The 144,179-nt window shown below is 39.2% G+C and overlaps 2 protein-coding genes across 2 annotated transcripts; both read right to left on the bottom strand.

The window, feature by feature from the left end:
* Positions 1–24,792: 24,792 nt before the first annotated feature.
* Positions 24,793–33,618, bottom strand: LOC111157793 (L-threonine 3-dehydrogenase, mitochondrial). Its single transcript, XM_022519437.1, has 8 exons — positions 33,435–33,618; positions 31,341–31,383; positions 31,045–31,115; positions 29,416–29,565; positions 29,142–29,314; positions 27,990–28,080; positions 26,141–26,410; positions 24,793–25,555 (listed from the first exon to the last, which is right to left on the bottom strand). Exons 1-8 carry the CDS (start codon positions 33,616–33,618, stop codon positions 25,416–25,418), a joined length of 1,122 nt encoding a protein of 373 aa, XP_022375145.1. The 3' UTR covers positions 24,793–25,415.
* Positions 33,619–54,281: 20,663 nt separating this feature from the next.
* Positions 54,282–115,582, bottom strand: LOC111154246 (myotubularin related protein 9). The gene is made up of 10 exons (XM_022513749.1): positions 115,300–115,582; positions 102,491–102,599; positions 98,390–98,515; positions 88,226–88,399; positions 79,832–80,049; positions 78,820–78,981; positions 75,042–75,183; positions 73,064–73,284; positions 64,329–64,480; positions 54,282–57,709 (listed from the first exon to the last, which is right to left on the bottom strand). Exons 1-10 carry the CDS (start codon positions 115,479–115,481, stop codon positions 57,546–57,548), a joined length of 1,650 nt encoding a protein of 549 aa, XP_022369457.1. The 5' UTR covers positions 115,482–115,582; the 3' UTR covers positions 54,282–57,545.
* Positions 115,583–144,179: the final 28,597 nt, after the last annotated feature.

The raw sequence follows: 144,179 nt of genomic DNA, 5'->3' as shown, positions 1-144,179 counted from the left end.
GTTAGGATTTTTACCTGGACTCTTGATCCACAAAAACTATGCAATAATAACTATGCATTGTTTTAAGCCACTAGGTTTGTTATGCAGCAATAGATAACTAGCATTGCCATGGGCCAAGAAAGTAGCTTAATGGCTTCTTGTCCCTGGATGATGGTCACTAGAAATGTCCATGCTGATGGACAAAAGCAGAGAGGTTCCAGGACATGGATAAGTGGTCTCTCATTGTGTCTCATGTGTCCCTATGTTGGCTTGGAATTTAACATTTATCAAGTCTTGGACATTATGCTTTTATTCTATGAATCCATTCTATATCTAAGCCTTATCCCTGAACACTGTCACTGTGAATGACCCTCAAGACTTCAAGGGCCTGGATTTGCTTCATCTGCAAAAGAACCCAAGATAGAGATAAGAGATGTGAGGTTAAAACTGATGGTTGCAAAAGCACAGCTGGCAAAACCTGTCCAGACTTCAGTGAAGTCTGAGTTGTCTCGATTGAGTAACCCTACTCATTTGGAGAGTTTCGGATTACTTGTGTCAACCTGAATTCTGGTTATCAAAACTTTCTCTGATTTGGCTGGTTTCCACTTAACTTTTGATTCATGTCATTAATTGTTACATAATGCTAACGTTTGTGTAATACTCAATGATATATTTTTTTCTTTTCTACTCAACTAGCATGTATCAGGTGCCAACTGTGATGTCAAGGACCATGAGCATTGACAGATGATGAAAGGTGGCCCATGTTGCTTATGTGACTTGCTCACTTACAAGGTCACAAGTGATCTGGCAGAGGCTGGAATCCAGCCTTCTGGCTGCAAAATGTTTGGGTCCTAAGGTGATTTGCAGGAATATCCCCAACCCCTCTCTTACAAGGCTGCCCCTAATCTCTCAAAGAACATCCCTTCTTGCTCCTATTCAATTCAGTCCTTCAACACCTACCATCACAGACTCAGAGACAAATACTGGGCTGAAAGGACCACCTAAGAAACCTCTGAAGTCTGAAGATCAAGGCTTTCAAGAGGCTCTGAAGATGGCAAATGTGTTCCTACACATACCCTGTCTGGCTTTCAGGGCTACATGTAGGGATGGAAGACCCCATCTTTGGATGTCCTCAAGCTCTGTTGATCAAGATCAAATCTTCCATGACAAGTTCCTGAAAGCAAAGACCCTGTGACTGACTTGGTTTATATAAGAGCCAGCCGAGGAGAACTAGGTCTCTGTGCTTGGCATCAGGGAGGGCAAGGTGATGATATTTCGGCCTTTGTATCCAGCCCCTGGCCAGAGCGCCTTAAACCCTTATAATTTCCTAAGTGATAAGAGGTATAGGAGCATCTTTTTGGTTATAATATTTGATTTTTGTCCTTTGCTCCTGAGACAGCTCTAGACTGATAAAGATGAAAGGCACAACTTTTGTTTTTCATAACACACCCCTTTCAGCACCATCTGTGTTTATGTGCATGAGGTGACTTTTGGAAAACCGCTCAAGATGGGACTGGTGGCCAAGGGAACCAGTCTGTGTTCCGAGAGTTGGAATCTTCAGCCCCACCCCAACTTCTAAGAAGGAGACAGGGGCTGGAGCTTGAATTAATCACCGATAGTCAATGATTTAATCAATCATGCCTGCATAATGAAGCTTCCATTAAAAGAACCCTACCTGGAGGAGGTCAGAGAGCTTCCTGGTTAGTGAGCACATGGAGGTCCCAGAGGGTGGTGTGGCTGGAGGGGGCATGGAAGCTCTATGATCCTTCCCCATACTTCGCTCTGTGCATCTCTTCCATTTGGCTGTTCCTTGAGTTGTATCCTTTATAATAAAGCAGTAATAGTAAGTAAAACACTTTCCTGAGTTTTGTGAGCTATTCTAGCAAATTATTAAATCCAAAGATGAGGTTGGGGGAAACCTTTGAGGTCTGGACTTGCACTTGACTTTGGAAGTGAGGGCAGGACTGTGGGAGTCTGCCCTAAGTCTGGGTAGTATTAGAATTGAATTAAATCATAGGATGCCCAGCTGGTGTCCACAGAAAACTGCAGAAGCGTTTGGTGTCAGAAGTGTTGAGAGTAGTGGAAACAAGATTTCCCCTTGTTGGAGATTGTTTCTTTGAGGCAGACATTCCTCCACCATCATGACCCCAGCCAGGCCCAGCTTGCTCTCCTAGAGCTCAGTCCCAGGGGATGTCCATACACAATGGTGGCATGGGAACCTGGAAGTTTGTTTGGGGTTGAGCCCCCAGGACTAATTCTCCCTTCCCTGCTCCTGAGGCTCTTTTTCTCCATCTGCTCAGGCTGCTCACCCTGCCTGGTCCCTAGCTCCTCTGTGTCCATCCCCAGCTCCTCCGTGACCTCCTGATACTGATCCACACTCGGGAGCGCTCTCTCTTCTCTTTCCTGCCTGAGTACAGTGCTGGCAAGGACAACGTCCTTTTTGGAACTGCTCTCCTTAAGCTGTTCGTCAGGCTATTGCCTGAGCCTCGATCCCTTCTGGATGGCTCCTAGAGTGCCTTTGCACAGGTCCCAAATTCTGCGGACTTCCTCAGTTGGTCTGCAGCCCAGGCTCAGAGCCATGCCTGCTGCAATGGGACGTGGGAGCAGGTTTCTCCACCTCTCTTAAAGGATCCTGGTATCTTGACTCTGGCATCATTAAGTACAAGCCAGCCATTCCCAAGCAGTGGAGAGAGAGAGAGAATCAGCACATGGTCAACGATGAAAGCGCTCAGGGAGGCAGTAACTGGATGGACTTGTTCCCAGCGGGTGGAGGGCTGTACAGATGAGAGGTTGGCAACTTATCTCTGAGGTGGGGTGGGAAGATGTATATCCAGACTGCCACATCTGGCTTGGAGGGACTGGCCTCCTGGGCTCGGAATGCATCCTTTTCATCCCGGCTGTAGCAGCTTCCTTGAGAGGCAAGCATTTTGAAATGCCATTTTTGGATCTTGCCTGAGAATTTTATTGGTTTCACTTGCCGGCTGGTGAATGTCCAGGCTTCAGAAGAATGAACCCTTACTTACAGGCATCTGCTCTGTTGTAGGTACCGTGTTTTTGCAACACTATTTCCTTTCTTTCGCACAGCAACCCTCTCAAACAAGTACGATTTTGCGCCGTTGTCGCCTAGCATGCTTGTTTTCCTGGCATCTAGTTCAGTAATGTGTAAATGTGTTTCGGGTGCAGTGAGAACACTCAGCTATCGGAGAGCTTACAGCTAAGAGGAGGCAGACGTGTGAACAATTACAACACGATGTTCTTGGGAAGATGGGCGCATGGTAGTCTGGGTCCTCTGAGCATCTGACCTTGAGATGCGATTAGAGGTATAAGAGATGTCTTTGGCGGAGTGTCTATGAGGAAAACAGGGTCTCTTGCTTGGTGGTCTCAAGGAATGCCCAAGAACTTTGCGAATCACTGGTTCAGGGGGGAAAATACTCTTTCCTTGAAAAAACAAGAACCAAGCACAGTTGTATTTCTCCGTCATTACTTCTCCAGTATAGCCTCAACCGTTATATTAATTTTTATAACTTTAACTGATGTGCCTTCAATTTCACAGAGAAAACTGGCTGGCGGCAGGGGGCAAAATGGGTGAGGGAGAATTGTTCATCTTACACAAGCATCTGAGCAGAATGGCAAAGCTCACAACCCCACATAATGTACTTCTAGAGACGCATGTGTCCCTTTTACAACTTAAAGTAGCAAAAATGAACTCAGTCATTAACAAGACCCCAAGATACCACCTCCCTAATACCATAAAAATAAGAAACAACAGCATGTAAAGTTAAGATTATGTCAGTATCAATGCTTTGGTATTTTACAGTATTTAGACATTATCTAGATACCCAATGATTATCACTAAACTAACTCAACAGTATCAGTCCACCTTGGATGTGATCTATCAGCTACACAAAGTTAATTACAGTTGGAAGAAAAAGTTTTTCAGAATAATGACTAAATTTAGTTGAACACCAATTTATATAGTTAATAATCCTATGAGTTAAGTTACATTAAGTGTTAGCTTATGTAATAAGTAAGCCTGTCGGGACACCTGGGTAACTCAGTTGGTTAAAGTTTGCCTCAGCTCAGATCGAACCCTGCCTGGAGCCCCATGTGGGGCTCCCTGCTCAATGGGGAGTCTGCTTCTCCTTCTGCCTCTGCCCCTCCCCAACTTGTGCTCTCTCTTTGACAAATAAATAAAATAAAATAAAATCTAATAAATAAATAAATAAATAAGCCTGTCTACGTTTGGGAAGAAAAAGGTTGTCAGAATAATGACTGAATTTAGTCGAACTCCGATTTACATAGTTACTAATCCTAATGTTAAGTAACATTAAGTGTGAGCTTATTTAATAAGTAAGCCTGGGACACCTGGGTTGCTCAGATGGTTAAGCATCTGCCTTCAGCCCAGGTGATGATACCCAAGTCCTGGGAGTGAGTCCCATATTGGGCTCCTTGCTCGACAGGGAGTCTGCTTCTCCCGCTGCCTGCTGCTCCCTCTGCTTCTGCTCACTTGCTCGATTGTGCTCTCTCTGACAAATAAATAAATAAATCTTAAAAAAAATAAGTAAGCCTGTCCACAATTGGGAAAGATAAGGCAAATAAAGTAAAATAAAATATATGCTTGTATGACATACTGATAAATAAGACAAGTAATAGACTATTTTTTAAAGATTTTTTAAAAAATTTATTTATTTGACGCAGAGAGAAAGATCACAAGTAGGCAGAGAGGCAGGCAGAGACAGAGAAGGGGAAGCAGGCTCCCCGCTGAGCAGACAGCCCGATGCGGGCCTCGATCCCAGGACCCCAAGATCATGACCCGAGCCTAAGGCAGAGGCTTAACCCACTGAGACACTCAGGCACCCCTATTTTTTAAATAAAAATGATTGAACTAGTCTCATTTGCCAAACATGAATTTCAACAGGGATTATTAACATAGACAAGCATGGATTCTAAAATGCTTCCGAATTGGTATCAGATATTCAATTCCTTTATTTGCAACAACAACAGGCAGAGAGGGCTTGTCGTTTTTTTTGTTTGCTCCCACAATTTCAGCTACAGGTCAAGAACAAATCGCAGAATCACACAGAAGTCCGAGTTACCCGGTACAATGTGTTAAAGAGCTGTTCATCCCAACGGCCACAGAAGTCTTCATTGATTTGAGCTAAAAAGAGACAAACAGAAAAACTAAAAGAGACAAACGAACCAGATTATCTGTTGTCTCTTACTCACTAGAGAACTGACTCAAAAAACTCACAAAAAGAAAATTCCTCACCGCTGCTGCCTAGGGGCATTGCTTACAGGCTATGTGGGAACCAGAAATCAAAACAAAACACAAAATCAATACAGAGGGAAGAAGAAAACTAAAGAAACTAAGAATCAGCAAAGTTAAAGTGCTATTGTTGCTCGGATTTCTTCTTGAAATTTGGAGAAGAGTTGCCCAGGCTTCCTTCAGAAGAGAGGTACCCTCCCCTGGCAACACAGTTTACCTTGCTCTGTCACAGGGATCCATTGGACATCTGGGTGGATGACCTCCAATACTACTAAAAGTTTTTTTGGGAAAAAGATTAAATTATGACTCTCACACAAATATAAAATAAACAAAGCTTGTGTTTAACTGATTAGTAAATGAGGGAACCAGTAAGGTGTTACAGTTGACTCAAAGAAGAATTACACACACACACACACACACACACACACACACAAACACACCCCCCTGTGCACACACAATGAAGAAGGCCAAAATGAATTTAATAGATGCACAACTCACTCCTTGATGACGGGAATCAATTGTAACTTCACCAAATAAAATCCATTTGCCTTTCTACAGACAAGAATCATCTGCATGGCTTCCAGTTAACATGCAGGGTGCTCAATAACACCACAATCATGAAAGGCACAGATAACCCAAAAGAGTGTGCTGACAATCTTTTTGTTCATTTCAAATTCTTTTGCAAATTGTCCTGACAGTAACAAGAGATCTATTGTGGACAAGCCAAGTTTGAGATGCCCTTTACATGTTCAGTTGGAGATGTTAAAATTCCCCTAGATGGAACAAGTCTTTCCGCAGCACAAAGGCTAAGTATTTCCTTTTGAGGTTAATGCTTTCAACCAACATCCCCCTGGCCCCCACCTCCCCACAAGACTATATATGTTCCTTCCTATAAATCATATGTTAACTTTTTTAAAAAAGCTATTATTTAGCATCTACCACAATTGACTGTAACTGCCTTTTGACTTGTTCTTGGTTCTCCCCAGTAGACTCTCAGCCACTTAAAAGACAACCTATTTCTTTTTTAAGTGTAGGACCCCCACCACCCAAGAGAAACCTTTGCCAGGGAAACAAGATAGATAGGGTTGCAACCACACTGTTCTATGGTTCTGAGATCTACCTAAGTGTTTGATAAAGAACTTGGTAATCCCATATTGACATCATTGTCCCGTGCATGATATGGTGAAAGTCAGAGAAACAGGTTGGAGTTGACAAGGGAGCAGAAGGCTAGTGGAGGACAAAGCACAAGCTGACAACCTTCAAACCCTGCCCCCACTTCTGGGTGGTGATGAGGGAGCAGGAGGCTGGCTGAGGACAAAGCAAAAGCTGGCATCTTGCACCCCCTCTCCATCCGCTCCCCTCGGTAGTATGTGTGACATTCCTCAGGCACCCTTGACTGCCATAAACAAGAAACAAATAGTTAACTTGCAGAAATCACAATCCTACAACACAGGAGTCTCCCTTGGTTTACAAATGTCCTAGAGATCTACAGACAAAGAAGTTACCTTATCAATAGCACAATTTCCAGAGGCAAATAACTCAGTTCCTCAAGCCCTAATGTCACCCTCCCCTCCATAAACAAAACTGAAGGAGGCTGAGGTAGAAGGGAATGTAAATATAGTTAAATCTCTTCTGAACCTAAATCTCACTAACAAAGACGCTTAATAGCAGGATTGTGACATCCCACCAGGAATCTCCCAACTATCTTGATGTGAATGGCTGGCCAAAAGACAACATTGATCAAGCTGCAGGGCCTCCAGTATCCCCCCACCTTGTAGGCCTTCTTTAGCATATGAAAGTTCCGTTGAAACCTCCCTTCCCCTCACCTTCCCCCAACCGCAAGGTACATAACCTGCCATCTCTCACAACCCGGGGCAGCAGCTCTTCCTGCCCACAGGTCCTGTCCCTGTGCTAAATTTAATAAACCACCATTTTGCACCAAAGATGTCTCAAGAATTATTTCTTGGTCATTGGCTCCGGACCTCGGCCCACCGAACCTCACCTAGGTTCTAGAACTTCATCAGTGGGACCTGTGTGACATTCATCCGGGAAGCTCCCAACTGTCTTAAGGCCCCCAGTATCCTGTGAATCTTTAACATATGAGAATCCTTCTGAAACCTCCCTCTCCCTCACCTCCCCAACTCCCAAGTATATAATCAGTCATCCCCGGTACAGCAGCTCTTTCTGCCCACAGACCCCGTCCCCTGTGCTTTAAAAAAGAACAGCTTCTTGGTGTGCCTGGCTGGCTCATTCGATTAAGCATCTGCCTTTGGCACAGGTCGGGATCACAAGGCCCTGGGATTGAGCCTCACATGGGGCTCCCTGCTCAGTGGGGAGCCTGCTTCTCCCTCTCCCTCTGCTTGTGCTCTCTCTCTCTCTGTGCATATGTGTCAAACAAATAACATCTTTAAAAATAAATAAATAAATAAATACATAAGGCACCTTCTTGCACCAAAAATGTCTCAATCTCTTCTTGGCTGTCAGTTCCAGACCAAACCCCACCAAACCTTGATGTAGGAAAGACGCTAGGGTTCGAAGCCAAGGATTAAGAAAGAATTCTTGAGATGTCTTTGGTGCAAAAAAGTGATTTTATTAAGACAAGGGGACAGGACCCATGGGCAGAAAGAGTTACTGTGGAGTCATGAGAGGTGGTGATTATATACCTACAAGTTGGGAGGGATTTAGGGATCCCATAAGTCTCTAAGGAATTTTGGAAAACAAGGTCTTCAGGACCTTAAGGGGACTAAGCTGTTGTTGGGAAAAGGTTATTTATAACTATCTAGTAAAACCGTAGTCATAGGACCCCTCAGATGTATATTGGTGGGCCATAGGCTTGGAGATGATTGCCAATGTGTATCTTGGGGGCAGTTAGGGATAAAGGAAATTTCCAGAGAAATTTTTATATGCTAAAGTAGACTTATAGAGTCCTGGGGGAAGTGGGGGCTCAGGCTAGGATTGCCTTTTGCCCTTAGCAAAGTGTTAACATCGAGGCAGCTGAGTCCCTGGAGAAATGTTACTCTGCCTGTTTCAAGGACTTGTCAGTGGGCTCTAGTTAGTAAGGAAATTTAATAATTTTCTCTTTTGACTTTGTTTCTCACATCAACCTCACCTATGTTCCAAAACCACATAATCCAAATGATCCAAGAATATAATGAACTGGAACCACTCCAGTCATGAATGGATTAATTAACTAACTAAATTAACTAATTAGTTATTTGGGAACTCAGTAAAGCATTGACTGAGAGGACTAAGGTCACAGAAGAAGTAGGAATGGGCAGTGCAAGAAAAGATGCCTCAGGAAAAGGAGAACCCCATAGAGGTTGTGAAGCAAAAGAACAGGAAATGTTTGGGGAACCACAAACTGGTCAGCGTTACTTGAGCTGAAGGCCAGGGAGCAGGTGGGAAGAAATCAGACTGGCTAGTAGACAGGAGAGGAAGCCTGCAGGGGCCCACAGTCCTGCATGAGAAGTTAGATTTTACACTGCAGGCAGTAAGCAGTTACCTGAAGAATTCTAGTCAAGAATTCTTACACTTACTATAAGGGCCTATTCAGCCAGAGCAGCCCCACCTCAGTTGAACTGCCATTTTGCTGTAAAGCTTAAATTGACCCCCCACCCAGGAACTTATTTAAAAGCAAGTCCAGGAAACCAGTCCCAGGTAACAAAGTCCAAATACAAGGGTGGAGGTATTCAATCAGTGGAGGCGCATACTGTCTCCTAGCTACCAAGGAATATGGGCCCCCGCCCTTTGGGAGCCTTTTGGCGCCAATCCTAACCAAGGTGTGATAGACTAAATCGAATGTCTACTAGGGTAAATTGTAATTCAGTTGGTCACGTAGCATCACTGTGGAGTTTCCTGTGTGTGTTACAATCTCATTGGCCACCTATGTGTGGCCAGGCCCAACCACATGGCCTCTGCCCTATAAAAGTTAGTCTGGAAAGCAGGGAGGGGTCGCCATCTCTTGTAAGAGGTGCGGCCTCGAACATTTGGTTAGATTCTTGATGTTTCGCGCGAAATAAAGCTTTGCTTGACCTTTGCTTTATATCAGTCTCACTCCTTTAATCACGGACCCATTGTTGGGGCATAACACTTTCCAGTACAGAGCTTTGATTAGTAGGAGTGGAGTGACGGAGGTGATGAGGGAAAAGGAGGCAAGCTGAAGACAAAGCGGGAGCTAACACCCCACAACCCACCCACCACCACACCACCCCCACCCCACCCCCTGCACTCCTCCACCCCTTCATGGGATATATGTGACATCCCTCATGCACTTGTGGCTGCCTTTAAGTGAAGGGAAGGAAAAACAAATACTTAACTTGTAGAGATCACAATCCTGCAAGACCTGTCTCCCTCCCTTTACAAATGTCTTAGCAATTTACAAGAACAAAGCATTTCTAACAATGGCTTAGCTTTCAGAAGGAAATGTAGATATGTAGATACAGTTCAATGTCCTTATAACCTGCAGCCCATTGACAGATACTTGAAAGGGGCAGAGCGTAAATTGAGGGAGAGAAACAGACTCCCCACTGAGTGTGGAGCCTGATGCAGGGCTCGATCCTAGGACCTGAGCAGAAGGTAGACACTTAACCAAGTGAGCCACCCAGGCACCCCAGCTTGTAGGATATACTCAGTTGCTCCTCACTATCCTCAGGTAACAGATCTTTCTACCCACAGGGCTTTAATAGAATCAGCTTTTTGCATCAAAGACTTTTTTCTTGGCTGTCAAGAAAAAAGTCTCTCTCCACTCCTTTTTTCTCTTTTGGGGAGATGTTATCATGAGTGGATGTTGAATTCTGTTAAAAGTTTTTTTGTTGTTGTTGTTTGTTTTTTGTTTTTTCATTTTGCATGGATTGATATGATTATGTAATTTTTATTTTTAGGCTGTTAATAGTATGGATTACACTGACTTGAATATTGAAAAAACCTTGTCCTTTTGGGGCAAACACTTGTAATGGTGTATGATTCTTTTTATATATTGCTCAATTCTATCTGCTAATATTTTGTTAGGGATCTTGGTGTCTACATTCATGAGAAATACTGGTCTGCAGTTTTCTTCTTTTGCACTTTCTTTCATGCCACCCTTTGATCCATGGATTATTTTTAAGTATGTTGTTTGGTTTCAAAGTGTTCAGATATTTTCCTGCTCTCTTCCCATTACAGATTTCTGCTTTGCCTCCATTGTGGTTGGAGAACACATTCTACATGATTTCAGTCCATTTGAATATGTTGAGGTTTGCTTTATGGCCTAGAGTCATGAGCCCGCTATGAAGGTGCACACATGCAGAGGGTCTTTCTGATGTGGGAAACAAAGGCAGGAGAAAAATTATTAAATTTTCTTACTACCTAGAGCCCACTGACAAGTCCTCAAAACAGGCAGAGTGACATTCCTTTAGGGACTAAGCTGCCTCCATGTTAATACTTTGCTAAGGGCAAAAGGCATTCCTAGCCTGACTGCCCTCCCCTACTCCCCAACCAGGATCCTGTAAGTCTACTTTAACATACAAAAATTCCTTTGGAAGCTTCCTTTATCTCTAAGCCCTGCAAGATACATGTTGGCAATCATCCCTGAGCATATGGCCCACCAAAATACATCTGAAGGGTCTCATGACTAAGGTTTTATTACATGGTAATAAATGACCTTTTCCAACAATAGCTAGCCCTTCAAGGTCCTAGAAACCTTGCTTCCAAAATTCCTTAGGGGCTTATGTTATCCCTAACCCCCTCCCAACCTGAAAGTATATAATGGGCCACTCCTCATGACCCCAGCACAGCTCCTTCTGCCCACAGGTCCTGTCCCCATGCTTTAATAAAATCACTTTTTGCACCAAAGATGTCTCGAGAATTCTTTCTGGGCCATCAGCTTTATTCACTCATAAAGCAAAGTTAAATCACAATTATAAAGCAGGTTCAGGATTCCAAGCTCAATGACAGTTCCCCATGTGATTACACTTGGCTTCTTACACAGCACACAGAGCAGGACAGAAGACAAGCCACACAACACACAAGGTAGCAGAAGAGGGTAGGAAGTTAATGAACTAAAAGCAATGTCACTTTATGAGTGAATAAAGGGGACATTGTGGAAAAGATGTAGGAAGGACAATGTTAGGGTTTGAAGCTGATGGCCAAGAAAGAATTCTTGAGACATCTTCAGTGCCAAAAGGTGACTTTATTAAAGTGCAGGGACAGGACCTATGGGCAGAAAGAGCTGCACTGAGGTCATGAGGAGTGGCCCATTATATACTTTTTTTAAAAAATTTTATTTATTTATTTGACAGACAGGGATCACAAGTAGGCAGAGAGGCAGGCAGAGAGGAGGGGGAAGCAGGCTTCCTGCTGAGCAGAGAGCCCGATGTGGGGCTCGATCCTAGGACCCTGAGATCATGACCTAAGACGAAGGCAGAGGCTTTAACCCACTGAACCACCCAGGCACCCTCCCATTATATATATTTTTTTAAATATTTTATTTATTTATTTGAGAGAGAGAGAACATGAGTGGAGGAAGGGGCAGAGGGAGAGAGAGAAGCAGACTACTCATTGGGCGTGGAGCCCTATGCAGGGCCCAATCCCAGGACTCAGATCATGACCTGAGCTGAAGTCAGAAGTTAACTGACTAAGTCACCCAGGTGACCCTATACTTTCAAGTAGGGAGGATGCTAGGGATAGCAGAAGTCTCTAAGGAATTTTAGGAGCACAGTTTTCAGGACCTTGAAGGGGCTAACTGTTGTTGGGAAAAGGTTATTTATTACTGTCTAGTAATACCTGAGTCATGAGACCCTACAGATGTATATCAGTGGGTCTTATGCTTGGGAGATGATTGCCAACAGGTATCTGGGGGGTAGAGATAAAGGAAATTTCCAAAAGAATTTCTATATTTAAAGTAGACTTACAGGATTCTGGGGGTTGGGCTAAGATTGCCTTTTGCCCTTAGCATAGTATCAACATCAAGGCAGTTGTGTCCCTAGAGGAATGTCACTCTGCCTGGTTCAAGGACTTGTCGGTGGGTTGTAAGTAGTAAGGAAATTTAATACTTTTTCTTCTGCCTTTGCTTTCCACATCATTTGTTAAATCAAATTCACTCTTTTCCTACAACCATAAAATCTATGAGGTTCAGAATTTTCCTTTTATTCCATTATCTGAACTTCTCTAATAAGTTTACCTTTAGAGCTTTAATAGGAGAAAAACAAACTTTTTCACAGAAAACAATGTGACACATATTTAAAGGAAAAAGAAAATAGAACATTCTTTGTTTCAATGATTGGAAGAATACTGACTTGCTTTTTAAAATTTCCTTTTTTGACATCACATTAATTTTAACAAATTTCAAACGCAAGCATATGACTTCACCTTCCTCAAATCTAGGCCCATTTGTGATTTCCTTCTTTCATTATGATCTATAATATTGTATAATACTACCCCAGTTCTAAACAATGGAAATCAATTTTGGCTTATTTTAGCTGAAAAGAACTTAACAGAAGAATTCCCCCCCACCCCCTCCCACACAAACAGTCCCAGGTGGCTTCATTGGTGAATTATTCTAATATTTAAGAAAAAAAAGAGCAAAAACATTATACAAACTGTTTCAGAGATAGGAGAATATCAAAAAGCCCTCAATTCCTCTTATGAGGCCAACATAATTTTGACAACAAAACCTAATGAGGACATACAAAGAAGGAAAATTACAGACTAATGTCTCTCATCAACATAGATGCAAATATCCTAAACAAAATATTAACAAATCAAGTCCAGCAATGTAGAAAAAACTAATGTCTCTAGGAATGCAGATTGATTTAACTTCCAAAAATTAATCTACAGAATCTGCCACATCAACAGAATAAAGGAGAAAAATCATGTGATTATTTTAATAGGTGCAGAAAAAGCATTCGATAAAATTCGTAGCAAGAACACTTACAGCAAACCAGAAATGAAAGGGATTTTCTCTAATCTAAGAAAGGGTATCTATAAAAAACCTACAGTAAATATACTGAATGGTGATATCTTGAAAGCCTTCCCGCTGAGATGGGAACATGCAAACATGCTTATGGGTATCACTTCCATTCAACCTCATGCTCAAAGTACTAAAATGCAAGATTAAAAAAATGAATAGTGATTAGAAAGGAAGAAACAAAATTGTCAAGATTCCCAGGTGATGTGATTTTTTTAAAATGCAAAATCCAAAAGAATCTATAAAGTCTAAAAATTAATAAGAAATTTAGACAGGAGGCACCTGGGTGGCTCAGTGGGTTAAAGCCTCTGTCTTCGGCTCAGGTCGTGATCCCAGGTTCCTGGGATGGAGCCCGCATCTGGACACTCTGCTCAGCAGGGAGCCTGCTTCCTCCTCTCTCTCTGCCTGCTTCTCTGCCTACTTGTGATCTCTGTCAAATAAATAAATAAATAAAATCTTAAAAAAAAATTTAGACAGGCCAAAAGGTACAAAAGAAGACAAAAATATATTTTAGAGGCACTATGTAAAGAGCATTGAAAAAAATGAAGTACCTAGGAATAAATCTAACAAGATATGTGTAAGACTTCTCTGTGTGCAAGAAAAGCAGAAATTGAGAAAAACTGTAGAAAATGCAAAGAAGTTGAGAGATGGGCCCTGTTCATGGACTTAAAGACTCAATTGTAAAGATGTCAGCTCTCCCTGAAATGAATCTATAGATGCAATGTAGTTAGTCCTAATAAAAATCCCGGCAGATATTTTGAGGAAATTAACCAGATGTTTTTTAAAAATCTATATAAATTCAAAGGACCAAGAATAGTCAAGACACTCTCAATTTATTTATTTATCATCATTATTATTATTTTCTTTAGTAATCTCTACATCCAAAGTGGGACTCAAACTCACAACCTTGAGATCAAGAGTCACATGCTCTTTGGACTGAGCCAGTCAGGCACCCCTGGCCAAAGCACTTTTGAAGAAGAAACACAAGGTGAGAGAGGCTTTGTCTATCAGATATTCTTTCTCAAGAATTTTTATAAAATTAAGTAATTCAGATAGTGTGGCATTAGTGTAAGAATAGACAAACAGGCTAATGATAAAAAATGCAGAGTCCAGGAACAGATCCATACATGGACAGCCACGTGATCGATGGGCATAATGACACTATTGCATAGTGGGGAAAGAGAGGTCTTTCTGGAATGTGGTGTTGGATCAAGTGGATATCCGCACAGAACCTCTCATTGTACACACATTAATTCCAGGTAGACTTTAAGTCTAAATATGAAGGGTGAAACCCTAAAGCTTTTAATAGATAACAGAGATTATCTTCATGACCCTAAGGTAGGTAAAGAATTTCTCAAAGAGGACATGAGAGCCCTATCCACATAAGGCATGTTTGAGGGACAAGAATTCATCGAATTAAGAACCTCTGCTAATCAAGAGGTTTCATCAAGAGTAAAAAGTCAACTCACAGAGTAGGAAAAGACATTTTTAAAACACATGTCCAACAAAAGTCTTACATTCAGAATATCTAAATAGCTCCTAACAATTACAAGAAAGACAAAGACAAGTCAATAAGAAAAAAAGTGGGCAAATCCCTTGAACAGACATTTCACAAAAGAGGATCTCCCAAAAGGCCAAGACGCATATGAAAAGGTATGTGACTGCATCAGGGATATGAAAGTTGAAATCACAGTGCAACAGCAGTACATAACAACTGGAATGGTTAAAATGTAAAGAGAAGAAAACACCAAATACTGACAAAAATATGGAGCGCTTGCAATTCTCCAACTCTGCTGACAGGAATGTGAGTTCACACAAACACTGTTGGTGTAGAGAACACTGACACCCCCCACCCCTAACATCTGAATTGGTTTTTCATATGCACTCCTGATGTCCCAGCAATTTCACACACAGACATAGAACCATATAAATGCATGCATGTGTATTAAAAAAACACATATAAAAATGTTCATCGCATTATTCATAAGGGTCCCAAATTGGAAAGACCCCAAATGTCCATTTAAAGGCAAACAGATTGTGGTCTATTCTTATAATGCAACAATAATAATTTTAAGAAGAACAGTATGTTGAGTGAAAGCAGCTGGACGCAAGTTTGAACATATTGGATGATTTCGTTTATGTGAGGCTGAAAAACAGATGAAACTAACCTATGATAAATCTTAGAACAGGGATTTACCTTTGTGGGTGGGGACAGAAAGGAATCTTCTGGGGCGCTGGAAATATTCTATATCTTGATTTGGGTGGTGGTTCCATTGGATGTGTGTGTGTAAAAATGTATTAAGCTCTAAGAAACTTAGCAAGAGTTCTTTAAAATTAAAAGCTGTAAAAGCTCTATAAAGACAACGTCAAGGAGAGATAACAAGCCACAGGCTAGGAGAAAATATTTGCGAGGCATCTGGTGGCTCTGACTCTTGATTTCAGCTCAGGTCATGATCTCAGAGCCGTGATCCTGAGCCCCATGTGGGACTCTTCAATGAACATGGAGTCTGCTTGACATTCTCTCTCTCCCTCTGCCCTCCCCACTCCACTCACACATGTGCTATCTAAAAAGAAAAGAAAAGATTTGTAAAAGACGTATCTGGAAGAAGATTGTTATCTAAAATACACAAAGGACACTTAAAACTCATTAAGAACATGAAAACTCCATTTAAAAATGGGCAAAAACCTGAACAGTCACCTTACTAAAGATCTACAGATGGCAAATAAGCATATGCAAAAGATGTTTAACATCATATGTCATTGGGGAATTGAAAAGCAATATGACAGTGCCACTGCCCACCTATTAGAATGGCCAAATTTCTAGACACTAGCAACACCAAATGATGCCAAGGGTGTGCAGCAACAGTACCCTCATTCATTGCTGGTGGGGACTCAGAGTAGTACAGCCATTTGGGAAGACAGTCTGGCAGTGTCTTACAAAACTAAACATATTCTTACCATGTGATCCGGCAATCTCATGCCTTGGTATTTACCCAAAGGCATTGAAAACTTAACATCCACACAAAACCTCTCCAAGGTTGTTTCTAGCACCTGTACTCATAATTTCCAAAGCTTAGAAGCAACTAAGATGTCCTTCAGTAGGTGATTGGATAAACTGTGGTATATCTAGACAACGGAATATTATTTACCACGAAAAACAAAGGCGCTATCAAGCTGTGAAAAGACATGGAAGAAATGTGTGTATTCCTGAGTGAAAGAAGCCATCTGCAAAGGCTACACACTGTATGATTCTAACTCTATGATGTTTCAGGAAAGCCCAAACTATGGAGACAACAGAAAACCAGTGGTATCTGGGCCCACCCACGGATTAAAAAAAAAAAAAATCAGTGTTTGTTAGGAGGGTGGGACAATTCAGTGGAAAACAGGGTTTTTAGGACAGTGAAACTATCCTGTATGGTACCATGATGCTGTATGCTTGTCATTATATATCTGTACAAACCCATAGAATGTACAATGCCAGGAGTGAACCTGAACGTAAACTATGGATTTTGGGTCTTTATGATGCATCAGTGTAGTAGGTTCATTGATTGTCCCAAATGTCCCACTCTAGGAGTGGACAGAGTTGATAGTAGGAGGTCCTGCATGTTGGGGGCTGGGGTGTCTTGGGGAACTCTACTTTCCACTCCACTTTGTTGTGAATCTGTTAGTGCTCTAAGTAATAAATTCTATTAAAGTGATTAAAACAATGTTATTAAGCTCTGTGAAAAAAATTAGCCAAGCTCCTTGGCCTGTAGAATTTGTGCATTCTTGTGCATATATATCTCAGTAGAAATTAGACAAAGAAATAAGCACCATAATGAGAACTTACCAGTCATTGGCCAGAAAAATTGAAATTGAAGACCCTTGGGGCACCTGGGTGGCTCAGTCATTAATCATCTGCCTTCAGCTTAGATCATGGTCCCAGGGTCCTGAGATCAAGCCCCATATCAGGCTCCCTGCTAAGCAGGAAGCCTGCTTCTCCCTCTCCCACTCCCCCTGCTTGTGTTCTCTTTCTCACTATTTCTTTCTCTGTCAAATAAATAAATAAATATCTTAAAATAAAAAAAGAAAGAAAGAAAGAACTTGAAGACCCTGCGAACACTTAATGTTAGCAAGGATGTGCAGAACCCGGGAACTGTTCTGGGCACTGTTAGGTAGGGTACACCAAAGGTGAGCTTACATTATGACCTAGCATATGCTACAGACCCTAGGCCTACTACACTCAATAGAAATTCAAACTTAACATTCACCAACAGACACATAAAAGAAAGTTCATGGCACTCCTATTCATAATAGCTCCAAACTGGAAATAACCCAAATGTCCGTGAGAATTAAAATAGTTTGGGGGGGGATGAATTAAACCACTAGTAGTTTTAATGGTCTGGTTTTCTCTCTCCTGTTTCCTCACTGTTGTTATTATTATTGCTATAACAATAAAGGATTCCTGAGAGCTTGTCCTCTCCTTTCCCTTGGGTGCCCCCTTGTCAGGACTCATCCAATCAACCCCTGTCCCTGGATTTTTGAAGGAAAAAAAAAACAAGTGCAAAGGCAGCCTGAGGGGTGGTCCCTGGACAGGGCAGGCCTGCCAGGAAATGTCTTCTAGGAGAGTCCTTCCTCCCACCCCCAGACCCACTCTTGCGTCTGCAGCATAAGGATAATTCCTGTTGGGCTCAGAAAGGAGGAATGGAGGACCCACTCCACTAGGACTCAAGGACAACACCTGAACGGGGTTGGGGTTGTGGGTGGTGCTACAAATCACTATATTCCTCAAAAGTTTGTTATCTTTGGGGAAAATTGATTTTTTTTTAAATGCTGATTTTGTCATACGCTGCAATACTATACAGCAGTGAAACAAACTTTGTCTTACACAATGGCATGGAGAGATCTCATGTGTATCATGTTGAACAAAAGAAGCCAGGCACCAAAAAAAGGACTCTATGGTTTTATTTATGTTATTCTAAAGGAACAAAACCTATCTATAAGTGTTAGAATCAAGGGTGCTGTTACCTTTGTGACAAGATTGGTAGTGACAACAAAGGGGCTTGAGAGGGGTTCTGAGGACTCACATATTTTATATCCTGATTCTAGGTAGTAGGTGCATAGATTTACGTATCTCTAAAAGTGCATTCATCGGTACACATAAGATTTGTATACCACATTATGTTATACTCTGGTAAGAAATGTTTAAGAATTTTGGGATCTAGTAAGATTACACATGCACTTACCGTCACTAGAGTCGATGGCAACATGTGGCACACAAAAGTGAATAAAATAAAGGGAAACAAGATTGTAAATATGCACACATCTTTTAAGTAGAAAGGGGAAAAATAACCAAATGATATTTTTAAATTTCTGTGGGAATAGGAGAGGTAGAAGTGATAGATTTTTTTAAATATATTTTATTTATGTATTTGACATGAGAGTGAGCACAAGTAAGGGGAAAAGCAGGCAGAGGGAGAAACAGGCTTCCCACTGAGCAGGGATCCCAATGCAGGACTCGATCCCAGGACCCGGGGATCATGACCTGAGCTGAAGGCAGATGCTGGACTAACTGAGCCACCCAGGCATTCCGGGATAGACTTTTTAATTTTTATGTTGTTATGTTATGTTATGTTATGTTATGTGTTGTTATGTTATGTTATGTTATGTTATTTCTTGGGGGATAGATTTTTTTTTAAATTATGAAGTCATTCTGGGTTTCCTGATACTTGCTGTAAAAAATGATAGCAAAACTGAAGCATTTACTAAAGTGACTATTAAAACATAAAATAAAGAGCATTATTTTTTTTTGCAAAGGAGTCTTTCCAGGGAAATGCAAATTGTCTTTACTGACGGGAAGTGTTGAAAAAAGTTTCTGTACAATTATATAAACTACCTCGTGACCAGAATTCAACATTAACAGGGGCAGTTTTTAAGTCTTTTATTAAAACAGATTCTTTAAAATCATTCCTTTCTCCCCTTCAAACAGAATCCCATCTGTTTCGAGACTGACAAAACATATCAGCACAGCAGCTCATTTCCAGAATTTAGTAAACATCGCAAAATTAGTTTTAAGGCATATAGCAGACATTTAGAGTATCTTCTTTCCCTAAATGACTACAGAACTTCAGGAGAAAACTAGAAATTTTCAAACGTTGCCATATAGATGCTCTACCTATTTCACTAAGTAGAAATGGTTACTTAGCAATTATATATACCCCAGCCAAATAATTTCGCTTTAATATGAATGTCCTAAATAATTTTAAGAAAACTACTTTTAAAAAATTAGCTGTTTTGACACTAGTTTATTTAAAAGAAAAACAGGAATGGAAATACTGACTCATCGTCACTAGAACCTACTGTCTCCCCAGTGAAGTCATGCTCAGCAACAAGTCTAGTGCCCACCTTACTCGTCAGCCCCCTCAGCAATGTAAAAGGAGGAAGCTGGCCACCCTTGGGCTTCCCTCTTCATGTCTTCAGCCCTTGTGGCGGCCAGAGCAGGGCGGGGGCTGCCCTTGGATTCCACGGGTACAAAGGCAACCATCTATCCATCGTAGCTATCTGTGCTAAGACTCACATTTTTAAAAAAAAATTAATTTTATTTAAATTCAATTAATTAATACATAGTGTATTATTAGTTTCAGAGGCAGAGTTCAGTGATTCATCAGTTGTATACAACACCCAGTGCCCTCCTTAATGCCCATCACCCAGTTACCCCATCCTCCCACTCTCCTCCCCTCCAGCAACCCTTAGTGTGTTTCCTATGATTAAGAGTCTCTCATGGTTTGTCTCCTTCTCTGATTTCTTCTTGTTTTATTTTTCCCTCCCTCCCCCTATGCTCCTTTGTTTAGTGTCTTAAATTCCACATATGAATGAAATCATATGGTACTTCTCTCTCTCTGATGAACTTAAGTTGCTTGGCGTTAATATCCTCTAGTTCCATCCACATCGTCGCAAATGGCAAGATTTTTCTTTTCTTTTCTCTTTTCTTTTTGATAGCTGAGACTCACATTTTCTTCCATGCTTTAATGTCTTTGAAATCAGGCTATATCTTTTTTTTTTTTTCTTGAAGATTTTATTTGTGTATTTGACAGAGAGAGAGAGAGCATGAGCAGGGGGAGTGGCAGGGCAGGAAGGAGAAGCAGGCTCCCCACTGAGCAGGGAGCCCGATATGGGACTTGATCCTGGGACCCTGAGATCATGATCTGAGCCAAAGGCAGACCCTTAATCGACTGAGCAACCCAGGTGCCCCAGGCTGTATCTTATAACTGCTGTTGAGTAAGTGGCAATTTCATAGTGTTGGCATTGCTTCCACAGGAACCTTGGTGTCAGCTTCCAAGCTCTTGGGCGCCAGTTGTAGGTGGATATACTGAGCTACATCCCTGAACCAGGTTCACAAGGACGCTGACGTGATATGATTGTAAAGCTGATTTACAGCACCAATGATTTTTGGTGTTTCTGAATTCTTTTAAGAAATGCCCTCTTTTTGGCACAGAGCGCAACACTGTATAGAAAAAAATTAAAAGCCATCCAAGTCAATAGTGATTCAGAAAAGTCAGACACTGAGTCTTAAGTATACCAAATATGCATTTGACTATTTCTCATTTTAGGTACACATGAGTGATAAAAATCTATGTCTGGTAAAGTTGAAAGAAGTTTTCCAGTAAGATATAAAATATTAATTCCAAGTAATGGAAAAGCCTGATTAACTGGAAAAGCTTTTTCTTAATGGAACATAAAAATGGTGTTACAAAAAATGGCATAGTCTATGACATTTTAAAATTATGTTTTTAATGATGTGTTTTCTCAGTGCCTTGAGTGTGAAAAAATTGGGGAAGCACAATCTTTGAGGGAGGAGGGCTTACTCTGGCCAATTCTTACACACTAGAAATTATCTTTAAACTTTTCTTAATAATCTATGTATTTTAGATTCCTGAAGTCAAATGAGAATTACATCTAAATAAAGAATGGGTCAAAATAAAAATTTTTAATTGTCTCTTGTTAGTAAATTCCTTAAATCTTTTTTCCTTAAGGATTTCAAACAAATATATCAATAGAGACTATATTACATGTGCCTCAACATAGGCAAGTTTTTCTTCTACCAAGATCTAGTATCTTTATCACATTAGTTCAAATATTTCAATAAGGATAAGATTCTCCAGCAAAAAATGTTTATATTCCCAAAACCTTTTAAAAGATTAGATTTTTAAAGAAATGTAAACCATATCTTGGTAAATAGTATGTACCAAGAGAAGGGATGTTGATGGTAGAGCAGAATTTCTAATTAATTTCATAGATTAATTCAACTCTTTCTCAATAGCAATTTGACTACGTGAAATTAAGAGGCAAATAAAGTGGTTTATAGACTTTGGCCTAGTAATTGTATTTCCAGGTTTCTTTTTTTTAAATTTTTTTCATATTTCCATGTTTCTAAGAAAAGCAATTAAAATGTGGAATTGTTACATAATTATGATATTCTATTCAATGGATTATGCAGCTGTTTTTAAATGGTAAATATTAAAACTATATTTAAGTTACCTGTAACACATACGAAAAAAAAACAGTGAATGGAAATGTTAAAAAAAAAAAAAAACAGCTAGTATGTTAGGTGATAAAAACTGAAAGTGATCCTTTTCCAAAACTTTTGGAAATGTTGTCTTAGCACTACTTTTACAATTGAAAAGAGAAAAAAATGCTTGACCATCTGATACTATACCATATAAGCATGAGGGAAACTGTAGATATGCATTATACTGTTAATATCACTTACTGATTGGGTTTAGAGGAGAAAACAACTTGTTTCATTACATATCTTATTTGAATTCTTAATTTTACCTACTTTTTTTTTTTTAAAGATTTTGTTTATTTATTTGACAGACAGAAATCACAAGTAGGCAGAGAGGCAGGCAGAGAGATAGGAGGAGGAAGCAGGCTCCCTGCCGAGTAGAGAGCCCGACGCGGGGCTCGATCCCAGGACTCTGGGATCATGACCTGAGCCAAAGGCAGAGGCTTTAACCCACTGAGCCACCCAGGCGCCCCTTATTTATTTGTTGGAGAGAAGGCATGAGTGGAGAATGGGGAGCAGCAGAGGGAGAAGGAGAGACAGTTTCCCCGAGCCAGGAGCTTGATGTGGGGCTTAATCCCAGGACACTGGGATCATGACGTAAGCCAAAGGCAGATGCTTTACCAATTGAGCCACCCAGGTACCATTGAATTGTTAGTTCTATTTTAAAAAAATTTTATTCATTCATCTGAGAGAAGAGAAAGAGAGCATGAGCAGCAGGGATGGGCAGGGGGAGAGGGAGAAGCAGAATCCCTACTGAGTAGAGAGCCAGACACAGGACTCGATCCTAGGGCCCCAAGATCATGACCTGAGCTGAAGGCAGACCCTTAACCGACTGAGCCACCCAGGCACCCCTGAATCCTTAGTATTTTTAAGTGAAAAGATTTAAAAGATTTTTTGATGATTCATGCCCTTGCCATAAAATACAGTAGCAAGTCGGCAAACCTGGCTAACAGGAGTTAGAAGATACTATGAGCATCCACTCCCTTCTATAGGAAATGTCCAAAATAATGCAATAATATTCGTTGACCAGAGCCTATTTCATGATTTTCAGTGGTATTCCCGACGGCAATCACAACAGTAGTCTATGGAAATCTTTAAGATGTAAGACATTTGAGCAAAGTCTTCCTTTATATTCTTCCTTTTCTCATTTAAAATCAAAACCTATTTTTATAGTGAAACCCCCACTTTTGTCTTCGAAGCAACTATTTAGATCATTTCCAAATTAACCATAAAAAAAGAAAAACAAAAACAAAAAACCTCTTCTCCCAACAGAAAAGCTTTTTATAGCTGACACTGAGTCATCTCCTGGGACCCCAAAATGTGCCCCACATAGTGAATGTGTAAATAGAAAGGGCAACTATAATTCTAGTGTTAATTGGGGTGCAAAAATGCCAGTGAATAGGAATTCATATATTTTGAAGTATTCATTGTTCTTTTACACTTCTTTCAGTTTTCTCCTGGAAATGCGTGTGTAGATTTAGAAAGATTTATTAAGGAAGCCATTCTGGAATGCCTGCACAGGGCCCCAGGTATGAGGTCATCCAAGAAATCTGGTTGAAACACTGGAACACTACGGTCTAAGGGACAGTGGGCCACTCAGCTCTGTTGCTTCTTCCCTTCCTATGGAAAGAATTAATTTCTGTTCCTTTAAGGTAATGAAGAATAAATTAAGAGAGCTGAAGAATTGTTTTTCAAACCATGAAAAATAAGTGAGCTCCAACAACACAATTATCTACACAAATTTTCGTTAACATTTGTGATTCATAACTAAAAAGTGCCAATGAGCTAAATGTCTCCCAACTGACGGAAACAAAATGTGGTATATTAGTGATGAAGCAGTGATGTATGCGATGACAGGAACTTTAAATTAAGAAAGCCACTCAAAGAGACAAGATATTGTGATTCCACTTATGTGGGCTGCCCTGGACAGGCACATCCATAGACCCAGAGAGTAAATTAGTGTTTGCCCAAGGTGGAGAGGGCTAACAGACCATTTCTTTGCAGGATGTTGAAACAGCCTACAATTCAGTGAGGGTTGCGCAACTCTATGAATATACTGAAAAAATCACTGAGCTAGAAACTTCAATGAATGATGTCACCAAGATGCCAACACAGGTTTTTCCTGACTTTGTGCCCCTCTCATTAGAAAAACTAACAATTCTATGGGGCGCCTGGGTGGCTCAGTGGGTTAAGCCTCTGCCTTCGGCTCAGGTCATGATCTCAGGGTCCTGGGATCAAGCCCCGCACTGGGCTCTCTGCTTGGCGGGGAGCCTGCTTCCCCTTCTCTCTCTGCCTGCCTCTCTGCCTACTTGTGATCTCTCTCTCTCTGTCAAATGAATAAATAAAATCTTAAAAAAAAAAAAAAAGAAGAAGTTCTCCAGTTAGAAGTTAAATAGATTTTTTTTTTTTTTTTTTAATGTAGGTGCAACACCCAGCATGGAGCCCAGTGTGGGGTTTGAATTCAATGATGATCCTGAATCAAGACTTGGACTCTTAACCAACTGAGCCACCCAGGTGCCCCACAAGTTAAATAGACTTTAAATCCAGTTAAACCTTCAAAAAAGGTCATGTTCCCACCCTGCAGTTAAAAATCCCAAACATAGAAGCCTGTCATTAATCACATAATAGAAATGCCTTTTGGTCCATGATTAACTTTGTCCAATATGCCCGTGAGCAGTTCTACTCTAATGATTTCACAGGTCTTCGGAGGTGGCTAGAAGAAAGTAAATCTCTATATACTTATATAGGAATTGCTTCAGAAGTGTTTAGAGCAGCTTTCCTGAAAGTTCAGTCTAAGAGTATATATTTTAAAAAAAAGGCTGTCGCAAGAAAAGTTCTCTTTAGAAAACTATGGACCTGTTCCACAGTATGGAACTTGTTCCAGTGGGCCGTGGCTGGAACAGAATAACCAGGTGGCATTTGGAGATTCTCATCCCCATTTGTTGAGTCAACTTGAAAGGGAGGAGCCCAGACACCTGCATATTTACATAAGCTCTTCCAGGAGTCAGACATGGTCAGGGAAGAGAATTAACATCCTGATAATCAAGACTCAGCTCACCAACAGGAAGGTAATCCAAATAAGAGGTGCTCCCTATTACTGGCCAGATTGTTTTTGATATTCTTCATTTTCTATCTTTTTACAGAAAAGTAAATTAGAAGTAATAATTTTTGAAAAAATGTTAAGATCTCTTGATCATTATGAACATGGGATTATACAGCAAACATTTATGTTCTGATGGGACAGTATTTAAATTAGGAGATCATCTTTGATAGTCTTTAAAATGTAATCTTTGGTATCTAGTCACGAGAATAATGGAGTCTTAGGAGTGATATTTAAATTAAATTTAATTCAAGACAAACATCACATATATCCACCTTCCCCAAAAGGCTTAATTCATCTGAATTAAGGAAATGGCAATTATTCTGACTGAAGTCTTCGTTCTGTGATATGTGTGTTTGGGCAAGTTTAGGCAAACAGCAAAGGTTTAGAAGTCCTACCACCAAGCCTACAGCATTTTGAAAATGCAAAAGCCAACCTGATTTTCCAATCCGGCAGTTCAATATGAGCTGCCAAAATCTCATCCAATTAGTCCTTCCATTCCAGATAATCTAGTTTCCTCGGGGTCATTATGGTTTTCCTTGGACAGCAGTCCGGGACACGTGAGCTCTCCTTTCCAATTCCCTCAGTTAGCATGGGCAACTCTAGTATCAGAACCATGGAAGTTCAACATCGTTGTCACCAACTCTGGAAGATCAAATTCGTGTTTCCACCCCCAGTCCTTCCGAGCATTGCTGTCATCAAAATTCATCGGCCAACTATCCGCTAGGAAAAGACATGGAAGAGAAGCTTAAATTACTCAGGCTGTGGACTTGCAAAAATGTCTAGCACATTTTATATAAAGGTCTACCATACAAAATGCCACAAAAGAAATTCACCCTCCGAAATTCCTCCTCCAAGGAAACCAGAGTGGCCATTATGCACATACATAGCCACCCTCTTAGATCAGAAGATTCTATTACATGCCCACAATCAGGCACTGAGGATTGTGACTATTAAAATCTCCCATGGACTTGTAGGGCAGCAATCTTCTACTCCAGCAGTGCTCAAAGCCATAGTGGCAGTCACAGCATCAGAAAACCCACGGACATTTTCTTATGCTGTTGTCTGGTTTTATGTTTCAACAATAAAATGGTGAAATGCTGACAAGCTATTTATTTGGAATAGGATGATTCCACCCCCTTTAGATATCAGTGCCCCAAACTGCAGCATCTGTTGTCTCAACAACAGCTTCTTCTTCAGAATGTGTCCAGAACCTCCTTATTCTCCATGCTTTATGTCCTCAAGGGACTCACAGTGCCAACCGAAGCTTCACTTGGATTTTGAGGGGAGTTGCAATGATGTACCCACCGATGGCCTGTCGAACAGAATCCACGTTGTATGTGATCTGGAATTCTGGTATGTGCTTGAGAACCTCCTGGGCCAGGTCCTCAGGGGTGAAGCTCATGGCATTGACATTGTAGGTCCTTATGGAGAGGGACTCTGCCGGGGCCTCCATGACTTCCAGAGTGGCCCTGAGGCAGTCATCAATATACATCATTGGGAGCCTCGTGCTGGGTTTCAGGTTGCACTCAAATTTGCCATTCTTTAGGGCATCGTGGAAGATCTGGACTGCATAATCTGAAAGAGAATCCTGTCTGTGAGTCATCTTGTAACAAAATGATGAATGCGTTAGGTCAGTGGTTTTCAAACACCTTAGGCTCTTTATGCTCCTCAGCATCACTGAGGACCCCCAAAGAGGTCTTAGGAGTGTGGGTTACATCAATATCTACTATGCCAGAAAGTAACAGAGCATTTAAAAAAAAACACTGCTACATCTTAAAATGATAATAATAAACCCATCACGTAGTCATATGTATGATATTGTATATGAAGAAGAATGTATTTTCCAAACAAAAGAAGGCTTAGTGAAAAGAATGGCGTGTTTTACATTTTGACCATGTCTCGTTGCTGGCTCAGTAACAGAAAGCTGGAGTCTCCGGTTTCCTTGTGTGTTCAGCCCACTAGGCCGTCACACATCACACAGTCTCTGGAAAACTCCACAGTGCACTTGTAAAGGAGAATGAAAGGAAGGCAAATGACAGCTTCATACTGATACAGAAAGAGTTTTGACCTCTTGGACCCCTTGGAAAAAAACAAAGATCCTGAGGGATTCCCAGTGCATAATTGCAGAGTATTGTATTAAGGCAAAAAACTTTTTAAAAAGTAACCCCAACAAAAATCTCCTTTAAAATCCCTCAGATTTGGGGATGCCTGGGTGGCTCAGTTGGTTAAGCATCTATCTTCAGCTGAGGTCGGTCATAAGGGTCCTGGGATCAAGTCCCACATAGGGCTCTTTGCTCAGCAGGGAACCTGTTTCTCCCTCTGCCTGCCGCTCCTCCTGCTTGTGCTCTCTCTCTCTTTCAAATAAATAAATAAATAAGTAAATAAAATAAATTTTAAATCTCTCAGATTTTGCCAAGGTTTAGCTTTTATTTTTTTTTTAAGATTTTATTCATTTATTTGTCAGAGAAAGAAAGAGCAAGCAAGCACAAGCAGGGGGAGCAGCAGGTAGAGGGAGAAGCAGGCTTCCCACTGAGCAAGAAGCCCAGCGTGGTACTCGATCCCAGGACCTTAGGATCATAACCTGAGCATAAGGCAGACGCTTAACAGACTGAGCCACCCAGGTGTCCCAAGGTTTAGCTTTTATATTATATCTCAGAGCCCCTCATATGGGAAGGATTTCTAATATGGGAGTTACTGAACATAACGCATGCTTGAGTTCAAACTCATAATAATAAAAATAACGACAACAACAACACTTATGCTCCTTTAACAACATGCAATGCATACATATAGTCCATTTTCACGGAGTTCTCTGCATTAAGAAACGAAGGCTGGATTCAAAGAAAGAGGCTATTTCCTATTTGGTGTTCTCCTACATTATAAATTCGACATGACAAATTTGTTCTCGAATGTTACCTGTTTGATTCTAGCACTGGGGATGGCTAATCCCGGGCTGGATTTGCAGCACCAGCATGAGCTGCCCTTAACACGTTCAAGTCAATGGGATTCCATGAGCTTCTCAGATGTACTTGCCAGAGAGGGCGCAGAAACTCGGGGTCAGCACACAGCTAAAAAGATAGCTGGTCCCTTGCCGCTCTTCACTGCACGTAGAAAGCCTATCTTACTTAGGGCAAAAACGGAAAACAGCACTTACCAGTTGTTCCTCCTCCAGGCTGGGAGTCCGCTGAAATAATTCCAGGATATCTCAAGCATCGGAAATCTAACCCATACCGGTAATGGTAATACTACAAAAAAGAGAAAGGCAATTTTAAAACAAATGCTTTAAACAAGACAGAGCAATGCAAAGAGAAGAAGAGCTCTTTCCTGGGGGGCGGGGGATGGAGCAGAGTATCTTTCCATGCAGTTCTATTGAAATATTCCTAAAGGAAGCGAGACTAGAATTTCTGAGGGCCACTCACTTTTCTTTAACAAGTAACTCTTCCACTTTCACGTTCAAAAAAATCATTCTGGTGACATATCAACACGGTCAATAATAAATCAGCCTGTGCTGATTTTCAGTCTTTCTTTGGAATAGAGTCACTGCTCGACACCCCCAAACAATCCTCCAGGAGCATGTTCCTGTACTGCAGAATGGCACAGAGCTCAGGGGAGGACTGCGGGGGAGGAGGGCAATGCCTGATACCTCAGCTAAAGGAGCAGACACCACTCACACTTGTCCTAGAGTTGTTTTTTTTTTTTAAGTTTTTAAATTTTATTTTATTTGAGCGAGAGAGAGAGAATGAAACAGAGAGAGAGCACGAGCAGGGGGAGTAGGAGAGGAGAAGCAGGCTCCCCACTGAGTAGGGAGCCCAATGTGGGATTTGATCCCAGGACCCTGGGATCATGACCTGAGCCAAAGGCAGAGGCTTAACCAACTGAGTCACCCAGGCTTCCGTTAGCACAGAGTTTTAAAGACAAAGAATATTAAAAAAAACAAAAAACAAACCAAAACTCCTTTGACCTTCTCCATAACACAATGTTCAAAAATCACCTCCCATTACTGCCAATACTGGGAGCCTGACAGAACGGAGCAGTACCAGTAAGACAGACAGCAAATGAACAAGAGGGTGCCATTGAGGGGCCTCTGGGAAGTGCTGTGTGTTATACATGGCCAAGGGCTAAGGAGCTCTTCAGGAGCATTCAGTTCCTGCCACTTGGCAAACACAATCAGTTTGGGAGCACTTCTGGGGGCTGGGCTGGGGGCGGGGGTAGAGGTAAACATCCTCTCCAAGGATGAATCAGCAAGTGTATGAGGCAAAGAGAACAGAAAAGGCAACGCTGAGTCATCTTGCCAAGCAAGGCTTACTTCTCCCATGAGCTCGGCGTGGACCTTGGACACCCCGTAGATGGTCCTGGGCCTCTGCACACAGAGATCGGGAGTTGGATTCCGGGGAGAAGTAGGTCCAAAAGCTCCGATTGTGCTAGGCACAAACAATCGCAAACTGTGCTCTGCGGCGACATCCAGGACGTTATGCAATCCTGCAAGGAACAGACATGACGACCACCGTCTCAAAAATCTCCTGCAGAAGAACTGGAAGAGCTGACAAATCAGCCATCCTGGGCAAGACCCAGAAACTTACCGGTGATATTGACGGCCCTGGCCAAGGACACGTTCGCTTCCCCGACGGCACTGAGCAGAGCACTATAATTAAACAACCAGGTGATGCGGTTGTTTACCACGATCTCCCGAAGATTCTTATAATCCAGAATGTCGGAATAAATAAACGGGCCTACAAGGAACACAACAAAACCAGAGAAGCACAAGTTAGGGGTTTAAAAAGCCAAGGGGACCTTCCCCCCCCACCCCAGTTGGCTCGTGAATTCCATTAGGGTCAACTGGATGGCTGGATCATTGGACGCTGTGCAGCATTTTGCTTACAGAAGAACAAACCCCAGCCACCCCCTAGGTAACAGAAGCTCGCGCTCATGAAGGACTTAAACTTGCCACACGCTGTCCAAGGCCTTTCTGTATACTTAGCTCTCATACAGCCTTTCAGGGAGATATATCTGACCGGGAGGGAAACTGAGGCACAGAGAAGCACTAGCCAGGATCAGAGTGAGTGGGAGAACCGGGGTATCTGGCTCCCAAGTTGGTGCTGTTAATAGCCCCCCTACAGGCACAGTAATTTCACTCTGCCAAAAAGTTACCCATTTTAAAAAGGCTAGAGAAGTGGGTTTTTAAAAGAACATACAACTTGGTGTAGAAGAACCACAGGCATGAGCTAGGGAGAGCCAGGCTGGTTCGGTGGCAACTTCCCCCGCTTATAGCAAAGTACCAGGAAGGACCTGGAGACCTTACAACCATGTTTCTAAGGTAGGAGAAAACTTGAGGACTTTGCAGTGTTTGTGTGTGTGCACAGCAGTTTCAAAGCAAATTTATGTTGGGGCCCAACTCTTGATTTCACCTCAGGTCATGATCTTAGGGTTGTGAGATCAAGCCCCGTGTTCGGCTCTGTGCTTAGCACGGAGAGTCTGACTCTGTTGGGATTCTCTCTCTCTCTCTCTCCCTCTTGCTAAAATAAATAAATAAATCATCATCATCTTCTTCTTTTTTTAAAGAGCAAATCTATGTGGAAATAGGAGGATTAATTTCTCCAAAGTTTTAAAGTTCTTTTTTCTCATTACAGAACTTGATTTTTGTTTTCCCTCCGAGCAAAGAAATTAAAGACTCAAAAAGGCAGGAATCAAAGTTTTTATTCCAAAGATACTATCCCAAATAACGCACAAAGATATCATCCCCAAACTTTACTTCAAGTTTGAAAGAGTTCTCCTGTTCTTGTAACTCTTAACAAGAAGCAGCATTAACTGCAAGACATTTCACAGAACTACGAGGGATCAAATTAGGAATGAGGGTTTTTTTTTTTTTTAAAGAGACAGTGAGTTGGGGGGGTGAGGCACAGAATGAAAGGGAGAGAGAGAATCCCAAGTCAGCTCCACGCCCAACATGGAGCCAGACGTGCGGCTCAATCTTACGACGCTGATATCGTGACTGGGGCTGAAATCAGGAATTGGGCACTTAACCCACTGAGCCACCCAGGTGCCTCCAAATAGGGAATTTTTAAAAGTCACACAATTGAGCCTCAGTAACACCTTTCTTTTCATCACAAGCCTGGTTATGAGCTGTTGTACACACTGATCCCATGAGCCGCCTCTCTAACTACATTTTGAAAATCAAAATGAAACAAAAACAAGGCATCTTGATTTCTTACCGCTGTGGAAGATGTGATCGGGGGGTTTCCTTATGTCAGACAAAATCACATTGTCCTTCCCAAATCGTTTCCTGTAGGGAAGAGCAAAACATGTGACTTGGTACATCTAGGATATAACTGGCCCAATGAAAATGTGCTTTCAAATAGGGCAAAGGACCAGTGGGGGAGACGATGAGCCACAGACCTGCTACATGTCTATGATATTAAGAACAAAATAAAACGATTACATGTTGCCAAAGACAAGCTGTACATACTAAAGAACTCAGATTTTCAATTTCAGCTTTTTGGTCTCTTACCTCAAAAGGTTAGCAAGCCCTACTCCAAGCTGGCCAAGACCCCCTAGATGAAGAAGAAAAAAGTGGAACTTTAATTCATATCTTACCAGTTCATTTATTCCCAGAACATAGTAACAGAATAAGACTGTAGGGCAATCTCAGCTTATTAGGGAAGGCCCCACTCTGACCTGATAAAACTAAGTTACATCCTCCACACAAGAACAGAGATCGATGTAGGTGATATTAGTTGCAGAGACAAAACTCTTTCTAGCATTGGGTGGCTGACAGGAAGCAATGGTGCAAGAAGAGAAAAAAATCACAAGAAAGCCGGACAACCTCCTAGCCTCTTAAGCCAGGAATTCCCTCTCAGACCTGCCCTCATTATTTGATGGGCTCTGAAGCTTGAGTGCAACAGGAGCCAAAACACTCAAAAGCCAAACAGAAAATTTGAGATCAACCTCTGGTAGGATTATCAAGAAGCCCATCCCCCATTAGGACTGGGCTGGGGTACAAGAGGGGAAAAGGGGGACAAACCAGGAAGTCATCCGAGAAAAGGGAAGACAACTGAATTGACAAGGAGCCACGAAGAAAACTAAATTTTTTTTTAATTTTTAAAAATTAAAATTAGAGCTTCCTAATTTAGAGGCTCAAAAATGCTGCTGAGTGAGGCACCTGGGTGGCTCAGTAGGTTAAGCCTCTGCCTTCGGCTCAGGTCATGATCTCAGGGAACCGCTTCCCTCTCTCTCTCTCTCTGCCCGCCTCTCTGCTTACTTGTGATCTCTGTCTGTCAAATAAATTAATAAAACCTTTAAAAAAAAAATGCCACTGAGAGGGATGCCTGGTTGGCTTAGTTGGTTAAGCGTCTGCCTTTGGCTAAAGTCATGATCCCAGGGTCCTGGGATCAAGCCCCACACCCCACTGGGCTGCCTGCTCAGCAGGGAGCTTGCTTCTTTCTCTCCTTTGTCCCACCCCCTGCTTGTGCACTCTCTCTCTCTCTCTCTCTCTCTGACAAATAAATAAAATCTTTTTTTTTTTTTTTTAGTAAGTAAAATCTTTTAAAAAAAATGCCACTGATTGAAATGGGTGAGCTGGAGGTTGGGAGTACAGCTGGGGGAACGAAACTGCAAATTTCATCTGAGAGAGGTAAATGAGGCAGGGAGATACAGAAAGTGGGATTTCCTGTAAGTGCTTGTTACCATGGGACTGGAACCAGGCCCACTGACACCACCACCAGGTTCTAGAAGATGCTCTGTTGGTGGAGGAGGGAGGGAGCAAACCAGCACCAGGTAAGTGGAGCAAACCAGGGAGGACGGTATAGAGGGGAAGTGACTACAACCTGAAGTCCATTTCCAGCCAGAGACGAGGAGGCGGAAATGAAAGAAACACACACACTGTGAGGAATGTAAGAAGCCAAGGGGATGGTGGGAAGAAGGAAATAAAGTGTGTCCATCACATCAGAGGTGGGCTTGTGTTGGCTGGAAGGACCTGGAGTGCCAGGTGAAGCTTGGAGCGAGGAGGGCATAGCATCAGGGGCTGGGTGGACAGGAGGTAAGGAGCACAGGGAGCAAGTCTGGCGACGGTGAGATTAACGACATTCCAAGATGGGGGGATGGGTTCCTTGGGCAGGCCCTAACATGTTTCTTCTGTCTCCCACACACAAACATGCAACAGCTGCGGGGCATGGATGATGTGGAGTTTGGGTTGAGGAGGTCAGCCAAGAAAAGATGCACCTGAGGCACCACCCACACCGTAGCCCCTGCACATTTGCTACCAGGCAGCCCTCGCCCCCAGGCGATCTCAGCCACACAGCAGCTTCCTGGCCCCCTGTTTCCTAGAGCCAACCTTCAGACAATAAAAAATTATAACATAAAAAGAAAGCACTGGCAACAGTGACAGAATAAGGATTTTGGGCTTGCCATTCTGGAGGAAGCCAATTGTGGAAAAGGTTATTTCTGATGAATACATGTTAGCTGGTGGCATGGTAGCCCTTCCAAAGCCATCCAGAAACAGCACAGGAAAAGAAAGGAAGGAGAAGAAGGAGAAGGAGGAGGAGGAGGAGAAGAAGAAGAATCATCATCAAGTTGCAAATGTGGAAAAAAAAAAAAAAAGCCCAACCTGTAATTAAGACACGTGGCTGGTCTGTTCCAGAGAAGGAGGCAGAGTGAAAGTTGGTATCTGCTGGAATCTGCCGAGGGGAGGTGCCCAGAAACCGGAGCGGCGGGGCAGCTGTCCAGCAGCCACAGGCTGGGCTCCCCAGCATCTGGCCCACAACCTGCCGCAGCATCTTAGTGATCAGCATTTCCCTGCAAACACCCTGCAATAAAAAAGGAGCAGAGTTAATTACACAACCTTTTATGCTCCCGACCCCTCTGAACACAAGCTCACGGGCACAACGCAGATTGGACTCCCGAACTGAACTAAAGAGACTGCTGAGTGGGCCAACGGGAAGCCTGTCAAGAGCCTCCTGTGTGAGCTGGGCTCTGTGAAAAGGGGATCAAACCCGGCGGGCAGACAAAAGCCGGGCAGAGATTTAGAACTGACACTGCACAATGCTGACATCGCCTGCATCTAACGGTTACCGTGGAGGGGACCGTGCATGGACCTGGAAACACCAAGTCAGTGCATCCCAACAAAGCCTTCGCATCCTTACAGCTGGTCACAGTCTGTCCATGCACCATCGAAAGGCACAGACAGGTCCCAGATTAAATAACTTAGTGCCTTTTCCATCTTGTGCAAACACTCAGATATTATCCTTGGAGTGAACCAGACTAGAAAAGCAGATGGTTAAGAGAAAAAGGTCCTCGGTGACATTCAGTAAGCTGTGACCCCTTTGTTTTGCTGCCCTCTCCTTTCAAAAGGATCATCTGGAAGAGTTGTTTTCTCCTTTCCTTCCAGACCATGAACATCTTAGTCCCCCTCCTCTTCCTCACCAGTTTTATTGGTTACAGACCATGACATCAGTTCTGGCCTTAAGAGGTCAAGACGGTCCAATTGCACAAGGCTGCAACTGGAGGTACAAGAAGGGCCTTCACACACACACACACCACCCCCCCAACCTCCTGCCCCAGCACCCAGGCAAGTGTGTCCCAAGAGTAAATCAGAGCCACACAGCGGGCTCTGATGCTTCCCACCCTCTAAAGTCAGGCCTCCTGCACTCTGCACACGGCCCTGTGGCTTCCACAGTAAGATTTGCAACAGAGCTGGCCGAGGAAACTTCAGAGCCAACTCCAGTGACCCACCCCCTTCCAACGAGATCACCAGATCTAACCATCTTATCTTTGTAAACTACAGTTGAAGACCCTTTAAGATCTGAACTTAGCCTTCTCCCACATTCAACTCCGTACCTTGAGGAGAGAAGACTAATACACAGCATTCAAAGCCCCTACAGCCTTCCCTCCCAGCTAACTTTGCCAAACAAGCAGAAGAGAGCCTTCTGCTGGAGCGTCTCTTGGCTTGCTGTGGGGGATCAGGCCTGGAAAAGGGGCCGCCACTCTGGACCACATCATAGGAAAGGCCCAAGTGTCCCTCATAAGACCTTTGGGGAAATCATCCTTTCAGCCATCATTGTCACCCAAGACCCAGGTAAGAACTCTGATTCTTTTTTGGGCGGGGGGGAGGGGATGGAGTAAAGTGTAATTTTTTAATTGGAAAACAAGTACATAACTTGGAATGGATTTGACGCCAATTGTGCCATAAGCAAATTTTCTTTAAGTGGCTAAACAAAGTTTAAAAAGCAAGTAACAACAAAAGAAAATGTCCTAGTACAGGACCAGCAGTACCAAAAAAAATAATGTGTGAGTACATGGAGCATATACCCGTTGTGCAACAGTGCAACTCTGAACCACATATTGCTGACAGTCCATACTCCACGGAGGAGTTATGGCTCCTTGCTTCTACAACATGCCGACACTTCCTCTCTAAAACTGCTTAAAACAAAGGTACAACCCAGATCTTCCCTCATCTGACCAACTCCATCTCCGCTGAGGTGTGCAGAAGGACTGAGCTTTACCCAGAGGAAGCCATGTGCACCATGTAACTGGATTGGCCTTCTCAAGGAGGGTTTCAGGACAACGACAGTAAGATAAGGGAAGAAAATAGGGAGGAATGAGGTCCTAATCACATCCCTGCATGTTTCTGGACAGCAAGGCGGAAACCTTTTACAGATAAGTTACGAAGAAGAGGCAGATAAATAATTTGGTACAAGACACTGAACACATTCTGTACAACACCTGCACATTGCTGTCATCGTGAGTACAAACTCCTCATAGTTCACGTGCCTGTCACTGTGAAAATCTGCTTCCCTGCCCACTTCAACCTTGGCATCTGCTCACTTTTCTCTCAGGTCTGGCATCACATGGAGAAGGCCTGCACTCCCACAGCTGCGGCCATCTTTATCTAACATGCGGACGGCTCTCCAATTTCTTCCTCACTGTGTCTTTCATTTTTTTTGCCATCATTGTCAGAAATTCCAGGCTGTCAATTGCTTTACCTCAAGACAGCCATCACACCTCAACGCAGAACAAGTGTATCCCTTTAACACATGACATACTAAAAAGATAGGTCCTGAAGGGTCAAGATTTAATACTACTTAACATTTTTACTGTCATATAAAAGGCATTCTTAAGTAAATCTGGTAAACTTTTCAAAAAAGCTATCCTACACCAAATACTTTGGCACCAATCGCTTTTGCTGCCAAGCAGTCACCAAAAAGATACTAATGATTGGTTTGGTGCTGACACCAGATGAACACAAACAAAATGACAAATCCAGCCACGACTGCAAATTTTCCCATTTGTAAGGTAGAATACACTTCTGTTAAGATACTAACACAGTCTTCATGTTTGCAGCTAAAATTTTAATTTGACAAGTTTCTCTGTTATTAGAAGGTGACACGACTAGGGTTTCCTTCAATGCTTTTTCATCCAAACAAGGCTTTCCTGTGTTTCTCCAGCCACTGCAATTTGATAACCTATCCTGCTAGATGCTTCAATAGCTTTTTCACTGCTAGTTTGGAAAGCTATAACAAATCATTTTTGGCTTTTCAAGAGCTCATCATATCTACACTTAAGTCATTCAGTTCATTTTTCTTTAGAGGACTCTGAATGGTTGTTCTCAAAAGAATGCTACTGGCACCGTAATATTATACAAAAACTTTCCACAGTGTAAGACACAGAATGTAAATGTCTAACAACTGTAAAACTGATGAAATCTGTCACATTTTTAGGTCTTATTTAGCTCTCTGGAGTAAATTCCTCCCTTTCATTATTCAGGAAACTCCGATAGATCGTTTCATTTTTTTCAGCACTTACAGACATGGATGGTATAGCTCTGAGTAGAAAAATCAAGTTATCTAGTATCCCCCTGTTTAGCCAACAATACAAAAATAGATAAATATCCTTTCACTTTAGAATAATTTTATATCATTTAAAAATTAAGAAAATTTTTCAAATCAAGACTATGAAGTATGTTTTGACTTCTAGGACCCTACAAAAGGTCTCTGGGAATCCCAGGATTCCCCAGATTATATTTTGAGAAGAGCTGTTCTAAAGTAAAATTTGCTTTGCCAACCTAGCTATTAAATTTATACAGGGAAATCATCAAAGATTCTCAGTCCCTCTTTAAAGATTCGATTATAGTCCACAGACTTTCTCTCCCAAGCACCTTCTTTACTTTAACTGTACAGGGATGAAGAACAATTCGACTCTTCCCCAGAGATAATGGAGTGCCTCCCTGACCCAGGACTCTCCAGGGTAGTTATTATACCACTTCTCCCATCATTCTCCTGGCATTTACCTCTCTGCATGAACCACAGAACTCTAAGACAGCAGTGACATTATGAAGAGGGTGGGACTGATAGAGATGAAGACTCAGAGCTCAAGTACCTTTGGTCATTGTATGGATATGGTAGAGCTAAATAAGGAATCAAGGAGGTTAATACTGAGGTCTCTAATGTATGCTGCTGTAAGAATGGGCTCCCTGGGGAAGTAGGTCAGATGAGAAGACAGAGTTAGGTTTTGGAAACATTAGTCTTTTTTTTTTTTTTTAAGATTTTATTTATTTGACAGAGAGATCACAAATAGGCAGAGAGGCAGGCAGAGAGAGAGGAGGAAGCAGGCTCCGTGCTGAGCAGAGAGCCCGATGCGGGGCCCCATCCCAAGACCCAGGGATCATGACCCGAGCCGAAGTCAGAGGCTTAAACCACTGAGCCACACAGGCGCCCCTGGAAACATTAGTCTTAGGTGCCAGGAGACAATATGGCTATCTCTCTCGTGAGTTGTGAGCGCTTATGAGAAATTCCTACCAGTAACTGATGTATGTCAGTACTCACCAAACAGTGTGGAACAGACCAGAAGGAGAAAACAGGAAATAACAAGGGTTTGTCTACACCATACACACATACACTATAACAGAATGCCCCTGTTTGCAGAAAAAATTACTTTGGTTTCTTAGGGGAGAAACTTATTTCAACTGTGACTGCTCCAAAGATAAATAATTCTGTTTTGGGGAATTTTTTTTTAATGGAAAAACAAAAATGGATTTATTTTACTTTTAAATTTCACAACACAACATTTTACTGAAAATGAAGTGATTTTTAATCTATAAATAAGGACTCTCTAAATGTCACTCAGGATGTTTTAAGACAGATTTGAATTCACAACACATCTTACACACAACAATTTCAATCAACCAGTCACTCCGAACACAATGGGGAGGCATAACAAGTATGTGATGATTTCTTAATAGTCCAAGAGGATAAAGACCTTTTCGAATATGGAAAGAAATTAGTCTTTCTACAGTATTAACTCCTAAAAGCTATTCTCCTTTATAGACAACAATATTCAACAATATTATTGTCAGTTTCATACACTTTTACTTTATAAAGAACTCCCAGAGGAAGAAATTTCTGGAAGCTTTCCCAGATATACACAGCTACATTTTCTGACCTGCTTACAACATCTGCAAAGTATGGCACATCCAGATCCAGATTCTTATGATCGAGGGGCTTCATAATTGCCTCCTCCATATACTCTTTGAGGTCAGCCAAATTCATAACCATCCCTGTAACAGGATCAATCTCTCCATGCACTGCCACCACAATTTTATAATTGTGCCCATGGCCTTGTGGATTGTTCCATTTCCCAAACAGTTTCGAATTTTCTTCATTACTCAGAGATTTGCTGTGGAGTCAGTGGGTCATGCTGAAGGACACAAGGCAGGACACTCGGACCCTGGCGGCGACCGCCCTCACCTCGCCTCCTTCTGTTTCAGGAATATTAAAAGAAACTCCAATTTGAAATATTTAAGGCCAACAAAATAGGCCTTTTCCCTGATGGCACACCATCAATTTCCCTTAATGTTCTCACTGGCTTGTAATCTCCCAAAATCCAGGTCTAATAATTCTTGCCATGGAGGCAGTAAATAAGAATGTATTAATATCTCGGGCACTAAAGAACGAAAAGTAAAAGTATCCAGCACTGACAGATGAATGGATAAAAAAAATGTGGTATATACACACAACAGTATATTATTCAGCCTTGAAGAAGGATATCCTGCCACAGGCTACCACATGCCAAGTGAAATAAGCCAGTTACCAAAGGCCAAACACCGTAAGACTCCACTCTTATGAGTTAGTTATATAAGGTATCCAAGGTGATGAAAATCATAGAAAAAGGAAGTAGAAAGGCACCTGCCAAGAGGTGGGGGATAACACAGAAGGACTATCAGTGTTTCATTCATTGGCATACAGCTTCAGTTTTGTAAGATAAGAAAGTTTTACAGATCTGTTGCACAGTAACGTGAACATACTTAACACTACTGGAGTGTTCAATTGAGTACACTTGAGTGTTAAAAATGGTTAACATGGTAAATTTTACATTATGTGACTGCAACCACAATTTAAAATAAAACATGTAAACTCATGTTTTTAAAAGAAGTCTCCAGCCCCAGTGAATGGTCTGCACATACATATATTGCTGAGGAGCTAGAAAATTCACCCAACAGAGATCAGTGCTGTCTCCAGAAGCCTAACAGTCCAGCTGGTGCCTACCAAACCCTAGTCTCATTCAAACTCCCAAGCCCTTATCCCACTTAACTCCCCAACCTGTTCTTCCCCCTCTGCTCATAAACCTGCTGAAACCTGTTCTTGTTCATCTCTTCTTCCAGTCTCAGGGGTCTCCAGGAGTCGGTTGCTCTCAACCTTAATTCCCTACCCCTCAAAGTGGGGCTTCCTACCCTGCACTCTGTAAAACTGCTTTCAGGAAAGGGGTGCCATTTGCCTAGTTGATGATTTCCTGGCACCAGACCCTCCTACACTAAGCTGCTGATTCCTGCCCTCTGTTCACCGCCCCCATCCCGCCCCGCCCTGCACCCCAAGCCCACAGGTTCTCCCACCTCTTAGTCTGCTTTAAGGACCAATAACCCTTACAAAACGCATTTGCAAGGCAGTCTCTTCTTCAAATCTTCCGGTTCATTACATAATAAATGTGTACTCTTGGGGCGCCTGGGTGGCTCAGTGAGTTAAAGCCTCTGCCTTCGGCTCCGGTCATGAACTCAGGGTCCTGGGATCGAGCCCCGCATCGGGCTCCCTACTCGGGAGCGTGCTTCCTCCTCTCTCTCTGCCTGCCTGCCTCTCTGCCTACTTGTGATCTCTGTCAAATAAATAAATAAAAAATCTTTTAAAAAAATTAAAAAATAAATAAATGCGTACTCTTAATAGAACTGGCCCAAAGAAAAATCAGGCACTTCCTAACTACCGAGCACGGGTGAAACGCCTGCTTTCCTTAACCCTCGCTGTATTCCTGAAGCTGGGATCTTTTCTCCCTTTTGCAGGATGAACTGCCAAGCCCAAGGTCTGACAAGTACTAAACACCAAGAGGGGTAGGAAACCGGATTCGCTGAGTCCCAAACCCTCCTTCCACCACCGCCACACTTCTCCCTCAAGAGGTACGATCAAATACCCAAGAAGACCAACAGGAAGCAACCCCGTGGCCGCGCTGAGGGCACCTTCTCCGCACCACCATCCCCGCTCCAGCGCGGTTCCTCCCGGCCTCTCCTCACCGGGTAACTCGACAAGCCCAGGGGCCTCAGGTCACCGCCACTCTCTCGCGGCGTGAGTCTGAGTACGCTCCTCTGCCAAACCTCAAGGTTCCTCAGTCTTGGGGGATAATGATAGGACTGCCCCACTAGATTGTTGAGAACATTTAATAGAGCAGTCTATGAAGAGCACTTAGCAAACTGCTCAATGTAAAGACTCCACCAACGAGCTGGTCAAGTCTGGACTTACCGTGGTGATGATCCGAAAGACAGAAAAAGTTTAGGGAATACCCCAGAGCTCTAAGTTGGAGATACAGAGGGTCTCAGAGGTCTGGCTCTGCAGAGCGGGAGGTGGACGCCCGGGAGAGGGAACCCAAGAAGACACGGGGCCTGAGCCCGGCTCTCGGTGGGAAGGGTGTAGGGTCCCATCTTCTCCGGGAGATGACTGGGTAAACCGGTTTTAGGAGAACGGCCGCGCCTATCCTTATTCCTTGTTGGAGGGTGTCCTAGCAAAGTGGAAGGGGCCGGGTGTCGCCTCCTGTGGACCGAAGCAGCGCCCCCGACCCCGCGCCTCGCAGCTCCGTGTCGAAGGCTGGAGACCGCGCTCACGCCGGGGCCAGGGGGGCCCGCGACATCAGCCTCCTCTCCTAAACGGGGATCTGCTCCCGGGGACAGCGGCCGGGGTAACGTCCCGGAGCTCCGCACTTACCTTCCGACTGAGGCACCCGGAGGTGCTGTGTTGCGGCGCGGGAATGGGAGCTGGAGCAGCGCGCGGCCCGAGACCCCAGCGCCGCTAGCAGAAACCCGAGCCCGCGCCCAGTGCTCCGCGCCTTTATCGTCTCTGCGTCCGAACCCGCCCCTCCGCGCACCAATCCCTTTCTTCCGCCGGGGCCGCGGCTAAGGCGCCGGGTCACGAGGGGCCCGGGGTGGAGGGCCCCGGCTGTCTTGGCAACCCTTTCCCCGCAAGTCTAGGCCACCTCCTCTGACCGACAAAGTGGAGAACTAAGGAACGGCTGGGAGCGCGTGAGAGTCCCGCGCGCGCAGCGTGTCCCGCAGCCGCAGTGCCAGCCTTCCCGACTTCGCTTGGGCCCCGTCAAGGTGCGCGCCCCTCTGCAGGGAACTTCCACGACTCGGAAATCGGCACTCTGTAGCCCCCGAGAACCGGCTCTGTCTGGCGTTGAGCGGCTTCGCAGGGACCTGGGGATGAGGGCGGGACGCAGGAGAGGAATTTGGAAGGATTGGCTGAGGAAATGGCCCAGGAACCTGAGTCGGGAGATCTGGTACAGTCATTTCTTCTTGGTTTCCCACATGGGAAACATCATTGTCAAGTGAGATGACCCCCAAGGCACGGACCAGCAGAGTCAGCGTCCCGTGAGAACCTGTTAGACGTGAAAATCTGGGGCCTCATCCCAGACCTGTAGAGTCAGGATCTCTACGGGCGGGGCCCCGCGAGCTCTGTTTTAACAAGCCCTCCAGGTGATGCTCATGCGCGCGGAAGTTGGAGAAGCGCGGGTCTAAGGCCGGGATTCTCAGACTTCGAGGCCTGTTAGACTCACCTGGGAGTTTCGGGAAGGAATGAATCAGAATCTCGTTTGGGGGCTTGGAGGGTTTAAGTGTTTGTTTAAAGCCCCTCAAGTGATCCCGATGTGCTGTCAAAGCTGAGAACCATAGATTACGGAAAGTCTGGGTACAAAGCAGTCCCCACCCCATCTACTGAATTAAGGTCTACATTTTAAAAGATCCCCGGGGCGCCTGGGTGGCTCAGTGGGTTAAAGCCTCTGCCTTCAGCTCAGGTCATGATCCCCAGGGTCCTGGGATCGAGCCCCACATCGGGCTCTCTGCTCGGCGGGGAGCCTGCTCCCCCCCCCCCCCCCCCCCCCCTCTCTGTCTACTTGTGATCTCTCTCTGTCAAATAAATAAAGTCTTTAAAAAAAAAAAAGAAAAAGAAAATAAAAGAGCTTTAAAAGATCCCCAAGTGATTCTCAAGCACATCAGGATTTTGGAAAACGGCTCTAAGAAAGGTCTCCTCCAACATTTAGAATCTGTGATGTTAGACAGCATGTCGAATTTTCTGTTTAACACGCTCTTGGAAAGCTCCATGTCTTCAACATTTTCTCATACGACATGATCCTCATTATGGCTCTTTTTCTGGTGCACTTAAAGTCTAAAATCTTAAGTATAGCCTTTTTAGCCTCCCAGGAGACCTTAGAGATTATGAGGGCACTGTACCCATTTCACAGTGGAAGAGGCGAAGCCCTTTCCAGAAAAGTGAAGACATTTGTTCAAGGCCGAGGGACAGAAACCTGGCCGAGGCACTGGGTCATGGCCCTAATACATCACATCATACCATGAAGAGTTATTTTTGTTGTTGTTGTTTTCCTCAGACCTTATGATGGCATCAGAGATCCTGAGCTTACTCTGAGAGGGATTGCAGGTAGGGAAGTTGCTGAGTGGAACAACCCACTGGCATTGCTGCTGGTCTGGATGGGGGAGGAGATTTGGGGGGAGAGGCATGGCTTAAGCTTTTGTTTCTGAGGACCCTGTATGAAGGAGGATTGATTTACAAGGGATTGAAAGGTGAGTGGTTTCTGGCTACCTATCATCCATTTCCTCTCTTTCTCAGGGAAACAGTCTGGTATTAATATCATCAGCCCCTTTCCTTTCCAGCCAAAGAACAGGCACTTCCACTGGATTTGAATCCTGGTCAGAGTGAGGGAGAGGCCGAAAGCAGGAGGACTGGTCCCCATCAGCTGAGGGCCTCTCTGAGAAGGTTAACGCTGCCTGGAGGCCACTGTCTACGGGTTTCCTGTCTCTGGGACTGCCTTGGGTTCCTGCCCTTTTCCAGGCTAGTTCTCCAGCTTTGCCAAGTCTGTGTCTTCCTCCTATCCTTTGGCTTAAGTCATCAAAGTAGGTTTCTGTTACCCTAACCTAGATTCTGATAATATTCAAACTTTCCTTTCATTTTCAGGGCTGAGATTTGGGCTCTCAGATCATAAAATCAAATAATAAAAAAGCAATATAAATATCCTCTAGTCTATATTGATGTAAATAATGAATAAATAAATAAATGAGGTAGAAAGGACTTTTTCTTACAGAAGAATTCCAACTAATCAATGTGGAAGAAATGAGGGACATAGACATTCTCCATAAGAACACCACAGCAATAATTGCTGCAGGGAACAAATTCTCTCTTCATTTTATTTATTTTGTTTTATTTATTTATGTATTTATTTTTTTATTTATAGATTTTATTTGAGAGAGGGAGCGGGAGCAGGGTGGGGGTGCGGCACAGAGGGAGAGGAAGAAGTAAACTCTCCACTGAATAGTGAGCCCCAGGCAGGGGTTGATCCCAGGACTCTGAGCTCAAGACCCAAGTGGAAGGCAGATACCTTCCCAGCTGCCACCCAGGTGCCCCCTCTGCATTTAATTCAATCCCTCAATGTATTGAATGATACCAATTTAGCGTTAGCCTTAGGGTAGTCTACTAAATCCACTAATTAAAATGCTAATCTCATTCAGAAACATCCTCAAAGACACCCAAAAATCGTATTTAATCATTGCACCCTATGGCCTGCCAAGTTGACACAGACCATTAATCATCATAGTCTCCAGAGTTTTGCCTTTTCCAAAATGCCATATAGCTGAAATCATATGGTATGTAGCCTTTTCACATTGGTGACTTTTGCGCAGTAATATGCATTTAAAATTTCCTCCATGTCTTTTCCTAACTCTTAAATAGTCTTCCATTGTTTTTTAGCCCTGAAAAGTATTCCATTATCTGGATATACCACAATTTATTTAACCATTCACCTACTGAAGAACATCTTGGTTGCTTCCAAACTTTCTCAATTATGAATACAACAGCAGTAAATATCCATGTGCTCCTTTATCAAAGATTAGTTGCCTGTATTTGCGTAAGTGTATTACTGGGGTCTGTATTCTTTTCCATTGATATACTTGTCCGTTTTTTTGTTTATTTTTTTTTACCAGTACTACACTGCCCTGATTACTGTAGCCTTATACGAACTCTTGAAGTTGGGTAGCATCAGTCTTCTGATTTTGGTCTCCTCCAATATTATGTTGGGTATTTTGGATATTTTGCTTTTTTAGCCTCTCCATATAAATTTTAGAATCATTTTGTCAATAACCACAAGGTAACTTGCTGGGATTTTCCTTGGGATTTCATTCAATCTATGTATCATTTTGGGAAGAACTAACATCCTGACAATACTGAATCTTCTTATCATTAACATGGAATCGATTTGGTTCTTTTATTTCTTTAGGCAGATCTTATAGTTTACCTAGAGGACTTGTATATATTTTGTTAGATTTATACCGTTTGTATTTCATTTTTGGAGGTGCTAATGTAAATGGTATTGTGTTTTAAATTTCATATTCCACTTGTTCATTGATGGTATATAGGAAAATGATTGACTTTTATGTATAAACTTGTATCCTGCAACCTGGCTATTATCACTTATAATTTCCAATTTTTTTTTTTTTTGGCCAATTCTTCCTGATTTTCTGCATAGATTATTATCTCAGCTGCAAAGATAGTTTTATATCTTCCTTTTCAATATGTATCCCTTTGGGGATACTCTTGCTTTGTTCCTGATCTTAGTGGGAATGTTTTTGTGTTTTTGTTTTTGTTTTGTTTTACCAATAAGTATGATGGTAGCTGTAGGTTTTTTGTAGATGTTCTTTATCAAGTTGATGAAGTTCTTCTCTATTCTTAGTCTGCTTTGAGTTTTTATAATGAATTGGAGTTGATATTGGTGAAATGATTTTTTCTAAATCCATTAATTGGATGATGTGATTTTTTCTTGTTTTGCCTGTGATGTGATGGATTACATCAATTAACTTTTGAATGTTGAATGAAACTTGCACACCCAGATTATGGTGTTTTTCAAATTTATTCTTCCCTTTTCTGCCTTTTATTGTAATCTACTCTTACAATTAAAATAATTACTGATAAAGAAGAATTTACTTCTGCCATTTTGCTATTTGTTTTCTGTATGTCTTAGAGCTTTTTTGTCCCTCACTTCCTCCATTATTGCTATCTTTGTGTTTATTTCATTATTTGTAGTGACTTTAGATTTTCTCATTTTTTCCTTGTTTCCTCCTCCATAGATATTGTCTTTATGGTTACTATGAACATCACAAAAAGCAACCTAAAGTTATAATAATCTAATTTGAACTGATATCAAATAAACTGATTTGAACTGATAACTTTATTTATTTATTTCAAGGGAAAGAGTCCCTTTTATTTTTATTTTATCATCTTTTTTTTTTTTTTAGAGAGCAGGAGAGTATGAGCACAGTAGGGGGGGTAGGGTAGAGAGAATATTAAGCAGGCTCCATGCTCAACACAGATCCTGCATGGGGCTTGATCTCATGACCTTGAGATAATGACCTGTGTTGAAATCAAGAGTCAGACGCTTAACTGACTGAACTACCCAAAGGCCCCTGTCTCCCGTTTTTTGTTACTGATATCACAAATTACATCATTTTACATTGTGTGCCAAATAAGATAGATTTATAATTATTTTCTATGTCTTTGTCTTTTAAATACTGTAGAAAATTAAAGTGGAGATATAAACCAAAATGACAGTAATACTGGTTTTTATATTTGCCTACATCTTACATTTGCTGGAGATATTTATTTCTTGATTTGGGTTTCCATTATTGACTATTGTTCTTTCATTTCACATTGAATGACTACTGTTAGTTCTCGTAGACCAGGTCTAGTGGTAACAAGCTCCCTGAACTTCTGTTAATCTGGGATTATCTCAATTTCTTCATTGTTTTGGGAGGACATTTTTCTGGGTATAGAGTTCTCAGTTGACAAGATTTTTTTTCTTTTAATATTTTAAATGTGTCATCTAACTGTCTTCTGGCCTCCATGGATTCTGATGAAAGATCAATTGATAATACCACTGAAGATCTCTTACATGTTTTGATTCTCTCACTGCTTTCAAGATTTCCTCTGTGATTTAGTAGTCTGATACTGTGTTTTACTGTGGGTCTCTTTGCATTTACACTACTTGGAAGTTATTGAGTTCCTTGGATTTGTAAATTCATGTATTTTTTCAAACTTGAAAGTTTTGATCCCTTCATTCTTCAAATAATCTTTCTGCTCTTTTATCTCTTTTCTCTTTCTCCAACTCCTATATGTTGGTCCATTTGATGGTGTCCCATGGGACTCTTAGGCCTATCTCCTTTCTTCATTTTTCTTCCTGCTCCACAGACTTATCATTTCAATTTACTGATTTTCAAGTTAGCTGATTCTTTCTTCTGCCTGATCAAATAATTTGTTGAACCCTCCTAGTGGACTTTATTTGTACTTCATTTAACTTGTATTTGCAGCCCAAGAATTTGGTTCCTTTTTATAATTTTCTTTTATTCAAATTTACATTATATACATACACTTTCCTGATTTCCTTTAGTTCTTTGTCTATGCTTTCTGTTAGCTCTTTAAGCCTACTAAATGGCAGTTATTTTAAAGTCTTTTTTCTAGTTACTCCAATGTCTAAAATTTCTCGGGGAGACTATTTATTTAGTTAAATTTTATAAAATTGGTTATTTTGTTATTTCTTATTTTTTAAAAGATTTTATTTATTTATTTGACAGACAGAAATCACAGGTAGGCAGAGAGGCAGGCGGGGTGGGGGGAGCAAGCTTCCCACTGAGCAGAGAGCCCGATGCAGGGCTCGAGGTCATCACCAGCACCTCGAGATCATGACCCAAGCCAAAGGCAGAGGCTTAACCCATTGAGACACCCAGGTTCCCCTAAAATTTGTTATTTTGAATGGATCATACTTTTCTTGTTTTTCTGTTTTTTTATTTTTTTGTTTTGCATGCTTGTGATTTTTTTATTGTTGAAAATTAGACATTTGAATATTATAATGTGGTAACACTGGAAATTAAATTCTTATGCTTTCACAGGGTTTGCTGGGGACTTTTTTTTTTTTTTTTAATTATTATTTAAGGTTGTCACAGACTACTTCTTTAGTTGCTTTTCCAAACTAGTTTTGTATACATTGTATTCCTTGTCATGTGTGGTCACTCAGATCTCTGTTCCTTCAGCTCCTCTTAATGTTTTGGCAGTTTTCTTGGAATGCCAGGAGCTTAAAAAAATAACAAGGGAGCCTAAGTGGCTCCATCAGTTAAGTGTCTGCCTTCCGCTCAGATCATGATCTCGGGGTCCTGGGATGGAACCCCATGTTGGGCTCCCTGCTCAGCAGGGAGTCTGCTTCTCCCTCTCTCTCTGCCCAGCCCAGTCTCTCACATGCTCTTTCTCTCAGAAAAATAAAACCTTAAAACAAAAACAAAAACAAGCAAACAAAAAATACTTCTTCCAATCTTTGTAGATCAGTTCTGTGTTGTGGCCCTCCTTCAACTCTAGTCTTGCACGGAGCCTAGGGATCACCTTTGAGTAAAAACCTAGGATCTTCTTAACAATTTTCTCAACATGCATCTTAATTCAGGCATATATGTGGACTTCTAAAGTGCTCCATAAATACAAGTTCCTTTGAATGTCTTGATTTCTTGAATTTTCCCCAGGTTTACCTCCCAGGCCTTAAATATATTGACTATAGTTATATATCTTGACTATATTTTGCCCCAGGTATTTGCAGGTTGTTAGTTCTTCTTACAGTATTTTGGATGAAAGACCCACTGCCTTCCAGCCTGAGTTCTGAGTTAGGTAGAAGAAAGATGAACACATTCCATCAGTCCTATAGGTATCCTCTAGACAGGTTACAACAGATTTAAGCAATGTATTTGATCAAAGTCTCCTCTGCTCTCTTCACAATGAGACACTCGAGGACCACAATGATAACTCAGGCTGGCACTGTTTCAAGACTGTGCTGTAGAGGGATGGGACAATGGCAAGTAGAAAAAAATGCCACAAATTTTTCCTATAGTTTTCAAGTCGCCTTTGAATTCATTCAGGATTTGCTTTGTTACTGCAAAACTTGGACTCTTCCAGAGTTCTGACAAACTTCGATCTAAAATTTGTTTTTTGACATTTCTGTGTGGAAATACAAAGTTAGATCTGCCTACTCCATCAATTTCTTAATATCATTGTATATGCATTTTAAGGGACTTACTTTATTCTGAAATTGCACTAATTAAATATTTGTAAATTGGAAAGTAGGTATATTAAACTCACATTATTTCATTATACATTTTAAAAATAATAAAAAACATAATTTACCATCCTAACCATTTTAAGTGTACAGTTCAGTATTGTTAAGTATATTCACATTGTGAATTTCTACAGCAATGTGAATATACTTAACAATACTGAATATTTTGATCTTACAAAACTGAAACTCTACTATTTAAAGAAAATAACTGAACAGTAACTTCCCATTTCCCCTTCCATCCAACCTATGGCAACCACCATTGTCCTTTCTGTTCTTACAGATTTGACTGCTTTAGACAACTTATACAAGTGAATCATAGAGCATTTGTCTTTTTGTAACTGGCTTATTCATTTAGCATATCTTTAAGTTCCATACATGACATAGCATGTGACAGGAACTCCTTTTTAAGCACTGAATAAGGGGGATCCGGGTGGCTTTGTGAGTTAAGCATCTGTCTTTGGCTCAGTTCATAATTCTAGGGTCCTGAGATGGAACCCCACATTGGGCTCCCTACTCAGTGGGGAGCCTGCTTCTCTCTCTCCCTCTGCCTCTTCACCTTCTGTCTGCTCATGCTGTCTTTTAAATAAATAAATCTTTTTTAAAAATGCTGAATAGTATTCCACTTTTGTATATACCACATTTTGTTTGTTTAATCCATTGATGAATATTTGGGTTATCTGGCTATTGTGAATATTGCTATAATAACCTTGGGTATCCAAATACTTCCTTAGATTCTTTTGGATATATAACCAGAAGTGCTACATCAGATAATTCTATTTTTAATTTTTTGAGGAACTTCTATATTGTTTTCCATAGTGGCTGTGCCATTTGACATTCCCACCAAACAGTACACAAGGATTTCAGGTTCTCTACATACTCAACACTTGTTATGTATTGTTTTTCTGAGAGTGGTCATCCTAATGGATGTGAGATATCTCATTGTGGTTTTGATTTGCATTTCTCCAATGATTAGTGATGTTTAATGTCTTTTCATAGGCTTTTTAGCCATTTATACATCTTCTTTGGAGAATGGTTTACTTAAATCCTTTGTCCATTTTTAAGTCCGGTAATTTTGTTGAGTTGTGGGAATTCTCTATATATTCTGGATATTAACCCCTCATTAGACATGATTGGCAAGTATTTTTCCCCACTGTGTACATTGCCATCTCATTCTGTTGTTTCCTTTGATGTGCAAAAGTTTTTAAGTTTAATGTAGTCTATTTCTGCTTTTGTTGCCTTTGTTTTTAGTGTCATATCCAAGAAGTCATTGCCAAATCCAATGTCATGAAGCTTTTCCCCAGTTTTAAGTGTATTATGTTTGCATCTTTAATCCATTGCATTAATTTTTGTATATGGTATAAAGTAACTAAAAAAATTCTTTTGCATGTGGGTATTATTTTCCTGGCAACGTTTTTTGAAGAGAATGTCCTTTCCCTATCATGTAGTCTTAGCACCCTTATTGAATATCATCTGACCATATACATGAGAGTTTATTTCTTGGTTCTCCATTCTGTTCCACTGATTTTTGTGTTTATGCAAGTACAACACTGTTTTGATTATTGTAGGTCTGTAATACATTTGGCCACGATTAAAACATGATTTTAAGTTTTTGAGTCACTTTAATTCTTTCTGGTGTATACAGCATAGAGTTGCATTTTACTTTATCACCCAATTTGGAGATTTTTTTCTTTAAACAGATTGAATCAAGGCCATTCACATTCACCGGTTGTCTGATGTTTGGTTCCAATTGTCCTCTGTTTTCTTATATTTACTGTGTGTATCATGATATGTTTACTGTATGTTTTTGTTGTTCCTTTGTAGTTTTTATTTCCTTGGGTAGAAAAAAAAATGGAAGATTTTCTAGAGATACATATGTAATACTATTTATAAAGGTAGCTCCATAGACACCTTTGTCCTCACCTTACATTCTATGGTTTGATTTGCTGGGTTTAAATGATACCCTTGACTCCTACCTATTACTTAAATGATAGCCAAGGAGCTTCTTTTACTTTGTCCCCTTTTTTCCTCTTATTTTAAAAATTCCATTATTTCTGCCAAAATGTATCCCTTCTACCCAATTTCTTCTATCCCTTGTATTAATCTTGGATCTATAATTACAGTATACTTAGCATCCTAATTTACAGTTTTCCCAGTCATCTCTTAATTGGATGAAATTCATTCTTTCACAGATTTCCCAGGAAGTACTCTTGATTATAGCATTACCTGGGGTTCCTGCGTACTTAAAAACTTTGCTTTGACTCCTTAATTATAGGTTGGCTGAATATAAAATCCTTGGCTCATACTTTTGTATAATTTGAAAATGCTCTTCTCCTTATTTATCTTAGTATGTTGTGGAGAATTCTAACCTGATTTGACTTTTTTTCTAGACACCCTGAGGATTTTGTTTTCCTCTTTATATTTAGCATCTAATGCTTCTACTAGGATATGTCTTGAAATTGGCCAATCTGGATCCACTTCCACTCAGACATTCTTCATTTTTGGAAGCTCTTCCTGAATTATAGGTTTAAATATTAGTTCTGTCCCATTATTCTTCTTCTTAAGGAACTTCCAATTATTCATACATTGGCTCTTGTTTGTGTGGCCTCTATGTTGAACTCTTTCTCTGTGACTCTTTTCACTTATTTAAAAAATTTTCACACAGGCCTTTCAAACATTTCTTTCATATCTTTCGTACACTTTCAGTTGAACCTGTTCTCCCTCAAGGACCTTGTAATTTCAAAGATGACTTTGTCTTTATTCCTCAGATTCTTTCCTGAGTTCATTCAACTCTTGTTTTCTCTCTTCCTGCTTTGTTTTTCATTCACTTCTGTTCTAAGTTTTGTAGTTTATCACATGAGGTGTTTTCTCATGTCATATCTGGAGTTTTCCTTAAAAGTATTTATTCCTTTTGGAATGTGTATCAGTTTTCTTCTGTTCAGTGTTTCATTTTGGGGGGTAATTTTCATCAGCTGAGATATTTTCTTTTTAATTTTACAGCTCTGTATGAATGTCAACTACTGTTTTCTGTTCACTTTGATTTCTTAAAATTTTTGAAGTGAGTTCAAACTTACAAAAACTTTTTAAGTTTTCTTCTGTAATTGAAGAATTTTCTTCTGTAAAATTCAAACAGACCAAGCTATGTTGTAGAAGTTCCCCCAATTTAAGCTGGCCTGATGCGTCCTTATAATTAGATCCAGGTTGTGCTTTCCTGGTTTGTTTTTACAAAAATGTCACAAAAGGGGTGCCTGGGTGGCTCAGTTAAGCATCTGACTCTTGATTATGATTTAAGTTGTGGTCTCAGGGTCCTGGGATCAAGCCCACATCAGGCTCTGTGCTCAGTGCAGTCTCTCATCCCTCATCCCTCTCCCTCCTTATTCCCCCTCACTCACTCACTCTAATAAATGAATAAAACCTTTAAAAAAACAAAACAAAAAATCCTAAAATGCCACAAAAGTGATACATTGCTCTTAGTAGTTATGATTCATGATGTTGGTATGTACCATAACTAGTAATGTTAATTGTGCTTGGATAAGGTGATATCTGCCTGGTTCCTTCACTGTAAAGTTACTGTTTTCCCCCTTTCTAACTAGCATTTTAAGGAAAGATACTTTGAGACTATATGCTTTCCCTTACAGACTCACCTGCCAGTTATAGCACCCACAGATGATGACTGCCTAGATCAATTATTACTGCAGTGGCTGCCAAATAGTGACTTTCTAATTTTGTCATTCTTCTATGTTTCATAGTTGGTTATCTGGTCTAACAGAGGGCTTTCCCTTTTCCTTCATTGATTTATTCATGGTGATATGAACTGAGTAAACAGAATGCATAATACATACTCAAATCTTGAGAGATAGCTCTGAAATATTTATGTAGAAAGGTCATGAGGTCTGTAGCTTAACCTTGAATATTTCAGCAAAATAATAGCAATAATACACACATACAATCAGGAGTGTCAAGTCAAATGTGATAAATATTAATTATTCAGTCAAGTTGAACAGTTTATGGGAGATCATTGTACTATTTTGCAACGTTTTTGTGGCTCTTTTTTCAAAATATAAGGTTTATATAGAGCAGTTTTGAGCTACTGCCAAAACCTTCATAGATATTTGAAAAAAAAAATTAAAGTCAGTCTATAGATTTAATTTACCAGCATTTGAATATATTCAAATTTCATTACCACTGCCTATAGACATTAAACACTAGCATCTGTGCAACAGTCCTCTGAGACAGAGAGCACACCACACACATCTTCTATACTAGGATAACAGTACCACGTTCAACAAGACTTTCATGATTAAGTAAACCAAGCTTGACAAAGCAGCCAACTCACCATGAGTGATTCCAGTTTCAGGACATAACTGAACTGATCACATAGGGAACATTACAAATAATATTAAAATGTTACAGAGACTTTAAAAAGTTTAGAATTCTTCCCTAAGACTATATATAGACAGGTTCACATAATAGAAACCTGTCCATTACAGCACTCTGAGGTTTTAGCAAAGCATACGTTATACACATATTTGTCATATAGTGCAATTTTATTATGTAAGACATGAATAATAGTGCACTTAAATCCAAGAGTCACATTCAAATATATCAAGAATACAATCCAAATACCCGGCTATTGAAGAAAGACATATTCTTTTTTTGAATATTACTAAATTGTGCAAGTACATTTTTAGTGTAGATGGTAATAGAGCTATAAGGATGCTAAGCAACAGAACTCAGTGTATTTGTGTAGAATAATCCATGTCTCCAAAGATATGCGCATTTTAAAAGTGAAGCAAATGGAAAATGTCTTGGGCAGAGACATAGGCAGTGCTGCACAACTTTTTATTACCAATTACTAATACAGTTAATCTGTATACTCACAGATGGTTAAACAGAATGTTTCTAAACATCAGGAAGCTTTCATCAAGAATTAATTTTCAGGACAATGTAGTGTCTACAGTGACCCCCACTATTTTTCACTAAATTAAGCATAAACTACAGTTCCACAACAGAGTTCAAAAACAGGACTTTTTTAAGGGGAATTTTGATAAGAAGTTCAAACTTTCCAAAACCTCACCCTACAGTTTCACAGGGTCTCATCTGAGCTATTGGTTTAAAGGAAGAAGATGCTGTGGACACAATATAAATAAAGACTCAGCGATGGTAGAAATAGTTTACTCAAGGAAAAACAAATCAGAAAACTGATACTATAAGGAAATTAGCATTTCATATCGTCTGAGAATAAATATTAATGGAGGAATTAGTCTTTAAATGTTTTTTGTTAAGATGGCAAATTACATAAAAATACTATCTGGTAATAACTTAGGATACCAGCTCTGGAGGGGGAAAAGATCTAACCCACATTAAAGAATAATAAATAACTAATCTATGTTGTCTTGAGGTATAATAAACCTGTATCAGATGTACTGAATGACTTCCTTCTCTGGTAAATTTTGAAGCTGCCAGGACAGGGGATCAAGTACTCTAAAATTTGCCCCTTTTTTGGTCCAGGAAATAACTTTCTGATAAAGGGTGCTCGTGATAGCCTCTTGTAGTTTTCACTCATTAAATCTGGATATGGATGAATACCAAAATTTTGCCTCAGGTTGGGGTCTGATAATAAGTGAATCTGATGACCTGGTTAAGACTGACAATTAAAATAGCTGATTTCAAAACCAGATCAACTACAATTACATCTCTACTAAGCAGATTTTAATTTATTTTAATTAATTAATTAATTAGAGGGAGAGAGAGAGAGAGAGAAAGACATATAGCATGAGCAGCAGGGAGAGGGACAAGCAGGCTCCTGGCTAAGCAGGGAGCCCAACATGGGGCTCGATCCCAGGACCCTGGGATCATGACCTGAGCCACCCAGGCACCCTGCAGATTGTTTTTTTTTAAAGTACAGCAAAATGTTCCTTCTATTTTTCACTTCAAGAGACAAACTATTGATCAGACCTTTTCCATGATACTGATTTTTTAACTTATTATAAATACTGAGTGAATCAAAGACTAAAATGTCACTAAATTTCATCCTTTAAAATGAAAAGCAATGACATATCACCTCTGTAAATGAGGCCACAGAATTCAAAGAAAGCTTTTAAAATTACCTGTATGGGATCTGAAATGACTAACTGTTGTCTTCCAAAGTTTCCCCAAAAATCACTTTAAAATCTTGTTTTAAATGCCTAATTTCTTTTAAAAATAAAATATATTTATAAGTTGTTTTAATCCTACTAGATGTTATAGTTTCTGCTTGTTTTCTTCTAATTTAATGAAACCAGAATGAAAATCTTGACCAAGCAATTAATTAACTGAAAAGTCTTACCACCCCAAAAGTTTCAAAATCTTAATATAATCAACAAACTATGTTCTTGTGGTTTCTAAAAAAAATTGTTAATTTAAAATCTAAGGATCCCTGTATTGCCAATAGAAGACTATAGCAATCTTTTTTATTTTTAGAATATTCTCTGTAGGACCTACTTTTGCATCCCTAAAATGTAAACCAGCCTTTACTATAAATGAATACATAAGATGCTTAATATATATAAACTTGATTATTATTGGCTCCTACGGGGTAATTCGTTTGCTCACTAATTCTGCCACACTCTCTTCATTCAAGTTTTTAAAGCCACATTTATCAAAGGTAATTCTCCAAACTTAATGTTTAACAAGTATCTTCTCATGAGTATATCCATTTTATGTATTCTTCTCATCCAAGGAATGGGTAACTTCATAGTATTACTAAAATCCCTCTTTAAAGTATATTGATAACGCACCTTTGACACAGTTCTTGAGTTTGGGAAAACCCTAATATTTGCATTATTAATGTCCCCTTTGAAAATGCACTGATATCAAAGTTCGTTTTTATGACCTATAAACAGAACTGAGGTTTGCACAATCCTGAATTATAAATTAATATTAAAATGCAAAACTTGTCCAAATAGCTTAAGATTGCTGCCTCAATAAAAGAAAAAGAAACACTATGCTATTACTGGACTCTGTCTCACACATAAAACATTCATCAGGAAGACAGGTTTAAATTGATGGTGTACAATTTCTCCAGGACCAATCCTAATAAAAGCCCTCATCCATGGAAGCCCAATGGCCAATGTCACCAGTGGGAGTTATTTCTAAAGAATCACTAAAAACAACAACAACAAAACAAAACTCTGAATAGTTTTCCATATGGGTCCGTTAACGGAGAAGGGCTCCTTCATATCTATTTTTGAGGCAAAAACAGGAGCAAACAAAAGGATCAGCAGCATGAACAAATGCAGCAAAGCGATTTTAAGGGGTGATAAAAAAGCTAGAGTATTTCCTATTTTAAAATATTAATATAAACATTTCACACAACATGGAGATATCAATAGCAAGATCTCCTTTGCTCCTTGCTGTAGCCTTTTGTGAGGGTTTTAATGCCTCAAGACTCATAACTATAGCCAAGAAAATAAGTCGAGGGTAAATCTGAGCTTAGAGAAGAAGGCAGGCAAATATACCAAAGGAGAGTTCTGATATGTGTTGTTGTTGTCCAAGCCTTTTGCTACCAGTCCAAGAAAACAAAAAAGATGAAGTCTGGGCAACTGGAGAAGGAAAGAATTTGCTATTTTCTAAGGTGTCTGAATGTGGCCATAGATTATGCTAAACTAGATATTTTTTGTATTATATTTTTAGCTCAATATATAGCTCTAAAGCAGGGTTCAGTTTTGGTGTGCTTTACACTGAAATGGTTATAAACAGATGGGGTGGAAATGGTATTAAACATTTACTCTTCGACTATCCTTTTAATAGAAAACTAAAATTGATAGTATTTATTAAAATGAACAGTGCCACAAAACAGAAATGTATATAGAAAGCACTGAACACAAACTTTCAGCGTAGCAGGCATAAACTAGCATAGCATAAATACGGTCATAACATTGAAACATTTCAATCTGTTTCTGCAGTTTAAAACATAGCTGTGTCATGTTCATAAGCTTTCACCTCCACTTTAATTAGATTTGCCTAACATAAAAAGAACAAATCAGCAGAGTCAAGATAAATTTTCAAAAGGCTCAGGCCAACATGAAAGGTTTAAGCTTAGTATCCGTAAACTCTTAGAATACTTAAAAATAAAACATAACATAATAAAACTTAACACATATAGATACATGAAACAGTGCAATAAGAACTTCAGACAAGGGCAGTGCATTTCTGGTTTAAAGAAACCGTACTTGTAGCTTAATTATAACAAACTAACATCTATCCTAAATGATGGTTTAATGGGATATCCAGTACTTGATACACATTTAATATGTATGGTGAAAAACCAATTCAACAGTAATGATACTGTATCAGTAACAAAGACCTACTTTATTTCTATATTGCACATACTTTTACTGTCTACTGTTAAAAGTTACTTCTTAATGTAAATATCAGAGGATTATACTATAATCCTTGTAAAAATATTTACCTTGAATAAATATTCAGGTTTTCCTTTCTTGACAAACCAGAATGAGAATGAATTCAGCTTTGTTAATCCAAAGCTATTTTAAAGAGAAGGGCACAGGTGTTGGAAATAGCATGTTAATCACAAAATTCTTGGTTTATCAACCATTTCAGTTTTGAAAAATATTTCTGCATTTGGAGTGTTTAAAAGTCTGATCTTTTTTAAAACTAACAAATATTCCCTAAAGAGATTAATCATATCCTTGACTGGTCTGGAGCACTGTTTGGAAACTAGACACAGAAAAAATTTTAGGATTAAATGGCATATAACACAAATGGCATTAAATAGGTCACCTGTTTCACAAAAAATAAAATGACTAGCACCTCCTTTCTGCTCCCAAAATAGAGAGGCCTAACAGGCCACATGAAACATGAATAACTACAGTAAGTTTCATTCATAAAGTATTGAGAAATCCACTATATTAGAGGTTCTCACATCTAAAGCCTTACGTTCAAGGCTTCAGTTCACTGTGTAAAAGTGAACTGAAGGGCCAAGGGAGAGAGAGGTGGGATTCAGGTCCTGGAAGGTCCTTATTTATGCAGGTTGTGGGGAGACTTTTCAGGGACTCTCCTGCATTCCATCCTCAGTTTCCAGTTCTGCCAACTGCCTCCTAAGTACATTTACTTTTGCCTGTAATTCCTTGTTATATTCAATGATGTTAACCATTTCTTCATATGCTTCATCCAAATACTTGGAGGATCTGTTCCAACGTAGGAAAATACCTATTGAATCCAGTAAAGGAAGACAGAAGGCAAAAAAATACATACAATGGATTAACATTATTCCATATATGATATATTCTTTTTTTTTTTAACAATTCGCTTCTATATTTTATTATACTCTGAAATAGGCAAGTATCTTGAGGTACTGAAAGCGTAACTAAATACACTAAAACATCACTATTTCTTTGTACATAATTTTCATTCTTCAACCCCCCCCACAAAATTATGAAATGAATTAAAACACTATTCTCTGATATATCCAGGATTATAAGTAAGCTGGTAATTTACAATGCCATAAATTTTCCAGTTCCACAATACAAATCTTTTTTTTTTCAATTATAGAACTTTACTCAGACCTGTAGGACCTTATAAATGTATAAAATCACTTTCACTACAAAAGTGACACTTAAGGCAATAGCAGAACCATAAACATTGTTATTTAAAAACCTAAACTTCCCAACAAACAAAAGCTTAGGACCAGATGGCTTCACAGGTGAATTCTACCAAACATTTGGAGAAGAGTTAATACTTATTCTCTTCAAACTACTCCAAAAAGTTGAAGTGGAAGGAATGTTTCAAAACTCATTCCATGAGGCCAGCATTACCCTGATACCAAAACCAAATAAACACAGCACAAAAAAAAGAAAATTGTAGGCCAATAACCCAGATGAAACTAGATGCAACAATCCTGAACAAAATATTAGCAAACTGAATTCAACAATACATGAAAAGCACCGTACACCATCAAGCAGGATTATAGGGATGCCAGCATGGCTCAATACCCACAAATCAACACAATATACCACATTAACAAAAACAAAGATAAAACCAAGTGATCATCTCAACAGATGCAGACAAAGCATTTGATAAAATTCAATAGTCATTTTTGATTAAAAACTCACAACAAACTGGGTATAAAGGCCATGTATGACAAACCAATAGCTAACACACACAACAGTGAAAAGCTGAAAGCTTTTCCTCCAGATCACAAATAAGATAAGGAGGCCTACTCTTACTAACACTTTTATTCAACACAGTATTGGAGATCCTAGCCCAGAAATCAGACAAGAAAAAGATATAAAAGGCTCTCAAATTGGAAAAAAAGTAAAACTGCCACTATCTGCAGATGACATAATACTATATATAAAAAATCCTGAAGACTCCACCAAAAAACTATTGAAACTAGTAAATTCAGTAAAGTTGAAGGATATAAAATACACATAAACCCACATTTTTATACAGTAATAATGAACTACCAGAGAAATTAAGATAAAAAAATTCCATTTATAGTTGCATAAAAAAACCTATGAATAGGAGGAAGATCTTTCACCAAAGAGGTAAAAGAACTAAGACATTGATAAACTGAAGACAGCACAAATAAATGGGAAGATATACCATGCTCATGGACTGGAAAATATTGCTAAAATGCCCATACTACTCAAAGTATCTCCAGATTCAATGCAATCTCTATCAAAAGGCATTTTTCACAGAAATTGAACAAATAATCCTAAAATCTGTATGAAAACACAAAAGACCCCAAATAGCCAAAGCAATCTTGAGAAAAGAACAAAGCTGGAGGTATCACCTTCCCTGATATATATTACAAAGCTACAGTGACCAAAACAATATGTTAACAGCACAAAAACAGACACATAGATCAACAAAACAGAATAGAGTCCAGCAATAAGCACCTACTTACACAGTCAACTCTTCAATAAAGGAGGCAAGAATATACAGTGGAGAAAAGATGGTCTCTTCAATAAATGATGCTGGGAAAACTGGACAGCTACATGCAAAACAATGTACTGGACCACTTTCTTATATCATATCAAAAATAAACTCACAATGCATTCAAGATTTAAAGGTAAGAACAGAAGTGATAAAACTCCTAGAGGAAAGCATAGGCAGTATTTTTTTGACATAAGTTTTAGCAGGAATTTTTTGGATATGTCTCCTTAGGCAAAGGCTAACAAAACCAAAAATGAACAAATGGGACATCTGACTAGAAAGCTTTTATTTATTTATTTATAAAAGATTTTATTTATTTATTTGACAGACAGAGACATTGAGAGAGGGAATACAAGCAGGGGGAGTGGGAGAGGGAGAAGCAGGCTTCCTGCTGAGCAGGGAGTCGGATGTAGGCCTTAAGCCAGGACCCCGGGCTCATGACCTGAGCCAAAGGCAGACTTAATGACTGAGCCACCCAGGTGCCCCAGACTAGAAAGGGAAAGCTTTTTTTTTTTTTTAATTTTTTTATTTAAGATTTTATTTATTTATTTGACAGAGAGAGAGAGAAAGAGAGAGACATAGCACAAGCAGGGGGAGCAACAGGCAGAGGGAGAGGGAGAAGCAGGCTCCCCACTGAGCAGGAAGCCCGAAGTGGGGCTGTCCCAGGACCCTGGGATCATGACCTAAGCCCGAAGGCAGCCGCTTAACAAATGAGCCACCCAGGTGCCCCATGACTAAAAAGCTTTTAAACAATGAAGGAAACCATCAACAAAACAAAAGGCAACCTACTGAATGGTTATTTTCAAATGATATAACTGATAAAGGGTTACTATAAAATATATAAAGGAATCACTTAATTCAACATAAAAAAAATCCAATTTAAAAAAAAGGTGTATGACTTGAATAGACATTTCTCCAAAAAAGATATATAGATGGCTAAGAGACACACAAAAAGATGCTCAACATCACAAATTATTAGGGTAAAATGCAAATAAAAACCACAATGAGATATTAGCTCATACCTGTCAGAATGGCAAAAAGACAAGAAATAACAACCACTGGCAAGGATGCAGAGAAAAGGGAAACCTCATGCTCTGTTGGTGGGAATGCAAAATTGTGTAGCCAATATGAAAACCAGTATGGAGATTCCTCAGAATATTAAACATAAACTACTATATGATCTAGCATTTCGACTTCTGGGTATTTATCCAAAGAAAATGAAGACACAAATTCCAAAAGAATGCACCCTTATGTTAACTGCAGCATTATTTATGATAGCCAAGGTATGGAAGCAACCTAAGTATCCACCAACAGATGAATGGGTAAAGAAGATGTGGTATATATACACCACAATGGAATACTACCCAGTCATAAAAAAGAATGACATCTTTCTATTTGCAACAACAATATGAGTCCAGATGGTATTACGCCAAGTGAAATAAGTCAGGTAGAGAATAATAAATACCACATGATTTCACTTAGATGTGGAATCTAAAAATAAAAACCAAAACAAACAAACAAAAGAAAATAGAACCACACTCACAGATACAGAGAACAATTTGATAGTTGCCACAGGGGAGGGAGATGGGGTGATGGACAAAATAGAAGAGGATTAAAAGGCACAAACTTCTAGTTATAAATAAAACATGGGGATGCAATGTATTAGAGTTAATAACAGTGTAACAACTTTGTATGGTGACAGGCTGTAGCTAGACTTACTGTGATGATCACTGTGTAATGTATGTAAATGTTGAATCACTATGTTGTACACCCGAAACTAATTATATGTCAACTACACTTCAATCAGGGAAAATAATAAAAACCTAAATTCAGTTCTCTGTCTCGTAAGAGGTGCTCTTTTAATTCTACAGGTACGTCCTTCTTTTCCCAATAATTATCCTTTTATTATAGACTAAAAGGAAACATTTCCTCATCTGCACAGATCTACATTAACTGTACCATCCCAACATCATGGGTTAAAGACATTCAATAAGGAGGTACAAAAACTTTCCAGGCAGTAATATGTCAGTAGCTGGTAAGTTCATAAAGGTTTTACGATTCTTTAAAAACACTTTCTATAAATCAATCTGCCGAACCATAAAGTTACTCTCCATCAGAAAGGGAAAACAGAAACATAGCTTGAAGACTGGACTTTGTGGATTTTTCCATTATATGAGCCTGTGTTTGAAATCCTGTTCTACAATTCAGGAATGACTTAACACTAATGGTTACCTGTGATGTAAACATAAACAGAAGAGAGACATTTTTTTTTTTTTTTAAGATTTTGTTTATTTATTTGTCAGAGAGAGAGAGAGAGAGAGAGAGCAAGCACAGGCAGAGTGGCAGGCAGAGGCAGAGGCAGAGGGAGAAGCAGGCTCCCTGCCAAGCAAGGAGCCCGATGCAGGACTCGATCCCAGGACGCTGGGATCATGACCTGAGCCGAAGGCAGCTGCTTAACCAACTGAGCCACCCAGGCATCCCAGAAGAGAGACATTTTAAGGTCAAAGAGTAATCTCGTTATACAACCCATAGACCCACTATGAGAAGATTTTACCTTGCACAGAATTTCTTCCATTTCTAAGCTGGGGCACTAAACACATACGGAAACTCTGTTCTTAATGGAATGGTAGGAATTCATTCATGTAACAAGATTTCCTCTAATCACTTCATCTCTAAGCTCTCAATAAGGTTTGGTAAAAACTAGTTTAATTATCCCTTAGGCCATCCAACTCCAATTATGGCTTTTCTCCAAAGTAGCTAATCTCTTACTTTATGTATTAAACATGACAGTGGCTTCTAGGTAAACTGTCCCAGAAATCTTTAACAAAAAGTTTGGATGTAATGTCTCACTGAAGAGCTCACTGATCCTGCACAGGTGACTGTCTACAACGATTGAGAAAGTAGGCAAAGAGAAGTTCGAGCAGCCAGAAATTTGCAAGCACTAAAGCTCAGACTCCAAGAATCTGGAGACTATCTGAGGCTGCTTTCTCACAAATCTAACTTGGGAACACCTCAACAGATAAGACTAGAAGCATAAACCGAGGAGGAAGGAAGGCAGCTAATGACAGATATGCCAAGAGGAATGAGAGGTGAGAGCTGACATCCAGATAAGTGACAGAGACCCAGTCTCAAACTGAGAGAGCAAAGCAATCTGAGGCCCTTTTACAGTTAAAGGGCAGTTTCCCACATATGAATTGCCCTTGTGGGCATAACATATTAAAACGTGGTATAATAACTGACATTTGTGGCAATTCAGTTCAATTACCAAACAGCTAGCATTCCTTGTGTGTAGACTTTGTGCCGTTTAATACAAAGATGAGGGGTGCCTGGGTGGCTCAGTCAGTTAAGCCTCCGACTCTTGGTTGAGATCATGATCTTGGGGTCCTGGGATCAAGCGCTGTGCTGGGCTCAGTACAAGAGTGTGCTTGAGATTCTCTCTCTCTCCTCCCCCTGCTCATGCTCTCTCTTTCCTCAAATAGATAAATGAATCTTTCAAAACTACGAAGATGAATAAAGATGTACTTATTACCTTCAAAATGATTAAAAAGAAATGGCATTTTGTAATCTTTGTTTAACGGATGGCTAATATATTTTAGATTTTGGTTAGATTTTTAAAAACAAGCTTTGGTATTTATGGAGATAAATTTCAGGAGTCTGAAAAATTAATGTAGGTTAAATACCTTCTTTAGAATGGACTGGAAAATTAAGTATGAATTATTGTTCCCATGAACAATGAGATATGTACATCAGTGCATAGATAACATTATGTATGTTTATAGAACCTTACCAGAATAACTGGTTCATTAACGCTTCAATTGCATTTAGCAAAGTAAACTTTCCTAATGGCTATTTAATAAAGGAAACAGAAACCCTCTGCTTGGAGCTTAAAATTTATTCCTATCCCAACTACCTACAAACTTTTTTACACATGTACTTTCCCTAACCCATGAGAATGAGAATACCCAAAGGGGGAAAAAGATCCAAAAAACAAGAAGTGTTGGCAAGGCGTGGAGAACTTGAAACCCTTGCGCACTGTTGGTGGAACTGTAAAATGGTGCAACTGTTATGGAAAATGGTATGGTGGTTCCCCAAAAATTAAACAGAATTATCATATGATCCAACAAGTCCACTTCTGGGTACATAACCCAAAAAATCAAAAGCAGTGTCTTGAAGAGATATTTGTGCATCTGTGTGCCAACAGGTAGAAGCAACCCAAGTGTCCATCAGTAGTGTAAGAATGGGTAAAAAAAAAAAAATGTGGTAAACCCATATGATGGCAAACTATTCAACCTTAGACATTCTGACACAGGCTACAATATGGATGACTCTTGAGGACATTATGTTAAGTGAAAGAAGTCAGTCACAAAAAGACAAATACTGTATGATCTCGCTCATATGAGGTATCTAGAGTTGTCAAACTCATAGACACAGAAAGCAGAAAGGTAGTTACCAGGGGCAATGGGAAGTTGTTTAGTGAGTAGAGAGTTTCAAATTTGCAAGAAGAAAAGTTCTGGAGGCCTGTTTTGTAACAACAGGAATATACTTGACAAGAATGAACTGTATACCTAAACATGGTTAAGTTGGTAAATTTTAGTCACAATTAAAAATAGTCATGTATCTTCTTACCTAGGGAAAATGTCCAATATTAACAGCAGTATCCATCGAATAACCACTGTTTATTTCTGAAATGGGGGCTGAACAAAACAAGTGTGACTAGATAACACATGTGAAAGAACCATGTCCACACTGAGAAAAAAAGAGCAGTCACACACAGCTCTGAGTATCAGGTCCACTCACCATCTTCAAATATTAACAACAGCGGGTACTCAGAGGCAGTTCAGAGAGGATCCTTGACTATCAACAAAAAGTCTGCAAAAGATGCACAGCTTACCTTCCCATAGCTGAAGACTCTGTGGAGCGACTGAAGGCCAGATGACAAGATTGTTGGCTTCAAAGAGAGGATTGGTGAACTTACTCAGTTCACCAGGCTGATTTACCCAAGACCACAGAGACATCGTTTTCTGCTGCAGCTTCAACTTACATCTGATTAAGGAAGAAAATTGCCATTAAAGCAATTACATGGTAACAACCATCATTAAATGCTCCTCCCCAGAGGACAGTTTCTTCTCTGTGTATATTAAAACTTTTAACAGATGAATAAAATGTTGTAGAATAACAATATTTGTCAGAAAATCCAACCAGCATTATAACTCTCAGTAATAAAACAAGGATAAAACCAGAATCTGGTCATGTTAGGCATAGTGTTAAACAATAACCCAGAGAACAGAATGTTACTATATACAACTCCTTTATTGTATCTGGAACTGTGTTTTATTTTTTAAAGATTTTATTTATTTAGTTGATAGAGAGTGAGAGCATGCATCAATACAAGCATGGGGAGAAGCAGAATCCCCTTTTAAGCAGGAAACCTCACATGGGGCTTGATCTCAGGACCCTGAGATCATGACCTGAGCCAAAGGCAGACACTTAACTGAGCCACCCAGGCACCCCGGCACTGTATTTTAATTTAAAATAACTAAATATAAAAATAACTTTCTTTTTTTGTTTTGGAAAAGTCTAGAATGCAAAGAACAAAGATTAGAGACATATTAAAAATGGAGGTTGAGTCAAATCTCAAAGCCTAAAATTTTTTAGAGACTTAGCTTCTAGGACAAATAGATTACATGTACATAAAATGCAGATGGACTGTCAAAGAATAAAAATGAATATATCTTGGGGCGCCTGGGTGGCTCAGTGGGTTAAGCCGCTGCCTTCGGCTCAGGTCATGATCTCAGGGTCCTGGGATTGAGTCCCGCATCGGGCTCTCTGCTCAGCAGGGAGCCTGCTTCCCTCTCTCTCTCTCTCTGCCTGCCTCTCTGTCTACTTGTGATCTCTCTCTGTCAAATAAATAAATAAAATCTTTAAAAAAAAAAAAAAAGAATATATCTTGATGTAAATACAGATACGATCTACATTTATATACAATGAACAGCCTTCATAAGAATAACCCTGGAGTGCCTGCGTGGCTCAGCTTGTTAAGCAAACTGCCTTCGGCTCAGGTTATGATCCCAGAGTCCTGGGATGGAGTCCCACATTAGGATCCCAGCTCCATGGTGAGTCTGTTTCTCCCTCTGACCTTCTCCCCTCTCATGCTCTCTTTCACTCTCTTTCTCTCTCAAATAAATAAATAAAATTAACAAAACAAAACAAAACACCTGGAATTCTGTAACACTCTTTTATCATAGAATAAACTCACAGGAATGGAAAGTGAACTGGTACATTTAAAAAAAAAATTTTTTTTAATATTCATTTTTATTCTTTTTTATTCTCAGGGTCTTGAGATCAAGCCCCATGTGAGGTTTCCTGCTTAAGAGGGGTTTCTGCTTCTCCCCATGCTTGTATTGATGCATGCTCTAGCTATCAACTAAATAAATAAAATCTTTAAAAAATAAAACATAATAACAAATAAATAACAGAATTTAAATTTTATTTAAAAAACAAAACATAGCCAAAAAAGAAAGGTATCTAAAGTTTCTCAGAGCATAGTTTAAAATGTTGCATGTAGGTGTGGAACTTCTGGAACAATAGGGCACGGATAGCTACATATCTCCTCCAAAAAGTAAAGAAAAGAGTGGCAAAAACAGTCAAAATAAATACTATCACAACTCTGGAAATTAACAAAAGGCTTGTGACAATCTGAGGAACACTCATTCAAGAAAAACTAACCTCTGAAAGAACAGTATTCCGACCATTTTAACTTGGCCAATGCCAACATCCTTTCCCCAGCTCTGCAGTATCACTGCAAACCAGTAGCCTTATTGCCAATAGAGGGGCAAACCAGCCTTGGAGCTCCTCAAATAATAATACCCTCAGAGCATGTCAATATTTCACAGTGTCTTCCAGCTCCCTGGTAAAGCCTCCTTTGTAGGGTATTGTGGTCATTTGACTTGACTCACAGTTTTCTCAGAGGGAAAAGCCCTATTCCCCAGGATATTTGTCAAAAACAATTGGCGGGGAGGGGACAAAACAAAGGAACAAATAAACAATGAGCCAGAACTATTTAACATCACAGTTGCCTGAGGCTGCCAAGCCAGTTGGGGCAAATAAGAGCCTAGGGAAAATAAAAGATTTGGGGAATGAAATTTCCTTGGGCAGCAGGGGTTGGGATGGGGGCTTTTAAAGCTCTGACCTACTCCTGGGAATTCAAAAGGGTGTGCACATGCCTAGGAAATGCTTGGGATAGCTCCAATTCTTTCTCCTCTGGCTGAGGCCCTGTGTAAGCTGATGGTGAAAACAGAGCTATGGACTAACTACCTGAGCATTTAAGTCATGTCTAACACACATATAGGGCGCCCCTCAGCAAAGGAGGTAAGAATTAATCATTCAGAAAGTAGAGAATCTAATTTCCAGATTTGCCATATTATATTACCTAAAACATCAGTTTTCAAAAAAAGCAAATTACAACACATATTATAAAGAAACAGGAATGTGTGGACAATACTCAGGGGGAAAAAAAGAAATTGTCCCTTGGGAGAGGCAGAACATATTGAACTTACTAGACAAAAACTTTACTTTATTTAGGATTTTTATTTATTTATTTGGGAGCAAGCAAGAGAGAGAGCATGAGTGGGGGGAGAGGCAGAAGGAGAGGGAGAAGCAGACTCCCTGCTAAGCAGAAAGCACCACGAGGGGGTGGATCTCAGGATGCCAGGACTCTGGGATCATGACCTGAGCTGAAGGCAGATACTGAACTGACTGAGCCACCCAGGTAATCCCACTAGACAAAGGCTAAATTAGCTATCATAAATGTGTTTGAAGAGCTAAAAGAAAAATGCCTGAAAAATTAAGGAAAGTAGGATAACAATGCTATACCAAATGGACAATGTCAGTAAAGAGGTAAAAGTTATAAAAAGAAATAAACAATTCCTGATTTTAAAGTATAAATGAAATGGAAAAAATGACCACAGAAGTTCAACAGCGGATTTAAGCTGGCAGAAGCACTAGTGAATTTGAAGACAGGTTAATTATTAATTTCTGAAGAAAAGAAAGAAAAATTGAAGAAAATTGAAAAGAATCTCCAAAGCTATGGAATACCAAATATACCAACATGCACCATGGGAGTTCCAGAAGGAGAAGAGAAAAAGGCAGAAAAAATTGTTTGGAAAATAATGTCTGAAAACTTCTCAAATGTGATTCTACACACCTTAGACAATCAAGGAACTCCAAGTAGGATAAATTCAGTGTCCACACTGAGACACATTAGTGTCAAAGTGTCAAAAGCCAAAGAAAAACAGAATTGTAAAAGCAACAAGAGAAAAATGACCCATTACATACAGGGGATTCTTAATGAAAGTAATGGTTGACTTATTAGAAACCATGAGGCCAGAAGGCAGTGGTAGGACATGTTCAGGGCACCTTGTGACACAGCTGGTTAAGTGTCTTAACTCTTGGTTCAGCTTAGGTGGTGATCTGCTGGTCATGAGATCAAGCCTTGTGGCAGGCTCTGTGCTCAGTGTGAGTCTGCTTAAGATTCTCTCTTTCCTTCTGCCTCTGCCCCTCCCCTCCACACACTCTCTCTCTAAAATAATCTTAAAAAAAAAAAAAAAAAAAAAGACTATTGGTCAAGATGTCCATATCAGCAAAATTATACTTAAAAAATGAAGAAGACCGATGCCACTAAAAATGACAGAGTCAGCAGCTCCAAGTGCCCATCCCTCCAGAGAAACATTGAAAACACAAGTAGAAACTGTTAGAATCTACTTTGTTAGACTTCTGGGAAGTAGAAATATATGGCACACAACCAAATAAAGAATCAAGGAAAAGGGAGCTTGAAAAACAATAAAAAAGATTAATGATATTTTTATTTGCTCTTGCCCTACTGTTTCCCTAGTTCACAGAGGTCTTGAAGATGGCAGCCCATGATCTTAGTATGGGATCCTGGTTCCTGGAGCCAGAGGGAATAGAGAAGTCCCCGTTCACAAAGAATTGTGTCTCTCTTCTAACTTGACCAAGGGCTACCTGAAACACTTGTCTTTGTTATGTCTAACTTCAAAATCACCATGGGCAGAAAAGTGATGGGCATTCCTAGAAAACATAAGGTGAATGGACAGCCTGCAGCCATCTGAGTGAAAAGGTTATGGATGAGGGGTACGACAGAGCCCCAAAAGCCCAAGGAAAAAGCTTCTTTGGAAAATCAGTGTATTCAAAGTTGTCCATGTATAGTGAGGCTTTGAGAAAGCCATATGCATACCTAAGGCAGGGAACATGCTCAGAAAAGGCCCAAGAAGATCCCAAGAAGATCCCAAGATTTTGGCTTTGGCTGATCTCTAGGCTCAGTGAGGGCCAGAAGTTAAGGATGAGGCCTGACTAAGCATTGAAGGAATATTCCAGCACAAAGCCCATCTGTAAAGACTGCAAAAGGAATTTTTCCCCTTTGTCTTGAGTGGTTTTCCCTATCACTTTTCCCCTCACTCTTTTCCACTCTCTCTTTTGTCTCCAGGCATTCAAGGAAATCACTGTCAAACATTAGCTCCACACAAACTGAAAGAACAGATACTTCAGAAACTACACATGAAAGAAAAATACACTTTACAAAATGTTTAGAAAAGGTCTAAATAAACAAACAGTTACAGCTTACAGCAAGCAATAAATACAAACTCTGAGGATTGGGAAGAATCTGATTTCCAGAGAAATCACATTATAATATTATAATATTTTACATGTCCAGATTTAAAATTACAAATGATGCAAAAAAAAAAAAAACCCATAAGCAAACCCTAAAAATATGGCCCATTCTAGAATAATAGAAATTGTCCTAAGAAAGCACTGACTTTGCTTTTCCTAGAAGAAGACCTTAGATCAACAGTTTTAAATATGCTCAAAGAGCTAAAAAACAAAACAAAACCCCAAAAAACTAAGGACAAAGAACTAAAGAAAACCAGGAGAACAATGTCTCAAAACCTAGCCTTTCTCAAAAAACAGACAAAATTATAAAACAGTACCAAATAGAAATCCTGGAATTGAAAAGTACAGTATGTGAAATTAAAAAAACAAAACAAAACAAAACAAAACCCTCACTAGATGATTTTATTTTATTTTATTTTTTTTTAAAGATTTTATTTATTTATTTGTCAGAGAGAGAGAGAGAGGGAGAGAGAGCAAGCACAGGCAGACAGAGCAAGAATGGCAGGCAGAGGCAGAGGGAGAAGCAGGCTCCCTGCTGAGCAAGGAGCCCGATGTGGGACTCGATCCCAGGACACTGGGATCATGACCTGAGCCCAAGGCAGCTGCTTAACCAACTGAGCCACCCAGGCGTCCCACTAGATGATTTTAATAACAGATCTAAGCAGGCACAAGAATAAGCAAATTTGAAGACAGCTCAACTTAATTTCCCCATTCTGAGGCGAACAAAAAAAGAATAAAGAAAAATGAACCAACAGAGCATAATGGGAATACTGGAAAGAGAAGAGAGAAAGAATATATAAAGAATTAATGGGGGGCGCCTGGGTGGCTCAGTGGGTTGGGCCGCTGCCTTCGGCTCGGGTTATGATCCCAGGTCCTGGGTTCAAGCCCCGCATCGGGCTTTCTGCTCAGCAGGGAGCCTGCTTCCTCCTCTCTCTCTGCCTGCCTCTCTGCCTACTTGTGATTTCTCTCTGTCAAGTAAATGAATAGAATCTTTAAAAAAAAAAAAAAAAAAAAAAAGAATTAATGGTCAATTGGTCAATCATACCTCAATACCAAGAGAAAAAAATGAACACAAAAAGAACCACATACACAAAAATATTAAGGGTGAAAACCCCCCAAACTTGATATAAGATATGAATCTACACATTTAAAAGTTCAATAGGCTCCAGGAAAGATAAAGGCAAAGAGTCAAATTGACAAAAGCCAGAAAGAGAGAATCTTGAAAGCAGCAAGAGAGAAGCAACTCCTCATATAGAAGGATCTTATATCATCCCTCTACAAGAGATTTCTCATCAGAAACTATGGAGGTTAGAAGGGACAGCAATGACATATCTGAAGTGCTAAAAGGAAAAAAAACAAAAACAAAAACAAAACCATCTACCAAGAACTCTACAACCAGGACCACTATTCTTTAAAAATGAAGGAGAAATTAAGACATTCCCAGATAAATAAAATCTGAGGGAGTTCATTGCTAGAAGACTTGCTCTACAGGAGAAATGCAAAAAGGAATACTTTAAGCTAAAATGAAAGGACACTAGACAGTAACTCAAAGCTGTATGAAGGAATAACTCAGAAAAGATAACTATATATGAAGGTATAAAAGTAAGTTATTATCGTATTTTTGACTTGTAAGTCCTCTTTTTATTTCCTATGTAATTTAAAAGACAAACAGATAAAAATAATAATAAACCCATGTCAGTGGGCAAATAAGAATATAATTATATGTAATAATGTAATTTGTGATAACAACATATCGGGGAGTGGAGCTATGGAAGAGCGAAGTTTTGTATGCCATTGAAGCTGAGTTTGTATTCAATGTAGATAGTTATAAATTTGGGATATTAGTTGAAATCTACCTGGTAACTAGTAAAAAAAAAAATTAATACACACAAAATAAGAAGGGAATCATGACAGTACACTATAAAATATCAAACATAAAGGAAGGCAAGTAATGGAGGAGATGAAGAACAAAAGAGGCATAAGACAAATAACATCTCAAACTGGCAGAAATAAGCCATTACTTTTCAGTAATCACTTTAAATATAAATGAAGTAAACTCTCCAATCGAAATGCAGAGGGTGGTAGAATGGACTAAAAAACATGATCCAACTATATACTGTCTACAAAAGATTCACTTTTGATTCAAAGATGCAAACATTGAAAATAAAAGGATGAAAAAAGATTTTCCATACAAATAGTAACCAAGAGAGAGCTGGAATGGATATATTACATCAGATGAAATAAACTTTCGGACAAAAACTCTTTTAAGAGACAAAGAAGGATATTTTAAACTGGAAAAAGAGTCAATCAATCAAGAAGATAGAATAATTATAAACATATATGCACCTTGCACCAGAGCCACAAAATACAGGAAGCTAAACCCCACATAATGAAACAGAGAAACAGACAATTCTACAATATAGTTGAGGACTGCAATATCCCACTTCTGACAATGTACTGAACTAGACAAAAGACCAATAAAGAAATACAGGACTTGAACAAAATGTAAGACAAATATAGAACACGCTGCTCAATGAGATCACAGTACACATTCTTCTCAGGTGTCAATGAAACATTCTTCAGGATAGATCATAAGTTAGGCCACAAAACAAACCTCAATAAGTTTTAAAAGACTGAAGTCATACAAGTATCTTCTCCAACTACGACAGCACGCAGTCAGAAATCAATAACAGAAAAAAAAAACCACAGATGAATGAAAATGAAAACACAATATCTTAATACAACATATGGGGATTCAGTGGAAACAGTGCTCAGATGGTAATCTATAGCACTAAAAATCTACATTAAAAAAGAACAAAGATGGGGCGCCTGGATGGCTCAGTCAATTATGCATCTGCCTTCGGATGAGGTCATGATCCCAGGGTCCCGGGATCAAGCCCTGCATAGGGCTCCCTCCTCAGCTGGATGTCTGCTTCTCCCTCTCCCACTGGCCCTCAACCCCCTGCCCCACGCCACCCCAGCTCGTGCTCTCTCTCACTCACTGTCTCTCTCCCACTCAACTGTTTCTCTCTCTCAAATAATAAATACAATCTTAAAAAAAAAAAAAAAAGGAACAAAGATCTCACATTAACAACTTTTAAATCAGTAACTTTATACCTTAAGGAACTGGAAAAAGAAGGGCAAATTAAACCAGTGCTAGCCGAAAGAAGGAAAAAAATAAGAGGAGAGAGTAGGTAGATGAAATAGAAAACAAGACAACAGAGAGCATCAGTAAAACCAAAGTTGGTTCTCTGAAAAGACCAACAAAACTGTCCTTTAGCTAGCATGAGAAAGGAAAAAAGAGAAGAGGAAACCTTTTGACTATACCCAAGTGAGATTACCAGTTAAGTACCTTTAAAGATCATTCTAATAGGAATCTTCTAAATAAACCTATAAACTTGACCTGTCTGGACTGTGAATCAAGGAGACTGTCACTTTGGGCCTGAGGACAGTTTCCAGGGGTAAGAGACAAAGTCTGGAGCAGGAGCAGGAAAACCTGTATTATAGCCCTACTACTGGTGACCAACTGGCTGTGTGTCCCTGGTCAAGTCAGTTAACTTTCTGGATATTCCCCTCCCAATCTATAAAACTGGATGGAAGGTGAAGTTGGATTATACGTTAAGGCTTTTTCCAGATGTAAAATTACCGTGATCTTGAATGAAGAAATTAACATTTAAAATGGTTACCCAGTTTACTCAAAGCTTTTAAATCAGTGTATGGACTAATTTTAATTTAACAGAACAAAGTCTAGGGCATGTTCTCACCTAGCACTGAACAGGCTCCTAGTAAGAACATACTTCATGTAATTTAATTTATACTAACTGTAACCTCTACCATCTTATAAGTAACATCAATGTAGGACCAAATTCTGGTCTCTTTCAGGAAGTAACCAAAACAACCACAAGCAGAATGGCCCCCATCCCATGTAAGCAGTGTACCCACCTTTCACTTTCATTGTTGCCCAGAAATGTTCCAAACTGTGAGGCATATGCATGCTCAAAGAGCATGATGAGGAAATTCTCATTAAATTCAAAAGAGCAAGGAAACTGACGAAGTATCTGCCACACACAGTCCAAGAAGAGAAGAAATACAGGTGACTCCCACTTCTGCTTACTATTACAATAGGCTGACTGTGCACAGCGCTGTTGGAACGGGTGGCCAGCCTAAGACAGAGAAAATGGAAATGTGACAGTCATAGCCTAGTGAGAGCACATTATAGCACACTCTATTAACATTATTTCAAACAACTGCAACAAAACTCTTATTAGATGGAATATCATATAATCTGGATGGTTGCTGTTTAATGACTTCTTGGTTTAAAACAATTTTCAGCAACTGGGGAAAACAACTGGACTTCCAAATATTTAACAAGGCCATGCAGTTGAGGCATAACCATAAAATCTGCAATTATCCTTGGTGAACTCCATAAAACAAAATTGCATAGGTCTCTAATTTGTAGCAAAGTCAAAGAATATAAGGTCTTTAGGTACCAAACAAAAGACAGCTACCACCTTTTATCTCTCCAAAGCGCTGCAGATTATTGTAAGCTACATAAGCGTCACTACTGAATGGAAATAAATATGGGGCTCTTACACACCAACTTTATAAGGTCACTCTTATTTTAATTACATACGGAAAAAAGTTATTGTCATGAAAAGATCTTTATAAGTACTTTTATATTAGAGATAAAATTGTTCCTAGTTGCCCTTTTCTCTCCAAAGGAACTGGAAGAGTCTGCCCTCTACTGACTAAAGGAAATTTAAGATCATTTGGCTCTCTGGTCCACCCAGAACCTGGTTACTGACCTTACCCCAAATCACACCCCCTAGGTTATTTCACACACTTGCTTTCCTTTGAGTCCTTATGCTACCTTATCTGACAAAGAAAATGTCATGAACATTTACCAGTGGCTAATGGTATTTTGATACCCATCAAAATGGTAATGTAAATCACATTCATTTATTCGTTTGCGCTGCATCATGAGGAATGTTGCTGAAGCTATAGATTTTTACCAAATATTTGGGATGGACTTGAACAGAGATATAGGTTAGTTGTCAAGCAGGGTAGACAGACATGGTATACATAATAGCATTAACATATAATAAATCTAAATTTTTACTAGAAGGGCCAGAGATGATTTTTCTCCAGAGATAATTCTACTTTTAAGATCTATCTAAACATTTGTTCTTAATCACAACCATTTACTAAGTTACACAGTGTATATACATTTTGTAAGTCAACCTCTGACTTGCAGGAGGATCTCAATCTATTTTACAAGGCCTTTTTCCACTTGTCATGCAGCATTATGTAATGGCACTGCGTTAAGTCCTAGGGGTAAAAGAGAAACCATCGGGCATGTTTCCCGACCTCAAAGGAGTCACTTTATTTGGGTCTCATTTAGGGAACAAGGTATGAAGACAATGGATTGATCTTTAGCTGTGAAGAAGGTTAAGGTCCCAAAAAGGACTTCGTAAGTGCGGCGACATTTAGCTGTATCTTAAATAAAGCAGGAGGATGTCACCTGGTGGGGCAAGAGGATAGGGTGGAGCCGGACGAGCAAAAGGCAGAAAGTTCTAGAGCATGTGCCTTATAATACAAGTCCTCATGCCCCCTTCCTGCTTTGTTCATATTTTTTATCTCTACACTATTTTACACTCTTTGTTATTTCCCCTGTAGGTAACAAAGTACAATTAGTGACAGTTTGTTAAGGGAATGAAATGCCAAGTGAGCAAAATAAGCAAAGAGAGGCACAAAAGTTAAGAAGCAGTAAAGATTATAAATGTTCACTGTGAGAAAGACAGTTAAACATACCATTTAAGCATTTTAATCAATCAAAATTTCATACATTCTTTCCACTCTTGCAAACTGGGATCACATCAATTATTAGCAGTTCCTGTGCACACCGAACAGCTTTTCTTACCTGCAGCCACTCTCTTTCTATCAGGGCCTCAAAACCACGGATGGTCCTGCTTCTGGGTTCCAAGATGATCTGGGCCAGGGAGGTGACCTGAAGTGTGGAATCAGTTCCTTCTGTTCCATGAATCAATATGGATGCCCCTTCCCTGATAGGAAAATCCAGAGTACAAATGGGATACTCCCAACATGGTCAATCAACTCCGTTAAAAACAAACATTTATTGAGTACAGTATTTCAAACTCGTGCATTCTGCTCTTTCCAGTAGGATTTAGAGTTGAAATAAGGCACATGAAGAGAGCTTCTCTTAGGAAAGAAATACTATGGGTTTCAAATTTCACATGGCAAGATCCTTTTTAAGTTGTAACAACCTTCACAAAACATTTTAGTTGAATTTTTTCTCCTTTAACAAAATCCAAAAGCAGTCTTTTATCACACATAATAGGTGCTTTTTTTTTTCTGCCTTAATAGCTGATTAAAGCGCTTCTCATCAAACCTAGAAACATACACTTAAAAGTTATTTTTCTGTATCTCTCTGACCTTGATTCTACCTTTTCACCATTAGCTGACTATTAAGGATGCATTCATAAACTGTAATGTAACAGAGCTAGGAAATAAGACCTGAACCACACTTTCAGAAACATGAAAACAAGAAGAAACATAAAAAAAAAAAAAAAAAAAAAGGCGTAAAACTGTCAATCTAGAAAGCCAGTGGCAATGATATTACTATACCATGATACTTAGGAGGAGTCTGGGATCCCCTTATTCTAAAGACTATGAAAGAAATATCAAAAACTAAATTAAGTACATTTCCCCTCCTCTTCTTCCAACTCTGATATTGAAATGACAGTGAAGGATATTTCAAGAAAAAGGAGAATAACCTCACCACTTTCTCATAAGAATTTCAAGTTTGGGGACTACTATTAATTCTCTTCCCATGTACTTATATCCTTTATGTAGCTATAACAAAAGGTAATTTTTTATGATTTCCTCTTTTATTATAAACATTTTCCCATGTCTCCACATCACCTTTAGAAGTACTGTATTAATGGTTATATAATATTTTATTAGGTGATCAACTAAAATTGGCTTAAATGTCTGAAGAGTTATTTAGGTCATTGCTAATTTTTGTTATACCATACTTAGCTTTTTGTCTTCTGTGAAATTATCTGAGAGTTCTTAATTTGAAAATAAGACTCCCCGCCATTCACCTATGGTTAGGTTAACAACCTCATTCTTAGGATGAAATCTCATGACTAAGTAGAAGGATAGGAGCAAATATTTAAGACTTCTGATGTATACATTCAATCAATACATCTTAGTTATCTGTGGCACATTTTACATTTAATTCAATTAATTTAATGTCTATTTTTACATTTTGAGTGATTGATTACAAAGGCAGATTTTTATGGAGATATAAATAATAAACCAGTATATATCAGAAAAGGGACCCAAACCATGGCAAAATAAACCAAAACCTTCAAGTCGTACAAGAATGTGCAAGTCCCTATTTGTTTCTGGTGGCCAGCTGAATCTAAACAAAGGTGGAGCTAAATCCTGTTCTTCACCTTGCCTGGACCTGCAGCATCCCATTAGTATGGCTGCAAATTCAGACAACATGGTGACAAGTGTTCATTATCATTTACAGTTCATAAGAAAACAGAAGCCTCCGTATTCACCATGCAAGGGGAAATCTTTTTTTTTTTTTTAATGAATACTGGCATTAATATTTATTATTAGAAGTTTTAATTAATGCTAAAAATTATCATTTTTAAAATTACATTTTATTCTCCATGTGAGTCACATCTATGCATAACCTGCTGGTTTAGACTGTAAGGAGAAATCATCTTGCCACAGTACAAGTTAATTTAATGGTGGGTTAAGTATACAGGAGAAATGCGATAGCTCCCAACATCTTGACCTTATACCAGGTCACGAAGTGGAACTAAGTAGAATATTTTGATAGGAAAATCATCATTGAGATACCACCTTATACCAGTTAGAATGGCTAAAATTAGCAAGACAGGAAACAACATGTGTTGGAGAGGATGTGGAGAAAGGGGAACCCTCTTACACTGTTGGTGGGAATGCAAGTTGGTATAGCCACTTTGGAGAACAGTGTGGAGATTCCTCAAGAAATTAAAAATAGAGCTTCCCTATGACCCTGCAATTGCACTACTGGGTATTTACCCCAAAGATACAGATGTAGTGAAAAGAAGGGCCATCTGTACCCCAATGTTTATAGCAGCAATGGCCACGGTCGCCAAACTGCGGAAAGAACCAAGATGCCCTTCAACGGACGAATGGATAAGGAAGATGTGGTCCATATACACTATGGAGTATCATGCCTCCATCAGAAAGGATGAATACCCAACTTTTGTAGCAACATGGACGGGACTGGAAGAGATTATGCTGAGTGAAAGAAGTCTAGCAGAGAGAGTCAATTATCATATGGTTTCACTCATTTGTGAGGCATAACAAATAGCATGGAGGACAAGGGGAGATGGAGAGGAGAAGGGAGTTGAGGGAAATTGGAAGAGGAGGTGAACCATGAGAGACTATGGACTCTGAAAAACAATCTGAGGGTTCTGAAGGGGCGGGGGGTGGAATATTAGGGGAACCAGGTGGTGGGTATTGGAGAGGGCACGGATTGCATGGAGCACTGGGTGTGGTGCAAAAAAAATGAATACTGTTACACTGAAAAAAAAATTTAGAAAAATCTTTTAAATACCTTCTTTAATGCAATCAAAATACTGAAGTAGTTTGCAGTTAACCCACTGCCCCAGATCCCATTTTCCATGGTTATTACATGGATGAAGTCTGTGTCTTTTCTGATGATTTTCCTATTAAGGGGAAATCTTTTTAACTTAGGTTATAAAGAAACAAAACCCTTTAATACTAACATCTCATCATTTTCATCCCAACACCAAGAATCTCTACCCATTACTGGTTTTGTCATTAACTCATCACATAATCTTAAGCAACCTGTTCTATGATCAATTTCTCACTAACCATAAAAACATTACATACATACTTCCTTAATTTGGAAACATCAATAAAACAAATTATAGTCTCAAGGAAAAGTGCCACCCAACTATGTGTTAGTGATACTTATACCTACCTATTGTTTCAGAGGAATCCCCTTCTTAAAAAAGGGCATTCTAAGCTTCTGCAACAACTTACACCAATCCTTTTGCCTCTGTGTTTAAGTCTTCTGCCTCAAGTCTCAAGGATTAGCAACCTTCAACTGAGTGAATAAACTAAAATCACTTCACATACTTCACATCACTGCCCTCAGGTATGCTCAACTTGAGATCCTGATGTAACTACACATATCAAGTTGTTTGTTAATAAGATACCTGAGAAATTAGAAAGAATCATTTTACTGTGTAACAGAATTACATGTTTCTTTTCACTGATATTTCCAAAGTAAGACGACCGGTTTTGCCCTCTGAGCACGGTATAAGAAAAGGAAAATTGGTAGATCCACAATTCAAGGATTTTATAGAAAAAAATAGTTCCTTTAGTACTTAAAAAAATCTGTATTATTGAAGATGTGTGATGTATGTGGTTCATTAATCGTCAATTAAATACCAGACTCTATGTACATATTTCATCGATAACTGAATGGCAATGACTATCATATGTAGTAATTTATACAATGATCTGAACATAAGGTATAGACTAGGCGCAAACTTTAACACAATATATAAACATAGTCTGGATAGAAGCAAAGTCTAGTTAGTAGTACGTGTCCCATTCCGGAACACTGAAATACACTTTACCTGTCGATACACTGAGCTGCTAGACAAGCAGTTGTAAGAATCTCTTTGATGTGAGTCAGCCAGTTCGAAGCCTCCAATCTACCGAGCCATCGGTCCATGTTATGTGTTTGGTCATTACAAGCTTCTACAAGTTTGATTAAGCTCTCCTGAAGAATGTGATACCTTTAAAAAACAAGAAAAAGTAAAAAAGAAAATGGAAAATACAATGATGAAGGAGAAACCAAGCCAAAACCCTACTCTCCAATATATCCAAGAGGCAAAGTAGCTCAAAACAGTACAAAAATATTTACCTAGTTATACAGTAATTTGATAATTAAACATTGAAAAACTAATATTTAAAATGATTGCAAAGAAGCTTAACATGCCTGTCATGGTAAATCATTCCTCAGATGAACAGATTAAACCAGTTCATACAGCTGAATTATCTGACTAGGGAGCGGGCCAGAACACTGCATTTTGTGACAAGTCACAAGCCCACACGACTGACATCCACAATCCTGTTCCCACAGGTCCAACACTAGACACCGGTACCTTTGGCAGGGATGGCCAAGGCGAGCTCAGATCCCTTGTTTTATTAGCTCCAACCCCACCCACCCATCCAGAAGCCCTTATAAACCTCTAGCTGTAAGCATAAACAAGAAATACAGGTAGAGGAAATAGTATGTGGGGGAGAGAAGTCTCTAGTCTTCTGACTTAGAAAACTATACTTATCTGTAGCATATCTGATCACTAAGTGTGGTGACCAGTGATCTACAAGTAGAGGAAGAGAACTTGCAGTGATGAAATTGCAGAGTTTCACTTAAAGAAAGCATGCTATTTAACTAAAAGTCACTTTTGGGCACCCAAGATTAAGTTTCCTGCTTATCTCACAAAACATGACAGGATATCCCTCCAATTTCTGACTTTAGGTTAATGGGTAGGTTCCTTCGAGAACCTGTGATCTTTTAACAGCTAATGGTTCACTCTAATGCACTTCAAAAAAGAGTCCATTACCATCTTTAGAGTCTTTTACCTCTCAATAGACTTATGAATCCGCCTCCACTGGGGATAATGAGCTTCTTGTTCAAAGCCGCCACCTTTGGCTCTAGCTTGCTGAGCGACATTTAAAGAGCGGGTGTCAATGATGTAGCCTCGTTTTCCTGCCCTGAGGGTAGCATTTATCAGCTTTTCATCTTCTTTGCACCTTCTCCCATTTGTGCCAGTGAGTGGCTGACCACTTCGCATGATTACCTAGAAGCACAATGCTGTTTAAAATTAAAGAGTAGCTGCTTTGAAAGATTCTGAAAACAGAAATGAATTAGCTAGAGGAAGAGTTATCTAAAAAACAACTGTGTGACTCTTTGAAGATGAATTTGATCCTGAAACAAAGAAATATTTCTATATATTTGCAGTAGTTAAAAACTATAAAACAAAAATAAGCCCTGCACTTTAACAGATTTTCTTCTATCTCAAAAATAATTCCACATAATACAGTATAATTACTAAAAAGATCAAATATTACAATTCACTTAGTAAATTGTTTACTGGACAAGGCCTTGTAATAGAAGAATAATAGCCTATGTACTGACAAACTTTTGTTTCAACTACATAAAGAGGGTGGCAGGTTTTATCAAGAATTACAGGGACACCTGGGCTCAGTTGGTTAAGCATCTGTCTTCTTTTGAAAAAAGAATTATAAAGAGAAAAGGAACCCATGGTAAGATAAAAAAGTTTATGCACTATTCTTCTTGTGGGAATCATTTTCATATCTTAAAAACTGTTTGTCTATTATTTATTCTTCTTTGGCCCTCTTTCATCCTTTTCAGTATTTAAAGTCTTAGATGTTTCCAAAGACCATTAACTATATATTATAAAAGGTCTGGTTTTGAAACTTCTCACAAGAAATCAGTATTATACTGGTCTCTTCCCTGGTGAATGGTTTAGTTATTTCCACTTTACCCCATAATACATGCTGTTATCTTAACTACCTTGAAATTTAACAGGATGAAGAAAGATCATCCAGAAGATGACGACAGCTAACTCCCAGATGTCGACAGTTAACTCCCAGCTAACCATGTAAATGGACACATAGTATATTTAGTATCAGTTTTTAAAATGCTTTGTAATGAACCCTGATTAACAGAAATACTACTGAGCAAATAGGATAGATGATCTGATGTCAAAGCAGCAAATTTTTAGCAATTTTTTTATCCTAAATATCCATACTTGGTTTATTATCCAGGGAAAAAAGGGAAATGGAATATGACTATAACTTATCCACTAATTTACTATTGGCTTCGAAATGAGAAACAGAGTTACCGACTGAGAGAAAAGAAGAGAATACAAACAGATTTAGAAAATATTTAGGGGGCGGCTGCATGGCTCAGTCAGTTAGGCATCCAACTCTTGATTTCGGCTCAGGTCATCATCTTAGGATCGTGGGCCCCATATTGGGCTCCATGCTCTCGCTTAGGATTCTCTCTCCACCTGCTCTACTCTAGCCCCACCCTTGTGCACTCTCTCTCAAAAAAAAAAAAAAAAGAAAAAGAAAAAATATTTAGGAAACATACACATACATACAGCAAATGCTTGCCTATTCAATTACTGACTCCTGTATTTACTAAAGTTGTAACAATAACATGTGTCACTCTTCTCCCTTTTGGGAAAATAAAAATGTCCACTCAATTTACCTCTTTTTTTTTTTAATTTATTTTTATTTTATTTTTTATAAACATATAATATATTTTTATCCCCAGGGGTACAGGTCTGAGAATCGCCAGGTTTACACACTTCACAGCACTCACCATAGCACATACCCTCCCCAGTGTCCATAATCCCACCCCACCAACCCCCCTCCCCCCATTAACCCTCAGTTTGTTTTGTGAGATTAAGAGTCACTTATGGTTTGTCTCCCTCCCAATCCCATCTTGTTTCATTTACTCTTCTCCTACCCCCTTAACCCCCCATGTTGCATCTCCTCTCCCTCATATCAGGGAGATCATATGAGAGTTGTCTTTCTCCGATTGACTTATTTCGCTAAGCATGATACCCTCTAGTTCCATCCACGTCGTCGCAAATGGCAAGATTTCATTTCTTTTGATGGCCGCATAGTATTCCATTGTGTATATATACCACATCTTCTTTATCCATTCGTCTGTTGATGGACATCTAGGTTCTTTCCATAGTTTGGCTATTGTAGACATTCGGGTGCACGTGCCCCTTCGGATCACTACGTTCGTATCTTTAGGGTAAATACCCAGCAGTGCAATTGCTGGGTCATAGGGTAGTTCTATTTTCAACATTTTGAGGAACCTCCATGCTGTTTTCCAGAGTGGTTGCACCAGCTTGCATTCCCACCAACAGTGTAGGAGGGTTCCCCTTTCTCCGCATCCTCGCCAGCATCTGTCATTTCCTGACTTGTTAATTTTAGCCATTCTGACTGGTGTGAGGTGGTATCTCATTGTGGTTTTGATTTGTATTTCCCTGATGCCGAGTGATATGGAGCACTTTTTCATGTGTCTCTTGGCCATCTGGATGTCTTCTTTGCAGAAATGTCTGTTCATGTCCTCTGCCCATTTCTTGATTGGATTATTTGTTCTTTGGGTGTTGAGTTTGCTAAGTTCTTTATAGATTTTGGACACTAGCCCTTTATCCGATATGTCATTTGCAAATATCTTCTCCCATTCTGTCAGTTGTCTTTTGGTTTTGTTAACTGTTTCCTTTGCTGTGCAAAAGCTTTTGATCTTGATGAAATCCCAATAGTTCATTTTTGCCCTTGCTTCCCTTGCCTTTGGCGATGTTCCTAGGAAGATGTTGCTGCGGCTGAGGTCGAAGAGGTTGCTGCCTGTGTTCTCCTCAAGGATTTTGATGGATTCCTTTCTCACATTGAGATCCTTCATCCATTTTGAGTCTATTTTCGTGTGTGGTGTAAGGAAATGATCCAATTTCATTTTTCTGCATGTGGCTGTCCAATTTTCCCAACACCATTTGTTGAAGAGGCTGTCTTTTTTCCATTGGATATTCTTTCCTGCTTTGTCGAAGATTAGTTGACCATAGAGTTGAGGGTCTATTTCTGGGCTCTCTATTCTGTTCCATTGATCTATGTGTCTGTTTTTGTGCCAGTACCATGCTGTCTTGATGATGACAGCTTTGTAATAGAGCTTGAAGTCCGGAATTGTGATGCCACCAACTTTGGCTTTCTTTTTCAATATTGCTTTGGCTATTCGAGGTCTTTTCTGGTTCCATATAAATTTTAGGATTATTTGTTCCATTTCTTTGAAAAAAATGGATGGTACTTTGATAGGAATTGCATTAAATGTGTAGATTGCTTTAGGTAGCATAGACATTTTCACAATATTTATTCTTCCAATCCAGGAGCATGGAACATTTTTCCATTTCTTTGTGTCTTCCTCAATTTCTTTCATGAGTACTTTATAGTTTTCTGTGTATAGATTCTTAGTCTCTTTGGTTAGATTTATTCCTAGGTATCTTATAGTTTTGGGTGCAATTGTAAATGGGATTGACTCCTTAATTTCTCTTTCTTCTGTCTTGTTGTTGGTGTAGAGAAATGCAACTGATTTCTGTAAATTGATTTTATATCCTGACACTTTACTGAATTCCTGTACAAGTTCTAGCAGTTTTGGAGTGGAGTCTTTTGGGTTTTCCACATACAGTATCATATCATCTGTGAAGAGTGATAGTTTGACTTCTTCTTTGCCGATCTGGATGCCTTTAATTTCCTTTTGTTGTCTGATTGCTGAGGCAAGGACTTCTAGTACTATGTTGAATAGCAGTGGTGATAACGGACATCCCTGCCGTGTTCCTGACCTTAGCGGAAAAGCTCTCAGTTTTTCTCCATTGAGAATGATATTTGCGGTGGGTTTTTCATAGATGGCTTTGATAATATTGAGGTATGTGCCCTCTATCCCTACACTTTGAAGAGTTTTGATCAGGAAGGGATGCTGTACTTTGTCAAATGCTTTTTCAGCATCTATGGAGAGTATCATATGGTTCTTGTTCTTTCTTTTATTAATGTGTTGTATCACATTGATTGATTTGCGGATGTTGAACCAACCTTGCAGCCCTGGAATAAATCCCACTTGGTCGTGGTGAATAATCCTTTTAATGTACTGTTGAATCCTATTGGCTAGTATTTTGGCGAGAATTTTTGCATCTGTGTTCATCAAGGATATTGGTCTGTAGTTCTCTTTTTTGATGGGATCCTTGTCTGGTTTTGGGATCAAGGTGATGCTGGCCTCATAAGATGAGTTTGGAAGTTTTCCTTCCATTTCTATTTTTTGGAACAGTTTCAGGAGAATAGGAATTAGTTCTTCTTTAAATGTTTGGTAGAATTCCCCCGGGAAACCATCTGGCCCTGGGCTTTTGTTCGTTTGGAGATTTTTGATGACTGTTTCAATCTCCTTACTGGTTATGGGTCTGTTCAGGCTTTCTATTTCTTCCTGGCTCAGTTGTGGTAGTTTATATGTCTCTAGGAATGCATCCATTTCTTCCAGATTGTCAAATTTGTAGGCGTAGAGTTGCTCATAGTATGTTCTTATAATTGTCTGTATTTCTTTGGTGTTCGTTGTGATCTCTCCTCTTTCATTCATGATTTTATTTATTTGGGTCCTTTCTCTTTTCTTTTTGATAAGTCTGGCCAGGGGTTTATCGATCTTATTAATTCTTTCAAAGAACCAGCTCCTAGTTTCGTTGATTTGTTCTATTGTTTTTTTGGTTTCTATTTCATTGATTTCTGCTTTGATCTTTATGATTTCTCTTCACCTGCTGGGTTTAGGGTTTCTTTCTTGTTCTTTCTCCAGCTCTTTTAGGTGTAGGGTCAGGTTGTGTACCTGAGACCTTTCTTGTTTCTTGAGAAAGGCTTGTACCGCTATATATTTTCCTCTCAGAACTGCCTTTGTCGTGTCCCACAGATTTTGAACCGTTGTGTTTTCATTATCATTTGTTTCCATGAATTTTTTCAACTCTTCTTTAATTTCCTGGTTGACCCATTCATTCTTTAGAAGGATGCTGTTTAGTCTCCATGTATTTGGGTTCTTTCCAAATTTCCTCTTGTGATTGAGTTCTAGCTTCAGAGCATTGTGGTCTGAAAATATGCAGGGAATGATTCCAATCTTTTGATAACGGTTGAGATCTGATTTAGGATCGAGAATATGATCTATTCTGGAGAATGTTCCATGTGCACTAGAGAAGAATGTGTATTCTGTTGCTTTGAATTGTTCTGAATATATCTGTGATGTCCATCTGGTCCAGTGTGGCATTTAAGGCCTTGATTTCCTTGTTGATCTTTTGCTTGGATGATCTGTCCATTTCAGTGAGGGGAGTGTTAAAGTCCCCTACTATTATTGTATTATCGTCGATGTGTTTCTTTGATTTTGTTATTAATTGGTTTATATAGTTGGCTGCTCCCATGTTAGGGGCATAGATATTTAAAATTGTTAGATCTTCTTGTTAGACAGTTCCTTTGAGTATGATATAGTGTCCTTCCTCATCTCGTATTATAGTCTTTGGCTTAAAGTCTAATTGATCTGATATAAGGATTGCCACTCCTGCTTTTTTCTGATGTCCATTAGCATGGTAAATTCTTTTCCACCCCCTCACTTTAAATCTGGAGGTGTCTTCGGGTTTAAGATGAGTTTCTTGTAGGCAACATATAGATGGGTTTTGTTTTTTTATCCATTCTGATACCCTGTGTCTTTTGATTGGGGCATTTAGCCCATTAACATTCAGGGTAAATATTTAGAGATATGAATTTAGTGCCATTGTATTGCCTGTAAGGTGACTGTTACTGTATATTGTCTCTGTTCCTTTCTGATCTACTACTTTTAGGGTCTCTCTTTGCTTAGAGGACCCCTTTCAATATTTCCTGTAGAGCTGGTTTGGTATTTGCAAATTCTTTCAGTTTTTGTTTGTCCTGGAAGCTTTTAATCTCTCCTCCTATTTTCAATGATAGCCTAGCTGGATATAGTATTCTTGGCTGCATGTTTTTCTCGTTTAGTACTCTGAATATATCATGCCAGCTCTTTCTGGCCTGCCAGGTCTCTGTGGATAAGTCTGCTGCCAATCTAATATTTTTACCATTGTACGTTACAGACTTCTTTTCACGGGCTGCTTTCAGGATCTTCTCTTTGTCACTAAGACTTGTAAATTTTACTATTAGGTGACGGGGTGTGGACCTAATCTTATTGATTTTGAGGGGGGTTCTCTGAATCTCCTGGATTTTGATGCTTGTTCCCTTTGCCATATTGGGGAAATTCTCCCCAATAATTCTCTCCAATATACCTTCTGCTCCCCTCTCTGTTTCCTCTTCTTCTGGAATCCCAATTATTCTAATGTTGTTTCGTCTTATGGTGTCACTTATCTCTCGAATTCTCCCCTCGTGGTCCAGTAGCTGTTTGTCCCTCTTTTGCTCAGCTTCTTTATTCTCTGTCATTTGGTCTTCTATATCGCTAATTCTTTCTTCTGCCTCATTTATCCTAGCAGTGAGAGCCTCCATTTTTGATTGCACCTCATTAATAGCTTTTTTGATTTCAACTTGGTTAGATTTTAGTTCTTTTATTTCTCCAGAAAGGGCTTTTATATCTCCCGAGAGGGTTTCTCTAATATCTTCCATGCCTTTTTCAAGCCTGGCTAGAACCTTGAGAATCGTCATTCTGAACTCTAGATCTGACATATTACCAATGTCTGTATTGATTAGGTCCCTAGCCTTTGGTACTGCCCCTTGTTCTTTTTTTTTGTGGTGAATTTTTCCGCCTTGTCATTTTGTCCAGATAAGAGTAGATGAAGGAGCAAGTAAAATACTAAAAGGGTGGCAACAACCCCAGGAAAATATGCTTTAGCCAAATCAGAAGAGATCCCAAATCGTGAGGGGGAGAAAGGGGATAAAAAGAGGTTCAGAAAGAAGAAGAAAAAAAAAAAATAAAGAAACAATTAAAAAAAGAAAACCAATAAAGAAAAAATATAAAAAGAAAAAATATATATATATATTAGATAAACTAGTTAAAAAACGTTAAAAAAGAAAAGGGTAAAAGTTTAAAAAAATTTAGCAGAAGAAGAAAAATAAATTGAAAAAGAAAAAAAAATTAAATTAACTGCAAGGCTAAAGAATCATGGGGAGAAAGCCATGAGTTCCGTGCTTTGCTTTCTCCTCCTTTGGAATTCCGCTGCTCTCCTTGGTATTGAAACTGTACTCCTTGGTAGGTGAACTTGGTCCTGGCTGGGCTTCTTGTTGATCTTCTGGGGGAGGGGCCTGTTGTAGTGATTCTCAAGTGTCTTTGCCCCAGGCGGAGTTGCACCGCCCTTACCAGGGGCCGGGCTGAGTAATCCGCTCGGGTTTGCTTTCGGGAGCTTTTGTTCCCTGAGCGCTTTCCGTAGAGTTCCGGAGGGCGGGGATGAAGATGGCGGCCTCCCGGTCTCCGGCCCGAAGGAGCCGAGAGCCCGGGGCCCCACTCCTCAGTGCGCCCTCAGAGAACAGCGCCGATTTACTCCCGTCACCCTGCCTCTGGCCACGCTCCGAGCTGACCGAGCCTGCGACTGGTTCAAGGTAACCCCGAGCTTAGAGCTTACTCCTCGGCTCTGTCTCTGTAGCCGGCTTCCCTGTTCTAACACCTGTAAGCTCTGCGACACTCAGACACCCCTGATCCTTCTGTGACCCTGCGGGACCTGAGGCCACGCTGACCCTGCGTGGGCTTCACCCCGGTTAAGCCTCTGGAGCGATGTCCCTCAGCGGAACAGACTTTTAAAAGTCCCGATTTTGTGCTCCGTTGCTCCGCCGCTTGCCGGGAGCCGGCCCCTCCCCCCGCGGTCTATCTTCCCGTCGCTTTGGATTCACTTCTCCGCCAGTCCTACCTTTCAGAAAGTGGTTGATTTTCTGTTTCTAGAGTTGCTGTTCTTCTTCTCTTCGATCTCCCGTTGGATTTGTAGGTGTTTGTAATCTTTAGATAAGCTATCTAGCTGATCTCCCGCTACCTGAAGTAGTCTCAGCCTGCTACTTCTCCGCCATCTTGACTCCTCCCCCCCAATTTACCTCTTATAGGGAAATTTAGCACAGATAATTAAATATAGATAATTAAAATAAAGTATCCTACTGCTGTTCTAGTTGGAGAAATTCATTTTTCTATCTAAGAGCATTATTTTAAGTATCAAATGAACATTAGTTCCCTTTGTACTGAGTCCTGAAGATAAACCTATCTGGCCTTTCTAATTTTGAGCAGCATCATGAACAAAATTCAAAATCATACCCTAATCACAAAACATACTACTCCTGATTCCCTAAAGTTTAAAAGGAGGAAGTCCTAACAGGAGAGACTAATCACATCTATGAACACGTACATAGAAAAGGGAGTATTTCTAAGAAAAGATCTGCAAACTAAGGCTTTCAGTGGATCAAGGAGCAGTACCATACACTTACCATTCCATTTTTTTTATGGTAATAGCTGAGTACTGGGAAGCGTCCTCCATGTCGAAATGCAGCTACCTTTCGAAGAGCTTCATCATCAATGGATTTGGGAACTATGACAATCGGCGGGTAAGAAGGGCAGACAGCAAATTCCTTATTGACATAGCTTAACCTCCATTCACTGGTCTGAAAAACACAAAATACTTCAAAGCTAAGCAAGTATCTCAATGTCACAAAATAATCTGAAAATTTTAAAGGACCTTAGAGATCAACTTCCACACAACGAAGAAGCCATCTCTCAGGAATTTAATGTAAGGATACCTAACCTATGCTTGAAGGAGTTCTATTCTTCAGAATCAGCTTCCTGCTATGCTAGGGATCCTCCGTTCCTAGAAAGTGCTTCCTTTTATTGAGCAAAATGAGGCTCCTGTCACTTCCTCTACTGTTTTTACTATGATTTCAGCACATGTTCCTATTTCACATGGCATCCTATTAGCTGACATCATCCCACTCACCCTTTTTGGGTACCTTTTATTTTTGGTACTCTTCAGTATAGCAACAGTTAGACTGTAATACTCTAGATAATGCTTAACCAGAACAGATGAGAACAGAGCTACTATGTACATCAAATCCCCTGTTCTTTTCTATTATTTAAAAAAAGGAGGGGCGCCTGGGTGCCTCAGGTCATGATCCCAGGGTCCTGGAATGGAGCCCAGCATCTGGCTCTCTGCTCATCAGGGAGCCTGCTTCCCTTCCTCTCTCTCTGCCTGCCTCTCTGCCTACTTGTGATCTCTGTCAAATAAATAAATAAAATCTTTAAAAAAAAAAAAATAAATAAAATAAAAAAAGGAAAACGTAGAAAGACCGGTAATATCTTTCTTAAGACAATAATGACTTAATACTTTAAAAAAAAAGTTATACATAGGAATCAATGAACTCATTTCTAACTCACTACACTAAGTACTAAAAGTATACCATATAAAGTTATCCAATGACAACTTATTTCGAATATTAAAAATAAAAACCACTTGAAGACTGTAAAAAGTTGTATATGCAAATTTTGATATATTCCGATAAATCAGAGCTGGCCTAACATACTGGCCATGGGTTGCAGTACCAAGAAGATAAAATTGAAGGATGTTCAACATACTGTGGAAAAAGAGATTAAAAAAAAAAAAAAAACCTCTTACATGATACAATATATTTTTAAATTAAACCATTTTCACTTTTCAGTTATTCTCTTTACCAATTTTAAAGACAGTTTCTAAAAGATTTATTATTTAATAAAAGGAATTTACCTGTTTCCTGCTCACCTCCATCTCATAATTCCCCCTTTCTCCAGAGGCAATCATTTTCAACTCTTTTAGCTTTAACTCTGGAGTTTACCTCCAAATTTCTAAATAATATGATTACATTGTTACTTCTTGATTTTCAAGATTAGGCATTACTTATTGATTTCCTACTCTGTAAAAAGTATGATCGTCCACTGACCTGCAACACCACTTTCTGGCATATATTAAGTTTACATGCCTAGAGGGCTCTCTACTCTGTCCCACTGGTGTATTTGCAGTAAGTACCATAGCTTTTAGAATAGACTTGATATTTAGTAGGCTGTCTCTTCCTCCCTTTTTTTCCCCCTCTCCAAGACTACCTGGGCTCCTCTGAGTTCTCTGCTCCTCTGTGCGGCTTTTATGAAATTTCATGTTAAAAACCATTGCAGTTTTAATAAGACTGCACTGACCCTACGGATTCATTTGAAGACAATTACATCTTTAAAATATTCAATCTCCTTGTCCATGAGCATAGTGTCTCTCACCTTTTTAAAGCTTTCTTAATTTTTTCAATAAAGTTGTATAATTCTCTCAATAAAAGCCTTGCATACTTTTCTTTAGTATATTCCTAGAAACCTTTTATTTTTGTTGCGTTTTAGTGATATGTTTTCAAAGTTGTGGTTGATGGAGAGAAATGCTTATTACAGTCGCAAGATTCTTTCAGCTTCCTGTGTACACAAGCATATAAGCAACAATGACAGTCTTGCTTCTTTCATTCCAATCCTTATACCTTTTATTTTTCCTTCTTGTTTTACTGAACAAGCAAGGAGTAGGGGCTGGTAGGCATCTTGTCTCACTCTTGAATTTAAAGGGAATAATAAAAGATTTGCTCTTTGTATGTTCTTATTTTGGGTAGCTCTACCAGATTTATCAGATAGCACTTATCAGATTATGTAAATTCCCTTCAACCGCATTTCTGATAAGAGCTTTTATCAAGCATAGATGTTTAGTTCTAGCCTACTGTTTTTTTCTATTTTCATTTTATTACACCATTTGTGTAATTCGTCTTTCCTCTCTAATTTTGTGATATTCCCTTTGCCTTACTATTTATAGCTGTACTACAACACATCTAGTAAAGATTCTTTTTTATTGTCTTGCATGGTGTTTACCAGGACACTTTAAGAACTTGTGACTTTCATTGATTCTGGAGAACTCTCGACCATTACCCATTTGAATAGTGCCTCTCTTCCATTTTCTCTATTATCTTCCTCCTGAACTCCCATTTAATAAATGCTGGATCTTTTCCCTTTAATCATCCCTGCATGTATCTAACTCCTCTATCACCTCCCCCAACTTTCTTGTTTTTCTGCTCTGTACTCTGAGCAATTACTTCAGATCTATATTGCAGATCATTAATTTTGTTTCTCATCACCTACTTAAACCTTACATTAAGTTTTTTCTCTTTTTCATCAACTTTGAGATTATTTGTATGAAAAATAAATTAGATCCAGTTAGAATGCCTGGTTTCATGAGTCTTGATAGTTGTATACACCCATGAAACTACCACCACAATCAAGATAACAAACATTTCAATCATCTCCCACAAAATCCCCTGTGTATTTTTTACAATTTGTATCTTCCCCTCTACATCCCAAACTAGGAAATCACTAATCTGCTTTCAGTCACTATTGGTGTTTATCTAAAAAATCTTTGCCTAACCCAAGACCATAAAGGTTTTTTTCTATGCTGTCCTCGAGAAGTTTTATAGTTTTAGCTGTTATTTCATCCATGTATAGGTCTTCCTTACACCATACCACATTCTCTTGATTACTGTAGCTTTATATTAAGTTTTAAGATCAAGGAAAAGGTTGGGACGCCTGGGTGGCTCAGTTGGTTAAGCGGCTGCCTTCGGCTCAGGTCATGATCCCAGCATCCTAGGATTGAGTCCCAGGGCGGGCTCCTTGCTCAGCAGGGAGCCTGCTTGTCTGTCTCAGCCTGCCACTCTGCATGTGCTCGCTCTGGCTCTCTCTCTGACAAATAAATAAAATCTTAAAAAAAAAAAAATCAAGGAAAAGGGGTTCCTGGGTGGCTCAGTGGGTTAAAGCCTCTGCCTTCAGCTCAGGTCATGATCCCAGGGTCCTGGGATGGAGGGAGCCCCGTATCGGGCTCTCTGCTCGGCAGGGAGCCTGCTTCCCTTCCTCTCTCTCTGCCTGACTCTCCCCCTACTTGTGATCTCTGTCTGTCAAATAAATAAATAAAATCTTTAAAAATAAATAAATAAATAAATAAATAAATAAAATCAAGGAAAGTAAACCGTTTATTTTCTTAAAGGTGTTTTGGCTATTCTAGTAACTTTGCAAATCCAATTATATTTTAGGATAGTTCTGTCAGTACCAACCCCAAGATAAAACAGCTATTGGAATTGATAGGCTTTTTATTGAATCTATATATCAATTTGGAGGCAAAAGTCATCTTTTTAAAAAGTTTTTACTTGTTTATTTGACAGAGAAGGAGAGCACAAGCAGGGGGGAGCAGCAGAGGGAGGGAGAGGGAGAAGCAGGCTCCCATTGCGCAAAGAGTGAGACATGGTGCTTGATCCCAGAACCCTGGGAACATGACTTGAGCTGAAGGCAGATGCTTAATTGACTGAGCCACCCAGGTGCCCCAGAGACAATTGTCATCTTAATGAGAGGTCAGCAAACAATAGCCTACAAGCCAAATCCAGCCTACTGCCCATTTTTGTAAGTAAAGTTTTATTGGAACCTAGCACTACCAATTCACTGATGTGTTATCTATTGCTGTTTTCATGCTACAACAGCAGAGTGACGTAGTTGTAACAGAGACTGTATGACCCACAAAGCCCAAAATATTTACTTTGTGGTCCATTATGTAAGTCAGCCCACTAGTGATCTTAACCATACTGTCTTCTAATCCACAAACATGGTATATCTCTCCATTTATTTAGAGATCCTTTAACTTCTCTCTGAAATGTTTTGTGTTTTTCAGTGTAAAGAATCTGTACTTCTTTTGTTAAATTTATTTCCAACTATTTTATTCATTTTCAGATTGCTTGTTGCCAATACAATTAGTTTTGGTATATTAATATTAATCAACCTTGCTAAACTTGTTTATGAGTTCTAAGTATTTCATTGATTTATACTCTTCTTTTTATTATTTCATTCCTTCCAGTTACTTTGCTCTTTTTTCTCCATAGCTTAAGTTGGTGATTTTAGACCTTTTCTCCTTTTTCAATCTAAGCATTTTAAAGCTCTAAGTTTCTCTTTAAACATTGCTTTAGCTGTATTCCACATATTTTATGTTGCATTTTCATTATCATTCAGTTCAAAATATTTTCTAATCTTTATGGTTTCATTTCTGACTCCTAGGTTATTACAAGTATTTTGTTTAATTTATAAATATTCTGGGTATTCCTCACATTTATTTTGTTTGTCCCTTAGATTTTTATTGTTGTTTTTTTCTTTCCCACCAGTACTACTAGATTATTTAATTTTTTAGAATTGCATTTTAATATTTGTATTAAATTTTAAATTATGGCTCTTCCCATTTTTAAAAAATTGATTGCTCTAGGATGGTGGTTCTCAACCAGGGGTGATTTTGCATGGAGGTAACTTTTGTCAGTGTGTGGAGACAACCACAGGCGGGGGGAGGAGAATTCTATTGGCATCTGGTGGTGCCAAAGATGCTGCCAAACATCCTACAATGCACATGACAGATTCTCACAACAAAGAATGTAACTGTAAAAGTATATTTATCCAGTCAGCCACCCCACACCCAGTCACCTTTAACATTATAGTTTCCATATATGTCTACATACACTATAAACACCACAAAGGCAATGCTATAATCTTTAAATAGTCATGTATATCTAAAAAAATTTAAAAAAAGCCTGTTATATTTACCTAGGTATTTAGCATTTATTTGCAATATTCTTCAATAATTCTAAATATTCAAGTTTCCCTTATATTGTTTCCCTATAGGCCTCTTGGCAATAAATTCTTAGTTTCCTTTTATCTGAAAATGTTGTCTCACCTTCCTTCTTGAAAGATATTTTCACCACATACAAAACTCAAGGTTGGCAGGTTTTGTTCCTTTCAGCACTTTATAGTTTTCTCTTCTGGTCCATGATTTCTGATGAACAGTCCACACTCATTTGAATGTTGTCTCTGTGTATGTAATGTTTCATTTTTAACTGGCAGCTTTTAAGAACTCCTTATTATTTCTCTTTGACAGGTTGACTACGAAGTGCTTATGTATGTTTTCTGTGCATTTATCCTGTCTGGGGCTTGCTGAACTTTTTGAATTTATAGCAATCCTCAAATTTGGAAAGTTTTTGAACATAATTTTTTAAAAATATATTTTCTACCTTATTCTCTCTATTCTCTCCTTCTGGTTCTCCAATTACATATATGTTAGACATTCTGATACTGTTACACAGGTCTCTGAGACTCTGCTTATTTTACTAAAACTTATCCTCTCCCTCTTCTTTCTATAAAGTTAGTTCTATTGCTCTAATTCCAAGTTCATTGGTTCTGTTTTTTGTCATCTCTTCTGCTTTTTCGTTCATTCAATGAATTTTTAATTTCAGATATAATTTTCACAAAGTTCTAAAAGTTCCATTTGATTCTTTTTATATTTTCTATCTCTCTGTTGGTATTTCCTACCTTTTCTTCGGTTTTTAAGCATATTTTCCTTTATGAGAAATTGGACAGTTTTTTTTTTTTTTAAGATTTTATTTATTTATTTGACAGAGAGAGATCACAAGTAGGCAGAGAGACAGGCAGAGAGAGAGGAGGAAGCAGGCTCCCTGCTGAGCAGAGAGCCCGATGTGGGGCTCGATCCCAGGACCCTGGGATCATGACCTGAGCCGAAAGCAGAGGCTTTAACCCATTGAGCCACCCAGGCGCCCCAGAAATTGGACAGTTTTAAGAACTGCTTTAAAGTCCTTCAGTGATGGGACCCTGGGTGGCTCAGTCAGTCGGGCGTCTGCCTTTGGGTCAGGTCATGATCCTAGTGTCCTGGGATCAAGCCCTGATGTTGGGCTCCCTGCTCAGTGGGGAATTCTGCTTCGGCTTCTTCCTCTCCCTCTGCTCTCCATATCCAGCCCCACCCAGCGCCCCCTTGCACACACTGTATCAAACAAATAAAATCTTTAAAAAAAAAGTTCTTGTGTGATACTTTAAACATTTGAGTGAGTCATCTTGGGGTTGGTACTGCCAACTTTTTCCTTCAGAATGGGTCACAATATTTTAGCTCAATTTTAGATTGTATCCTGCAAATGTTGTGTTGTGGAAACTCCGCATTCCGTTATAGTCCTTTGAAGAGACTTAATGTTTTTTTGTTTTAGTAGGCAATTAACTTTGTTAGATTTGAATTGCAAACTCCGTTAACACCTGTGGTGCAAGGCAGCTCAGCTCTTGGTTCTGACGGATCTCAGTATGCTCCAAGCACACCTCATTCACAATCAGCCACAGGTTCAAGGTTGTATACCACAGAACCAAGGTTCTCCTTCTGATCATCCTCTGATGCCCCAGGCCATTCACCTGGTTCCTCCTACTAGACAGAAAGTGGGCTTTCTATGGGAATGTTAGCTGTTCCATGTTATCAATGCCACAACTATGCTGACCTCAAGACAAAGTTCCCCAAATAGGAATTTCATTCTGTCATTCACTTTCTCTGCATTTTGACCCCCTCCAAAATATGAAGCTTTCTGCTCAATTACCAGAGCTTTCAGGTGGCAGTTGTTTTGTGTTTTATTTATAGTTTGTCACTGATCTCGGCAGGAGGTCTTCTCAGATAGAGGAGTTATTCGATCATAAGCAGAATCTTATTACCTTTTTTATATGTAATTTCAAATAGATTGAAAGAGTACAGATATATCATGTATGACTATTTCAACGAAGTACCTGAAATAATCTTTCATGATATCCTAGAATAAAACCATGCTTCAAGTAGGAGAAACTCTAGAGATCATTTTTGTTCAACACTTTCATTTTGTAGACATGGAAACTAAGTCCTAAAAAGTCAAGCTGCCAGTAACATATCTGGGATGCAACATAAGATATCCTGATAGCTAGTTTTAGTACTGTCAATACCACACATCTCTTTTAGACATAATAATGAAGTAGGGACTGGCTAATATTTTAATTAAAAAGTTTTCAGATGAAAAAAAAACAAAAAACAAACAAAAAACCTTACTCAAAGAATACTGATTAAGTGACAGGGATGTAACCCGGCAGAGGACTTCTAACGATATATAGAAGGCTTTACTACCCTTTTGACCCATCCTGAATAAATTCACACCTACATTCATTCACTCAACTAATATTTACCCTTTGCCTATCATGTGCTAGCAATACAATAGGAAACCAGAATGATAATGGTTCCAGCCCTTGTAAAGTTTATAATCTAGCAGCTTATATTCTAGACCAAGAAAGAGACAACAAAAAATGAATAAGAAGTTTTGCATACTGCTGACTCTCTCCTACTTGAAACTCACTCGTCCCTTGGATTTTCCTCCATTCACCTCTTAAATGGTTCAATCCTAGTCATCCTTTTTACTTTAGATGCTTTCCTTAGGCAATCTCAGTCTCTCCTCATGGTTTCCAAAGATTATTTGCTGATTACCCTCAGTTTTTCATTTTTAACAAGGACCTCTCAAATAAGCTCCAGACTCTCTCTCATATATATTCAATGATGTACCATACAGGCTCTTTGAACTGCCATCCCCCAAAATGAATTTAACTCATTCCCTTTAAACACATTTCTCTTTCTGTTTTTCTCTTCTCAATGGTATCATCCTAGATGCTACTGCCTGTTTTACCTTTCACCTCCAGTGAGTGGGTCACCAATGCCTTTTAATTCTACTTTCTGAATCTTTCTACACTAAATCCAACCAACTTCTGTATATCTTTACAGTAGCTTTTTCAAGCAGTTTCTTAGCATTTTGCAACAGAATTGATTTTCAGTAACACAAATCTAATGTCATTCTCCTTGTGCCTTGTGGATACTTTTGTCAGCACTTATTTCATTGTACTTGATTAGTTAAATAACTGTTAGACTTTCATCAAGTAGAAGGAAGGAACCATGCTTTGCTCATCTTAAATTTCCATCATCTAATAATAGTAACTAAATACCTCAAACAAGGCATTAAAGATGTTCTCATTAAATCTGTGGATTATAAAATTTGCAGGAAAATACCAGAACTTCAAATATACAAACAACTTAAATAATTAGCTAAGCCAAAAAGAAAATGCCTACTTGGAAAAGTATTGAACCTAAATAAAAATTAGTTAGTAAGTAAATACAATAACAAAAACATAGGGTAGATCCCTTAGTAACAAATATGAGAAAATGTATAAATTTTAGTTTATTTCATTATTAACTTAATTCTCAAAAAAGCTAATACAACTTTAAGCTGCCTTAAAGCATCAGTAATAGTTCCAATCTATACCAAGTGGTATGGGTACTATATTTTAAGAGTATAAATGATAAAACTGAAGGCCCTGATGGGACAAGCAACCAGGACAGTATACGGCCCTGAGGCCACCATTATTAGAAAAAGTTGAAGTAAATACTGATATTTAATCTGCAAGAAAGAAAACTTAATGGGGACATAAGAGTTCCTAATTTGAAGAAGAGTTCATAGTAGAGGAATGAGATAAATTAAATGACACAAGGTAATATCAGAAACATTGGCTCTATGCACAGGGAAACAGAGATCAGCTAAGAATTAGAACTGTCCCCAAATGGGACACCATTGTGTTTTTGCAAATTCTCCCACACTATGATTTCAAGCAGAGGCTAAATGACCACATCATGGATGTTTTTAGCATAGGGGATTTCTGCACAGAACAGGAGATTGATTTGAATGTTGACCTGAAGAATGTAGACTTAGACTGGTTCACTTATGGCACCTAACTCCAAGGTAAATCATGGGTAAGTCCTTCGTACAGATAGTGTTGGCTACCCAAACAAATCATCCAGAATTCTCCCTTCCTGATCACTACGTGACTGCCATTTTCCACCTAGGAAATAATTAAGGATTCCTCTAAGCTAACTGTTGGTGGTAGGTGATTACAGCAAAAAAGTATCATGCATTTAAGAATGTTTACTCTGCAGTTTTTAATGCAATAAAAACACTAAATGTAAGTGTAAATACAGGTAGTTATCCGTGAACTACATAAACATGCCCATACAATAAAAAAGTGACCTTCTGTTCCTTTATTACTTTGCTGACATGTACATCTTTATTCTTTAAGTTACATAGTCCCCTGGTCCTTACTTCTTGACCACCACCCCCACCATACCAGGGCCCATTTACATAAGTGTGATGGAAGAAGAAAGAAGTAAAATTGTGAAGAATGAGAAAGAAAACCTGGTTCTAGTGACGTGGTCATAATAGCCCAAATTATAAAAACACAAAAATTATCCCCCAGAAAAAATTGATCTATGTTTCTCTAATGCTGTCTTAGGCACACAGCAGGTTCAACAGACTTTTTGGGATGGCTCAGAACCTAATTACTACATATAAAGTTGTTTCTATGGGGACGCTCTTAAAACAATCAACAATGAACTCAAAACAGGTCAAGACTATCTTTTTGAAGATCTTAATGTTTTACCAATATCATTTGCAAAATTAAAAAAAGTAACATCTGGGATCCAGCCGAAATCCACTAGAAGAAAAATCCCTGGAGGTGCAGAATTGAAAACAAACTGTACAAATCTCTGAATGGCAGAAGCTTCAGTACTAACAGCTAACATAAATTTCTTTCAGGCATGGATAAGCAAACAACACCTTATTAGTCGTCAAAAGGAAGGGATCATTTCACAAGTAAAGTACTGGGTTATTTCTCGTTACACATAAGTTGTCTCAAACGTTACTCACAGCAGAAGAGTAGAGTTCAAACTCTTGCTCAGGAAGGAAAGAATGCCAGCCATCTTCCATCACTTCAAACATGGGCCGATAAAAGAAAGGGTACATCAGAGTGATAGAGTCCAGGGTAGACAATGCCTAGAGCATAAAAAGGAAACAAAAGAAAGAGAAAGGAACTTACCGCAATTTGAAACACCTTCTAACTACCAAATCGGTATTAAATAAACACAGTGTAATAAGGATGCACACCCCATCTACTTCTCCAACATTGTATTTACCACTAGACACAATTATAGCTTACTGAAGCTGATTTCCATACTTTCAGCATCTAACAAGGTACTTGGCACATAGCATATGCTCAGTTAACATTTCGTGAATGAACACAAGAACAAAAAAAGTGTGCACACCTATTCCAGAAGAAAAATTAAATAACTTCTTTTGATACCACTTAACAAAGCCTAATAAAAAAGGTCCAAATATTTCTAGGGATCAGGAAAAAAACAGGATCTGGTTAGAAAAAAGGCCTTGGCTCAAAATTCAGATATCGAGTATATCAACATATGTACATTACTTAAAAATCAGTGTCTGTTAGTTACCATAAATAAAGATGTTACAGCTTGGTGGCCATGTATATTATCTTTATGTTACAGTGACCCATTCTCAAGCTGGGGCAATAACTCTGTGGTTCCCAAATGAGCCTATAATCATCTGAAACACTTGAATTCTGGATAACACCACCAGGAAAACCTGACTAAATGGGAGGAACAGACAGATGGGACATCCTCCATCATCTGGCAGTTTCAACCTTCTGACAGGGGACTTATTAAAAAAACACTTCTACGGCTGGGGAAAAAAGTACCAAAATCAATTAGCATAATTCAAATTACAGTAATTATGGAGACACTTACCCAGGAGCCCAACATCATGCTAGTTCCCCAAAACTCTCAGAATAAAGCTACCTTCCTCTAGGTCACAGAAAGACCAGATTCACAAAAGAATGGGCCCAAGACTTAAAAAGCAGATTAGACATGTAGTTTAGCAGTTTAACAAAACATCTTCATCCAATGTTATTCTTCCATCTGCCCATAAATCATGACACTTTTCCCCCAGAGCTCATAATACAGAAAATATGGAGAAGCATGGCTGTATAATCCACTATCCACTTCTATACAGTCTGTGGCTGCCAATCACACTAAACTGACCACTAAATTGCCAATCACACTAAACTATGTCACATGTGACCTAGGCCAGAGCTGCCGTTGTTCAGTACAAACATTACTGTTTCACTTTTTAAAAATTCTGTTTTTAAGATATTCTTTGCAATATTTTTTAAAAATTTCATCTTTACGGAGGTAAAACTGGCAGATAAAACTAAGATATTCAAAATGATGATATGACACATTGTGAAAGGACACCCCCCTGGCATTAATTAACATATCCATCTTCTCACATATTTGCCTTTTGTTGAAAACATTTAAGTTCTACTCTCTTAGAAAATTTCAATTATACAATAATATAGTTTTGTTGACTATAGTTACCATGCTTTACATTTGATCCTAAGACATTATTCATCTTATAACTGTACGTTTGTAACTTTTACCAACCTCTCCTTATCTCCCTCAGCCCCTAGCAACCACTTTTCCACTCTCTGTTTCTCTAAGTTTTTTTAGTATTTAGGATTCCACATATAAGCAGTAACATGCAATATTTGTCTTTCTCTTTCTGGTTTATTTCACTTAGCATAATGCCCTCCAGTTTCACCCTTGTTGTCACAAATATCAGGATTACTGTTTTCTATGGCTGAATAATATTCCACTGATATACAGATAAATATCATATTTTCTTTATCCATTCATCTGCTGACAGATACTTAAGCTATTTCCATATTTTGGTTATTATGAATAATGCTGCAATGAGCAAGGGAGTAAAGATAGCTCTTTGAGATGATTTTGTTTTCTTTGGATATATATCCAGAAGTGGGACTGCTGGGTCATACAGTAGTTCCACTTTTAATTTCTTGAGGAACCTCCATACTGTTTTCCATAGTGGCTGGTACAACCACAATTTTAAATGCAAATCAACAGCCACTTTAGTAGGTAATAAGCACTCATATTCTGACTTGTGATCACATATTATGTCACTAGGACTTTTCCTTTAAACACATTAATGCTGAAAGAACTGAAAACATTTCAATTCCAAAAGACAGTGGAAACTACACAGAAAAAAGCTTCATTAGGCTTCCTGCTACATTTTAGAAAACTGAGCACTTGCCAGTTAGTCTTCCAATAGGATTCTATTTGTGGCAGCAGAATATATTAGGGTATATGGATTCTTGATTAGAAAGACTAGCTCAACTGTTTTATATAAGAAATTCACTTGTTACTACCAAGTTTTGTCAAGATGTATAGGGGAGGCGGGAAGGAATTGGATACCAGGAAAAGGCAAGAGACGAAGTTTACAACGTATATTTACTATGTTGTAAAATAATTAATAGATCATTCACTTTCTGAGGTCAAGAGTTTCTACAATACTCAGTTTCTAAAGTACTTCAGGTACTATATACAGCCAATTAAACAACTGATTAGGGACGCCTGGGTGGCTCAGTTGGTTAAGCAGCTGCCTTCAGCTCGGGTCATGATCCCAGCATCCTGGGATCGAGTCCCACATCGGGCTCCTTGCTCATCAGGGAGCCTGTTTCTCCCTCTGCCTCTGCCTGCCATTCTGTCTGCCTGTGCTTGCTCTCTCTCCTTCTCTCTCTCTCTCTCTGACAAATAAATAAATAAAATCTTTATAAAAAAATTAAAAAAAAAACAAAAAAAACACAACTGATTAGTGTCAGATGCTAACAAAACTAAGTAAATGCAATCAGAAAGTCAGTAACAGGCTTTGCCCTATATTTCCTTTACCATTATCCTTCACCATATGCAACTTCACTAACATCCACCAACCAGCTATATTGTAAGCTTTATATAAAAGGGATAAGAAGAAAAATGTAGACTGATTAGTGAAAATCCAAACCCTCAACAGAAAAAAAAAAAAAAAAAAAAAAAAAAGCTCAAATGAAATGGGTCAGTAGTATTCCCCTGCCCAAAGAGCAGGACAGTGTTTCAATTTAATAGCCTAGAAACCACAGAGTGTATTCCTTACCCAGGTTCACAAATTTGGCCAAATCAACGTTACTACATCACTTCCAAACGACAAGATAAGCAAGACAAATAGTTCAGCTCATCTTCTCATTTTCTCTAAGTAAAATTTAGCAAAGGCAGAAAGTAAACCAGTTCCATGCCATTTTTCTCAGCACGACAGTTTTTATTTCTCTATTCTTGTTTAAAAAAGCAGACAAGATCCTAATTACAGATTTTTAAACCTTCCTGTCTCCTTTTAGTAGTTAAGCCAATAGCATTCGTTCTGGATACAAAGACCAGATTAGTCACTCAAAGACCAAAGGGGGTAAAAAGTTGATGTGTCTATAATTGTCTAGAAATACTATAAACAAAAAGTTAATTGCTGTAATTTAGTGACAATGATTTAAAACAAGGCAATTTAAAATTTGAGTGTAAACCAAAATAGTTTGAATGGGTAAGAAAATGGTGTGAGCTCTTCCATTTAAATATTAAATTATCAAGCAAAATATCTATTATTTGTTATCTGAACAGATACTCAATACTGTTGTTACGAATATAAAACAAACATGCTGTCTTAAGCAAACATGATGTAGGGAAAATTAAGACTTACTAAAGACAAACAAAAGACTATAATCATTGGTGATAATCACCTGCTTTATAAAAGAAGTTACTTTTTAGAAAAACCTTATAATATATACACACAGTGGAGTATTATTGAGTCTTAAAAGAGAAGGAAATCCCGTCAAATGCTACAAGTGAACCTGGAGGAATAAGTCACACTAAAAACTATTAAAAGTCAATAAAATCTTATTACATTCCTATAACAATGAATCAGGGTGAGGCTTTTCCTGTCAATTTTCAATATGTGAGTCACAGAATATGACCAACTATCTACTAAAAAAAACACAAGAGCCACACTGAGTCAGAATATAAGGTTCTTTTTTTATTACTATTTATTTTCATCAGATTTTGCCTCTGAAATATTTACCTCAATGGAACTGGCTATATTCAAACATTCTTCCATTCCAGGAATATCCAACTGAATTATTCGAAAATCTTTACATTTTATGATGATGGTACCCAGTGGTCCCACAAATCTGTAAAAAATTACAAATTATGCTTAAGAACATATATTTCTATCTTTAAACATATGACTATCTCCTTGAAAAGAGAATGTAGTTGTAATTACCATCTATATTCAACTTTCTTCTCCCAAATTAGTCTAATTAAGGAAGAGTCAGGACTGTATATTAAAAAATGTGAGCCATAAATTATTTTAAATACATGTACTTAAAATTTTCTGAATTCAAAAACTAATTAGTACTAGGCCAATTCACTTAATGAAGATTATTTGGGGCCTTACTTCAAAGAATAGAGAAAAAAAGATCTGTAATTAATATGTTAAATGTTTATAGAGCATAGGAAAACACTTTCAGATTTTACTTACTTCCAAGCTTGTAGTAGTTGATTTTAAATATAAGTATCTCTTATTCAGTCTTTAAAAACTATTAACTTACATTATATATTCTAAATGCCATATCTACTCATAACTTTTGTATCAGTAAATTTTGTACAAATATAATTTTACCTTGATTGCAATTTTTGTCTTCTTTTTATTATTGTTGTTTTGTTTTGTATTTGCTGACAGCTCTGAGTTTTCTTGTGCTTTGCCACTGGTTGGCCCCTTTCTTTTCCATTAATACCTCTGAGTATTCCCTAAACTAGGAATTCTTAGATTGGCCAAATACTATTCATTTTACTTACATTTTGCCCAGTTTAGAAAGGCAATTCCCTCGGCTACTCTTCCTGAGCTCCATCTCAACTGTAAGCACCCCTATGACTCACATCACTGCATTGTTAATTTGGACAGGCAAACATTATCAGCACGGGTCAAATCCTACTAAAGGTAATTCTTCCAGACATCTACAACCTATCAACACACTGAAATGCCTCTTATCAAATTTATTTGGAAAACTCACACTCTTGGCACTTCTACTTCCAGCAAAGGTATGACAGGAACCATATTTAGCCTCCCACCTGAAACAACCAAAATAACTGGACAAAATATATGAAAGAACTATCTTCAAGACACTGGACACCAAGCAACAAAGAACAGATATCTCTGGGAGATGGGAAAAAAGGTGAATCCTACAATTACCCCAGTTTACAGTTTTGAGAGTTTCCAAGCTACAGAAGAGGGAACATAGGTGAAACTGACAGTCTGAGGAAAGCATCTATATTAGAAAGAAAGTTTCATATTAGTGACTTCAGATTCTACTACACTAAAAAAAGAAGAGCAAGTCAAATTCAAAGAAGACATTAAATAAAGATCAGAACCAAAATTGATGAAGCAGAAAAAAGAAAATTATAGGGAATAATAAAAGCAATGATGATTGCTTGAAAATAATAAAAGCAATAAACCACTAGCCAAAGTGATCAGGAAAAAAAAAAGTCAGTCTCAATTTACCAATATCAGAAATGAGAGAAATAAGAATCACTACAGACTGTATAGTATTAAAAGGATAAGGAAATACTAGGAACAACTTTATGCCAATAAATTCAACAAGGTAAATGACATGGACCAATTCCTCAGAAGACACAAACTCAAGAAGAACATAATTAGTTCTATAGCTATTAAATAAACTGCAATTTTCATGAAAATCTTCCCCACCAGAAAACCCTCCAGGCCTAAGTGGCTTACTGATGAATTCTATAAAACATTTTAGGAAAATATAATACCAATTCAAGACAAAGTCTTTCAGAAAGTTGAAGAAGAGACAATTATTTATCAACTCATTCCATGGGGAAGCATTACCCTAATATAAAAAACAAACAAAGACATAAGAAAACTATAGACCAATATCCCTCAGGAACACAGATGCAAAATTTCTCATCAAAATATTAGCAAATTAAATCCAATAATACATAAAAAGGGTAATACATCATGAACAGCTGGGGTTTATCATTTGAAAATCAAAGCAATTTATCGTATCGCCAAACCGAAAAAGTAAAACTATATAGACGAACATCACAATAGATACTGAAAAAGCATTTGGCAAAATTCAACATCTATTCCTGATCTTAAAAAACAAAAACAAAAAACCCCCACTCTCAGCAAACCAGGAACAGAAGGAAACATCTTCAACCTGATAATAGCATTTACCAAAAGAAAACAAAATCAAAAACAACAAAACAAACCTACCACTAATCACAGACTTAATTGTGAAAGACTAAATACTTTTTCACTAGTATCAGGAATAACAGAGATGTTCACTCTCACTGCTTCCATTCAACCTTGTACTGATAGTTAATAGCCAGTGCAATGAGGCAAGAAATAAATGGTACCCAAATTGGAAAAGAAGAAATAAAACTGTCTTTAGTGGGAGATGACATGACTGCCTATTTAGAAAAGCTAATGAAAAATACAAAAAAAACTACTGGAATTAAAAAGTGAGGTTAGTAAGGTTGCTGGATACAAATTCAGTACACAAAAATCAATAGTATTTCTATATACTATTTCAACAATTGTTTAAAATATTCAGGACTTGGTTTTTATTTAGGATGACAGAGCTGACAGATCAGGAGACAACTGTCATTGGAAAGATAGTTTGTGATTCACAGTTCTCAGAAGGAGGGGGCACGCCATGTCATGCAGGGTGTCAGGAGGCAGATAGTGCAAGAGGAAAGCATGGGCCAGAACTTTTACTGTAAGTTTTCACAGAAAGGAATGGGAAAGGCAGCTGAGCAAGTTTAGGATTAGGTAGTTTGAATAATTCTGTCAGGCTCTGGGTTATACAGATGATTCTTAGTTGTCTGTACCTGGCCCTGGAATAATGCAAGAGAAGAGAAAATAGTAGTCCTGAGCACAGAAGCCTGATATGAGGAGGCAGATAAGGTTCCGGACTCCAAATTGGTTGGTGTGCATACCAAAGGTGTGCTTGCAGGCAAGTTTCCGGCTATTTGGAGTAAATAGCTAACTCTGAGAGGGGATAGTCCCTCTCCAGGTCTGCAAGGCCTGAAGACTTCTATGGCAATAAATAATTAATACAAAAGCAGTTAGAAATTGAAATTTTAAAAATACCATTTGAAAGAGCATCCAAAAATGTGTAATAAATGGGGAAAATGGGGGAAATCTGTCAAAAGATGTCTGAAATCTGTAAGTGAAAACTAAAACATACTGTTGAAAGATATCAAACACCTAAATAAAATGAACGGAGAGATATACTTTGTTCATGGGACAGAAGACTTAAAGATATCAGATGTCAATTTTGAACAAATTCATTTATCAACAGATTCAACACAATTCCAATAAAAATCACATAGGCTTTATTTATTTACTTATTTATTTTTAGAAATTAACAACCTGATTCTAAAATTCATACAGAAATGCAAATGACCTTAAATAGACAGAAAAATTTTTAATAAGAACATTCCTAGATAGCTAACACTACATAATTTCAACTTACTATGAAGCTACTGTAGGGGCACCTGGGTGGCTCAGTTAGTTAAGCACCTGACCCTTAATTTTGGCTCAGGTCATGATCTCAGTTTATGAAATCAAACCAAGTCAGGCTCTGTGCTCAGCGGGGTGTGTGCTTTTCTCCCTCTACCCCTCCCCACCTTCACGTGAACGTGCGTACGTTCTCTCTCTCTAAAATAGATAAATAAATATTTTTAAAAAACCTACTGTAATTAAGACTGTGGTAATGTAATAGCACCAAGATAAACAGATCAATGGGACAGAAAAGAATCTATAAATATATGGACAAAGGTGCAAAGATGATTTATTGAAGAAGAGGTAAAACAATCAGATATCCATATGCAATATACATACATACATATATGCATACTATAAGCCATATATAAAAACTAACTCAAAATGGATCATATACCTGAAGATAAAACCTAGAACTATAAAACTGCTGGAAGAAAATATGAGGAAAAATCTTTGTGACCTTAGGTTAGGCAAAGATTTCTAAGTTAAGACACCACAACCCCAATCTATAAAAAGAACTAATAAGTTGGGCTTCCTCAGAATTTAAATTATTTACTCTTTGAAAGGCACTGTTAAAGAGAATGAAAAGGCAAACCAAAGACTGACAGAAAATATTTGCAAATCTTATTTGATAAAAGACTTGTATCTAGAATATATTTAAAAACAAAACAAAACAAAACAAAACAAGGGGCGCCTGGGTGGCTCAGTGGGTTTAAGCCTCTGCCTTCAGCTCAGGTCATGATCCCAGGGTCCTGGGATCGAGCCCCGCATCCGGCTCTCTGCTCAGCAGGGAGGCTGCTTCCCCCTCTCTCTCTGCCTGCCTCTCTGCCTACTTATGATCTCTGTCTGTCAAATAAATAAATAAAATCTTTAAAACAAAACAAAACAAAAAAACCAAAATGCTCAAAACTCAATAAAGGAAAGTATTTTGGAAAGATAGTGGAGTAGGAAGCACCAAGAATCTGTCTCCCCATCTAGACAACAATTTCACTGGCATGATCTGCTTGATGTGACTATTGTGACTCTAGGGTCTATTAAGGCTTGTAGCTCCCAGGGGGAAGACTTGAATGATAAATTCTGGATAAATTCAGCTCTTAGCAAACTAGCAGCTACACACCCTAGCCATGTGATGGGCAGCTATGCACATGTTCCTGGAGCAGCCCATGCACAGCCTGAGGAAGCCAAGCTGGGCAAAGACACTGTCTACTAAGCATCAGAGAAAAAAGATCCTGTCCTCCAGCTGTCAGGGATCTGTGCTCTGACTGCTGTCTACTGCTTCTGATCACAGCCATGCAAAGGCCAGCAGCCATTATTGTTGTGCCTCTCCCTACTGTAGTTTGTCCCCCAAAAGTAACTTCCAGGGAATTTAAAGGCCGGTCCTCTTTCCCCTCCCAATCCTCATTTCATATTTCGCTTTTCTCCTTTCAAAAAACAGACATTAAAGATTAGGATATTCAAAAATAATTACATATATGAGGTAAATGCCCAGGGAAAAGCTCAGAAAAGAACTACTAGATAACCTTAAATTTATACTTGAGGCTGATCCCTGGCATAGAAAAAACTTATAACAACAATAATAATTATAAGTAAATAACTATTATTAGAAAACAAACAAACAAAAACAGCAAACCCTGGAGAAGGGGAAGAATCTGATTTCCAGAGTCAGTCACCTTGTTATTAGATCAAATGTCCAGTGTTCAACAACAAAAAAATCACATGGCATACAAATAAGAAAGTATGGGCCACTCAAAGGAAAAAAGTACATCAACTGAAACTTTCCCTGAAAAAGACAATGGCAGATTTACTCGATAATGATTTTAAAACAATGGTCTTAAAGATGCTCAAAGAACTAAAGTAAGATGTGGAGAAAGTCAAGAATATGCTGTGTGAACAAAATGGAAATATCAATAAAAAGAGAAAACCTCAAAGAACCCCTCTTCCCCAAATGCTGGAGGTGAAAAGTGCAAGAACTGAAATGAAAAATTCACTAGTGGGATTCAAAGGTAGATGTGAGCAGACAGAAGAAAAATAGGTGAACCTGAAGATAAAATAGAAATTATCAGGTCTGAGGAACAGAAAGAGAAGAGATTGAAAAAAAAGTGAATAGAACCTAAGGACCTGTGGGATACCTACAAGAGAACCAACATACACACTGTAGGAATCCCAGAAAGAGAAGAAAAAGGGACAGAGAGAATATCTGAAGAAATAATGGTGGACAAATTCCCCAATCCGATGAAAGACATGAATATAAACATCCAAGAAACTCAACAAACTCCATGTAAGATAAACTCAGAGAATCACACCAAAACACATTTTAATCAAACTTTCAAAAAACAAAGAGAATATCTTGAAAGCAGCAAGAGGGAAACAAATTGTCACATACAACAAGGAAGCCACAATAAAATAATGAATAGATTTTGCATCAGAAACTTTGAAGGCCAGAAAACAGGCAGCTTATATGTTCAAAGTGTTTTATAAAAAAAGAAAAAAAAGCCATCAACTAAGAATCCTATATCCAGCAAAAGTGTCCTTCAAAAGTAATGGAGAAATTAAGACATTCCTGGATAATCAAAAGTTGAGGGACTCATGAGCACTACAAGAAATGCTCAAGGGAGTCCCACAAGGTTAAATGAAAAGACACTAGGCAGTAATTTGAAGCTATATAAAGAAATAAAGATCTCGGGACGCCTGGGCGGCTCAGTTGGTTAAGCAGCTGCCTTCAGCTCAGGTCATGATCCCAGCGTCCTGGGATCGAGTCCCACATCCATCTCCTTGCTTGGCAGGGAGCCTGCTTCTCCCTCTGCCTCTGCCTGCCATTCTGTCTGCCTGTGCTCGCTCTCTCTCCTTCTCTCTCTCTGATAAATAAATAAAAAAATCTTAAAAAAAAAAAAAAGAAATAAAGATCTCAGTAAAGGTAAATACATGGGTTGTTATAAAACCTAATATTATTGTAACAATGGTTTGTAACTGTGCTTTCTGTTTTCTACACGATTTAACAAATTAATACATTCAAAGAAAAAAATTAGTAGTATAAAAGCTATTATTACTGTATTACTGTAACTTTGGTTTTTAACTCCAAATTTTATTTACTATATAATAAGAAACTACTGCATTTATAAGAATTATGAGTTTATGTTTAGGAGCATAAAATGTATTAAGATGTAATTTTGTGACATTAATAATGAAAAGCAGTAAAGCCAGAGTTATAAAGGAGCAAACTTTTGGTACGTTATTGAACTTAAACTGGTATAAATTCAAATTAGAATGTTATAACTTTAGGATGTTAAATGTAATACCCATAGTAATCACAAATAGCCACAGGATATATATAAAGGTAACCGAGAAAGAAATTTAAACATTTCACTACAAAAAATCAACTACACAAAAAACAGAACATTAAGGGACAAAAAGCTATAAGTCATAGAGAAAACAAATAGCACAGTTACATAAGTCCCTACTTATCAATAATAACTTTAAATGTAAATGAATTAAAAAAACTGTCCAGTCAAAAGACAGAGATTGGCAGAATGAATAAAAACATATTAACCAGCTATATGCTGTCTTGAGTCAAGACATTCAAGATCTAAAGACACAAATGGGTTAAAAGTGAAAAGATAGGAAAAAAAATATTTCATGCAAACAGTAACCAAAGACAGCAGGTGCTATACTAATATCAGACAAAATAGTCTTTAAATCAGAAATGGTTACAAGAGACAAGGAAGGACATTATATTCAAATAAAAGATTCAACACAGCAAGCAGATATAACCATTATAAATAATTACACACTTAACTACAGGCAATCAAAATATATGAAGCAAAAACTGACAGAACTGAAGGAAAAAACAGCTCTACAATAACAGTTGGAAACTTTAATACCCATTCACGATAATGGCTAGAACAATCAGACTGAAGATAAATAAGTAAATAGACATTTAACACAATAAACCAACTAGATATAACAAACATATACACATTAGCTACCCAACAACAACAGAATACACATTCATCTCAAGAGCATATGAGACACTTTCTCGGACAGACTATATGTTAGGCCACAAATAAAAATCCCAGATTTAAAAAGATAGATATCTTACAAAGTATCTTCTCTGAACACAATGGGATAAAATTAGAAATCTATAAACAAAAGGAAAACTGAAAAATTCACAAAACTATGGAAATTAACAATGCACTACTAAACAACCTAGGGATCAAAGAAGAAATCACATGGTAAATTAGAAAACGGAGAAAAATGGAAACAAACACATTACAAAACCTATGGGACACAGAGAAAGCTATACGTGTATGAAACCACTTAAAATATGATGGATCAGTCAAGAATGGTATAGGCATGGTATTAGGAAATGGTATTAAGAAAACTGGCTTGCTACCTGGAAAAAACACTTGAAACAAATGTAGAATCTAAATGAATTAAAGACCTAAAAGTGAAGGGTAAAACTATAAAGCTAACACAGAAGAAAACGTAGATAATATCCTAGTGATCTTGGGATAAGGAAGGACAAACAATAAAGTAAAAAACGCACAAATAATAAATTAAAAAATAATGAATTCTGAATTAAAATTAAGGCCTTCTGCTCAACAAAGACCACCACAGAAAAGTCAACAATTGGTTGAGAGACTACGAGAAGACATCTTCAATGTCTAAATTAAAACCTAGAGAGTATACAAGGAACTGGTGCAAATCAACACTAGAAAGACAACAAACCCAATTTTTTAAAAGTGGGTCAAGAAATGCAAGAAAGGAAAAAATATTTAATTGAATTGATAATAAGTCTATACAGAGACACTTAGACTCATCAGTAATTAGAGAAATACAAATTAAAACAAAGATACTATTCACAATCATCAGACTAGCAAAACTTAAAAAGATAATTATACCAAATGTTGCTAAGAATGTGGTGGAAAGAGATGCCTGGGTGGCTCAGTTGGTTAAGCAGCTGCCTTCGACTCAGGTCATGATCCCAGCGTCCTGGGATCGAGTCCCACATCGGGCTCCTTGCTCTGCAGGAAGCCTGCTTCTCCCTCTGCCTCTGCCTGCCATTCTGTCTGCCTGTGCTCGCTCTCTCTCCCTCTCTCTCTCTGGTAAGTAAATAAAATCTTAAAAAAAAAAAAAAAAGAATGTGGTGGAAATAGGGACCATGTTGGGAGGGGCAAAGGGACTATCATTTTGGAAAGTCCTCAGCATTACTTGATGAAGCAAACTAATTTTATGTATCTGCTTTCTGGCTCAGGCCCATCCTGAACACAAGCTCAGAGAAATTCTTGTACAAGACTGTAAGTGGACCCAACAAGTACATTTTAAGTATGTTGTGATAGCAGGGAGTTAGAAGTTATCTGAAGGGTCAGATAAGTAAAATGTTCTAAACAATCTGGAATTCTGTACTGCAGTCAGAAGCAGTGAAATGGATGTATGCACAGCAGTATGAAGAGTACTGAATTAATGTTGAGAAATAGAACAAGATCTGCAACATAATCCTACTGAGAGAAATTAAACTTGCTTATGAGTGCTATATATTTTAAAGGGATATACATATATCCTTATATGTACAGCAACACTTAATATACTTGTCTGAAGCGATTGAGGATGAGATGGAAAATAGGGGTGAAAATTAGGACTTGAAGAAGATAAAATGTAAAATAAAAAAAAAACAAGAAAACCTTGCAATGAATCTATCATGAAAATGACAAGTTCTCAACTGAATAGGATTAACTCAACTTTCTATATCTGGGGTCCATGAAAAGAAAAACATACAATTGTAAAACTTAATAAAACCTTGTCAGCTGAAAGGATCTAATAAAATTGTACATACAGTGCACATGAGAGCATTTGATGAGCTTGTAAAGCATCACTCAAACATAAGTTACTACTAGATATGAGAAGGGTTGTCGTCCTCCGTGTGATAGAATTGAGAGGTTCAGAGAGGCTAAGTGGCTTGCCTAAGGACACCTGGGTAACAAGAGACAGATCTAAAGGAGTCATCCTCAATACTGTGCCTCCTCTCACATCCCCTTTACAATTCACTAACAATGCATGGCAGCTCAACCTTCAAAATACATCCCAAACCTGACCTCTTCTACTCTTAAGTAACCATCACCTTCTCCCTGAACTACTCAACAGTCCCCTAACTGGGCCTGCTGCTTCTGCGGGATTGCCACTCTGCAATCCGTCTTCTGCCAGTGGCTAGAACCAGCTTCTAAAAAGTCTATCAGCTCTTACTTCCTTGTTTTCAACTCTCCAAAGAGCTCCCTTTGAAAACCATCACAATGGCAAAGAAAGTCTGAGCCACCTGCCCCCGCTTATCCCTCCAACCAGCTTCTGCACACCCCTAGCCTCTGCCCTTGCTCACTGCCCTCCAGACACACTGGCCTCTTCGTTCTTCCCAGTACATGCCAGGCCCATTCCAGTCTTCACAATGGCTGTTCCCTCTGGCTGGAATGCTTTCTTCTGATATTCACATTGCTAGCTTCCCCTCTTCTTTCAGATGTCATTCATTTGTTCATTTATTTTTAAAGATTTTATTTATTTATTTGACAGAGAGAGAGTGAGTAAACGAAAGAGAGCACAGGCAGGGGGAGTGGCACGCAGAGGGAGAAGCAGGATCCCCACGGAGCAGGCTCCCCAATGTGGGGCTTGATCCCAGAACCCTGGGATCATGACCTGAGCGGAAGGCAGATGCTTCATTTGAGCCATCCGGGTGTCCTGGATATCATTCATTTAAATGTCACTTATCTTTTCTGAAATCCCTTCTAAGAACACTGCCTCCTGGCCTTCTCTATCCTCCCATCTTCCTCTATTTTCCCTCCTGGCACCTACAACCTGATGTTGTTATTTACCTATTTGTCGATTTATTTATCTATCCCCTCCACTAGTACACAAGCTCTTTGACCTCCTTAGTCACCACTATACCTGCAGAGCCCAGATGGTGCTAAGCACATAGAAGACAGACGGAAGTATTTCTTGAGAGCAATAATTAAACTTTAAGCTGACCACCTATCTCATGCTCTTTCCATCACATCATGCTGCTTCTGGGAAAAAGAGACGTATATACAGTTTGTCATTTCTCCCCTAACAGATTAAAAGGTAGTGTCTTACATACTTTTTTAAGCCCTACCAGGGCTTAGCATATAGTAAATGCTGGGTAAGTATGAAATGAAAGCGTGAAAAGCAACCATGAAATAAGAAAAAGAGAAAAGGGAGTTGGTGGTATGGAGAAACTCTAATTTGTATTCTGTGGCATCACTGATCATTTGGGGGTTAATCCGTCTTATACTTGCTATGTGCCTATCTACCCAAGTTAGGAGTTTTGAAAGAGATAAAAATTAACCAAATATAAGTCCTGGCTTCAAGGACCTAACATATATGTAAATATTAAAATACAAATTTTAATATATACTTATTAAAGAAGTATAATTAAAGAGTTATAGGATTTCAAGGTGAGGAGAATTACTTCTAGTTGTGGAAATTATCAGAAGAACCCACAAAAGAGAGGGCAGTTAAAATGGTTATACTACATATTGATAAATGAGTAGCAACTGGATGATAGCTTATGAACTAAAAGATAAGAACTATACTTTATTCATCCTGGTGTTTTACATGCCTTACAAAATGTTGAGAATATAATGACATTAAATACATCTTCAACAAACTTGGGAGGAACAAGGCATACCAGGCAGAAGGAAGAGCATTGGTAAGATGCAGACAGGAGAATGCAGGACATAGTGAGCAAAAATAAAAAAGTGAGGATTGGCTAATAGAAAGGGTTCATGAGGGGCACCTGGGGGACTCAGTTAAGCGTCCGCCTTGGGCTCAAGTCAGGATCCTAGGACGATCCCCGGGTCCTGGGATCTGCCCAGTATCCGGCTCCTTGCTCAGTGGGGAGGCTACTTCTCCCTCTCCCTTTGCACCCCTCACCCCCACTTGTGCTCTCTTTCAAATAAATAAATAAAAATCCTAAAAAAGAAAAAAAAAAGATTCATGAAAGGGAATGGCAAGCACTAAGGTGGAAAAAATAAGTTAGGGTCAGACATGGAGCAACATGAATGACATTGTAGAAGGTTTATACTCTATTCTGCAGGCCAGGAGAGACCACTGAACACTTTTACACAGGACAAGGTGATCTGAGGAGTCTAGTAGGAGCCCTCTGCATGAAAAAATAAATAAATCTGTCATCAATTCATCCATACTGTTTCCAATATTACCACTGGTAAATACTGTCTTTTAAGGCATAACCTCCCTAGAAATCTTCTTACTATCCAAATTCTCCTGAGACATAATTTTTAAAAAGCTGTTTTCATTTTTTTTTTAAGATTTTATTTATTTATTTGACACAGAGAGATCACAAGTAGACAGAGAGGTAGATGAAGAGAGGGAAGCAGGCTCCCCGCTGAGCACAGAGCCTGATGCGGGACTTGATCCCAGGACCCTAAGACCATGACCTGAGCTGAAGGCAGAGGCTTAACCCACTGAGCCACCCAGGCGCCCCTGTTGTCATTCATTTATACTTTAGCGTCAACTGGGTAATCAATTCACCTTCTCCTGGTTAGAGTTAAGTACACAGAGCCATTGGGGAAATAAGAATTTTGACTCAGAAGTATAACTTTTTGACTCTGAGACACCACCTTGGAAAGACAGTCTGGAGTAGGGGACGCGGGGAAGAGGTTAACTATTAATACCTTTGTTTAAGAGCCAGTTCTGTTTTTTTCCCCCCCCCCCCCCCAAGTAGAACTTAGTAAGGATAAAGAGTCTCCCATAGTAGGAAGTATTTAATTGATGATCCTGAAGGTAAGAAATAAGAAATATGATAAACCATTTTTGAAGGAAAGAAAAAGAAAAAGTTTTGTGGAATTTAGACACTACATACTAAGTTCTTTGAGTTTTCCTCAAAAGAGGCAAGGAAAGCCTTCACCTAAATCATTCAACCACTTTACGGAACTGTGGCGGGCAAGTAATAATCCAAGGAATATGATGGTGCAAGAACAAATGTTTTTTTTAAAAAGGTTAAAAATTCACCCAAGTGATGTTATGTGCCAAAAATGATAATCAGCCTGATAATAACCATACGATAACCCTGGGAATTCCATCCGGATGTAATGGAAATCAAGCATTTCACTGGGATGGATTTCTGCTTTCTAAAATTCATACCCTCAATCTAGGCCGGAGAAGGCTCATTTTGCTGGCGGGCTAGGCGATGGAGCGCAAGGAAAACACTGAACGCGTGGCCTCAGACGTCCACCTAAAAACCCCCGGGTTCCCGACGGAAAGGAGGTAGAATGGGCACTCACCGCTTGTCAATGGCGTCGATGTTTGAATGGAGGAGCCACAGCTCCTCCGTGTTGTCCTGCCGGGAGGACAGGATCAGGTGGTGACCAGTCAGACACAACGTCCCTTCGACGGCGGGATAGAAAGGCCGGTGCAGCACCACATTGTCCACCCGTGGGGTCTTAATTAGCTCCGCAAACTCCATGTTTCCCCGCGGCCGGAGCCACGGGACTCCCCGAGTCTCGGAGGTCCGAGGCGGTCACAGCGCCGCAGGGCTCGGGAGGAGGATGGCCCGGCTCCCGGCAGGCCGGAGGGGCGGGGACGGGGCGGGGAGGACGGGCCCCGCCCTAGGCTCGGATGGGCGCGGCGAGGCCTGAGGTCACAGTCACTGGCCACGGGAAGAGGAGGGCTGGGGCTGGAGCAGGCCCGGGCGTCTCTCTCGAACTCCGGGGGCCCCCAGGCCCAGTTCTCGAGCGAAAAGAAAGCTCCGCGACAGGCCCAGCAGCCGCCGCCGCCACCTGGGGACCCGGCCTCGGCTGGGCAGGCTGAAGGGAGAAAGAGGAGGCCGCTTTAGGGCCAGTTTCCAACACCCAGCCGCTGGGGACTCCTACCGGAAGTAGCGGCTGGGAGCCGGAGACTAAAGCAACTCCGGGCGGAAGCGGTGGAGCTCGAAACTCGGAAGACAGGGAAGTCAGAGCCGGAAGTCATTTCCCTTCCGGAAGAGGGTGCTTCCGGAAAAACAGACCTCCAAGGTTTGTGCTCCTACGAGAAAAGAGCCCTTCATTACCTTCATGCCCACCGCCGTACTTCCCACCGATTCCAAATAGTCGGTATCAGAAGAGGCCGGGGAAAATGGAACGACGAGAAAAGGTCCTTGTCTGCATCCCTGCTCTTGAGTAGTTATCCCCCCTCCAAGGGCTCTTCACAGCGTGGGGCTGTCGTAAATTGTGAGATGACAAGTGTGGGATCGAATGATTGAATGTGACCTTAGAGAATCCTCCAGGTGTAAGGGAGAAACCCAGGGCTCAGCACTACAGTCCCAGAGAGCGCCGCGCCAAGGTTCTGTGACCTTGAGCAAGGAAAAGGAAAAGCATGCAAACCCTTATGAGAGAGACCTAGGAAGAAATAACATACAGTGCACAAAAGAGGAAAAGATTAATCCTGTCTAGTGAGGAAGCTCAAGTGACTTGCTACAGCAATCTGTAGCAGAGATGGACTTCAATCTAAATCTATGAAATCAAGGTATCAGGGCTTTGACACCACCACACAGCCTCTCCATTAGAAACAGTGCCACTGAACTCCCAGATGCCTAAATTATGTCAGAAATTTTCCTAAATAAGTTCCCTTTGCTTAGTGCTCTCCACTAAACTATTTTTAATTGTAAAATAGAGAATTAGAGGGGAAATGTGCAAGGATTTGAGTCCTGGTCTGCTGTCCTTCCATTAACCTGTGAAATCCCCACCATCTAGTCCTAAGTACAGCTAATAGGCTAAAGTCTGACAGCAATCAAAGACAAAGTTAATTGTCTAAAATCTCACCAGATCACCCACCAACGGTGTCCCTGCTTCTGCCCCTGCCCTTCCTAAAATATTCCCTTATTAAAACAAAAACGCTTTATGAGATCGTTACAGCAGAGAGTCTAGCTTTATTTGTCTGCAAAAGAAAAAAGGAACCAACAGGGAAGGGAGAATGAGGGAACGGGTTTATAAAGCTATTTTTTAAATTGGAATCTTTGTTGTCCTTCACATTGTGGCTCATTATAACAATTGGCAATTGAGAATTTACTTCCAGAATAAAGAATCAGAGGAAGTTTTATGGAGAAGGAATCATCTGAAACAATGACTTTGAAGGATGAGCAAGATTTATATCCTGAGTGGAATGTAGCCAAGATGTCTTGTCTTAATTTAATGATGTCTACTAGAGGTAGGGAAAAATTCTCCAAAAATTCCATGACCGTTTCTTTAGTTTAACTGAAAACAAAACAGAACAAAAAGCCAATGAAAAAAAAACATAGTGTCATTACATTTTAAAATGTTTACTATTCCATAAAGGCATAAACTTTTTGTCCACAGGAGAAAATTGTCAATATCATGCTGGATTGCTATAAGGAAACACTAGAAATATTAGAAAATTACATCTAGGGGCATCTGGGTGGCTCAGTCGTTAAGGTCTGCCTTAGGCTCAGGTCATGATCCCAGGGTCCTGGAATCAAGCCCCACATGGGGCTCCCTGCTCAGCGGGAAACCTGCTTCTTCTTCTCCCATTCCCCCTGCTGTGTTCCCTCTCTTACTGTGTCTCTCTCTGTCAAATAAATTAAATCTTTTTTTAAAAAAAGAAAATTACATCTACTCTGGGTTGAAGCTTAAAGCAAAGAAAGCCCCTGAGATCTGCAGAAAACAACTATTTGATAGCAAATAGAGGAAATGCAGATTATGTGAATTTAGTAAGTACATGAACAGTAGATGGCAGTAGAGCTTGACAGTAATAGGGTATGCTTCCATTCTATTACATTAATTCAATGAAGCTGTAGTCAAACAAATTTATTATCCAAACTGCCTGCATGCAAGGGTATCTAGACGATTCAGATAAATAAAAGAAGATGAAAGAAGGTGATAGCATTTATTTCTTTTAAAGATTTATTTATTTTAGAGAGCACAAATGGGAGGAAGGAGAAGAGAGAGAACCCTCAAGTAAACTCCCCATTGAGCATGGAGCTCAAGGTGAGGCTTGAGGCTCTATCTCAGGACTCCTGAGATCATGACTTGAGCCAAAGTCAAGAGCTGCCCATTCAACTGACTGAGTTCCCCAGATGCTGCAATGATGGTAATTATAATGCATGTAAAACTCTCAACACCTTACAGGTCTTATTATTTTAATCATTTTATGAGGTAATAAATGGCATTAATGTGTAATCATCTTGTTCTGTCAAATAGTCCCTAGCATGTATTAAGTGCCTACTTGGTCATCAGCACCGTGGGGAATAGAAACAATAGACCTGACACAGCCCTTGCCCTCAAAAAGTTAAGAGCTACTTTGGGAAGGCCAACACAACCAACACAACCAATGAACAAAAAATAGGAGAGTAAGTGCTAAATTTTGAAATACAGATTTACTTTCCTGACTTTGTGTTTCTCTACTATGCCTTGGGTAATTAGTAGAAATTGAGAGTTTGACGGTAGTTTGAAGAAAGCAGGTCAACAATTGCCAAAAACAGTAAGAACATCTAAGATGGAAAAGACGTTGCCCATATGTGCCATTGATGAGCAGTTGTTCTCCATGTGCTTGACTATAGCAGCTGAATCGAACTTGATTACCTCATGCCCGATTTTCTTGTGTTCTCCATTACTTCATCCTCAAAGCAAATCAATCACCAAATTTTTGATCTTATCTTCTAATAGTTCTTGAATTCCCCACTTCTCTCCATCCCCAAGGCCATTGCCATAGTTCAGGCCACCACCATCTCTCACTGTACTTAAGGGGGAAGTCCTCTCAGTTGGTCTCATTTCTTCCAGTGGGGTTTCCTCCAGACTCCTTTTCCATTTGGCAGCTAAAGCCCTTTGTACTGTTCTAAATTTCATTTTTCTTTTCTTGTAAGTCCCTTTGTGATCTAGCTCCTTAGGTGGTTATCAGTATTACAGATGTCATCTTTCCTGCTGTCTCTACCTGGCACCACAGCTCCCAACTCCCATTTCTAGCAGTTTGCACACCAGCTCTCCCTAAATAGCTCACAGTTTCCTTTTGAGATTTTGCACCCAGTTAGAACCTTGCTGTTGAGTGGAAGTGTAGAGCAGGGACCAGCATCATCAGCATTCCCTAAACTTTGTTAGAAATATTTCACTCCAGAGCTACTGAATCAGAATTGCACTTAAACAAGATTCCTAGATGATTTTTATGCGCATGAAAGTTTGAGAGAGCACTGTTTTAAAGAATCTAGGTATTCTTTCTGCCTGGTATACATCTACCTCACTCCCAATACTTTGTCTCTTGACCTGCTTATTTCTATCATCCTTCAGATCTCCTCTGGGATGTCACTGCCTCTAGGAAGCCTCTGCTGATTCCACACCTCATGGGCTCCACAGCACTGTGTAATAATAATAATAATAGTTCTGGGATACCTGGGTGCTCAGTCAGTTAAGCAACCAGCTCTTGATTTCGACTTAGGTCATGATCTCAGAGTCCTGGGATTGAGCCCCCTGTTGCACTCCATGCTCAGCATGGAGTCTGCTTATCCCCCTCACTCTGCTCCTCCTCCCCCTTTCTCTCTCCCAAATAAATAAATAAAATTTTTAAAAAATAATAACAATAGTTGACACTTTTGAGTGTTTATTCTGTGTTCCAGATATTGTGCTAAATGCTTTGAATGCATTGGCCCTGTAGTCCTTGCACAGTTCTCTGAGATTAGTTAGTATTCTCCTTTTACCAATGAGAAAACTGAGGCTCAGGGATCTTAATAGCTTTTCTAAGGTCAGAGAGCAATAAGGGGTGGAAGCAGGATTCAGACCCAAGCTCAGAGTGCAGGCTCTGAGCTCTTCACCACCATGCTACATTGCCACCCATGAGACCTAAGCCCACCTTGATTGTTCTCTCTAATCTTACCTCTTAAGAAACTATATTAAAATAGACTCCTTATGTGTCATAACATTCCACTAGACAATAACCTCCTTGAGAGCAAGGACCATTTCTTGATTGTAGTATTCCCAGCATCCAGCTTAGTGCATAGACATAGTGGCCACTCAATGTACATTTGTTGATAGACACCCTGTATTCTACTGAACACATTTCACCCTGGCCTCCCTTCCCACTGCCTTAATCTGACTGACTTCAGATATTATTGCACATGTTTGTAACCACATTCTGGTGAGAATAGGAGGAAGGTGATGCTATGTTATTCCCACCTTGCAGCTGAGGAAATTAAAACGGATGAATAACTTACCAGTAATGATGATCATCTCTTACGTTTAGTCACTATATTACAATTCACAAAATATTTACAAATACGTTATCACATACGCCTTTCTCAATGACCTGGTTGAATAAGTAGGAGAGGTATTGTTCCCAGCTCAGAGAGGAAGAACTGAGTCTCAAGGGATGGTGATGTACTTTCAATGGCAAAACCAAGAAAAGAGGCAGAGACCCAAAGGCAACACTTCTGAGTCCAAAATTCGGACCCTTGTCATCACACTAATTTAAATTAGACTTAGTCTGCACTGCTTTTGTCTATTCAGATTCTGACCTATGGGTGTTAGGAAGAAGACAGCTACTGCTAAGTAAACAAAGGGGAGCTAAAGTTTCAAGACACAATCACACCAGAAGGAGAGCTCTGGGGACAGTGATTTGATCAATGAACCTGTATTCAGAAATATTGTAATAGCTACATTCCCTATGTCTGGTTCACTGAGTCACTTAGTTTTTGAAAACAATGAGAACAGCAACCTAGCACTTGAGAAGGTGACAAACTGGAAAGAAAATGCAAGAAAGCAAGAAAATGTTGCTATTGCACAGTCCAGGCATAACTGCTTACAACAAAATCCAACTGTTGGGAGCTAGAGCTGGAACAGTAGGAGGGGGAATGTCTGAAGCATCGAGGGACTGCTTAGACATCCCTCTCTGCAATCTCAGGGCCTCTCCCATGGTCTCCTCTGGACTTGATTTGATATTCCTGCTAGCACAGTGGCCTCAGGGCAGTCGGGCTGCATACAAAGCAGTTGGAGGTGTAAAGAGTGAATATTTCCAAGGGCTAAGCAGAAGCTGCATTAACTTCTATGACTTACACTGGGATGTCACATAATGTCACTTCCACTGCACTCTCTTGATTTTAAACAGTCACCAAACACCACTCAGTTTGAAGGGGAGAGGACATAGATCCCACCTCTCAATAGAAACAATGACAAAGAATGTATGACACGGATACATTTGATAGTGGGAAACATATATGTATGAACTCAACCACCCCTGCAGACACTGGCAGTGGAAAGAGAAATAGAGAGAATATTCAGAAAGTCAACCCATTCTTTTTGGCAAAGTGCTTCTCTGCTCATAGCCATAATGAAATGAACTAAGGATATGTAATTACATATAATTGGATATAATTAAAATAAAGAGTCACATCTAAAATAAAGGCATAATTAAGAAGTAGGAAAATTTACTAGGTGGGAATGTCAACAATGCTAATTCAGTGATTACTGTTGGAGTTTATTTTATCATCACAACCTAAGTCAGAGTCGGTGTCCAATGAAGTAAGGAAGCAACCTCAGTCAGCCCTCAGCTGTTTTATTCACAGCTCCCTAGCTTCCATTTTTTTTCTTTCCCCATGCTATTCACAGGAAGCTTTACATATAATTTTAAATTTGACATAATAGTTTTGTTTTCAGTCCTTTAATTTGTTCAATAGACTGTGACAACTGTTCAAGTGTCCCCTCTTGTGTCTCCCCTTACTTTTCTTCCTTTGGATTTCCTCCACTGTTCTTTCTTTTCCCATCCTATTCTGCTCTTCTCACCCCCCCCATCCATTTCTCTCAGAGACGACCACATGAAAAGGACAGATCACAAGTGTCACCCTACAGATGACTTATGTAATTATAGAAAGAAAAGCATATCTTTACAATGGAGAGATCTGGTGATCATCCCTATAGCCAAGTGATTGTCAATGCAAAATCCAGATATTCTAGGACTCCTGATGTGAGTCAATAACATCAACATCACCTGGGGTATGCACTAGCCAGACATGGTTAGCATGAGGAAACCGTCAGACACATCCAGAGAATGGGATATTCTACAAGGTAATTGGCTTGGATTCCCCTACAAAGTCAGTGCCATGGAAAACCAAAACAGAAGCAAAAGGCAAGTGGACCATTCTGATTTGAAGAAACTGAAGGGATATAATAACCAAATGCAGGGCAAGAAACTTGATTAAATCCCTGATCAGAAAAAAAAATACTATGAAAGACATTTTAAGGGAGGTGTGAACTTGGATCACATACTAGATGATGAGTAAATGTTAATTTTTTTCAGATGGGATAATAATGTGCTTGTGTAGGAGGAAACTGACTTTTTTCTCAAGAGATGCACACTGAAAGATTTAAAGATGAAGTGTCACAATGTCTGCAGCTTTCAAATGTTTCAGAAAAATATATATTGATTATATATGTGTGTATATATGCATATATCTGTGTATACACACAGAACACAAACGTGCATAGAGAACACACATACAGCATGAAAGTGGCAAATTATTGATAATTGGTTAGTTTGGGTGAAGAGTTTAAGGATGTGTGGTGCATCAATCTTCCAACTTCTCTGTATTTGGATAGTTTTTCAAAATTAGGACTGAAAGAATCAAAATAGAAAGGACCTGCAGCAGCATGATGGTAATCAATGCAAGTTCTGGTGACTAAACACAACAGCGGACTTAGAGCTGTGGTTTAGCGTTATATGTAGTCTGGAGTGGCCCGGATGGGCAATTCACTATTAACACAGCCCTGACACAGAGAAGCAAAAGTGCAGACCTTCTGAGAAAGTTTAGACTCTGGAAGATCATCAAAGACCACCGAAAGACTGGCCACCAGGGACTACTGCTGCGAACCTTGTTTTATCATAAGAGGTTACTGGAAGGAGCTCAAATATGAGTTGCTAAATCACATTCAAAATTTGAAGTCCATGCAATGTAATCTTGTCAGCAGACAGAAATTATCTACACGTGAAAATTTCAAATCCTGAAATTACCCCTTCTGACCACAGTTTCCTTTTCCTGACCTTCCCTGTACACTAACCCTGCCCTGCTTGGGTAGACTCTGAGTCCCTACTAGCCTTCTTTAACTCACTTCCCTCTGTGTTCAAGCCTCATGCACCAGTCAGTAGCTTCTGTGACACTCTCTAGCACTCACTCCTTCACCTTCATGAAGGCAAGGAATGGGTGCTGATCTTTGTAGTCCCCCCAGAGTTGAGCACTGTGATGAGTACATATTTGATAAATACATCTAAATGAAATGGAATCATCTAATCCAAACTTCTCATTTTACCAATGAGGAAATATTATGAGGCTCAGATCCAAAACAACTTACCTAAAATCACACAACTAGTGAGTGGCAGACTGGGAAGGGAAACCCATATCCTTGTCACTTTCTGAGCAGAGATCTTTCTTCTGCCAATGATTCCTTCCCCATCATTTACTAAGTCTAGTTCCGTTTTTAATTTTTGAGATAGGGTGGATGGGGAACAGGGAAAGAATGAAAAGCCAATTTATCTCAAATACTAGCTAATGATCCAGGGCATGTCTCTTGGTATGGCCTCTGCTCTCCACTTCCTCCACCTGCTCATCCCCAGGGGCATGGAGGTAGATGTGACTAGATATCAGGAAAGATGGGGTAGTTCCCTCCTCTGCTGCTTTTCTGCTGCATTTTTAATCATTTCCTCCCTAGTGAAAAGTCTCTGGTCCCTTGATTCACTTTCACTTTTTCTCCTTGGTTTCAGGGTGCGTGCGTGTGTGCGTGCGTGTGTGTGTGTGTGTGTGTGTGTGTATCCCTCAGGATTTTGTTTCTAAGGAAACAAAAGTTGTTTTTCACAACTTTCAATTTGAGAACATCCCCTATACCAAGACTTAAGAGCACATTCTGTCATCAGTGTCAAAGATTTAAAAAGCCAGACAGGAGTAAAAGCGGTTGGGACAGATTGTAATCAACAATACACTATTGCAGTAATGTATGTATGTAACACCAAAGATTAAGGAATAATTGACAAATCCAGATGGCTCTGGTGTCCCTCACTCCTCCATCATGGTTCTCCATGCAACATGATTCTCATATCTGTCTCATGTTTGGGTCACAGCTCATTAGTTTGTCCTCACATCTTCCCACCCTGGCAGTAGCCTTATCCCGTACACAAACTTCCATGTCTGTCCACCAGGGGAGAAGCAAATCTATGAAGGAACCTGGGGAATACTGTGGAATTGGCAGAGATTGGACCCCTGGGTCCATGTTACTTTACCAGAGGCCATTCCTCAGGGACACCAGTTGCCAGTGGCACAGAAATGCTGTTGTGTGTGTCAGGTGGCGATCCAGAATTCTTCCAGGGGAAGTCAACTCATAGAAAGAATGTGGAGCCCTGCCTCAGCACTTATCAACTGTGTCACCCAGGCAATTAACTGAATCTCTCTAAGCTTCAGTTTTCCTACCTATAAAATGAAAAATAACCAACCTCCCGGCTATCAAGAAGATTAAATAAAATTATATAATTATTTAAGTATATAAAGTGCGCAGGACAGGCTATGTTCTTGGCATCCCATATAACTAATCTCTGGTAGGAATAAAGTCATAAAGTTGAAAACAGGGCATTGCTGTTTGCAGTTCTGTTGGGAGCCTTCTCTTTGACTCCTAGGACTGTTCTTGATTTTGACTATGTTTGTGATTATAAGAAATACAGATTCCAGCTGTTCTTAGAAGGATTGCCAATGGAACTATAAGGCCTGCCAAAGAAATTCTACCAGTCACAGCCTATCCGTCTTTCAGATGTCTAGGATGGCCATTAAAATGTCCCCAAATGATGCCATTCTCAGTTTCTTTCCCAGATGCAGGTGAGAAGTCCAGCTTCTGAATTTGAGTGGGCTATTGGAAGACAGGCTATAGACAGAGATAACTCAGGTCCTTTCCAAATTTTTAAAAAAGATTTTATTTATTTATTTGACAGACAGAGAGCGCAAGTAGGCAGAGAGGTAGGCAGAGAAAGAGAGGGGGAAGCAGGCTCCCTGCTGAGCAGAGAGCCCATTGTGGGGCTCAATCCCAGGACCCTGAGATCACAACCTGAGCCGAAGACAGAGGCTTTAACTCGCTAAGCCACCCAGGCGCCTCCCCTTTCCAAATTCTTAGAACACCTTGAGAAGATATAAATGATTGGCAAACATCCCCCTAGGCTGATTCTTGAAGCAAGAGGGGTGACTTCTATTTAGAGAATTGTGCACAATTGTAGTTCTGCACAATTTAAGTAAAAAAGATTATATAAGAAAAACATTTAGGCTCGATCTCAAAGATAGCCTTAAAAAGGCATACCTGGGTGGTATTAACTAACCTTACTACAGTCCTCATTTTATAGTATATACTTTCATCAAGTCATCGCAATGTACACCTTAAACTTACATATATTGTATGTCATTAATGACTCCATTTAGCTGGGGTAGGAAAGCCATCTTCTTATTAGATAACATCTCTGAAGTTGCTATGATCCTGGGATGCCCAGCAAAGCACATATATGGAACATGGAGGGAGAGCGAAGAATTATTATAATAGTGACTGTAAGAACTATCAAGAGTGTGTGGTTCTTGGAATGACTGTAAGTTAGGACTATGAAAACACAATGACAAATGCTCTCGGAAGACCAACCAGGTGGAGATAAGTAAACAGGGAAACTTCTGAATAGAGAGGCAGAAAATAAGAAAAGGGATATCTAGGCTTCACTGCAGGAAAAGGTAAAAATAGAATATTAGAACTTCTATCACAGAGATATAACTTAATTATAATAATATTTAGGATGTAATAAAGTACAGTGTCCCCGAAAAGGACAGAGAGCAAAGTTTTCTATTCCAATCAAAGGGTAGGAAGAGATCCAAAGTTGGATATTTTACTCTTTAAACAGAAGATAGTCTTCATTTTAGTGTTCTCTTGTTTCTGAAAAGGCTGTGCCTTCTCTAGAACAAAAACCACCTTTATGTTCTCTTCAATGGCTTGTTTATTTAGTATATTTGATATATCAAATAATTAAGATGGTTCTTCAAGGTTAATTGCAACGGGATTTATCCTGCGTTCTAAGTTTCTTTATTTAGATGAGATTGAATATTCAATATTTACTCTCTTGTCAGCAGCCTCAGATTACTTTTATGTGGACCCAAACTCAATCTAAAATTTTTAGATCTATCCACCATCCTAATTGCCCATTTTTACTCAGGTCCCACCTTCCTGGAGGAATCAGGTGTAAAACAATGAAGAGCAAATAGAAGTTTTTCTCAATAGGACAGCTCATCAGGAAAAAGCTAGCGTATAAGAACAGAGGAAGTCCAGTGAGCAAAGCACTATTTAAAAAAAAAGAATAACTGCCATTTCAACCTTCTGCATCAACAGGAATGAGGACTAGGATGGGTAGCAGACAGTAACCAAAGGAATAAAGGCAATCTGTGTATTACCTGATATTGCTTTTGTATATCATTTCGTCCCTAAAGGTGAACTCATCAAAGTGCCTCCCATATACTCACTCAGTGGCCAATTTTCTATTGTACCTTTCCTTTCAGGCTGTTTGAGTCTACAGAAGTGCAATTTAGCCCTACCTTGAACTAATCACAAAAATAAGTTCTAGCTGAAGTAAAATTCTTTTTTTAAAGATTTTATTTATTTATTGTCAGAGAGAGAGAGAGAGCGCGTGCACAAGCAGAGGGAGTGGCAGGCCACGGAGGAAGCAGGGTCCCCACTGAGCAAGAAGCTTGACGAGGGACTCAATCCCAGGACCCTAGTCATGACCTGAGCCGAAGGAAGATGATTAACTGACTGAGGCACTCAGGCATCCCACAGCTGAAGTAAAATTCTAAGTGTAAAAAACCCCAAGATTATTGTTTTCCATTCTTAGGAATAATACAAAATATAAACCCCTATTTGGGGGCTAGAGTTTCCATTTAAGCAGTTTGGTTGAGGGGAAAGGGAGGCAAAGTCTAGTGACCACACAAGTGAGAAGTCTTCCTGGAGACCTTTGTTTATGATGCTGGGACCCTGAAAGCCGCACCTAATTGGGTAATCCAGTGGAAAAACATCCTTTCTTTCTTCAGATTTTAAGGAAACTTGTCTCTCTTGATCTTTTCTCTGAATGAAAAGGACACAAATACTTTTCAGAATTTGCATTTTACCCTCACACAGGTTTAAGATCAGAGTGTATAGTGTCTGAGAATCCTGGAAGCACCAAACTGATAATTTACTTTAAGGACATCCTGCTTTGCTAACATATCAGGTGCCTGCAGAAGCAACTGTAAGTGTTCATTTGAGGATTACACCTTAAAACCAAGTCAAAGAATTATTACAGATAGGGTCTATGGAACACAGTCTCACAATAATAAATTATAAGACACATGAGGAAACAAGTCACTTGATCAGGAGTCAGGAGAAAAAAGAAGCCATAGAAGCATTCACAAAAGACTGAAGATGTTAGAAAATAAAACAAAATAAATATTGTAATATGTTTATTGAAATAGAAGGGGTGTTAGAGATATGATCTTGGAGCCAATAAGAAAGTTCTGCCAGCTTTACAAGCAGTAACTGAGACCTGCCATGAGGCATACTTAACTGATAGTACCCAAACAAAAACTAGAGTATCTGCTCAACATCCTACAAGGACATGCTAAGATACAGCCATGAAGTCTTAACTAATGTTTAGACAAGATAACATTACAAGCAATTACTTTAGCAAGCAGTCTAATGTAAAACCTAGCTCTGCATTAAAAATCTTTCCTTCAAGATCCTCAGAGAATCTGTTATTTGGCTGTTTACTATAAATGCCATAAAATTTTGACAAGGCTCAATTCTTTTTTTTAATTTTTAAATTTTTTATTAACATATAATGTATTATTAGCACCAGGGGTACAGGTCTGTGAATCGCCAGGTTTACACACTTCACAGCATTCACCATAACACATACCTTCCCCAATGTCCATAACCCAACCACCTTCTCCCTACCTCCCTCCCCTTGGCAACCCTCAGTTTGTTTTGTGAGATCAAGAGTCTCTTATGGTTTGTCTCCCTCCCGATACTATCTTGTTTCATTTATTCTTTTCCTACCCCCCAAACCCTGCACGTTCCCTCTCAACTTCCTCAAATCAGGGAGATCATATGATAATTGTCTTTCTCTGACTGACTTATTTTGCTAAGCATAATACCCTCTAGTTCCACCCATGTCATCACAAATGGCAAGATTTCATTTCTTTTGATGGCTGCATAGTATTCCATTGTGTATATATACCACATCTTCTTTATCCATTCATCTGTTGATGGACATCTAGGTTCTTTCCATAGTTTGGCTATTGTGGACATTGCTGCTATAAACATTCAGGTGCATGTGCCCCTTTGGATCACTACATTTGAATCTTTAGGGTAAATACCCAGTAGTATGATTGCTGGGTCCTAGGGTAGCTCTATTTTCAACTTTTTGAGGAACCTCCATGCTGTTTTCCAGAGTGGCTGCACCAGCTTGCATTCACACCCACAGTGTAGAAGGGTTCTCCATTCTCCACATCCTTGCCTGCATCTGTCATTCCCTGACTTGTTAATTTTAGCCATTATGACTGGTGTGTGGTGATATCTCATTGTGGTTTCGATTTGTATTTCCCTGATGCCCAGTGATGTGGAGCACTGTTTCATGTGTCTATTGGCCATCTGGATGTCTTCTTTTCAGAAACGTCTGTTCATGTCCACTGCCCATTTCTTGATTGGATTATTTATTCTTTGGGTGTTGAGTTTGATAAATTCTTTATAGATTTTGGATTCTAGCCCTTTATCTGATATGTCATATGCAAATATCTTCTCCCATTCTGTCTGTTGTCTTTTGGTTTTGTTAACTGTTTCCTTTGCTGTGCAAAAGCTTTTGATCTTGATGAAATCCCAATAGTTCACTTTTGCCCTCCCTTGCTTCCCTTGCCTTTGGCAATGTTCCTAGGAAGAAATTGCTGTGGCTGAGGTTGAAGAGGTTGCTGCCTGTGTTCTCCTCAAGGATTTTGATGGATTCCTTTCTCACATTGAGGTCCTTCATCCATTTTGAGTCTATTTTCATGTGTGGTGTAAGGAAATGGTCCAGTTTCATTTTTCTGCATGTGGCTGTCCAATTTTCCCAACACCATTTGTTGAAGAGACTTTTTTTTTTCCCATTGGACATTTTTTCCTGCTTTGTCGAAGATTAGTTGACCATGGAGTTGAGGGTCTATTTCTGGGCTTTCTATTAGACAAGGTTCAATTCTATTGTCCCTTTCTCTTTAACATTTTTGGAGGTCCAACAGAGATCACCTACTACTCAGAGCTTGCCCCTCAACTTCTGAGCAGGCGACATTTGGCACTATACCAAAAGGTCTGTGTACCTCTTGACCTTCTCACCTTGAGAAGCCATCACTGATCAGAGAATCCAAGATGTTGCAGTCATTGGGAACCACTGAGGTATTATCTGTTAAAACTCTTAAAAGTTGCCACTCTTTAAAACTCTTAAAATGAGATTGTTGAAAGTGAGTGGTGAGTACATGAGTTCATCATAAGCTGTCTTTACTTTTGTATTCATTTGAAATGAATGACTTTAAAAATGACTTTAAATGACTTTTATACAATGACTTTATAATAGAATCTGCTGTAGAACACTCCTTTCAACAACAGAAAATGTACATTCTTCTCAACTGTACATGGAATATTCTCCAAGATAGACTATATGTTAGATAATAAAACAAACATTAATAAATTTAAAATTATTGAAATAATACAAGTACGTTCTCTGACCACATGGAATTAAATTAGAAATCAATAGCAGAAAGTAATTTGGCAAACTCACAAGTGTGTGAAAACTAAACAACACAACCCTAAATAATCAAGATCAAAGTATAAATAAAAATGGAAATTAAAAAGTATTTTTGATTTTGAATGATGAATGAAAATGAAGATACAACATACCAAAGCTTACCAGCTAAGGCAGTGCCTGGAGGAAAATTTATAGCTGTAAATGTCTACATGAAAAAAGAAAATATTTCAAGTCAATAACCTAACCTTCCATCCTACAACACCAGAGAAAAAGAACCTAAACCTATGGCAAATAGAGGGAAGGAAATAATAGATATTAGAGCAGAAATTAATGAAATAGAGAATACAATATAGAGCAAACCAATGAAACCAAAAGTAAATCATTTTAAAAGATCAACAAAATCAACAAAAATTGACAAAGAATAAGGGAAAGAAGACTCAGACTACTAGAATCAGACTGAAAGAAGGGACATTACTACCAATCTTAGATAAATAAAAAGGATTATAAAGCAATACTATGTACAATTGTATGCCAGTATATAGATAACTTACATGAAATGAACAAGTTCCTAGAAAGACACAAACTATTGAAAACAACTCAAAGAGAAATAGAAAATTTAAATAGACCTATATCAAATAAATACATTAAATTGGTAATTTAAAAACTACCTACAAAAAAAGCTCAAGCCCAGATGGATTCGATTCACTGGTCAATTCTACCGGACATTTAAGGAAGAATTAATACCAATTCTTTACAAACTTTCAAAAAATAGAGAAGAAGATACTTTTCAACTCATTCTATGTGGACAGTATTACCTAACACCCAAACCAGACAAAGACATCATAAGAAAACTACAGACCAGTATCTTTTAATAATACGGATGCAAAATTTCTCAACAAAATGCTAGCAAACCAAATCTAGTAGTGTATAGATGGATGAAAATATTTGCAAATTACATATTTGATAAGGAATTTGCATCTAGAATATGTTTTTTTGAAAACTCTTATGACTAAGAACAATAAGACAAATAATCCAATTGAAAATGAGCAAGGTCTGAATAGACACATCTCCAGAGAAGATATAGAAATGGCCAATAAGCACATGAAAGATGCTTGAAATCAGAAAAATGTAAATCAAAACCACAAGGAGATACCACTTAAGATGATTAAAATCAAAAAGTCAAGTAAGGGCGTGTGGATGGTTCAGTTGGTTGTGTCGGACTCTTGATTTTGGCTCAGGTTATGATCTCAGGGTTGTGAAATCGAGCCCTGAGACAGGTTCCATGCTGGACATGGAGCCTGCCTAAGATTCTCTCTCTCCCTCTGCCCCAACCTGCTTGTGCTCATGCTCTCTCTTTTCTCCCTTTCTGAAAAAAAAAGTCAGGTAATAAATGTGAAAATGTGGAGAAATTAGAATCTTTATACATCTCTAGTTAGGATGTAAAATGGTGCACCATTCTGGCAGTTCCTCAAAAAGCTAAACATAGTTACCATTTGACCCAACAATCTACTCCTAAAGAAATGAAAATATATCACACAAAAGCTTATACAAAAATGTTTATAGCAGCATTATTCATAATAAGCAAAAGGTTGGAAACCCAAACGTCCATCAGGTAATGAATGGATAAACAAAATGTGGTACATCCATACAATAGGATATTATTCAGCCACAGAAAGACGTGAACTACTCATACAAGACAAAGCATGGATGGACCTTGAGCACATTATACTAAATGAGAGAAGCCAATCATAAAAGACCACAAACATGAGTCCATTTATATAAAATGTCTAGAATAGGCAAATCTATATAGAGAGACAGGAGATAGGTTGGTGATTGCTCAGAGTGGAGGGTATGGGGGGATGAAGGAATGATAGCAAAAGGAATGGAATTTCTTTTTGAGGTAATAAAAATGTTTTAACATCTACTGTGGTGATGGTTGCATAGCTCTGTGAATATACTAAAAACCATTGAACTGTGCAGTTTAAATAAGCCAAGTATATGTATGTGAATTATATCTCAACAAACCTGTTATAAGGAGAGGGGAGGGGTGCCTGGGTGGCTCAGTCAGTTAAGCATCCAACTCTTGATTTCGGCACAGGTCATGGTCTCAGGGTCCTAGGATTGAGCCCTGTATTAAGCTCCACATTCAGTGGGGAGTCAGCTCAAAGATTCTTTCCTTCTACCCCCCAAGTCCTTCAATCAAATAAATAAATCTTTAAAAAAATGGAGAGGGGAGAGAGAGTGGGAAACTATAAGGACAGACATACAAATTATTGTAGGGTTAACGTTTAACCTGTAGTAAGCCATGTTTCAAAGAACATGCTCTAAATCAGCACTATTCAGTAGAAATTTCAGGGAGGATAGCAATAATTTATGCACCGAGTAGGGTAACCACTAGCTACATGTGGCTACTGAGCAATTAAAATATGTCTAGAGAGACCAAGGAACTGAATTTTATATCTGTTTGTGTGTGTTTGAATTCTGGGGTGTTCTATTCTAAAGATACACATCTCCCACCAAAGAAACTCCTGATTTCATACATTCATGCCTTAGGGGAAAGAGTCTTACAACTAATTAGAAAAATGAAACTAGTATGCTAGTTAACTCACATTTGCTATGACTTTCATAGGAATTACTTGATTAAAACCAAGGTAATTTTCTTTTTTTTTTTTTAAAGATTTTATTTATTTACTTGAGAGAGAAAGAAAGGGAGCATGAGAGGGGAGAGGGTCTGAGGGAGAAGCAGACTTCCAGCTGAGCAGGGAGCCTGATGTGGGACTTGATCTCAGAACTCCAGGATCATGACCTGAGCTGAAGGCAGTCGCTTAACCAACTGAACCACCCAGGCACCCCTAAAGTAATTTTCAAGATTTTCAAATCTAAAACTGTGAAAATGCTCAAAAGTCCAGTGGTTACCTTAAGTCACATTGGTGACTTCTGTTCCACCTATAGCTACTCCCCTTCCCTTTTTCATGTCACTTATTGTGGTCTGAATGTGCTCCCCAAAATTCACATGTTGCATCCCAGTGCCGGATGGTGATGGTGTTTGAAGGTGGAGCCTTTTGGAAAGTGATTACATCATGAGTGTGGAGCCATTAAGAATGGGATTAGTGCTCTTATAAAAGAAACCCTGGGGTGCCTGTGTGGCTCAGTCTGTTAAGCATCTGCCTTTAGCTCAGGTCGTGATGCCAGAGTTCTGGGATCGAGTCCCACGTCAGGCTCCTCGCTCCATGGGGATCCTGCTTCTCTCTCTCTCTCTCTCTTTCTCTCTGCATTAATAAATAAATAAAATCTTTAAAGAGAGAGAGAGAGAGAGAGAGAGAGAGAGACACCCCCAGAGAACTCCCAAGTTCCTTCCACCATGTGAGGACACAGTGTAAAGCCACCAACCATGAACTAGGAAAACAGTTCTCACCCAATAAGGCTGGCACCCTAATCTCAGACTTCAAGCTTCAGGAACTATAGACAGTAGACGTCTGTTGTTTATAAGATACCCCATGGTGGTATTTTGTTATAGCAGCCCAAAAGGAGTAAGACACCACCTGAAGGAAATTCTCCCCAACTAATCAGCACTTCCCCATCTGAAGCCCACCTTTAGTGAAATAAGTTAAATATATAAGCCCTGGTCATGAGCAAAGCTGGGAGATATTTTTAAGCCTAATTAAGAGCCCATTAAAAAAAAAAAAGAGTCTTTAAAAAAAAGTTTGTATTAATTTCTAAAGACCTACAATACTAGCCAATCCATGCTGTACCAGATGTGTGGACTAATTACCCCTTAATACAGCTCCCAGAATGGACAGAAATGCCCGCAGAATCACCAGGATAGCTCATCTTTCCAGAGAGTCAGCAAATGCAGTTGGAAAATCTTTTAAATTCAATACAGTTCTGATTTTGATGGTTTCTAGAAGTTACAAAGAACACAAATGAGTAGGATAAAGGATCTCCAAGATGCCCCAGACTGCAAAGAACTTTAAGAAATAATGTCAGAGACCTGATGCTTTCAGTGTGTTGGCCTTTAGGAAAAACTCTCCAGCTGAGAGAAATAAAATGTACAATTTGCCTGAGAGAGTCAAGCTGTAAATTTTATACTGTAACCACCTATAAATTATATACTGTAAATAGTTAAAAGAATTCATTCTTCTAGAAGCACCCAATAATTCCATGTTGGAAAAGATTCCCCCACCCAAAAAAGACTTGTAAAAAGTTAATTTGGTTCTTAAAACATCGGTCGAACATATATATTCTCAAAACAATTTGAATACATTTAATATCTCTAGCAGTACCTTAAAATAATGAAGATAGTCTTTAAAAAGTTACCCTAATTAGTATAAAATTTAAAAAATTAAAACAATGTATAAATAAATCATCAGTAGAAATGTAGAAAGTGTATCTGCTTTCTAATATTACACCATTTCTTTCCCTAAAAAGTTTTCGGATCAGAAAAAGGAAAAATGCAGCTTTAGTCTAATAACAAAGATATTTCTGTTGACAATTATAAGGAATAAAGAAATGGCAATCAGTATTACGTAAACAATTAAAAGTCATATAATGAATCTACAAAAACCATTCTGTGTTAAAATTTTAAGTAAAATTTCAAGAGTTTTAATATTACTTAGTAAAAATAAATATGGGAAAATGATATAAAAATCCATGTTTCAAGTTCACTTAATACCCTTAATTATGAACTTTGGTTTAAAAGATAGTTATTCACCCTCTCTCTGATTTAATGACAGTGTGCAGTATAATTTAAATATAACATTTTAATTTATGCAAGACTTTGGGTATCTTACCACAAGCTTAACTAAATAGAATATTCTAAATTCCTTATACTTGTCAGACAGGTTATCATTACTTACATTAAATATTTTAGACTGTAGACATAAGGAGGCTCAGTCAGTTAAGCATCTGCCTCTTGAGTTTGGCTCAGGTCAGAATCTCAGGGTGGTGAGATTGAGCCCCGTGTCAGGCTCTGCCGAGCTGGGCGTGGAGCCTGCTTGACGTTTTCTCTCTCTCCCTCTGCACCTCCACTCCCCACTTGTGTGTGCGCACATGCTCTCTCTCTCTCTCTAAGATAAAAACAATAATAAATTTTAAAAAGGCTATAAATGTAAGCATGTGTATTTAACAAGAGTTGTAACAACTAATGGCTGCATGTCCAACACAGCAAATTTTATGAGCCTATGGAGTCCCTCGGTCTTTACTGCCTGGATAAGTTTTTAAGTGTTGTATTTCTCTTATAAACTTTTTTTTTTTTCCTGGAAGAATGTTGAACAATAAAACCGAAGCTGGTGGCATCACAATGCCAGACTTCAAGCTCTATTACAAACCTGTAATCATAAGACAGTAGGGTACTGGCACAAAAACAGACACATAGATCAATGGAACAGAATAGAGAGCCCAGAAATGGACCTTCAACTCTAGGGTCAATTAATCTTCGACAAAGCAGAAAGAAGATCCAATACGAAAAAATTTTTAATAAAAATTTTTAAATAAAAACAGTGATTATATTTTCTTTAAATACAATCCTAAGATTCTTAATTAGCCTCAGACCTTTAAATTATCACCTAAGGTAATTAGGGAGTAATATTTATGTATCTGGAAATTTTTTGAAGAAGGGATTCAACTTCATAGAGAAAATAAAGTACACGCTCATGTAGTTTTGGCCTATGTATTCTTGTCCATGTAAAAACATATATCTTTATGACACTCAATGAAGACAGTAAAAATATTACAAAATATTACAAACATTGCGTAAAAACATGCTTGATAAGATTAATTATGTTGATAAAATTAGAGTTTCAATGGGCTAAATAGCATTGGCACTTAAATATTATTTGTGCACAAGTCCATTCCAGGCAAGGTGAAGAGAAGCCCTGGGAAGTCAGAGGGGATGGGCTGTCAGGGTCTGCAGGGAGGAGTCGGCAACCTGAAGTCAGAGCACCTGTCCTGGATTAGCAACGGGGCCTTGCAGGGTCGGGCGGGGCCCAAGACAAGACTGGTACCTCCTCGAGGGCTTCACCACAATAAACGAATGATAGGCGTCTGGGTGGCCCTCCAGAGGGCTGTGAGCTCCCAGCTGCGGGCTGTCTCCCAAGTGATAAGTGACTTGCCTTCTGTGCCAGCTGCAGAGCCCGTACGTAGAGACTGGCCTAACACTTTGGTGTGCTCTGGCTTCTGGAAAAGTCTGCTCACGTTTGTACACACTTGGGTTCAGCTTGTGGATACTTCCCGACTTCACGCAAATTCCTAATGTTTGTAACACCACCTGCTGTTGTAGCTGTTGTAGTTATTATAAAATATATTAGGCTTGTTAATAACACAGCCAAGACAATGGATATTTCTTGGATTTTTTTTTTTTAAGATTTTGTTTATTTATTTGACAGACAGAGATCACAAGTAGGCAGAGAGACAGGCAGAGAGAGAGGAGGAAGTAGGCTCCCTGCAGAGCAGAGTGCCCGATGCGGGGCTTGATCCCATGACCCTGGGATCATGATGACCTGAGGCAAAGGCAGAGGCTTTAACCCACTGAGCCACTCAGGCGCCCCAGATATTTCTTGTTTTCTGGTACCTTTGCTTTTATCTTAATTAAATATTCTCCACTGTTTGCTTTTTTAATTAAAAGACTTTGTTTTTTTACAGCAGTTTTAGGGTTACAGAATTCCCAGCTGCTCCTTCTACCCCACCCCCATCAACCTGACACAGTTTTTCATAACCAGAGACAAGGGTGACACCAAAGAGAAACAGCATTCAGATCCCAGTGGAAGGACTCTTGTTGAGTCTGCTCCCAGATTTTGCAGTAACTCCACAGGGAGTAGACATTTGAGTCCTTACCAGAGAGCAAATGAAGTAAGTCTGTGTCCCAAATACAAGATTTTTTAAAAAAAGATTTTAATTATTTATTTGTCAGAGAGAAAGAGAAAGAGAGAGAGAGAGCACAAGCAGGGGGAGTGGGAGAGGGAGAAGCACCTTCCCGGCAGAGCAAGGAGTCTGATGCCGGGCTGAATCCCAGGACCCTGAGATCATGACCTGAGCTGAAGGCAGATGCTTAGCCCACTGAGCCACTCAAGCATCCCCAAATACAAGACTTTTGAATGGCACAACTTAAAACTGAAGCTCTTCAAGATGAATTCCATGCACAGATCTACCACAACCACTGGGCCAAGACTGCCCAGAACAGAACTGTTTATGAATAACCTAATGGAAGAAGCATACAACCTAACAGAACAACCTAACAGATAGCACTCTCCCAGCTCTACCTCATCTACCGCTTTCACCAACATGTTTGCTGTGTGGTATTCTTCCTCCATTAATTCATTCAGCTCATATTTACTGAATGTCTACTGTAAGTCAGCAGTACCTTAGGCAGTGGGGATACACAAATGAGCAAGGCAAAGACCCTGGCCTTACAGAGTTCACATGCTAGTGATGGAGACAAACAATGAAGAGATTAATAAGTGGCTAAGATAGGGGCGCCTGGAGAGCTCAGTTGGTTAAGCATCCAACTCTTGATTTCAGCTCAGGTCATGATCTCAGAGTCCTGGGATCCAGCACTGTGTTGGGCTCTGTGCTCAACATGGAGTCTGCTTGAGGATTCTCTCTCTTCTTCTGCCTCCCACACACCTCACATGTGCGTGCGTATGCGTGTTCTCTCCCTCTCTCTAAATAAATATTTTTTTTAAATGGCTGAGATAATGCCAGATACTGTTGTAAGTTATGAAGGAAAAAAAAAGTATTTTTAAGATATGGAGCTTAAGGGATGTGCTTTTTTAAATATAGTAGCCAAAGGAAGTGAAGTTTGTGTGGGGTCCTGAATGAGCCATGCAATTATCTAAGAGAAGAGTCTTCCATGCAGATAGAACAAAGACCAAGTGCAAAGGCCCTGAGACAGAATGTGCTGGGCATGTGCAGGGAAGGCAGGAGACCCTGTGGGGCCTGCGGGCTGGAATGTGGGATGCTTAGACTCGGATTTTATTCTGAGTGAGGTGGAAAATCACAAGGTTCTCAGAGAAGACATGCAGCATTGTAAAATACACATAACATAAAACTTGGCATCTTAGCCTTTTCAAAATATACAGTTCCATACATTCACATCATTGTCTACCATCAGCACCATCCATCTTCAGAAATTTTTCATCTTCCCAAACTGAAACTCTGTCCCCCTTAAAAAATAATCCCCCTTTCTCTCCATTCTGAGTCCCTGGCAACTACAATTCTACTTTCTATCTCTATGAATTTGACTGCTCTAGGTACTCCATATGAGTGCAATCTAGAGTATGTTTCCTTTTGTGACTGGCATATTTCGCTTATCATAATGTCCTCAAGGTTCACCCATATTGTAGCCTATGTCAGAATTTCCTATTTTTATTGAATAATATCCCACTGGATGGCTAGAATACATTTGTTTATCCACTCATCCCTGATGGACACTTGGGTTGCTTCCATTTTTTTGGTTATTGTAAATAACACTGCTATGGACATAGGAATACAAATATCCTTTGAGTCCTGCTTTCAGCTCTTTTGAGTATATACCCAGAAGTGAGAAAGTGGGATCATGTGGTAATTCCACGTTCAATTACTTGAGGAACTGCCCTACTGCACCATTTTACATTCCCAACAGTACTACACAAGGTTTCTAATTTCTTCACATCCTCATCAACATCTGTTATTTTCTGTGTTGTTTTTTTAATAGTAGCATCCTAATGGGTTTGAGGTGGTATCTCCTTGTGGTTTTGATTTGCATTTCCCAAATGATTAGTGATGTTGAGTATCCTTTCAAGTACTTATTGGTCATGTGTATGACCAATATTTTGGAGAAATGTCTGTTCAAGTCCTCTGCCCCCTTTTTAAATGTTGTTTCTTTTGTTGTTATTGAGTTGTAGGAGCTTTTTTTTAATATATTCTGGATATTAATCCACTCTCTCTATATCTATATGATTTGCACATATTTTCTCCCATTTCATGGTTGTCTATTCTGTTGATTGTCTACTTCAATGCATAGAAGGTCTAAATTTTGACACAGTCCAATTTATCTATTTTTTTTTTCTTACCTATGCTTTTGGTATGATATCCAAGAAACCAGTGCCAAATCTAACGTCATGAAGTTTCGTCCTGTTTTCTTCCAAGAGTTGTACTAAGAGCTGTACTTCTAAGAGTTTCAGTTCTTGTGGTTAGGTCTTTGATGCATTTTAAATTATTTCTTAATTTTATGTGTGGTGTGAAGGTTCAACTTCATGCTTTGCATGTCAATATTAAGTTTTCCCTTCATCATTTGTTGAAAAGATTGTTCTTTCCCCATTGAATGATCTTGGCATCTTTGTCAAAAATCATTTGACAATTTTGGGCTCTCTATTCCGGTCCTTCCATCTATATATCTGTCTTCATTCCAGGAACACACTGTTTTGATTACTGTGGCTTTGTAGTTGTTTTGAAATCAGAAAGTAAACGTCCTCCAGCTTTGTTCTTCTTTCTCAAAATTCTCTTCTGGCTCTTCAGAACTCCTTGAGATTCCACATGAGTTTTAGGATGGATTTTTCTATTTCTGCAAAAACTATTGTTGGGATTTTGATAGAAGTTGCAGTAGTGTCTGCAGACAGTTTTGGGTAGTATGGACATTTTATTTTATTTTTTTAAGATTTTATTTATTTATTTGACAGAGAGAGATCACAAGCAGGCAGAGAGGCCGGCAGAGAGAGAGGAGGAAGCAGGATCCCCGCTGAGCAGAGAGCCCGACGCGGGGCTCGATCCCAGGACCCTGAGATCATGACCTGAGCCGAAGGCAGCGGCCCAACCCACTGAGCCACCCAGGCGCCCCAGTATGGACATTTTAATAGTATTTAGCCTTCCAATACATGAATGCACACATTTATTTGTGTCTTCTTTAAGTTCCTTTAGCAACGTTTTATAGTTTTCAGTGTGCAAGTCTTTTACCTCTCTGGCTAAGCTTATTCCTAAGTAATTTATTCTTTTTATGCTACTGTAAATGGGATTCTTTTATTAATTTCTTTTTCAGATTATTCATTGTTAGTGTCCAGAAACCCAACTGATTTTTGCACGTTGATTCTGTATAGTGCAATTTTGCTGAATTCGTTTATTAGGTCTAAAAGATTTTTGTGGAATCTTCAAAATGTTCTTCATAGAAGATCGTGTTATATGTAAACAGATAATTTTCTTTGTCCTTTCCGATTTGGATGCCATTCATTTATTTGTTTGTTTGTTTTTGCTTAATTGCCCTGGCTAGGACTCCAGCACTATTTTGAAGGGAAGTGGTGGAAGCAGGCATCCTTCCTTCATTCCTGATCTTAGGGGATCTAACTGACTTTTAAAAGGCTGGCTCTGGCGTCTTGTGCCTGGGAGGTGGTAGGGTCATGGTGCTCATCCAGACAAGGGCCATGAGGCTTTCATTAGGGTGTTTTAATTTTTTAAAGATTTTATTTATTTATTTGATAGAGAGAGATACAGCGAGAGAAGGAGCACAAGCAGGGGGAGTGGGAGAGGGAGAAGCAGGCTTTCCGCTGAGCAGGGAGCCCGATCCCAGGGTCCTGGTATCATGATCTGAGCTGAAGGCAGACGCTTAATGACTGAGCCACCTAGGTGCCCCATAGGGTGTTGTTGATAGAGGAGTAAGCAGAGGTCAGCAGTGGGATTTATTCTAGGTAAAGTTCAGAGTGTACTGATGAATTAGATGCAGCGTTTTAAAGTTCTACTTCTCTTGGGAAGAATTTCAAACTTACGTGGACCAACTGGAGAAATCTCCTATCAACTTGTCTCATAGAAAAGTTGCTCTTCCAAGGCTTTTAAGGGCTGGAAATAGGACAAAAAAGCTAATAAAAATAAATAAGGATGAAGACGTGAAGTGTGTGTGCAGGATTATGAAATATGCCACCTCCGTCATGCCACCCTCTCAAATGCAGATGCTAGATAAGAGTCCAGCATGTCTTCAGCTCAGCATTAAACATGTACCAGAAGTGGGAGGGAGGTAAGTTTCCTGCCTCAGCAGGCCTGGATGGGGGAAGAGGGGCTTCTTCAGCAGTGATGGGGAGCACAGGCTGGCTGTTCCAGCACAGACAGCATCCCCCTGAGCTATGGAGGTGTCAAGGCAGGACATCCCATTTTGGGGCTAGCTTAATACTTGTTGGCCAAAGCCTAGAATCCACTTTCCTCACAACAGGCAAACTGGAGTCTATGACTACACACAGGATGGAGGGGAGATGACCATCAGAGCTCCCTTGGGTTGTGGTTGGAAGCCAAGAATGGGACTTGAAGACAATAAGCTCACTACTCTTGTGAGTGGCTGTTCAGGAAGCCAGAGGTCCAATCAGCCTGGGATCCAAGGGGTCTGAACACAAAACTGCCTTCTATATTTACAGGGACTTATCTGCAACTTGTTCCCACTTCCCAAGCTCCGTCTCTTGGTCTTCTAGATAGCGGCAGTAGCAGAAAGACAGAAAAACATGGTACTACTCTCTGAGGCCACAGAGTTGTTAAGCTCTTGACCTCTGGAGCTAGACTGTCTGGCTTTGAATCACAACTCTGCCACCTACTAGCTGTGATAGGGAAAGTTACAGAATCTCTCTGGGCTTCAATTTCCTCATCTGTAAAATGGGGATGGTAATAATAATTAATCTCTGCCTTTCAGGATTTGGTGGAGGAGGGAGGGTGAGAATGGGGAGTTAGTGTTATACGGGAACAGAGCTCTGATTTGGCAAGATGAAAATGTTCTGGAGATGGATGGTACTGATGGTTGCACAACAATGGGAATGTACTTAATGCTACAGAACTGTACATTAAAAATGGCTAAGATGGTAAATTTTATGTTATGTGTATTTTGCCACAATTAAAAATAATGTATAAAAACTTAGAGCTAGAGGGTAAAAATGCTAAGCAAAAGCAGTCAGTCAGAGAAAGACAAATGCCATATGATTTCACTTATATGTGCAATATATAGTGTTTTTTTTAGTGTTTTGTTAAGAAACAAAATGAGCAGAGGAGAAAAAAGAGAAAGAGAGACAAACCAAGAAAGAGCCTCTTAACTACAGAGGACAAACAGGGTTGCCAGAGGGCTAGATGGTGAGGGAGTGGGGGAAATGGGGAAAGGGAATTAAAAAGTACACTTATCATGATGAAAAATAAAATACAATGAAAAAAGTTATAAAATTAAAAAAAAAGATTTGGGGGATGAATACTGAACTCATTTCTTCTTCTTCTTCTTTTTAAAAGATTTTATTTGTTTATTTAAGTGAGAGAGCATGAGTGAGAGAGAGAGGGAGAAGCAGACACCTGCCGAGCAGAGAGCCCTACATGGGGCTGGATCCCAGGACACCAAGATCATGACCCTGAGGCTCCATTCTAGGACCCCGAGATCATGACATGAGCCAAAGTCAGACACTTAACCAACTAAGACACGCAGAGGCTCTTACTGAGCTCATTTCTAAACTGTCCCTGGAAGAGTGTCTGGAACTCCATGAACTTTCTATGAGGGCTTGCTCTTCTTATCATTAGCTGGGTGACATTGAGATGTTTTGCTTGACTCCTCTGGCCTTCACTCCCTATACCTATAAATTGAAGTTGTGGCAAGAATTAGAAAGAAAGCAGATACAACTGTTGGACAGGTAGGCCTATCCTTAATGAATGGTAATAGCTAGTATTAGCTCAGAAACCACTGCGGAATGAAGCTGACCAGTCTGTTAGTAACCTGCCTTAAAAACATGAAGGAGGGTCCTTTTCCCAGACAACCTCTAATTGGTAGGGGAAACTTTGTTACAGAGCAAACGTGGTAGGGCTTGGGTGGGGGGGGGGGGCAGACCACACTGCAATAATGCAAAGGAGAAGGGACAGGAACCTTGTTAGTTTCTCTCTGCAGCTGAAAACTGACCAAGTTCCATAACAGGGTTGGGTGACGAGGGGGTGAATTCTAGCATCCTTGTAGCATGTTTCTAGATTTAGCAATATGCTTACGTCATTGGTAGTAGCCAGAACACACTCACCGCCCATCTTGCAATGAAAGGTCGCCTCCCTGAGCCTGCCCCTCCATCTGGGATGCACACATGGGACTTCCTCTATCTCACAGACCAAAGTTGCTGATATTGGTCAGGTCCTCTGAGATCTTCCCAAATAGGGCCTCCTCAAGTGAAAGGAAGGCCCCAGAGTGGGAAGAGCTTGGTCTTAAACAGGTTTGGGAAACTCAAACATGGTCTCCTCTGGCACAAGGGCTGAAAGGCGAGAAGCAGCACACCTGCCGGGTTGGAGCCATGGTTCATATTCTTCACACTTCTGAGACACTTCTCCCTGCAAAGAATTGCTCTCCCAGTTTCTCTAAAGCAGGGTCCAGTTCCCTGATAGGAAAGACTGCCTTTTTTTTCTTAAATGGCTGGCATCAGCTGGGTGCCTCCTAGAAAGGAATATGGAAAGCAAATTATTTGGAATCTAAGACCAAAGCAGAACTAGCATAATTAATACCCCCCTCCCTGTTCCACTACATAACAGAATCACTTTTAATAACAACCATGTAATATTCAATAGTAATCATTATTTTTTGGATTCAGCCTATAGTTTCAAATCACACAATTTAAAGGATGAATACATTTCAATGTATACATTATTCAAACTTAGTAACATATTTCATATATGAACTAAACTTCCCCTGCCACCAGAAAATATTAGATCTCACAGTTCTCGCTGGGTTTTACTGTTCAAAAAGTTTTATTGAGTTGTAACTGACATATAACATTGTATTTAAGCTTTAGGTGTACAACACTTAAGACATGTTAGGAAATGATCAGCACAATAAGTTTAGTTAACATCCATCACCTCACATAATTAACAATTTTTTTCTTGTGATGAGAACTTTTAAGATCTACTGTCCTAGCAACTTACAAATGTACAACACAGTATTATTAACTAGAGTCACCATTCTGTACATTTTATCCCGTGACTTATTTATCCTATAACTGGAACTCAAATTTTAAACTCAAATAAAAACCACAAGTTTGTATCACATAGGATGAAAACGTGAAATATCTTAAGGCTTATTTCTTCATCCCTACAATCACTGCATTCTCTTGGTTTATTTTGAATCTGCTGGGTTTTTAAAAATTTAATGTTTAAGTAATCTCTATACCCAATGTGGAGCTCAGACTTATAACCCCAAGACCAAGAGTCACATTCTCTAACAACTGAGCCAACCAGGCACCCCTTGAATCTAACTATTTAAGCAGTGGTTGGAAACAGTTGCTTTGCAAACCCTTGAAATGTTTCTGAACTGTTAGAAACTTATAAAGGAAGGAAAATTCAGGAAGCTGAGTCCACGTGGCAGTAACTTTAGCACAACTAGGAGCTCTCTGAATTAACTTCCAGATAGAATGCAATTGCTCATGGATAAGTAAGAAAA

This window comes from Enhydra lutris, unplaced genomic scaffold (genome assembly GCF_002288905.1).
Source record: "Enhydra lutris kenyoni isolate GAN:26980312 unplaced genomic scaffold, ASM228890v2 scaffoldscaffold3, whole genome shotgun sequence".
Lineage (NCBI taxonomy): Eukaryota > Metazoa > Chordata > Mammalia > Carnivora > Mustelidae > Enhydra > Enhydra lutris.
Note: the sequence above shows the minus strand (reverse complement) of the source record. Positions and strands in the feature narration are given on the sequence as shown.

Excerpts from the sequence above, each read along its gene's own strand:
- LOC111157793 (XM_022519437.1), bottom strand. The coding sequence starts at position 33,618 with ATGCTGATCACTAAGATGCTGCGGCAGGTTGTGGGCCAGATGCTGGGG. Across the intron at positions 28,081-29,141 it reads ACGCCGAGCTCATGGGAGAA|TATTACCATTACCGGTATGG; the intron begins GTAAGCCTTGCT and ends TCTTTTTTGTAG. Across the intron at positions 26,411-27,989 it reads GCCTGGAGGAGGAACAACTG|ATTATGCAGTCCAGATCTTC; the intron begins GTAAGTGCTGTT and ends ATTCTCTTTCAG.
- LOC111154246 (XM_022513749.1), bottom strand. The coding sequence starts at position 115,481 with ATGGAGTTTGCGGAGCTAATTAAGACCCCACGGGTGGACAATGTGGTG. Across the intron at positions 88,400-98,389 it reads TTGAACTCTACTCTTCTGCT|ACCAGTGAATGGAGGTTAAG; the intron begins GTGAGTAACGTT and ends TGTGTTTTTCAG. Across the intron at positions 73,285-75,041 it reads TAGAAAGAGAGTGGCTGCAG|GCTGGCCACCCGTTCCAACA; the intron begins GTAAGAAAAGCT and ends TCTCTGTCTTAG.